The sequence below is a fragment of the Cheilinus undulatus genome, linkage group 15, assembly GCF_018320785.1.
Source record: "Cheilinus undulatus linkage group 15, ASM1832078v1, whole genome shotgun sequence".
NCBI classification, from domain to species: Eukaryota; Metazoa; Chordata; class Actinopteri; order Labriformes; family Labridae; genus Cheilinus; species Cheilinus undulatus.
The window spans coordinates 21,554,396-21,676,291 of NC_054879.1; the positions used below are offsets into that span (position 1 = coordinate 21,554,396).

At 41.2% G+C, this 121,896-nt stretch overlaps 2 protein-coding genes across 2 annotated transcripts; both read right to left on the minus strand.

Moving 5' to 3' along the window:
• Positions 1–47,938: 47,938 nt before the first annotated feature.
• LOC121522169 (ADP-ribosylation factor-like protein 4C) lies at positions 47,939–52,559 on the minus strand. Its single transcript, XM_041806299.1, has 3 exons — positions 52,137–52,559; positions 49,470–49,944; positions 47,939–48,620 (listed from the first exon to the last, which is right to left on the minus strand). Exons 2-3 carry the CDS (start codon positions 49,797–49,799, stop codon positions 48,372–48,374), a joined length of 579 nt encoding a protein of 192 aa, XP_041662233.1. The 5' UTR covers positions 49,800–49,944; positions 52,137–52,559; the 3' UTR covers positions 47,939–48,371.
• A 20,036-nt stretch (positions 52,560–72,595) lies between these two features.
• LOC121522465 (SH3 domain-binding protein 4) lies at positions 72,596–119,015 on the minus strand. The gene is made up of 5 exons (XM_041806891.1): positions 118,905–119,015; positions 95,401–95,624; positions 91,486–93,830; positions 76,764–76,952; positions 72,596–75,854 (listed from the first exon to the last, which is right to left on the minus strand). The coding sequence occupies exons 2-5, from the start codon at positions 95,522–95,524 to the stop codon at positions 75,630–75,632; spliced, it is 2,883 nt and encodes a 960-aa protein (XP_041662825.1). The 5' UTR covers positions 95,525–95,624; positions 118,905–119,015; the 3' UTR covers positions 72,596–75,629.
• Between the last annotated feature and the right edge of the window lie 2,881 nt (positions 119,016–121,896).

The window sequence follows — 121,896 nt, forward strand, 5'->3', positions numbered from 1 at the left end:
AAAAGCCTCATTAGTGAAGGAAAGTGCAGTAAAAGTGAGATTGTGCAGCTGTGAGTCATAAACCTGAGCGAGTTGATGAGACAGACTCACCTTGTCTGGATTATTTCCTCTCTGCTTTACAACACGCTGACTTTTCTTTAATGTTCAGGAAACAGGAAGCATCAGAGGAGGGACAAGCTGGTTTCACTTTACGATGCAGTCTGCTGATCAGGGAAAGTTCAACAAAGAAGCTGTAGCTTCAGTGGTGGTTCAAAACCAGGTTTACACCAAAATCAAGAACAGCATCTCTTCAGTGAGCCTCAGAATACAAGGTTTTGGTCCTTGTGTAGGTTGATTTGATCATCAGAACATGGGTTTCTTTGCACTTTCTGGGCTACTCAGATACCAAGTTAACTTCACTTTAACATGTCTTCTTTCTTTGCATTAATAATATGTCCTTTAGCGACACCCTGGACTCATTTAGCTGCTTATGTTAAAAAAAAAAAACATCCCATACAGCATTTCTGTTAACCTCCAAATGTCAATGGACTGTCCCGACTCCACTCCTGTCATCAAAAGGATCCTTCTCTCTAATCTTCTCGCTGATTGGCTTGTTCCTGGTCAGAGAATTACTGGGCCAATCAGCAAGGAAAAATAGGCGGTACCATCCAGTGTGGCTTATTTAAAGTGACTCCAATCCTGTAAATCCTGTAAACAATGGTGGAGGGTAAAGAGATGATTGTTGTTGCAAATGTAGCAGCAGTCTGATCAGAACAGGACATTTCTTTACCACACTGAAGGATTTTACTGGTTTAAAGATGCTTTTGCTCCTCTGACTGGGTTTAATTTACAAACTGACATGACATGACAACGGCTGACTGGAGAGGGAGTTCTGGAGTGTCTTCTGTGCGTGGTGAACGCCTACTGTCATGTGATTTTTTTACTTTGATTTTTAAAGGTTCTGCTCTTCTAAAACGCTGTCCATGGTGGTGATCCCCTAATGTTGGTGGCTAATACCTTTGACATGCTGCTCGTCTGAAAACAGCTGAATTCTTACAGATGTATGCTCCTCTTATCAGACTAGAGGGCCTCAGCATCACCAACTCTGCCTGGAATATGAAATGAGCCTCTGCTGCCGAGACACAGGTAAACAAATGCTCAGAGAGACTTCCTGCTCCAGTCTGAATCTAAATGTAAATACTAGTACTCTTATGCAGATTTACCGCTGCTCTTAAATCTCCCCCCATGCATCCAGACTCCTGCTCACCACACTCTCTAAACACTTGCTCAGGAACCTGCCCATCAAATCTGCAGCTCCTGCAGGATTACAGAGCTGTGAGGTGACCACACGCGGTTGCTTGGCAACCTGTCTGCATGTGAGGCGGCAACAGAGGGAACCACAGCAAGGAGGGAGTGGCCAGCGTGGAAGGAGAGATTCAGACAGGGGGAATCCTTGCTCCACGTTGGCTGAAGATCAAACATGAAATCTTACAGAGAAATCAAAAAATACAAGAAAATCTCTGATCAGTCTGAGATTTTTGACCATCTGTTAGTGAGCACTGACATCAGGATTAGTGTTCAGTTTAAAATGAAGAAGAAGAGAATCACGTGCAAAGATTAAACAGCAGAATATATTTGTCTCTTGAATGTTCAAAGGAAAAATTAAACAACTAATCTGATTATCTGGAGGTTAAAAGCCTCAGGAAGGTGAACAACTGACCTGGCTTTGCTGTAGCGCCAGGAGCCAATCATATTTCACACTGTAATGCCAACCACAGCACACATACAGTACACATCCAGCTCATTGATCACAATCTTAATAAAAAGTGTTGATTTTCCTGGTGTTTTATTCAGATTTATACAGCTATAACTTTGAAAAACAGTGAAATGATGAATGCAACCCTGAACCCTTTTCCAGTTCAAGACTAGTTTAGAGCCAGTGCTCAATCTGGGTCCAGTTCTTTGTTTCCCATAACCAAAATGCTTGACTTACAACTGAGCTGAAAAATCCTCATGTTTTTGCTTTAAAGGCTTTAAGTTTTAGATGAAAAGAAACTATTAAACCCTCTGAGGTTGATGTAGCACTACTGTGTTTTTGCAATGTTTCTATTAATATCGCTGTTTTTTACAGAGACTGGCTGTCACCCAGTACTACCGAGTGGACCAATCACAGAGCTCCATGTCTGTGTTTTTGAGCAGGTGCACGCCTGCATGTCCGTCTGCAGAGGGTTCAAGGTGATATCCATCCATCTATTTTCTATACTAGTTATCCCGCCCGGATCGCAGGGGTTGGAGCCTATCCCAGCTGTCATTGTGCGAGAGGCGGGGTACACCCCAGACTGGTCACCAGTCAATCCCAGGGCTGACATGTAGGGACAGACAACCAGGCACACCCACATTCACACCTACGGCCAATTTAGAGTCACCAGTTAACCTAATGAACATGTTTTTTGTTGGTGGGAGGAAGCCGGAGTACCCGGAGAGAACCCACACGAGCGTGCGAGAACATGCAAACTCTGCACAGAAAGGCCCTGATTGGGAAGCAAACCAGGGACCTTCTTGCTGTGAGGCAACTGTGCTAACCCCTGCACCGCCATGCAGCCCCTGTTCAAGGTTATATCCAGAACTTAAAAGTCTAATTTATCCTTCTTCGTGGAGTTTTACTTCATGATCTTCAGCCTCTCTGACTTTCTCTCTGATGTTTACCCCATTAGTGCCCCCCACCCACCTACAGCCTGCTGTAACAAAGCCTTGTTAATGGATGGACGGAGAACAACAGAGACGGCCTACAGTCAGAGGACAATTGTTGTGATAATGGGGAAATGAGATGGAGGCTGATAGGAGGGGTAAAGGAGAGGGACTCCTGGTGGGTTCACCTGCCTACAGACAAACACCCCCACTGCTCCTCCTCCTCACCCAGCTGCAGGTACCTGTGAAGGTGGGGTGAACATGTGTGTGTGTGTGTGTGGGGGTGGGTGTGTGGGGGTGTGTGTGTGTGTGTGTGTGTGTGGGGGGGGGGTTATGTGGAGGAAACTGAAACACACCCACTAAATCTACAACAATAAAAGCCTCTGACTCAGCAGAGATTCAGAAATCCCATCATCCTCCAGGCCCTGAAAGTTTCCAGTTAGATTCAGAGATTCACTCCAAATGTCTGAGAGTTTAGACTCATGTTTAATATGTAAAGAAAATAAAGTGACCATGGCAGAAAGATGCAACAAAACTACCTGGAAAGAACAGTTTCATCATGTCTGCTTCTCTCTGCAACATGGCCAGTTATTAACCCCGGTCAGGTATGGGAACATATGCCAGTAAGGCATCAACCTTGGCCTTCATGCAGTTCTGGTTTCCTGATGGCCACCGTCCAGGCCTGCTCCAGACCCATGCCCCATCTTTTCAGGCCTGGTCTTCCCACACCTGATCATTAAAAAAGTCTTTCAAATCATTTTAAAATCTTTGCAAAAATTACTGCCCTTACAGCCAAATAAGGGGGCTGGGACATTATTTTAGGTTCATTCAGCCCAGAACAAAAATGCATGCATAGAAACATGCTGAGCTAAGTTATCTTTCTGTAACCTCAGTGAAAAGACACAACAGGTGTAGTCAGCAGTGCAGAGGCGTTTTCAGTTACAGCTTCACTGCACTGATGGATTCTCTGATGGAGAAGTTTCCAGCCAAAGTGATAAACACATCAATCTTTATGCATCAGATAATCACCCTTTTTATACCAGTAACATTATAACATCAATCAATGCATGCTGATCATGATTATTATTCAGACTATAATCTAAATGTCTGATCGTTTGCATGTCTTGCTGACTGCAGGCACCTCCACCTTCATGTGTGGTCTTTGTCTCCATAAATCCTCCGTCTGTCTTTATGAGAGGGAAGTGTCTGAACAACCACAGGAGGAGGAGCTTCTCAAGATTCTTCTGATGATTTCCAGTGAAATCAGATCAGCGTCTCGTTCTGGTTTCTGTAAACTTAAAACCGTCTGCTCCTTACAGTTAAAGCTGGCTGTGATGGAAAATTACCAGTTTATATTGAGTTCAGTCTGACCACATTAGAGATAAACATGTTTACGGCTGTTCTTCATGACGACAGTGGGGTGAGAGTTAAAGAGAGGGGTGAGGTAAACAGAGATAGTGGGGCTGCTTTAAGATCACAAATGAACTGTCTGAGGGTGAAGACTTAGCAAAATTAAAGGCCTGTAGGGGACAGGTGAGGGGGACAATCATGCTCCAGCGTGGTAAGACCAAACTGGTCTTGCTCAAGCTCCAGCTTTAGAGAGACTCCCATGATTTTACTCCAACTTTGGAATTTTGTCTGCGACTTTGAAATCAGAGGAGAAGTGGTTAGGTGTAAGGTTGCCGTGAGCCGGCCTTAAGCGGTACCTCAAAGGATTTTCTCCTACCTGACACCCATTAGACATGCCTCCATATTGAATATCAATCACTGATCCATTACTGATGTTTAATTATGGAGTAGGAATGAAAAAACAGACAGTAAATGGACAAAGCAGACACTAAACTGATCATTAACATCAGCAATTTTTGAAAGAGTCGATGAGGTGGGATTATTAGTGTTTACAATGAAATACTGAATAGTGTCTATGACTACAGAGTTCAATGTCTGATTTGTTTTCTGATCAACCATCAAACATAGATTTTAGGCATAAAAATCAAATACAGGGCTGCACGTCGGCGCAGGGGTTAGCACTGTTGCCTCACAGCAAGAAGGCCCCTGGATCGCTGCCCGGTCAGGGCCCCACCTCTCGCCCAACGGGATAAGTGGTGTAGAAAATGTATGAATGGATGGAAATTGAATACATAAACTATATCATTTTTATGTAAAATAACTTTTATATAAAACAAACAGAATAAACCATGCATAAATATTAGTGCTGTTAACTGATTAAAAAACTGATAAAGATAGTCCTATCATTATGCTGTGATTAATCCTGATTAATCCTGTGATTAATCCTGATTAATCAAACATTAAAATACTAACATTTACTTTCATTTTGGTTTGAAAGAAAAGAAATAAAGTATTGTATCTGTTATCGGGAGGGTTTTTTTGTAATAAAAATCACATTTAAACAAACTTTACACACATTTAACAGCAGTGTGTCTAGTCACCAATATAAAAGTTAAACTGTTTAAGAGCCAGATTTACAGTGTGACAGTTTCTCTTTAAATTCTTATTAAACTTTGAGGTTTAATGGTCTTTCATCTGCTTTAACACTGTGGTTTGTCTGTAGTCATGTAAACAAAGAAAAAAAATACCAGCTGTTTGCTCTTTCATATGCTCCAACATGTCACATACGCCTAAATGCCGGTTTACAGCAGAGTTTTACTGACGTTTGTTTGTTTGTTTGTTTTGTTTGTTTGTTTGTTTGTTTGTTTGATGATAAAATCACCAAATGTTTCAGGATTCTCCCAGCATCCCCAACTTCTTCATGAGTGACACGTTGAACAGCCGGGGGCCAGGGTTTTCAGTCCTGCAGCTGCTCTGTGTCCCGAGAGACTGGAACCAAATCAAACATCCACCTCTCCCCCGTCCTCCCCCATGTTCTCCCTCGTTTCTGTCTCTTTTTCTTCCAGAGACCTCTTGGCCTCTCTTACTGTAATCTGGTACTCTAATGAGATCTGCGTTTAGGTTTCCTCAGAGTTTGGTTACCATCCCGTCAGCCCTTCAGTCTGACTCACAGAGAGTTCAGGACCTTCACAGAAACATTTCATGTTTTCAGAACAGCAGATCTGAACCATACAAGCCTGATATTTCACAATGAGTCCTCGCTAACGGTACCTTAAAGAAAAGTCAGATTTATCCTCTCTAGATGTCTTTGACTCTTCTAGCCTGTCTTTCTGGGTTAGTCTCAGGTTTTCTAACCTCCAAACATCCCATAGAGCAATTCACAACAAAGATACATCCATCATACATCTATATATAACATGATCATGTGATACCACCAGAGATCTGGTCTGAACCGTTGGATCAGATCGGAGTTGGGTCATTTCTGATCATCAACCCTCCCTGTGAGTGTTGGCCGAATACTAACACATCGTCCAAACATGCAAAGCATAATGGGATGCCCTCAGAGGACCAAACATGTGATTGGCAGAGACAAGACACAGCCTGTGTGAGTAAATGAGGGCTGGCAGCTCTAATGGAGGATCTTTTTCATCTCTCTGCACAATGAACCCAAACACAGCATGAAGACCGTCTGATCAGTGGAGGAGGATCACAGAGAGGTTTACATGGAGGGATGTTAGATGTTTCTGCAGCACACAAGGAAAAATATAAGCCCGAATATGTCAGAGAGTCTAAAGAGCAGTATGAAGAATAACATGCACTCTTTACTTATGTTTCATCCTGATGATAGAGTCATTAATCTACACTCAGTACCCCATCATGACCAAGTGAAAACAGATGCTTTTTAATCCTGCAAGTTTAGTAAAAATAAAATCTGAAATCTATTTTAGAATGTTTTGGTTATAATACAGAATGACTCATTACTCATGTCTGGTGAAAAATACAGGGGATGAGGAATTTAAAGCATATCAAATTGATTCTGCTGTATTGGAAAAATGCAATCAGATTATTTTTCCAAACGCTTCAGCCCTAGTATTAATGAGAACAGAAGTATGTGGTTTCAGACACTGGTCTGTGGGTCTGTAAATGGAGATTTTAAAGAGTGATGCATCTGTAACAGCAGAATTTGACGTCATTCTTTAACGCTGACCTTCAGGATTGAATTTTAGTGAAAATCTATTTCAAACATCTGAAATATTCCTGCATGGACTCATCTGCATTTAGACCTGAAATCAAACACCGGGGAGACTTCTAAGTGGACCTTATGTTTAGGAGGAGATCTCAGACATGTTTACATCATCATCATTATCATCATTATCACTGTGACTACAGTCTGCCTCCTTAAATCCAAACATTAGCAGACAGTTGTCAGAGATGTCCCTTTGTGTTTTTGACCCCAGAAGAAGAGGATACCCCAGAGTTTCTTCAAAATAAAACCCTGTCTTACAGCCTGCTGTTACATCCCACAGTGCTCCATCTGCAGTTCTGCACCAACAGGTGAACAATTTTCAAAGATCAGCAGATTTTGAAGTTTTATCTTTGCCTCTTCGTGCTCTGATGACACTGCTGAGGAGATGGACGAGCCCGCCACAGTCACATCTGAGTAATAGATTAATAATTTCTGACTAATGGAGTGATGATGAAATACCTGTGACAGGTAATCCTTCATTCAGATCACGAACATCCAAATGGATTCCTCCTGAAATAAACCCTGATTATCATCCATAACTCATGAGCAGAGCTTTTAGAAACCCTCATCTTCATTTTAACTCTGACTGACTCATAAGACATATCAACTTCTATCTGAACCAGTCATCTACAGCAGGAGGCTGAAAATGAGCTCTTTTTATGGTTTTATTTATGACCAGGTTAAAACCACTGCTCTGAACCAGCTTCACTTTTCTGTAAAGAAGGAGAAAAAAGGGAAATGAGGTCTCAGGATTAAATGGCTCTGAGTCTTTCTAACAAACAGGGTGAGAGGATGGAGGAGATGAAAAGGACCCTGCTGATAATTATTTTCAGCTGTCCGAGGGAACATTTGTTTGAAGGTTTCACACTGGCCGTGTGGTTTGTTGTTCTGGTAAGTTCCTCCTGCAGATGTGAAGTTGGAAGTGATGAGTATGAGCGTGTGGGCTGCTCCACAGATTTCTCAACAGTTCCCTGAAAAAGAGTTTGTCCCAGAGTTTATCTGATTTATATCTGTGCTCCGTCAGACGGCTCTGACTTCACTACGTCATCCTGAAACCACACCTTTTCCTCTAAACACTGCTGGTCTTAAAAACAGTCTCTGGAATATTAAGAGACACTTCAAGCAGCATGGAGAGATCACAGTGTGGCGAATGACGTGTCAACTTGAGCCTTTTGTTATGAAGGGAACAGTACGAAAAATGTTTAACCACATATAAACATTACAAGCATGTTATATGTATTATCTTTCCAGCAGTTTTCAAAAATCCTTCATTCTTATGTCCCTGCACTGGTGATAGTTGAGAGCAGACAGACATGAGGACAGTTTGAGCTGATCTTTAACATTATAACCCTCTAAATGCACGTCAGAGGAAAAACTAACATGGAGGACCATCTATGGCTGACCTCATGTGTGACTGCAAAAATCAACAAATGAGGAAAAGAATAAGGAGATCCAGGCTGAGATGGAGATATGTGCATTTATGTATGAAGATGAGTTTACTGGAAAATAATGCAGGGTGCAGCAATTTGAGAAAAAACTTGCAAAATTTAAAACAAAATGCAGTAATAAACATATTAAGACTGCAACAAAATGCATGTGACAAAAGCTAAAAATCGAACAAAAGCTGAAGAGGCAACAAAACAAGACAAAAATGTTACAATTATGCTTCAAATGGATAAAGCTTCAAATGGATAAAGCTTCAAATGGATAAAGCTTCAAATGCAACAAGCACATTGAAAATGCAGGCAACACACTTTAAATGCAACAAACGCTCCAGATGACCACAAACGCACTGCAACCAGTGCTGCAAATGAAGCATTTATGCTTGAAATGTAACGACTGCACTGCAAAAGTAGTAACACTGCAAACACAACAACAGCGCTGCCAGTGCAACAAACATACTAGAAAGGCTGCAAACACTACCAATGCAACAAAAGTGCTGCAAATGCATTAAAGGTGCTATAAATACAACAAACATGCTTCATACCAGTGTTAATTTTGGCTGCTATTTTTAATTTTAGTCACAGTTTTAATCTTTAAATGAAATGCATTTTTGTTTTAGTCACATTTTAGTCATTTCTAACCTTTTAAGTTTTAGTCTAGTTTTAGTCAATGAAAACTCAAAAACATTTTAGTCTTTGCTTTTAGTTCAAGCATATATTCTCTTGCCTAAACCTGGGACTAAACTTTTTGTCAGATTTAGTCATCACAGATCCATTTTTATTAGTTTTAGTCTAGTTTTCGTCATGGAAAAAAAGGCTGTCGACAATTTTAGCCATAGCTTTAGTCGACGAAATTAACACTGCTACATACAAACATGCTGCAAATTCAACAAGCATGCTTCAACTTAACCAACACAGTACAAATGTAATAATAATTACACTGTTAATGCTACACACACTTTAATGCAACAAATGCACTGAAATGTGCTGTGAATGGAGCAGACACACTATAAATGGAACAAATGTGGTGTGAATGTAACAAGCTGCATGTGACAAATGCTGGAAATCAGATATGCTGCACATTCAACAACAGAGCTGCAAAAAGCCTAAAACAGCTGTTTTAGCATCCAATATGCTACAAACAGAATAAAACTAAATTTACAAACTGAGAATTCAGTTTTAAGTTTTTGTCATATTTAATGTTTAAGAGCTGGACACCGAGAAAGCAAAGCTCAGCTGACTTGTTTGTTTCAGCATGTAAAGATCAGTTAGTATCAATGATTGGAAGCGTGACTAAACTGAGTCAAGCTTGGACTGCTCCCTGTTTACTTCAGTCTCCGTCATTGCTCTTTATATCTCATAGTTTTTTAGCTGGTTATGATGCAAACTTTTATTTAAAAAAGCCAAAACAGGAATTTTACTTTGAAAAGATTTTTATCGTGATGAATTTGTCTGTAAGTATGTGAAAGTTTCCTTTAACTCTGGTCAAAGTCACATATGTGTTTAACGACAAACAGCAGAGCTCGGTCTGGGAGCGTCAGGGTGGTTATTGGCTCATGGACAAGCTCAAACATGTTTGATTAAACACACGTGTGCACAGCGCCGCAGTGACGTGGCTTCAGCCTCACATTGCTCACCTCTACATCATCACTTTCCACCTCCCACATTGCAACCATTTATTTCCTGCAGCGTCCTCCATTAACTCAGTGTAGCTCAACAGGAAGTCAAAGACAGCAGTTTAAAAGCTCTAATTGTGAAATTCAGTTTCTAAAGGGAACATTTTAGGGTGTGAGGAGTCACTGAAGGGCAGGAGCTTCAACAGATATGTACAAAGTCCATACATATACTAAAAATCATCACCAAGGCACCTTTAACTTTTGATTTAAAGGCTCACATTTTATTTTGAAAGGCATTTAAAAGTTTTTGTGTTTGTTTTTTTTTAACCATTTACACCCTCTAATGTGATCTACTGGTCAGTGACTGTTAAAAGAAGCAACAATTGTGTAAAAATCTTTAAACTAAGGCATAATAAGCTAGAGAATAAAAAATAACATTGTATCTGTGCAGTGAGGGTCAGTTTCATCCCCTGAGCTACAGGTAGATGTGGAAGCAGGAAGAAGGTCAATGTTGGAGTCTAAAGTAATAAAAACATCCATTCCTGGATTTACAAACTAACTCCACCCACACCCATCCTGACATGATGAGCTAATGGCTAATTCTGCTCAGCTTTACCACCCCTGAACATTTATGCTCAAAGAATCTACATTTGGCTTCAGTTTACATCCAGTAGAGCATCCTGGCCATATTTCTTTGTGTTTGTGTTTGTTTGAGGTAAGGCTAGGGGGGTCAGCTTTGTCCTCTGATGGTCATAAACAACCCGAGGTTTTCATTTTTCATGTTTAGTGATGACCAGTGTTTTCTCACAGATCTCACCGCTGTAAAAAGGAGCAGTATCCAATCAGGCGCTGGATTTACATCCTCCAGCTGGACACACCTCCCCCCCTTCTCCCCCTCCTCCCCCAGTTCTCCTGACCCTCAAACACAAAGGAAGGAGAGGTGGGGGGCGTCTCTTATCTGGGCCTGAATGGAGACGTTTTCCTGGGAAACCTTCACTCCAGTGGGAACGGACAACAGAGCCTTTGTGCTTTTATTCCACCTCCCTTTAACACAAACAGACACTCTATGTCAGGCCTTCAGGGACCTCCACCATTGGCTGACCCTCCCCCTCCTCACCCACTGTTAGATTCCTCCACCTGTAGCAGTTTGGACTGGCTTTTTACATGGACATGAGTATCCCTGTATGATCCTTGTTCTGGTTTTGATCATAGATGGTATAAATGCTAGTGTCCCAGTTATTACGTCTTTTTGGATATCCAGCATCTAAACAAGCTTTAAAAACACAGATTATCTACCTAAGGCTGCAGAGATGAATGACACTAAAATACAAGACAGGATCCTTAAAAAAAAAAAGATCAAGATCCTTAAGGCCATCTCAGATCAGCCACTGAGTATTTTTCAGCTCTGCTGTGTCTGATGAATGCTTCAGCTCTCTCTCTCTGTCTCCTGTTGAGGAAACAAAGCGTTTCCACCTGTCCGTCCTCTCACAAAGGCTTAATGAGGTGACCGAGCCTCTGCTGTTTGTTCAGCAGCTCTGCTGTAATGCTAGCTGGCCCACATGAAACCGCCCTATCTAAATCCACGGTCCCACCGGGACCTCACTGCTGTTCCAAATAGAGCTTGACCTGAAAACTCGTCCTGGTTCAATCTCTTCACACGACTCACAGCTTCTTCAAAAACTGAGACTATTCATCACAAATCAGGTCTACACACCCCGTTTAGACAATATGTTAAAGACAGTTAGTACACAGAGAAGAAGAGCAGTCAGGAGTCAATGATGATGCAGTAAAGTTAGTCCGTTAAAGCTCTGCAGTTATCAGAACATTTCTACATCCACTGGCTCTGATCCCTAACACAGGTTAACTGATTTATCAATGACTTAGTCCTGCAGAGCTCCTACTACAAGTCTAGATAGATGAAGGGAGACCAGAGTCTTGAAAAATCTAGGTCTGAGCTAAGAGGCTGGCTGAGCCTCTTTAACAGCTTTTCTCCCGCATTTTTACATAAACATGCTTCTTATGGAATTCAAGCTGTCAAAAAGCCTTCCTGGTTAATACTATGACCTCCTGAAGTATTCTGGGATCCTCTGTGAAGGGTCATCTCTTTTTTAGAGCCTCTTCCATGTCATTACATCTCCTCAGGTTATATTTAGCACTCACTCGTCCTGCAGCATGGCTGACCTGAATGTGCAGCGTCTAACATGAAGGCTTTCTCCTCTCTGAGTGTTATCACGTGAAGGTTCGAGGCTCCTCATGCTCCTCGTCCATTTACCTGATGGATGCTTCGCCTCCAATAGAGCGTGCATTATTCTTTGAAAGCAGAGAGTAGTGCTGAGAGTAGCTCTCGAGCTATTTCTGAAGTCACTCCAACATCTGAATGAATATTTTCTAACTTGGTAAAGTTGTTAAAAATGTTTTTTTCACTGTAGGATCTAAGTCCATCCTAAGAAACTTCATCCATTTAAGTCCTACATGTCCGTTCTGAGTGATCTTCAACTACTGAAAATTTGATGAACATGAAAATTTAGTGAAGTGAGCAACCTTTTTACCTTAGAGCCACTCTACTTTTATAAAACCTGAGCCTGCCTTAGACCCATGCCAAAAAAATGATATCTAGCAATATTGATTCAAACAGATGATTAATATATACATATATTTAAATAAGCAGTGTGTTTAATCATGGGTACACAGTCTGATTTTGATGTCAGACCAGACAAAGTCTGCCTCTTCTTCTCTGTGACCCTCTGATGAGCTGGTACCGGTACCACCAGTTGTGACATGATGCTGATACTATGATGAGATTCATTATTGCAAGTCTGTGCAATGTGTTTTATTCTGAAGTTGACCTTTATTTACTTTAGCGTGCTTCCTCCTGTTTGGGTAGATCTGGTCTACGTGGATTGATATTTTTGCAGTGGCCTTTGATGAAAATTGACTCAGTGTGCATCTTAAGCAGAGTAGACCATATGGCGCTTCTGGCACATGCCTGAATGAATGCTGGGGAATTGGAAAGAAGAACTTGAAATGGAGCAATTTCACTGGAGTGCACTTTACCTGCAGATTGCTCTCAGGTGGAGTATGTGGGATTTAAGGGTGACAGCAGAAACAACCGTCTCAACTGATGGTGTCTTCCTCACGCCCATGTGGTCCATTTGCACTCATTGATAGTAGCTGTGTTAGCTGTTAGCAAAGTCAACTGTTAGCTATCATGCTCTCTTGTGTTCGGGTCAATCAGATCCATTTAGTTTCAAAGTCATGTGTTATGCAGATGACAGACTGTTGTGTTTTCTTCAAATGAAGTGACTTCAGTCGTATAGAACACCTGACATGGTTCAGGTCCAGTCCACAGACATGCAGGTATTTTTTAGATTATCTTTTTGTCTTTGTTTGATAGGACAACTGTCATGAGCTGTACACCGTTACCAGCAGTCACTGAGGCACCAACAGTGTCCCTGAAAGCTGTCTCACCAACCTGCACCAGGTCTTATCCAAAACCACCAACAATGGTGGCATGGTGTTTGTCTTTGTAGTGTTGTCTTAAGCAGCAGTGACCTCTGTGGTCCATTCAGACTTCTCTGTTCATCGACAAAAAAGAAGAAACACTGTGTGGTTAAGCAGTCCACTCACATCACACCTGTCCATGCTGTTGCCCCAAGTTTGGTGCAGCAGTTGCTATTTAAACACATCTGTCCCCAAATGATGATAAACCCCTGTGACATCACTGTGGCGCATGCAAGCAGAAGCTCCACAGCAGGACCATTCTGGGTGTGGCTCAGTGAGACTCAGTGTTGCCCCATGTGGCCAAACTGGTGATGGAAAAGTAAATAAACACACCGTAGTTTGGATCGACGTGGCCAAAAGTCATAGCCTCAGGAATCTGCACTAGCTTCTGAACATGAAGCATCACCCAAGCACCAAGCAATGGGGCAGAATTTCAAATACACTAAAATAAAAACATCGATCCTATAAAGCTATTCTTTAATAAGTTTTGTATTTGGTTTCAAATTCAAAGGGAAACCAGTTCCTACCACCTATAATGCAGCTAGCCAGTAGGGGGTGATTGAGGTGGTTTAGCTACATATTTTGGGGCTACCGTGTTCACCATATCTGGGTTTGATCTGGCTGTGTCCTGATTGGCTGAAAACATCTAGAAAAAAGGTCTTCTCTTTTAAATTTCTGGCAGGGAAAAAAATTGTCCTCTTTATGTGCCTGAAGTGGACTGTTGAGAGAAAAAACATGCAGATTTAATCAGGACTAGACTTATGCATTATATTATAATCATGCATTATAATAAAGTCATATGTTATGCAAAATACTTCTTTTCAGGCTTTCTAGCAAAAATATGTGCCCTTGGCTTGTCCACAATCCCCTGAAGAAAACAAGCTTAAACAAGTCGTTCTCAGATTTTCCCCTCATGTTGTCATGCAGGGAGTTAGCACCACCCTCTTGTTTGGTTGACCCTAATGGCATGGAAGAAAGTTCTGTCCTCCTCTCCTGATCTGAAGCTGAGAGGAGGATCAGGAGAGCCACATCCATTTCCTGAGAGGGGCGGAGCCAGACAGCTCATTAACATTTAAAGCTACAGACACAGAAACAGCTTGTTCTGAGCAGGGCTGAAACAGAGGGCTTTTTAGACATGCAAAAATCCAATACTGGAGTGTTTTCTCAGCAACAAACTTCCCAGGCATGTTTTGGGGACCTCTGAGACCAATATAAACTCGACTTAAAGGGGTAAAATATGTTACCTTTAAGTAATAATGTAAAAATGGATCAAATGTTAAGTCATTTATAATAAAAATGTTTCAGTATTGATCATATCTGGGGTTGATTTAACAGCTGTAAGAATTTAAATACAAGATCCCCTAAAAACCACAACTTGTTTTTCCATGCACATATTTTTTAAATGTAATCCCTTAGTGGCCAGATGGGGAGCTTCAGGGGCCTGACATGGCCCTTGGGCCACCAGTTGATCACTGTGCATGGCTATCTGTTTCCTCAGATCTTCAGACATTATTGATCACCTTAAGAGCTCAAAATCACCTCTCTTCAAATCAGAGATTGACCATAAATGTTCAGCGTGTTGGATGGGCATATAAAGAATAGTACATCTGTTTAATTATTTCCTGATGATTTAAAGATTATTTAGTATATTTTTAAGAAGTTCTAGAAACAGCAGCCAGCCCAAAGGTGAAATGAGGATTTGGTCTCTGGGTAATCTCCCCTCACTGTCAGATTGTTTTCATTATTCTGAGGAAAATCCAGCAGGGATTAAAGAGTGACACAATGATTTCACATAGAGGCTTTTGTGCGCAGTGACGAAGCATTTCATCCCATTATCATCCCCATTTGTGGGTAAAGTAATTGCAGAGTGGCTGAGCAGTGGGGCATGTTGTTTTGAATATGAAATTTCAATCTGAGAGAAAGTGTGTAGAAAAGATCAATTACAATAATCCCATCAAAGCTGGATTAAAGCAGCAGAAGGCAGGAAGAGGAAGAAGAGGATTGGCGATTTAATGTCACTTTAACAGTGAGGAGTTCTGAAACAAGATGGGCCAGTTTTTACACATTCAGCAGTCATTCAGGTGTAGTAATATACATGTAGTCAGGAGATAACCCATGTTAAACATGAGCTCAAAATAAGACAGCAGGGGAGTCAGAGGGGGGCAGGGGTCACTCCACCAAGCCAAGGTGATGGAAAGGAGGCTCTGGATGATTGTTGATTGGGTGACCTCAGAATTCCATCCCTGTTTCTTGCAGATGATGTGGTTCTGCTGGCTTCTGAAGCCAGGGACCTCCAGCAGGCAGTTTTCTGCCAGAAAATAGTGGGTTGCTCCTACCGGCTGGGGAGAGTGTCTTTGCCCCAAGTGAAGGAGTTCAAGTATCTTGGGGTCTTGTTCATGAGTGAGGATAGAAGGGACCGCGAGATCGACAGGTGGATTGGTGCAGCATTTGCGGTATTGCAGACGTTGTACCGCGCCGTCGTGGTGAAACGGGAGCTGAGCCAGAAGTCCATACATCCAATTTACTGATCGATCTTTGTCTCAACCCTCACCTATAATCAAGAACTCTGGGTAATGACAAAAAAAATAAGGTCACGGGTTAAGCGGTTGAAATGAGATTTCTCAGGAGAGTAGCTGGGCTCAGTCTTAGAGATAGGATGAGAAGCCCTGACAGCCAGAGGGATCTTGTAGTAATGCTGCTGCTCCTTCGAGTTGAAAGGAGCCAGTTGAGGTGGTTCAAGCATTTGATTAGGATACCTCCTGGTCGCCTCCCTGTGGAGGACTTCCGGGCACGTCCAACTGGTTCCTGGACAGTGAGGAGGTTCTTTCATTGAATCATTCGTCCAGACTGAGAAGGTTCATTCTTTAGGCTATGAGCTTGGTTGAGGAGGTAATCAGGGTTTGACAGAGACTATCACGGCCCTGAGGGAGTCCTTGCAGAAATTTCTCAATGATTCATGGAGAGCATCTCCTTTTATAATTCAAGGCTTTAGAGGCTGTGTGAAGGTCCGCTGTGAAACAACAGGAGACTCTTTATGAACCGTTCCTGACCCCACAGCTAGATCTGTCCCTCATCATCCAGCCAAGAGGCCTTTAAAATTTAAAGAAGCATAACAGCTTTTATTATTTAATGTAACAGAAACAAAGACTGAATCTGAATCCACGGATGCTCTGAATGTTTCTGATGCTGGATGATCTTTGAGTTGGCAAGAAAATCTGGGTTGTTTTCAGCTAAATTTGTCAGATTTGTTAAATTTGTGCTGTGTCATGGTCTACGTCTGACACAGACATTCACACTCTCTGTGTTTATTATCAGTATTTCTGCTATGCTAGCATGAAGCTCCATTACTGACTGAACATTGTAGTATTAAAATGGTCATCATGTGAGCAGTGAAGCCAACAGTTCAACTGTGACAAGATTGCTTTACCAAGTAGCCAGCAGTGTTAACCATGAAAGCCACTTTTATCCACTTTTCCCCCTCATTATGTGAAATTTATCCTTCAACCAAAATTGTAGTTTAGTGTTTAATAAAAACACCTTGTGGGGTTCTGTTTTAGAATGTGAAGTGAGTCACAACTCTGGTGTTTTTGCCCTTGTAGCCTCTTCCTATCTCCTCTGTACTGCTTACATTAAAATTGTCAAGGAAAAAGAAAGAGGGAGATGAAAAGGTATCAGGAGTATCGGACTTCACTTTCCAGTCACACAGAACTTGGTTGCTTGTTTACTCAGTAGAGATAGTTCATTATTAGGTGTATTGATAGTGAGTTAATAATATTCGCATCCATGTTTAGATGTTGTGCTTTGACTCTGAAAAAGTGTTCAGATCACGGCTGTCTAAGGCTTGGCAAAGCCCCACACTTCCATTAGCTGGCATTTAAATAAAAAGGTGGATGTTAAATAGTTAAAAGAGGAGCCTGAACTGAACTGAGCAAAGACCTCCTCTAAATCCAGGTGTGAATGATAGTGTAAGTACCAAACTTTGACCTTCCAAAAATGTCACAAAATAATCCACTGGATGATATACTTAAGTACAGACATGGACAAGGACACGGTATGAAACCGTGACTCCACAGCTAATCAAGCCTCTTTTCCCCAAGTCTGCTTACTGCAGCAATAAGTAACATGCACCTCAGTGTCCTCTCTTAAAGCAACAGTAACCTAAAGCAACACCTTTATCAGAACCAAATGAACTAGTCAAAAAGGATGTTAAACACAAATCTAATTTAAGGTTTTTATCTATACCACTTAATAATTTTATTACTTAACAGTTATACCTAATAATACTAAATACAAACCAAGGATATTAGAATAAAACAACAGAAATAGTCCTTGTCTCACACAGATAGTGAGATGATGCTGGACTAAAATCTTTACTGATCAGTGAAACTCCAGGACTGGTGTAAGAATACTCCTCTGTTAGGATGTTCCTCCATGCAGTCAGCTGTAGACTTAAAGGTGTACTGTGTAAAGATGGTCGTATCAGTGTCTATCAGTCAGTTCTACAATGCTCATTTCTCTGCCGAGGACTGTGGCAACCAGAGGAATTAAAATAAATATGTCTATCTGTTATTTGCTGCCTTCTATGGTGCCACATGCAAAATGCAAAAATCCAAGATGACGGCGCAGGGACCCTCCCTGTGTTTGAATAAACGGTGTATTCTGTGTTAATTTAATAAAGTAACATTTCTTTGTAATCAGCTGATTAAACACTAATTTAGATAGGCCTACTTAGAAGTATTATGTTTCATTTTATCAAAGTTTGTTCCACTAAATACTGCCATGCTAAATTTTACATACTGCACCTTTAATAATTTCAAAAATTGTTAGTTCTGGTTCCATCGGCTTAATTTACAGCTTTTTAAACATGAAAATGTCAGGGTTTTTTTCTCATGAATAAACTGAATCATCTTTACTTTTGTTTTTAAGACTGTCTTTATTGTCCAAGTGTGTAATCCTGTGTGATGTGGTGTGACATCTGATGCTCTGTTGCAGCTAGGATTCACATCCAGTGTTAAAAATACTGTCTTTGTCTCGCTGGCTCCACCATGACAGACATCAAGACATGAACTATGGAAAAAAAAGGGTTCCTCTGGAGTTAGAAAGGAACTGCAAATAGATATACTATAGGAGTAGTCATTTCTGAATGTGTGTAGATGTTTCTGTGCATAAATCCTGATGGTAGCTTTAAATAAATCTGTGGATTGCTCTCTTTATATTGGTGACAGTAATTCGCTGCTTCCTTTAAACACCGTAAATGCATTTAGTGATCATCAATAATGGATGAAAAGAATGAGATCACACCTCTCTGCGTCTCTTAGCTGAACCTCTCTGGAGAATATAGACGGTTTTAAGTTTCCTCGTCTATTTTTCTGCAAACCAGATGAGGTCAGGGGTCAAAGATTGATATTAGACTCAGATAGGACACTGCTGCAGGTTTTTTTCTTCTTTTTAGTGAGTCTGCCGCTGTCATTAAAGATGTAAAAGGATGAATAGAGCTCGTATTGTGCAGGATTTTTTCAATGCAGGTATCTGAGAAAAAGATGGTTTTATGGTTATTAGGGGGAATAGTAGCAGGAATAGATGTGGAAAACAATAATTTACAGGGAAATAGAGACAAGTGTAGTTTGGAAGCTACATCCTAAAGCAGCTGTAGAAAAACATGTCTGAGAAACTGAATTCTCCTCTGAGAGTTGAATTATGGTCCGTGTAAACCCAAGCAGACTCTTCACACTAACACAACAGCTGACCTTCTCATTTCTCCAACACTTTAACAGGCTCGCCAAATCAGCGTTTAAACGGATCCACATGTTCTGAGCCGGTTTCACCACAGAGAAGCTTTCAGCTGCAGACGCTCTTTGTTTGTTCTGCTTCATAACGGCAGGATTTAGTTTAATCTTTAGATAAACGCTCTCAGAGTCAACATGAGGTTCAGACATGATTACTCTACCATACAGTCAGGTATAAAACCATAAAGGAGGTTAAACAAACAGACCTGAAGGGCTGTGCTGATGACTTAATACTAACACACCTCTGGTAGTGACTCAGTTTATGACTGTTTCATTCATGACTGCATCAGGTAGACTATTCTCGAGCTGGGGTCAAGGCCGCTGTTAAAGGGAGAAAAAGGAGAGAGCTTTCCAGGCCCAGCCCCAAATCATGATCAAGATAAGCTATGATAAACATATTTATTTATTTTACCTGAATAACAGCCACTATTATTGAAGCAACAAACACGTTACTAATTTATCTATGCCATATTATATAGCCTTCTACATAATGTAAACCCCTTATCTTAAAACATAACAAAATAGGGTTAATTTCAAAAATGTCCAAACAGAAACAAAAACAGAAAAATGTTTGATAGTCACAAAAATGGCTTAAAAATTGTAAAAACAGGAAGAAGAAGGTGAAAAGGCTTTAAAGTAGCAAAGACGACTGGAGAACAGTGAAATGCAGTAAAAATGAACAAAAATTGGAAATGGGTTAATAGTGGAAAAAATAGGTTTCATAAGGAGAAAAGAGGGTTAACAGAGGAAAAAAATGCTTTAAATGTGACAAAAATTGAGAAAGGAGTGGTAAAAAGCAGTAAGAAAGTGGCAAAAATGTGTCAAAAGTGGCAAAAACGGAGGAAGAAGTGGTGAAAATCAGTTTAAAAGTGGCAATGACGGAGGCATAAACTGAGAAAAAAGTGGTGAAAAGCAGTTAAAAAGTGGCATAACTGTCAAAATTGCCACAAAAAAAACTGAGGAAGAAGTGATGACAAGAGGTTACAAAGTGGCAAAATTTGGTAAGGGGCAAATTGGGCACTAGGTTTGTAAAATTGATGAAAAATGACTAATATGAGTGGCACAACTTGACTGAAAGAGTGGTTGAAAGAGGTTAAAAAGAGCCATAAATAAATTACTCCAACATTAGACCCAATAACAGCTTGACACACCCTCAGCCCCAGATTTGAAGTAACCGTTAGGCCGCCCACACACTAGACGATTTTTTTAATCTGAAACGATTTTAAAACCGTGAGAGACCACAGACTTCAGGACAATCTCAAAAGATTTTTCATCTTTAATCCTCTGAACGCACACACTAGATGACTCAGCCAGACTGTCAGATTACTGGAGACCACACACCTGCCGACCTGCCTACAACCTCGTGTGATCACATGACTTAAAAAAAAAAACAAAACACAGATGTCTGTCGATACCGTCTCGCTGTCTGTCCGCAACAACAATCAGCAACAATCATAAAACAGGGGAAAAGACTCAAAAATCCTGGCTGGAATTAAGGTACCATTGTGTTTATGGTTGTGAGCGGTGAAGGTACGTGTGATTCATCTGGTGATGCTGCCAGGTGTGCTCGATCTCATTGGCTGTTGTGGGTACTCCGTCAGCGGCACTATGACCTAGAATCATAAATATCAAACATGTTTGATATTTACGATTCAGGGTCTGGGAGGCTACGACGCGATATAGAGCAGTAAATTAATCATGTTGACACCACACACATGCAGACTACTCAGACAAATAATTGTTTGCAACAAGGCTCCAGTGAGTATACACCCCCACAATCGTCGGGGAAATCAAATCTTAGCTAAAATCAGGCTTAAAATCCTGTAGTGTGTGGGTGCCTTAGCCAGGATGCTACACTGAGAAAAATGAATCTGGGCAAAAGTAAATTTAACTTGATTTAATCTTCGATATCAGCAATAAAAATCCAAGTTTCTAGCTTGACAAAAATAAATCTAATTTTATCAGTTTCTTTTGTTAAAAATACAAGATACTGTGATTTTTTTTCCTAAACAAGAATAATTTAGGTAATGTAAGCCAATCTTCCATAGTTTATCCACATAACTAAGCCTTACTTTGTTGCTTTTACCCAGTTTCATTCTGTGTTTCAAAACTACAAAAAACAACATTATCCATGAATAAATGCCCCCTGTGATGCATTGTTGTTATTTCAAATTAGTGCTAAATGGTTTTTCTAACAATCAGGAATAGATGAACTGCTAACTGAAGACATGGCAGTGATGATAGATCAGATGGGTGGGAAACAAATCTGGGGATATATAGGCAGAATTTTCCCATGATGCCCTGGGGCAGAGTGTTAATATGTGTTTAGATATGTTTAAATGTGATCAGGTGAGTTTAGATGTTGAAAGTTGTGCAGAGATCACTGTTGGGATTCCTTTGTTCATCTTTCTGATGGGTTATTGTTGATTTTGATGGTCAACACTTTTGCACCATGAGTGAAAAGAGTACTGAAAATGAGTTTAAGTGCCTGACTTACATTTGTAGTCAAACATTTAATCAACTTTTGAATCAAATGCAGATACTTTGTTTGCAAGCACTGTTACATGTCTTCCTAATAAATACCACTAATGGGAAGCAATCATAGAGTTCCCTATTATTGTGATAGACTGCATTGAAAGCATTAGTCATTCTTACAAGCTGAGAATAATTGAAATTGCATGTATTTCAAAGAAAAAATAAAGTTAAACAAAGATTAGTCTTATTGAATCTACTTGAAAATGTAAGTACATTTCACTTTGATTTTTTTTTGTTCTTGACCTAAAACAGAGTAGCAAGTTTTACAAAGATTAATCTGGCTTATCTAAAAAAAAAAATTGCCTGGGTTTCTGTAAGTAGATTGGGCTGAATAATTTTTTTCAGTGTAGCACCAAATGCTACTGATCCAACATACATACATTGATATTATAAATAAATCACAGCTGGGGAGGAACCATTCTCTGGGTTTGTCAGGGGCCCAAACAATTCTGTGTGCAGACTTACTTTTTACAGATTTTTTTAAACATTACTTTAATTTCAGTGTAAATCTCACTAAATTACCATGTTTTTATTTTACATTTGATTAATTGTATGCACATATTTTCATAAAAATGGGTAAAATATTTAGTTTAAAATCATTTAGAAATATTCTTCATTTTTAAAGGTCTCTGGCAATTCCCCCTTAGGCCTTGTCTACACCGAGATGAAAGCAATATATTTCCGTTTCATTTTGAAAAAAAAAAAAAAAAAAGTTGTGTGTAATCACAGGGCTGTTTCAGAAAAAGTCCGCTTAACACACACCACTGAAAACGCTGTATTATACATGCCAAGCCTGTAAGTGGCGCTGTACTGCTGCCACGGGAATGCACCAAAAAATGAGAAGAAGATTAGGGAGCATGCGTATAAAGCACAGGCCCAACCCTGTAATCCACCATTGTTGTTTTGGAATGCGGCTTAAGTGAGCTATGCTATGTATGGCGTTCACTATGTACGTTGTTCACTCTGGGGTCCGGTATCAAAAAGTAGGATGAAAAGCCAATAGGACAAAAAACTTTTGCGTATACTCCTGAATTTGCCCCCATGTGGACAGGGCCTTAGTGTCTTGAGACCCCAAGGGGTCCAAACCCCCATGTTGAGAACCACTGGTCTAGGTGTTAATGAGACATTTGACCTCCTCATGATCCAAGTCAGGTCATGACATCTTTTCTCGGTAGGTTAACTCGCTAACTAGTATCTTGAATGCAGAGTGGGACTATTACAGCATGATGTTTGTTCACCTGCACAGCTGGCTAAGTGATGCACGGACGGTGTGTCACTGGTGTGAGCTTTCACTGGCTTTAGCGTGAACAAAAAATTACCCAAGGGAAAAATACAACAATGAAGCATTATACTGTCTGAATCAGAAAAAAGAAACAGGCTTTGGGATGTAAAACAGTCTTTAAGAGATTCTGCTCCTGAAGTTTGATTCTTTGAAGTTCTAAAGTTTTTCAGGTCGTTAGTCCACGCCTCTTCTGATGATGCGAGCGTTTCTTCATCGTCCGCCTGTGATGTGAGTGTCTCTTCATCATCTCATTAATAACACGAGCAGCTGATCTCCGTCTGAAGCCTCTGATATCACACGCTAAGCAGAGTGAGCTCATTAATGAGAGATTAATGAGAACAAACGAGGCTAGAAAGGGAGAGATAAACAGCTCACGTGTCATGGAGAGGTCAGCTCCAGCATGTTTTCATAACCTTTAGTGAGTCTGAGAGTCTGATGGCTCAAACTGAATCACAGCCTCCATCCCTCTGAGGTAAACTAGCTCTTTACTCTCTCAGGATCACAAACGTGAATATGGTGGACATGGACGGACTCCTGCAGGCACTGGGACAAGTGGAAATAGTCAAACATTTAGGTCAGGCTTCTTTTAAGCTCTTAGGAGGTTTCTTTTATACCATGTGGCACCAGCTTGACTCATCTTAACTCTACATTATTTTAAATTCTCCATTGGGGATGTTATCTTGCCCTTATTTCAGATCTCTGGTGAGTCTCAGCAGCTGCAAATGTGATGTTAAAACATCAGTAAAGACAGTGCCAAGCACTGATTGGTCAGAGAGTGTCGTCACTGGGAGCCTCATGACTAGGATGTCTCGCTCAGGAATCAAACCCCTCTCATTATCTTCTTTATCCTGCTGTATGACTTACTAAACTCTTACAGGTCAGACTACAACACGATTACGTGTCCGGGCCTTGACCTAATCTGGCTGGAGGGGATGTTTCACTCAGACAGCTCAGGTTTAATTGCTCAAAAACATCTAATACAGCAGCAGAGCATTTTGGTGTTAAACTCAAACACTCCTTTCAGATTTATTTTACCAGGGGAGAGATGAGAGCATCTAAAACCTTCGTCAGAGCCTCCAGGAGGATTCTAGGTGCTGGTGGGCTGAAAGTATGAGTGCAGTACTGATACAAGTCAGAGCTACTGATGGTAGAGCAGAGACGGGGACCTGAAATCTGACCTCTGATTTCCACATACTCCATCTGTGCCATGATCCACTCACAAACCACACAGTGAAGCAAACCGCTGGCTGTCTAGTCAATCTTTGCAGTTCACTGGCCCATCTACAGTGCATCACAGAAGCTCCTCTCTGTTCCACTTGACCTACACACCAAGTCTACTTTCAGTTCCAGCTGCTGCCAAACCTGGTCAACTCACAAAGAGCTGATCGAGCTAAGAACATGCAAAACATTTGGTCATCTTCAAAATACAACCTAATGCATGAGCTCCTGATAGTAAATCATCACTACATTAACATTGTGACTCAGTAGTAGTGTCTCTTGTGGTAAAAAATACGGGTCAGCAGTTGGTCAGAGGGCTACTATGGCACCATTGATGGAGGAAAGTTAACTTTTGTGGAGGAAAACCACAGAATTTAACATGAAACCACACATCCTTTGTAGAAAACATAAACCTTTTTATGTCCCAATGTACTCACCAATGGTTTTGGGAAAACATCATGGAATATTATCTATATCAATGATAAATGACACCAGAAAAAAGGCCAAAAAATTGGTTTTCTGTACATTATCCCCCCATTAACTCTTGGTTCTCCCATGATCGCCAATCTCAATCTGGAGGTCGCTCGCCATTGGAACAAAGCGCTGCTTACCTGAAACACGGTGCAGGTGAGTATGCAGACTAGTCTAGTTTCAGTTCTCTGCATGAACTAGCCCTAAGGTGTCGCTCCATGACTGATGACCAGAGGAGGACGGAGACAGGGTGTGGGTACACCCTAAAGGTCAGAGCAGAGTACAATTTATTCTGTCTTTCACAGAGGCTTCATATCAAAGATGGATCGAGAAGAGGACAAGATAGACTGGATATTTTTCAGAGCTTTAAAAGGGATAACATGGAGAGGAACTTAGCCCAGCTGGCCTCGCGATGCTAGTCTCCTTCAGAAGGAAAAGAGATCAAGAAATATTGAGCAAAGCTGTCCTATTGGTCAGCATCAGGATACACGCTGTGGGGCATCTGGATGCATTATTGATGATTTGCCGTTATAAGGATGTTTGTTGTGATGGATCAGGTTGTAGATGTTTGTGAGAATAATGTATTGCTTGTGTTTATGATAGTTTGTATGTTCTATGTCTGTAACTCTTCTTCCTGACATTTGACGATGGGCTATGATGATGCAGTCAGGTCAAAATGGTTAAACCATATAATCTGACCCAGCCTTAAGACATCGGGTCTTCTGAAGGCTCCACATGCTCCGGATTTCTGTTGGGGACAATTACTAACTGTCTACCAGCATGTACCAGTGTAACACGTTATTACCATGTACAAACACTAACATGGTCTAATGGACTGTCGGAGGCAGATCCCTGGTATTGAAGGCTTTTGGAGAACGTCTGTTTGTGGATGTAAACAGTTTTAACTCTGCAAAGCTCCTCTAAAGGTCAAACTATCGTCCTACTCAGATGATGGATGTCCTCTGGGGACCCTGAGTGTCAGCGCTAATTTAATAAAAATCTGGTGATTAATTAGGATATAAAATCCAAGAATGGATGAGCACTATGGTGACAGAATCAGGCCACATGGACACGCTGCCTCTGCGTCTGGAGGGAAGGACAGCTCTGATGTTTTAGTCCCTCGTCCTCCATCTTTGTGTGCCGTGTGAATGTGGAGGGGGGGGGGCGGCTCTCTGCCAAACATCCCTGTGGGTTGTGGGGGTGCAGGGGGAAGGGGGAGTCATGACATTCCTACACCCCCGACAGCCCGGACAGCTGGCAGAAAACCAGCTGACGTTGTTACCATGTGAACGCCTCTTTGCTTTCATCCTAAAACAATGATGGTGACCGACGCAGTGGCCCTTTAATCCGCTCTCCTCTCACACGGTCACATCTGACCTCACGCCTTTGTTCGCCGCGCTTGAGCTGCACTGACTGCTGCAGCCACGGTTTCATTAGAGAGCTGTTAGCTGATGTTTACTGACACCAGACAGTAAATTTAACCCTTTAGATGACCAAATTTACCTATGGATAACAAGTAAATATATGTCTGTGATGAGAAGTACATGAACCACACAGAAACATGCTAATTAGTGAGATAAATACAGATTTATACTTAAAAGTGGAAGTTTTTGAAACTAGGATATGTAGTTAGTTTATACAGAAACTCTGAGAACTGCTAAGAGCATTAAAAAAAACAAAAATGAAAAAATTAAAGGACTGTTTTTAAAGCAGCCATAGAAAGTGAAGTCAATGCACAATAAAAAAACAATGAGACAATGTGAAGGGGTCAATGTGGGGTCATCTCCTCGGCTTTACAGCCAGGTTCAGCTCTTTGTTTCTCTCTGGCTCTGAGAGTCGGTGTTTTGATTTGCTCTCAGGATGTTTGTTAGAGAGAAAAACCTGCAGACAGCAGCAATTATCTGTGGAGGAAGCATTAAGAAAGGAAAAAGCACAGATATGCACATTTAGAGACAACAAGGATGGAAAAGTTAGGGTTGGTCTGGTAGTAGTGGGATGTAGGGGGATTATAGCAGGGTCAGCCTTTCCTTGTTTAGGGAGCTAGGAGTACAAGGACAGAGATTTTAAAAGACAATTATGGAGATGTCAGATGAAGCGGTTCAGACCAGTCAGTTGATCTGGATCAGGAGGAAAAACATCACCTGAGGCAGAGCATAGTAAAAGTCATAATCACAATTATTTTGACTAACAGTGAGATCATGATCATTGAGCTAAATGACCAATAGATTTTGAAAAACCTGTATTTGTGCCTGAATTTCAATTGATTGAATACACTGTTGTATCACCCAGAAGGGTATGTGTAACAGATTTTTGTTATTTTTCAGTGCTCCTGGTCCAATCATGTTGATCATTCACTTTTCAGTTCCTTTTAAATTGTTTTTAAGTTTTTATTTTACATGATCAAAATAAAGACATCAGTCAGTCAGTTCAAGCTCAGTTCACTGACCAAGTATGAGCCAGCTCTGAGCTACTTTTTACATTTTTAGCTAGCATCTCTATTTAAGAAAAAGTATTTCTTGTATTATTAAATTTCAACTATCCCACTGTGGACAAATAAACCCACTGTATAACTAAAAACCAACCCTAGAGCTTTCAACCAACTGTGGAGCATCAAACCCATTCTAAATAATCAAACCCACTATGAATTAATAAACCCACTCTAGATGATCAAACCCACTGTGAATTATTAAACCCACTGTAGATAATGAAATCCACTGTGGATTATTAAAACCCACCATGGAGCATCAAATCCACTGTAGACAACCAAACCCACTGTGGATATGCAGTGAGGAAGAACCCCCCTGTGAGGTGATAATGACTTGACTTGATATCACTGGTGAGGTGTGAACCTCTGAGTCTCACGTTTGGATGTTTTTATGTGCTTCCCTCTCTAACATGCTGGATGTTTCCATGGTAACGGTCAAAACTGTCAGCACAAAGACTGGGATGTGATTTACTGGAGAATAAATAATCAGCTCTGTCAGAAACACATATGTCATTCTGTGAGAATCTCCTGGTCGTATTTATTTGAGTCAGGGCTGACGACTCTAGTCAGAGTCTATGGACCCATTTACACCTCAGCAGGGAGCTCTGAATGAGATTTACATCTATGCTGGGCATCAGCTGTCAACATCACAGCTCAGTCTTACAACTATAATGAGCAGGAAGATGTTCCTCTTTTGTTAATGGTTTACAGAGAAATCCTAGACTTATTTAATGTCAGAATCGCAGCAATCAAAGCAGTAAATCTTTGTAGACTGCTCATGTAAAGACCAGTGATGATGGGCTAGTTTCAAATTCATTTTAAGACTTTTTCACACATGCACTCCAGAACATTTCTACATAATTTCAAAGGAGTCTACCCCCTTAGGCATCCTCAGTGTTCATATATGTACTTCCCATTGGAAGTTTTCCAAACAGGTGATGCTTGGGGCCTAAGGAGGCAGAACATTAGCATTTAAAACAATAAGCTGGCCAGATCCCACGTTTGTCATCAGACAGATCCATAGTCAGAGCTCCGATCTGATACTATTGTGCCCAGTCTGAATATTAACAGCCCTGTTTGTGAGTTTAAGGAGGTATCAGGGTTTGTTGGACTGCATGCTGGTAAACAATGGCTGCCACCAGCAAAGCAACAGGCTCAGATGTGGCTAAAGCAGCAGTTTGATCAAAAGTGGACAGAACAAGTGCAAAGAATTTCACTGAGAGCTATTCTTGGTGGAAAAGATGTGTTTGCTTTGACCGGAGTTTGCAGCATTACAGGGGTACCTGTACCTCCACCTCTCAGGACTGATGCATTAGCATAGGGAGTTAGCCCCAAAGCTAACTGTAGTGTCAGCCCTGGAGCAGACTGGTCAGGCTCCTCCATTCACTCTGACTTCGATCAAGTTCTGAAGCAGAAGAGGCTAAACAATGGGTTTGTGGTAGCTCATTAGCTCAGACCAGGAACTGTATTTTCTTTGAGACAACTTTTAGAAATGAAATGTTTATCAGATTTAAGTCCCTTCATCCTTCATCTGATCTGATCTGCAACTACTGTAGATGTTTAGTCAGTCTAACCTTCATATTTTCTGAGTGTAACCAGCCTGATGAGGGATCAGATCATAATGAGTCATTTCTCAGAGTAATGGTTGCTATAACCACTCTGTGTTTATCCACGATGAGTCAAAACCTGGGGCCTTTTTCCTCAGACACTTGGTCACTGAGACGCCAAACAAAGGTTGACTTGTTTCCACGTCAGAGCAGCTGACCACTCTGTCTTTGAGCTCATATCACCAACACAGAAACAGACACTCTGATAGAAACAACTGAGAGAGAAACTGAGGAGAAACCGGTCAGCAGTTCACTTAGAAAACAGTTGCCTCTCTGAGTGTCAGGGCTGCAGGGAACAGACAAAAAAGACTGGACAGGAAAAAGTTGTGTTTGAGTAAACCGAGAAGTCAGAGAGGTCTGGGGGCAGGATTTGTGGTTTCATCTGTTTTCTTTGGGGATAAATCAGGATACTTCAGGAGAAGATCATTTTACATATTCATTAAAAAAACAGCAAACATGATGCAGATTGGCTTTTCAAGGACCCACACTTTCACACTTTCCACTCTCTCCCCCTTTATTTCCTGTCTCTCTTCAGCTGCTCTTTCATAATAAAGGTAAAAATGTAAAAAAAAAAAAAAACAAAAACAAACAAACAATAAAACAATAGTATTGGGCATATTATTGTCTTGAATTGCAAACGTAGCCACAAGCCTTACACTGAAAAAGGCAAATGTTTGCTGGATAATGTGACATGATTCGTCTTGTAAAATTTGATGCATTTGTTTATTTTTTAAGTAATAGATGAAGTTCATCAGAAGCATTAATGCTTTATAATTTTAATGACTGATGGCAGGGGCAGAACCAGCAGTGTTTCATATCCAGGGCTTAGCCCAAACTAAAGACGGTCCAGCCATTTATTATGTAGCTACTGCTCTCAAAGTGTCCAAGTTATTCTAAAACCATAATGCACAGTATAGGTCGTTTGTAGTCATGTGATCCTGAATGTCCATTTGGGGGTCGGGATATGGGGGACAGCCATCAGGAATTGACAGGAACAGAGGAAGGTCATAACTTTGCAGCTGTAAATGAACCTGTACGCTGCAGTTATCAGAACATTTCTACTAGAGTATGTTCCCTGCACCTTACAAAACCAGTGATTCATACCGCAGGTGAACTGATTTACTTGGAGAGGAGGTGATCAATAAAAGAGACCAGAGCCAAGGAGTCTAGTCCTGAGGTAAGAGGATAGCTGAGCCCTTTTAACATAAATAAAAAAAATCCTCATTTAGTCTCAAACACGCTTTTAATGTAAACGGTGATGTACTATCAGCAGAATAATCCTTGTGGGGTGAGAGACCAAGTAATGATGAGCCCTGTATGAGCTTGTTCCACCAAACGGCCCTTTAATATGAGCCACTGTAGCTAGCTCCTGTTTGAGTGCCAGTTTCCTTTCCTCCATCCTTTGTCATTATTCAATCCATATTTAAAAAGCCAAACTGGTACCAAATGACCAGCAACCAGCTCTAATGAGCTGAGCCAAATGATCTGATCTTTAAAAAGAGAAGAATTTCCCATCACATTGTGAGAGATTGTACAGATATCAGCTGAGGAAATATGGGTAAGATCAGAGTTTAGCTAGACCAGCACAGAACTGGACTTAAATAAATGGACTGAATCAAACCAGACTGAACCAAACCAGACTAAATCAAACTGGACTGAACCAAATTGGACTGACAAAACTGAACTGAAGCAAACAGGACTGAACCAACTGAAATGAACCAAAACAGACTGAACCAAACTGGACTGAACCAAACTGGACTGAATCAAACCAGACTGAACTAAACTGGACTGAACCTAACCAGACTAAACCAAACCAGGCTGAACCAAACCAGACTGAACCAAACCAGACTGAACCAAACCAGACTGAATCAAACCAGTCTGAACTAAACTGGACTAAACCAAATTGGACTGACCCACCTGAACTGAACTAAACTGGACTGACTCAAACCGGACTGAACCAAACCAGACTGAACTGAACTGGACTGAACCAAACTGGACTTAACCTAACCAGACTGAACCAAACCGGACTGAACCAAACTGGACTGACCCAACTGAACTGAACTAAACTGGACTCACTCAAACCGGACTGAACCAAACCGGACTGACCCAACTGAACTCAACTAAACTGGACTGACTCAAACAGGACTGAAACAAAACAGACTGAACCAAACCAGACTGAACTAAACCAAACTGGACTTAACCTAACCAGACTGAACCGAACTGGACTGAACCAAACCAGACTGAACTGAACTGGACTGAACCAAACTGGACTTAACCTAACCAGACTGAACCAAACCGGACTGAACCAAACTGGACTGACCCAACTGAACTGAACTAAACTGGACTCACTCAAACCGGACTGAACCAAACCAGGCTGACCCAACTGAACTCAACTAAACTGGACTGACTCAAACAGGACTGAAACAAAACAGACTGAACCAAACCAGACTGAACTAAACCAAACTGGACTTAACCTAACCAGACTGAACCGAACTGGACTGAACCAAACCAGACTGAACCAAATCAGACTGAACCAAACCGGACTGAGAAAAATTGGATTGAACCTAACCTTTTTGGAAATGGACCATACTGGAGTGTTGGTGACACCTTTCATCCAGGCTTTAGATGGATTGTTAATTGTTAATTCCTACCTGCTGCAGTTTCTCTGTGACTTTTTAAAATTTTTTCATTTTTTGCTTGAATTTTTCACTATTAAAGTAACTTAGGAATTGAGAACATTTTTATTTTAAGGAGGAGTTTAAGGAGACTCTGTTTTATTATTTACTTGTTGTTTTTGTTCATATTCACTTATTGTCGTTCTCTTGTATTGTGGTTTAATGACATTAAAAACAGTCAGGGTTTATTCCTCTAACAGATCTCTCTGCTCTGTATGTTGATCTGTGAAAGGTTTGTGGTTGAACTGAAGTGGCTCATTTTTCTGGTTCTCACATGTAAACAGTTGATACTTGACATCAAACTCTGAGAAACTCTGAAGAGGAGCATGCTGGCTTTAAATGTCACTTACTGCTGAATAAATTCTTTGACTGGAGCTTCCTGATGCACTGTCCTTTACTGCTTCTTTATGGTTGTTTGGTTTAGATCCAGCCCCTCTGAAGCATGAGCCCATGTCATTCTGATTTTCTACCATGAAGGCAAACAGCCTGTAATCATCAGTTGGTCTCTGAGTTAATGTTTATACCACCCTGTGTGAGTGTGTGTGTGTGAGCTCACACTCTGCTGAAACATTTAACAGTTAATGTTCACACTCAAGCACAAACACAGCCCACAGTAAAAGTCTGTTTACTCTGCTCCCCTCCCCCTCCTCACTGACGTCCTTCACCGTCTCTGCTCCTCACACCAAAATCTCTGCAGGCATCAGGTCCTGGAGCCATAGAGGTTTTAACTATCAGGTAAAGGTGGGCCATGGTCTGGGGCCTCATGCACCAAGAGGCCTCAAGGCCCCAGGAAAAGGTGTGCACATGTACTGTTACATTAAAAATTATTTTATTGACTAAGGATTGAAACTTACAACGTCTGCTAAAGTCCGTTCAACCGCTTCTTAACACCTGTCTGAGAGATGAATTCATGAAGTTTATGCACAGTAAACAGGCCTGCACATCTATTGCTATTAACCTAAATATAATCAGACAAAGTTGCTGATCCCACTATAAAAGTTTTATCTTCCAGCTAATGTGGAGGATTTTTGTACATCTGGGAACAGAAACATCTCCTTCCTGGGAAAATCCAGCGTGTTTATCAGTGATTCTCTCAGGTTAGCATGTTTAAATAGAGGAACTGATGGCTGCAGCAGGGGCTGTGACACTGACGTCTTTGTGGAGTGATTTTCCACATGTCAGCCACTCTCAGAATTTGTACCGTCGCTGTCAGGGTCACTACAGATCACATGTCAGCATGGCGAGCACACAATAGCTGTGGTTTCACATGTTGCTTCTCATTTTAGGGTTTATTTAAAGAAATGCACGAGGACACAGCGCAGTGGAAACAGAAAAAGGGAAGCAGAGAGTCATGGTGGGAAAAACGCTTACTGATCAAATTTGATGTGAAATTATGAAATCTATTCAAGATGTGATGAATGAGGAATGATTAAGCAAACCACAGAAGAAAGAAAAGGACATATCTGAGTAAATATTGTAAGATAACAAGAACTTACTTGTTCAGAGTTTTGGTCTGATTAACAACAAGTCTGATGTTTTGTAGTTTCTCCCACTGACAGGCTAAGCCTGTTATTCTAAAGTCACATTTACCCTGAACATTCATCTAAATATGGTTAATCATGATCATTCATTCCCTATAGCTCTAAAAGACCCTGGGTTTTGAAAGCATGTGGCACATTTCTTACAGAGACAACTTTAACGTTCCACCACCCACAGCAGCTTCAGTCTCACATTTCTGGATGTTTTTTTTTTTTTTTTTTTTGAGGTCACAGGAGTCTTTAAACACTCTCAGATGTCTCCACAGAAAGCAGATTAATTAATAGAACAGCCCTCCTGTCATAAAACCACACCTGTACAGGTAATGGATCAAAGTGTGTTAATAAGTGGGTCACAGCTCCAGGTGTGTCACTGAGCAGCCATAAAGCCATTAGAGGACAGAGGCTCATAAACACACGGGAGGTGTTAGGGTGTGTGTTAACGTGAACCCCCTGTGACCGGGTCACAGCTGGCGGTCTGCAGAGACGCTTCTAAAACACCCGAGTATCAGGGAGTCAGACTGAGTTCAATAAACGCATTACAACTATGACTTTGCTGCACTTATGTAGATCTCTCATTAGTGGTCTGGGATTCCTTCATCCAGATTGGATTGGTAGTGAAGACAGATGCATGCAGGCTCACATTAAAGTACGTCTACTCAACCAAGAGGCTGGCTGCAGACAGACATTCATGATGGGAACTTGGAGATTCATGAATACATGCATGTTGCCTATGTCAGCACTTTTTAAACAGGTTTTCTCCATCAATGCAGGGAATCCTGGATTACCAATGTCTGGATGTGTATGGATGTCCAAGTGTCCCTATGAATGTCTGATGTCTTGGTCCCTCTCATTCACCTGGCATGATTCTTTTGAACTCTGCCAGTAAACAACAAGCATGGCTTTATTTTCACCTGGATTATTGTCTCAGTTAATTGGGAAAATCCATTTTTGGCAACCAAATGACTCTTCATTTGTTCTCATATTGCCTTTATAATGATTCACCCTTCTATGCACATCAGGAGCAATGCAATTCTCTGAATAAATTTAAATAAATAAATGTAATTTGAATGAATCATCCACATTCTTAAAACATTCACGCTGCAAAAGTCTGCAGTGTTTTGCACTATCCCCTGGTAAACTAAGAAACATAAGAGCAGAGCATTCAATGAGGTTTCTGCCTCTTTCTCTTGTATGAGGGCATCAGTACACTCAGGTAGGAGGTCAGTGCCCTTTGATTGCATTGTCATTCACTGCACTGCTGCCTCTTTCAGCTCAGATGGCTGGGAGGAGAGACTAACTTTTCATTTATTCAGCTGATCCCAATTATCACCTCACAGCTCCCAGAGCCAATTACAGCTCTTTCTCTCAACACAGTGGTGTATCTAAATGTCCTCACTAATCCCTGCTTGAATGAATGCTGACGCACCACTCTGCTGCTGCTGCTTCTGGCAAAGCCTCACCTCCTCCACCCCAGCCTCCTCCTTTATAGCATAAAACTTGTTGCACCTGCTGTGTTACAGACTGATCAGAGGAGTAATTTCAGGCAGGTGATTGATTAGCAGTGATTATCTGGTCAGAGGAGACTTTGGTATTACACGTCACATTAGTTTAGAAACAGCTCCAGCTGTGACTGTAGCACATCTACATTTACTTGAACATGTCGGGCTGCCCGTCTATCTGGGCTACATAATCTCAGATTAAAAACAAACAATTTAGCTACAGACAAATATCTAGACGACATGGAGACAAACATCATGCAAAGAGGAGGAGGATTTTTCTCCCCAGCCATTGGGAGAGAATCTTTAAAAAAAAATCAACCACGATTCTAAAATATATCAGCCATGATTTCACAGGATGAAATTATGTTGCTGGTGTAAAAGATTGCATTTACCCATTAGATACCTGAAAAAAAATTCAGTGGGAATTATTCAGATGAAAAACAACCCCTCTTGTGTGCAAGGATCTAGAGCACTCCCATCACTGAGGGTCTCCAGAGTCTTGTTCTATCACATTCTCATATCAGAGTCATGTCGGGGTAAGACTTCCCGTTCTAACCATGGTTTTAGTTCAGTCCAGCAGTTGTGGGGATTCAGGATATGTTGGCCACAGTAAAAAAGATGGTCCTATCCCATGTGGTATAGTCTGATTTTCCTCACTAACATTACATTTCCATAAGACTGCAGGTAAATGCAAACAACTTCATGCTACATGCAAAGCAAACAGCTCCAGAGTGTGCAGGAGCACCAATGGAGATTAGTTTAAGTTAAAAGAGGAGACAGTCAAACAAGCTGGAACCAGTACACTGTTGGTTTTATTACTACAAGGGCACAAAGGTGTTTTGAGATAGGTTTCATAGATTTAGCTTTTAATTCACTCTGGAAGTGCACACGATGTATGCATTCAGTTTTAAATGCACATTTTCTCTCCTGGAGGAGATAGTTTGGAGTATTGTGGGATTGTTCATGTTGTAGATGTTTCTGGCTGTTAAATCAAAACCAAACACTGTTGATGAATTTATTGTTTATGAGGCTCTCAGGGTTGAGGTCGTCTTTGTCATTGTCTAAAACTGATCCAGATGTAGAATAATCCTTTTCATGGGGAAGATTTAGACGTCAGAGCTGCCTTCTAGGAGGTCTGTGGGTTTGTCGCTTCCATCAGTATGACATTTAGAGGAAAGATCACTGCAGAGTCTCTGAGGAAAACATCAAAATATACTTTTACAGTCTTAGGATCAGAGATCCAGGAGAGATTACTGCAGCATCTGTTTTCTTAACCACTTTATGCTGTAACAGTAGTGACCAGGGGTCCTCTGGCCTTAAAGCTGCTGCTCTAGGCTTCAAAGTGCAGACAAAACCTTCAGACACATGGAGCCGCTAAAAGTGTTTGAACCCTCAGAATCAGCACTCTGATAACACAGGTGTGGAGGAAACAGGCATTCCTCGTCAAGCTCAAGAGCTCTGATAAGAAAAACACAGTCTTTGATAAATTACTGCATATACATTTGTATTTTTTTTGGCTATTTATTTTTAGTGTTTATTCATGGTGTATTTTTTCTTCTGCTGCTTCAGTTGCTGTTAATTTATCTACCGCTTGTACCCTTAGTCTTCTGTTTTCTGTTCTACCATCAAATAAACAGAAAGTTTCCACGTGTCGAGGACATCGTTGGTGTCTGAGTGATATGCTTCAGAGAACAACAGAATTCTGCTGACATGGCCTGATCTTTATAGCACGTAATACGTTTTTGTGATTGAATATTTTTGAGTTTTGTATTTGTTATCTTAGGAGGAAAAGCTCAGTATTCAGAAATACCAGAGAGGCTGAAAACCATTCAGGTTATCTGGTCAGAGATGTCAGAAACAAACTGTCTGCTGACTAGACACTTGAGGATCCTCTTCAGGTGTGCCTCGATCAGTCTGAATGCAAGTGTGCAGTGCGATCTGTTTCTTTCTTTACATTGGTATATAAAAAGTGAAAATCTGCAGTTTGAAGCAAACTATCTGTGAATCATTGCAGCAGAGAGTTATTTCCAGGCTCTAGAAAACAAACATTAAGAGATTACAGCCGATACTGACAGGAATCTGCAGGATGACAGAAGAAACCCGGAGACACTGAGTGGGAGGACTCCAAGACAAGACAAAAAGTGGGGCAACAAAAAGTCTGCAGCATTTCCATGTGAAAGACGACAGGAGGAGTCAGGCCTGTCTGTGTGAGCCAGGCTGGGGGATCCCTCCCCAGCGATCCACTTTAACGAACCTTCATCTGCCCACCCTGACTCCCAGATAACCCCGACCCTCATCTCGGCACTCAACATCAAAGTGAGCACGTCAAAGTCGAGCTGACTTATTCATAACCAACACAAAACTCATCCCACATTCAGAGTTCATCTGTGGAGAAGCAGTGAGGGTGATTAGGAATGACTTCAGAGAGGAGGCAGATATTTCAGCATTCACTAACGTCTTATTCTATTAATCCTAACGCCACTGGAACTCCAATAAATACAACCAGGAACATCATCCAGGCAGGTAGGAGAGCTCTGCTGGAAACCATCAGTTTCATTATACTGAGGCCTTCTTTAATGGGAGAGCTTTAAAGAACAAAGGAACCTTATGAGGAATGAAGAAACCTTTCAAACTCTTGGTCTGAGTTTGTGCTGAAGATGAATAGACATTGAATCTGTGACGGCATGAGCCAGAACAGACAAGTATTGCAGATGTCACACAGCCAACACATCCAGTCTAAAATGGGTCTATTCAGTCTTAAACCTGGGCTTTTTAATCTGGTCCAATACTGAGATTTTGTCTCAGCATGTTAAAAGACAGGAAAGAAGATTGTTAAACAGTGAATTTACCAATGATGTCCTGTAAATCCAAAGAATGCTGAGCTTGGAGACTTGTTTTCAGACCCCTTTGTACAGCAGGTGCTGTCACAATATTTCTATCTGACTGTGGATTTTGATTTTAATGAAACATTTTTAATGCAAATTTTGTAATCTGAGAGAAATCAGATCAAAGACCCTTAACTGTGTTTAAAAGCACAAACAAGAATAAAATACCTCCTCTCCTTCTAAATAAAGCCTCTTTAAGGCCGACCCTCTGAGCCTGGGTGTGAACATGACCGTGAGATACTTTCACTCATGATGGATGTCTGCTCTCAGCCGCTGATGGTTATTCAGACTCTTGACGGCCTCTTTGTCATCTGATTGAATGCATAATTCATCTTTACTTTCTCCAGCAGGAAGCCTGAAGAATAGACTGTCATGTCCCCTGAGTGTGCCAGGATGAATAGGCTGGACTTGTAGTGGTGTTGTGTCCCTGAAGGCTGGTCTCCTTATACAGTCATGTTGGAGCTCTCAGACTAAACGGCAGCAGGCGACACATTCCTCTGTCTGCAGCTCAGAGAGAAGAAACCACAGCAGGACTGTTTTATCTCTGAAATAAAGACAGTCATTTATCCTCTGATGAACCCAGTGATGTGAGACTCCACAGTGTAATGGTTCATCTTTATCAATGGAGACAAACAGGAAAGGTCAGTCAAGCAGAAGGACACATATTTGGACTGACTTGTCACAGTCATCGAGATGTTTCACTGTTAGTGATTGGTGTTTAGATCTTTTGCAGAGGTCAGACTCTACAACCTTCTTGTTTCCTCAGATTAGAGGATAATGAAGCTAAAGGGTGTTTTCACATTAGGCATGATTGTTTCATACCAGTCCATGCTGCTACTGTGGATTTTTTTAATTATTTAGAAAGGCACATATTTAGCCTTTTCTTACTTCCACAACTACCTACAGCTCATAGCATGAATCAGGCCCGTGCTGCACAGGTATGATAATTTTTGAAGAGACAAGTCTACTCTACAACTGTACTCACTGATGAGTACCCTACACCTGAGCACGGTTGCGTCTCCCAGCTACCGTGCTTGAGTGAAAATTAATCATGCCTGAGACTATCTCTTCAAACAAACTCCAGTATGGTAGGCTGGTGTTACCACTGGTGGAACCAGACTTTTTGGGTCATGTTGACTCTAATCAGGGGGCAAACTGAGGCAAAAGGCGCAAGTTTGGATTTCGTAGAAAATTTGTACAAATTTATGATTATTTTATGGTACCATTGTCAAACCGGTACTCCCAAGAAGTCTGAGAGGAATCAAGAAAAACTGGAGCAAAGGTGTAGTGTGCAAATCAAGACTGACAGACACACCGCCAATTATAATTGTAAGATGTTGCATTCTTCTATATTTCACAGCTAACAGCATTCAGCCTCACACAGCCTACAGTAGCAGTCTTTTCTGAGATTCTCAAGTCAACACCGCAATTCTAGCAGAAGGAAAAAACATACGGTGGGATTTCCAAACTTTAAACCCCCAACATTTTATTGGAACAAGAAAACAACGTTAAATTGAGAGTAACATTTTCTCTAACAATCATTGGAGAAGTTTTCGCTCCAGAGACACCATCCAGCCATGCTGTACTCAACATATCAATACAAACAATGACAAACACACCGTCAGTCATGATTCCTATTTTTTATTTTCCACATCATATGACCTCAAAATTTAGTAGAGAAAACAACAACCATTGTTCATTTTCAGTGTCCAGCTTTGATTTGTTTTTAGTCGTGATTAAAAAGACTGCAGAAAAATCTCTCTCACACAGGTAGGTAAAAACATGCAGTGTTGCCAGGCATGCTGGATTTACACTACCTGTTTGTCTGTCCTATTGTTTTCTACCTGGGTCCAGGCCTGCATTACCACATAATTCCACATACTCCACCTGCTCTACGATCGGCTCATGAAGTGCACTCCAGAGCAGAGCCCTCCCTCTCTAAAAGTCCATGATGTATGGGCAGCCAAAGCCAAAAGGCATTTCATTTGACTCTGTTTTGTTTCATGCAAAACTGCAGACACAGTATGAGGAATGTGTGAGTAAATAAATGGGCAGGAAACCTGCAGTGTTCTATCAGAGGGTCAGTTTCTGAGGCTAGCATTTTTTGTTTGAATCTTAGAGATGCAGACAAAAATGTCAAATCTTTAGAAGTATGCAGTTTAACTTCTGTTATTTCAGGGCTGTCTTGTGTTCATATGTTATCTCTGACAGCACCAATGTTTCATAAGTTCCTCTGTCATCAGAGAACAGTGGTCGCTACAGTCTCCACAGATGTGTAAAAGCCGTCCGCACTGCTGGAGACGTCACTGACAGCTGACAGCTCCTCACATGAAGGAGATGATTCTCTGCTGTTATTGTTAGAAAACAGCCACACACAGAGAGTATATACAGTAGGGCGGCTTCACTGTGACCTATATCTGACAGAGAGCCTGAACAATGCTCCGTTTATCGCGTCTGAACACTAACAGCTGCAGAGAGACAATCAGCAGAGACTGAAGCTTTCTGTGACAAACCTCCAACACAATCCTTTTGTGTTCAATAATCCCAATGTATGGTTCAGTTTCTCTGTTGATAGGTGGGAATATGTACATTTATTTCAGGTTCATTCTGAGAGACGACAATGACACCATTCAAACCAATTTATCATTTTTTAATATTTCTCTTTCTATCTTTCAAAAAATAAATGACAATGATATCTGGATTCGTGAAACTCTTAAATAAACAGATAACTTATAGTTAATCTTACAGTTGCTCATCATTTCTGATTTCTAAATCATATATCCCTATCATCTTCCTCACCAACAGTCCTATGAGATCTTTCACCTTGCTGCAGTTCACTCTTATTTTGTGTCTGTAGCTCTGCAGGTTCCTGACTGTAGCTCTGCAAGTTCCTGATTGTAGCTCTGCAGGTCTCTGACTGTAGCTCTGCAGGTTCCTGACTGTAGCTCTGCAGGTTTCTGACTGTAGCCCTGTAGGTTTATAGGTCTGCAGGTTCCTGACTGTAGCTCTACAGGTTCCTGACTGTAGTTCTGCAGGTCTCTGACTGTAGCTCTGTAGGTTTATAGCTCTGCAGGTTTCTGAATGTAGCTCTGCAGGTCTCTGACTGTAGCTCTGCAGGTTCCTGACTTAAGCTCTGCAGGTTTCTGACTGTAGCTCTGCAGGTTTCTGACAGACACGCTCTGCAGGTTCCTGACTGTAGCTCTGTAGGTTGACGGTAGTTCTGTAGGTTTACAGCTCTGCAGGTCTCTGACTGTAGCTCTGTAGGTTTATAGCTCTGCAGGTTCCTGACTGTTGCTCTGCATGTCTCTGACTGTAGCTCTGTAGGTTGATAGCTCTGCAGGTTTCTGACTGTAGCTCTGCAGGTCTCTGACTGTAGTTCTGTAGTTGTATAGCTCTGCAGGTCTCTTACTGTAGTTCTGCAGGTCTCTGACTGTAGCTCTGCAGGTTCCTGACTGTAACCCTGCAGGTTTCTGACTGTAGCTCTACAGGTTTCTGACTGTAGCTATTTTTGTTTCTGACAGACACTCTGTAGGTTTTTGACTGTAGCTTTGTTGATTCTTGACTGAGACTTCGTAGGTTTTCAGACCCACCAAGATGAGTGGGGTTGATGATTCCTTTAACCCAGCGCCTGCAGCAGAAGATGTGTAGAGAGCCAGGGTGGCCTGTTCAGCCTGAGAGCTTTTACACTGTCAGCTTATTATCTTTTAATTTCCGCAGCGATTGAAGCGGCACAAAGACATGCTGCTCTGTAATCAGCAGTTTGTTTTGCTCCAGCAGAGACGCCTCTGTTCTGCTCTAAGAGGATAATTGGAGTGAGGGGGGAGACACCAACAAATACCAGAGGGGGAGGGATAACGGAGACAGTCTAACTTCTTCAGACTTTAATACATAAGGGGAGTGTAGGCCACCATATGATGGGATTCTGCTCTAAATCATTTTTAGTCTGAAAATTTGGCATTCTTAATACGCTTCACTGCTGGAGGAAATTAAACAGAATCTGAAACACAGCATGTGCGGTAACTGTTAGGGAAGAGGAGGCAATAACCCGGGGCTCCTTGCTCCAAGGGGCCTTGAGATACAGTTAAAAATCAAATATGTGTGTGGAAGATTACTAGCAGGGATTTAGGCCCATATATAAGGAGCCAAAAGTGAGTTATACAGCATCAACTGACCCCTACATCAAGGTCCAAGCCCCTTAAAAAACCCCAGATATCTTTAAATCAGTGTAATAGCACGGTAGATCCCTAAAATAATTAATTGGTGGATTACTGTGAGGTTAATTTGATCAATAAAGAGTCAGAAGAAGGGAAATGTCACCAAAAGTGAGCTTTTTTATTTTCTATGTTCCAGCTGTACTAGATGTTCAGATAATAGAATGGAAGGAGTTTGAGTTCTGATTCTCTTCTAAACGCTCATGAAGGCTTGTTGGGTTGTAAGAGGTTTGGGTCACCACACAGCTGTCATTCTAACATATATTGTTGCCATCCATCCATCCATCCATCCATCCATTCATTCATTCATTCATCATTAATCTATGCATCCATCCTTCCATCCATCCATCCATCCATCCATCCATCCATCCATTCATCCATCCATCCATCCATCCATTGATTCATCATGAATCTATGCATCCATCCTTCCATCCATCCATCCATCCATCCATCCATCCATGCAACATGAATCCATCCATCCATCCATCCATCCATCCATCCATGCAACATGAATCTATGTATCCATCCATCCATTTTTCATCTCATAATGGGGGATTTTTTTGGTGTTTTCAGGCCAAATGGGATGTTAATTCTAAGCCCTAACCAGTTCTGGCGGTACCCTGATCAGAATTTCCAATAACCTTGACTGACTCCTTTCAGTGCAAAGGAGCAACTCTTCATCCTTCCTCTAGAGCTTGTTTCACACTGGATGTGTCAGATGTGTCTTGGCTGTGAAAAATCTTTCATTTCATTTTACATGTTTAAAGCTGTAGTAAGTGATTAATTGTTAGTATCCTATGCCCATAAAAACAACACAACCTGTCAGGGTCTTGTTATTAAAGCCATCTAACAGAATAACATGTCTGAAACGCCTCTTCTCACTGCACACTCACTTGAGGAAAACCAGCAAAGGATGATGCTCCAACCAATGAGGAGGCTAGTACTCACAGCCAATCAAGGCTTAGGTCAGAGGGAGCATTCCTATTGGCAGCTGTAGTAGATGCGCTTCCGCCTCTCAGCTCAGTGAGAAGTTGACACAATGGCGGAGTTACCAGGGGTGGTCGGTCCTGTGTAGAATTTGTTCATGCTGAGACAAAGTATTTTCTTGCCTGTAATCCGGCCATTGATTTCAATGGAAAAGTGGAGCAAAATCACTCCACAAGAGCTTTGCCACTATCAGTATTCAATTCAGCGGACATGCACATCCGTGAGGAGGTATGTGAGAAGAGGGGCGGAGCTACGGAGCTCAAACACGGAGAAGAACAGGACGGGAGGGGGAGTAGAGTTGATTCCACACAGCTCTCATTGAATGTTACATACTCAAGCTTTAACAAGTCTGAGCTTTCAGACTGCCAGGCATGAGTGCCATGTCTTACACCAGGAGAATCTACAAAATAGAGGGCTGGCCTATATTTTTTGCAGGAAACATTTTTTTTACGTCAAAGTATAAAAGTAGTAGACAGGAAAATTGAGCTAGTTTTAGCAGATATGTGTGTCTACAGTGGTAGAATTTGTTTTCCATCTGTTCCTTGATTACCCTGATGAAGGACACAGCCACTTCACTCCCAGCTACCCCCCAGTCTAGAGCCTGCTGGAGATCAGCTGCTGTAGAGGCTAACAGAACCACATCATCTGCAAAAAGCAGAGAGGAAACTGTGAGGTCGCCAAACCAGTACTTGCTATACCTGGCTATGTCTTCCTGTCCATTCTGTTTGTCATTTTCATGGACAAGGCTCTGAAGAGAAACCTCTGAGGTTGTAGTCTGTTTTGAGCTGATGGAGGAAACCAGTACTGCAGATAAAATACTTTACAGAAGGAGGAACCACCCAGGGATTTATCTTATTTCATATCTGAACAAAGAATCAAAACCCTTTTTATCCTGATGTGAACTCCTGGATTAAAGATTCTGAAAAATACGGCTGAATTCTGCATGATTTCGTCCTGGTTTGCTGGAGTTGAGCGGGCATGAACCTTCTCCACTTTAATATTTAATTCAGTTTAAACATCATATAGCTTCAAAGAGGAGCCGCAGAGTGGTGGTACAGAATATCAGAGATGCTTTAGGGCTGCAGAAGAATCAAAGACAGTTCACATCTAAAATAGAGGAGTTTATATGGTAGTGATGGTTTCAGAATAACAGCACTAATGCTGTAGACGACTGCATGGTGGGAAATCTGTTTCTGAGGGTCGACTCAGGTTGGTACTGCTGTGCTGTTGCCATAGCGACAGGGAGTCCTCATATGACAGGACTGTCATAAAGGAGCATCAAAATCTCAGAGACCATCAGGGTGGAGACGGCAGAATCTCTGAAATGATAAGACTTTATTATAGCTAATATTTTTGCACTAAAACAACAAGTTGTGGTTAACATTTATTAGACATAAGCTTACAGTGGTGGGCCAAAAAGAAGAGCTAGGGTCTTTCAGCTGTAGTGTGATATGTTGTATCCAAAATCTATTCACTTTATGATCAACAATTGAAGAAAATCACTCAATATTCATGAGATATTACATTCACAAAGACACACCATGAGGCATGGTTTGACCTCTGACCTCCAAATCTAACCACCTCACCCTCTAAAGAAATAGAACACCACACCGGAGGTAAAACTCAGATTCAGTGCTCCATCCAGCTCATTACAGACTTACTGTCAGTTTACAGGGAATGACACAGCGCTCAGGTAGAGGAAGAATCAGCACCTGCTGTAGTTATTCTATAGACTTTTCCGCATCATGACATGCATTTCTCTTTATCAGTAAAGTGGGGTCAGTCATTTTAAGAGCCAATACACATCTGCATTTAGCTGGCACCCTATACTGACAGACAAAAGACATTAGACAATAATGCATAATGGGGAGAAAGAAATAGAAAAGCTGTCACAGTTGAACATTAGAGTACCACACCACAATACAAACAGTAAATATACTTTAGATGTACTCAGACTAAGTGAATAAAGTTGATGTTTCTAATTTAGTAATTTTCATCATTATTCATTAAAAACACCAGTGGCTTCAATTGACTGTATCCTCAGAGCATGAGCCTCTGATAAACCCAGATAATGGACCCTCAATAAACCCAGAGAATGAACCCCTGATAAACCCATATAATGGACCCCTGAAAAATCCAGAGTATGGGCCCCTGATTAACTCAGAGAATAGGCCCCTGATTAACCCAGAGAATGGGCCCCTGATTAACTCAGAGAATGGGCCCCTGATTAACTCAGATAATGGGCCCCTGATAAACCCAGAGAATAGGCCCCTGATTAACTCAGAGAATGGGCCCCTGATTAACTCAGAGAATGGGCCCCCGATAAACCCAGAGAATAGGCCCCTGATTAACTCAGAGAATGGGCCCCTGATAAACTCAGAGAATAGGCCCCTGATTAACTCAAAGAATAGGCCCCTGATTAACTCAGAGAATAGGCCCCTGATAAACTCAGAGATTAGGCCCCTGATTAACTCAGAGAATGGGCCCCCGATAAACCCAGAGAATAGGCCCCTGATTAACTCAGAGAATAGGCCCCTGATAAACTCAGAGATTAGGCCCCTGATTAACTCAGAGAATGGGCCCCTGATTAACTCAGAGAATAGGCCCCTGATAAACTCAGAGAATAGGCCCCTGATAAACTCAGAGAATAGGCCCCTGATTAACTCAGAGAATGGGCCCCTGATTAACTCAGAGAATAGGCCCCTGATAAACTCAGAGAATAGGCCCCTGATTAACTTAGAGAATGGGCCCCAGCTTAGATTTTTTGATGATCTTTGATCAGTAGCACTGGTGCTAGCGTCAAAGCTAACAGTTCCCTCATTCTGGAGCTAAAAAGTGTGTCAAACCATTATTGGGTTCTGATGTTGGAATTGTTTGTTTGTGCTACTTTGTAACCCTTCTCATTACTTTTTCTCAGCCACATTTAAATGGGTCTTTTCTCCTATTTTTGTTGGTTTTAACCCTTTTTTGCCCTCTTGGACACATATTGTCCCTTTCTTTTTGCCACATCTTGCCATTTGAACCTGTTTTTGCCACGTTTGACAAATTGTGGCTTTTAACCCATTTGTGACACTTACTGCTTATTTAGCCACTTTTTTGCTGCTCTTTGTGTATATTTGCCACTATTTCTGCCTCTTAAACACATTTTTGCCACTTCTTTTGCCACTTTTTGTCACTTGTGGTCCATTTTTGTAGCTTTTAACATTTTTTGCATTTTTTTTTTTTTTTTGCCCTTAGGACACCTTCTTTTGCAACTTCATTTGGCCACTTTTAACCAATTTTTGCTGCTTTTTGCCTTTTTTGCCACTTTTTACTCATTTTGCCACGTTTTCTGTCTGTTTAACCCATTTTTGCTACTTTTTGCCTTTTTTGCCGCTTGTGACCCATTTTACAACTTTTCCCATGTCTTCCATGATTGTGCTACTTTTTAACCATTTTTTTCTACTTTTTTTTCTACCTTAGGGACACTTTTAACCTATTTTATGCAGATTTTGCCACTGATTTTCGCTACTTTAACCCATTTTTGCCACTGTCAATCCATTTTTGGTCTCTTATCACAATTATTGAATTCTTTTCCATTTAAGTTGTCTCATTTCTTTTAATTTAAATTCTGGCATCCTGACATTTGTGCATATCATGGCTCATCTATGAACTCCAACATTTATTTCCTAATCATGTTGTTCAGTGTACCCATCCTCATTAACATATCCAATAAAAGATAATTCTGTTTTAACAAAGGGGTTTACATTGTGAAAAAGGCTAGATTATACTGCAACATAAATAAATGAAATCCATGCTTTCTCTTGTACATGAAGGTCCATGTACATTAATGGTATGATTACAAAGTGTGCAAAGGTTGCAATAGTGCTGACTAGGCATATTTATGTGACATAGACAAGATGTGTGATAAGATGGAAGGAAATATTGTATAAATACTAGTTAGAGGACCATTTCTAATGCATACCTTAATATTTTAACAGTGCTCCCAGCTGGAAGGTTCCTTGTGCTATTTCCAACTTCAGTTCTCTGAGAATCTCTTTCATATTGAAGTAAACTAAGTTTTGTAAATGAAATATTTCTGCATGAATAAATATTAAATCAAAGCAAACTGAACTGAATCAGGACAATGTGAATTTGAATTGAATGGATTCAGGTAATCAGTGGAGATATCCACCAGAGGAGCTCTAAGGAAAGACCACAGTGAGGAGCAGTGCATTCCACTGGCTGGTGAAAATTAAAATCTGATGTTTTATCTTCAATTTAATCCGACTCCAAATTGAACATTTTCATCTTTAGACTTCATCAGAAAGATCCTAAAATTATTATTGGAGAGATTCAAAATTTTCTGCTCTTAAATGAACCACAGATTTGAAAATTCATCTGCAGATCAATAACAAAAACCCACCTATATGTATTAATGACCACTGAACTCAAATAACAGTGATTTGACCTCTCTCTCTCTATCTCTCTCTCTCTCTTTCTCTCTCACACACATACAGGCTCCATAGTGAACCGTTCCTCAGACAGCAGCTGCAGAAACAAACAGGCCTGTTCTGTCCTAAAATAGCCTCATGTTAAATGTTTGCATTCATTAGAGAGCGCTGGTTAAAGGCTGACAGTGTTCAGGAGATAAACAGAGACATACTGCTGAGTCCTGCCTCGCTTTGTTCACTGCTCTAGACTCCGCTCTGCACCGCAATGCAGATCCATAAATTTTACCAACGAGCTCGGGCTCTGCTCAGCTCCGTTTAAAGGGGAATACATCTCTTTAAAGCTCAGGGTGGTACGGAGCCTGAAGGAGGTAAAAAGATGAGGAAGTGCTTTAGTAGATGAGTTCATCCTGCAGCATGTAAACAGGCTGTAATGTCTGTAACATGTCTGCTGATGGATTACAGGCTCAATCCCATTACAACCCTTCCTCTACCACTCAGCCCTGCTTTTCTGCTATGCACATTCACATCTTAATATCTTGGTGAAGAGTGCTGAATGGAGGGGTTGGGCTAGGGTTTTGAGCTGCATGGACCTTCAAACAGAAATTCACAGAGGAAAACTCCAAAGTTTTGACACTTTGTTATACTATTGATGACTGAAGAACAGACTGTATTGTCAGAATCTATCAAGAGTTTGACACATTTTTCATTTCCAAAATGAGGGAACTGTACCGATGAATAGCACCAATGATACTAATTCAACACACATGCACCAACAGAATCAACAAATCAAAGCTGGGGCCCATTCTCTGGGTTGATCAGGGGCCCATACTCTGGCATTGTCAGGGGCCCATTCTCACATGCACCTTGCCTTTACAAGTGCTGAGCTTGCATAAATGACCCCACCTCATCATTTACATATCATCCTCCAGATCTAAATGAAGACCAAAGACACTAAAAATGGATTTTAAATCTTTTAATATTCCAAAAATACTTCAATTTTGGCTTCTTGGTACATAAACACCTGATCTGCTCGTCTAGGAGTACAGTGTTGTCGTCTACAGTCTGATCTGAAATTAAAAGTGCAAAGTGACAACCGTTCAGTCCTCGGCCACCACGCAGAGAAAAAGGCTACTTCAATGCTCCAAAAAACAGTCGACAGACGTCCACACGGATGTCTGTTTGTCAAAAATAAAAACCAAAGAGCAGCGGGAACATCTGACCCTAGCAAAATCCAACATGTGTCTCTGCAGAGGATGATGGGAATAAAAACATTCCCAGAGTTTAACAGCAGCAGAGGAACAGGCCAGCCTGCTCCTCCCCCATCTGAGCTGAAGTTCATTTTCAGTCTTTTTGGTTATTGGTGGTAAAAATCCTGCAGAAGCATCAGTGAGCAGCTTCACAGCGTGACACAGCTTTAATCCAATCATTGAGGAGCCGTTACCGCTTCTTCTTCTGCTTCAGAGACTTCCTCCTCTTTACGATCATCTCATACAGTTTGTCCATGCCCTCGTGCAGACCCTCGCCGATGATGGCGCAGGCCGGCTGGATGTGGTAGGTGGTGGAGGGGGTGAGCTCGTGCAGGGCCAGCTGCTTCTCAATGTCTGCCACCGGCAGAGACTTGGGCAGGTCCTGTTTGTTGGCAATGACCAGCAGAGGCGTACCCTGGTTCTCTGCAAACTTAGTCACCTGGTGGAGAAAGAGCACAACATCGTTATTTGAAAGTAGAGCCGATCCTGGTCAAATATTCCTCTGATACAAGAACTTGAACTCATCTGTTTTGGTTTTTAGGATAGAAGTTATGCAGAGGATAAGGGTAAGGACAAGGATGGAATGTTCTAAAAGCTTTAAAAGGATGAAAACATCTTTAAAGACGGAGGACAGTGTTGGTGAAGCTGGGGATGTTGGGGGCATTTTCTCTCCATTTCTGCCAAATAGTTGGCAACTTTTGGAAAAGTTGGAGGGGCTGGCAAGGAGGGAGGGTTTGCCTCCGTTAGATCTGGGTTCTCAATAACAATCAAACTGAAGGATTTTTGTATTTTATACTCTTAAATCCCTAATGACCAATTCTACCCCATTCAGTCAACACCCACCGACTGCATTTTCAGTGTGCAGCACTGAGCAGCACTGCTTAACCCTTGAGACTGAGGAGTTCCCAGAATGCTTTGCGAGTAGCTTGCAGCTAGGAGCCAGAAGAAATAACCACTCCTGACACAGCTTTCCTCCTCATTCATTAAGCAGAAAAAAAGGTGCGGATTTGTGAAGAGTGCAGTTTTTACTGAAAAAAACTCCTGAATAAAAAAAACAAAAAAACAAGTGACTCTGTCACTGTGCAGCTTGGACAGAACCAGTGTGGCCACACCCTCAGAGAGCGTTGTAAATATGGCACAATTTACTAGGAATGCTTAGTAAATGTGCAGATTTTATGAGTGAAGAACAGGTGACTAAAATAGAAGAGCCGAGCAGAGATCTGACGGGCACAGGTTAACGTACTCAAAAGTCTACAAAAAGCCAAGTGCTTGACTCCTGTCCACTGACCTTATGCAGTTCCGTCTTAGCCTCCTCCAGCCGGTCCACGTCCACAGAGTCCACCACGTAGATGATCCCGTCTGTGCAGCGGCTGTACGACTTCCAGAGTGGCCTCAGCTTCTCCTGCCCCCCCACGTCCCAGAAGTGGCAGCTGATGCCCTTGGCGGTGCCGTTACTGAGGCGGATCTTCTCCGTGTTGAAGCCAATGGTGGGCACCGTGTTGACGAACTCGTTAAACTTGAGTCTGTAGAGGACGGTGGTCTTTCCTGCCGAGTCCAGACCCAGCATGACAATATGCAGGGACTGGAAGGCGGCGATGTTTGAGAAACTGTTTCCCATGTTAAAACTCTCCTCTGTGTCCGTAACTAAAGAGCTGCTCTCCTCTCAGCTGGCTCGCATTAATCCCTGTTAAAAAGACGTATGATTCCTCAGGTGTGGGTAAGGGCTGGGCGATACGGTCCAAAGATCATGTCTCTATTTTTATCTGTAAAGAAATGACAACAAACAGCCATCACAATCCCAGAATGATCAACTCTGATAGTATAAATCCAACTTTAATGAATCCTGCCTGCTACCATTGCAACACAACACTGGGCAAGTTTGCAGACAAACTTCTACACACCGTCTTAATTGATCAAAAACACCGCCAACATTTTTGTAAAGTGTTTAACCCTCTTAAATCCCATGTGTTTACAATGATCGAATCTGATGATCGACACAAACTGTCATTTATCTACAGTTGCACCCGTTTTCCAAATGTTGGCAACTTAACTGAAAAATTGTATGCAACTATAAAGATGTGTGGGTTTTGTCTGACTTGCACAAACACTGCAAACAAATTTATTCACTTAAAAAACTGAATCTCTTGCTCCTTACAAGTTGTGCAGGATATAAAATGTTGTCAGTGCATTTGTGCATTCAGGAAGAAGTCCCACCGCCCAACTGTTCCAGGTGTTGCCAACATGCTTGCAGAGATTTGACAGAAATCCTCACCAACAGCTCACCCACTTTTTTCACACTTGAGCACAATTCAGATGGAAACCTTCACTCCTCACCAGATGTGCCCAAATAACAAATTGTTGCCAATGTCTATGTGCAATTTAGAAACATGCTTTTCAAAAGTTCTACCCTCTTTGTTAAATGTTGACAACATATATGTTCAGACAGAAACCTTAACCCTTCAACTGTTCTGCCTTGGCCCTTACTTCCACAACACTTGTGTATTTGTGCAAACTACACACTTTGCAGGAGCTTTGTGCAGTTTTTGATTTGACACAAAAATAAATTCAAATTCAGGAAAGTTTATTAATCCTTTAGAAAGCAACTGTTTGGAACAGCTTGTACACCGAATATTGGCCAATATTTCAGGACTTTTATTTTTACTGTAAATAAAATCATGTCTGTTCCAACACATTAGAAGTATACTAACATTTAGTGTTATAATAGATAGTGTTAATAGATTTATGAATGACTCAAAAATACTGATATTTCAGATATATATCTTTACAACTCAGCTTGAGTAAAGTTGCACAACATCATCATCATAACATCACTGTCAACAGATGATAGCTTGGCTAACTGGTGAGGGTTTCCCTTGCTCCCTGCTTCATTGACCCACTTGCCCAAATGTTGCCAACATATTGGAGGCGGTGCTGTCTCTGTGAGTGAACCTTCAGTCCTTTTATCATTAAACCAATGGAAAGTCGACCATTTATAAACATGTGTATCAAGAGTTTTTAACATTTTGTCCCCTCAGTCCTATCACCGGGCCCTAACATAAGCTTATTCAGTATCAACAATGCTGTCTTCCTTTATATCTGGATTCAAATATATTCATACATCTTAAAAGTCTGCTATAATGTCTGGGTCACAAATCACCAATTTTGAACTGATTTTTTTCAGTTTTTGTAATGCCAGAATACATTTTTATATTTGACATGATTCTAGTAAAATTAGAAAAGAATGATCCACGTTTGATCCAATACTGGGTTTATCAAAACTTTCAGCCTAAATCCTACACACATGTTGGCAACATGTGGAGCTGGTGAGGAGTGAGGGTTTCCCTCGTTCTACTTTTATCATTTGAAACACACAGCATTTATTATTAAGGTGAATTTTCACACCCTCAGTGTTGCTCTGCCCTAACATAAACTGGATCAATATAACCATAACCATGTCAGAATACATCAAGATATCTTAAAAAAAAAAACTAACAATAATACCACAGCAACAACTGCAGCCCCAGATATATCATGGTGTGCAATTTATTGTCTGCACTACCAAAAATTGCAGGAACATTCCTGAACACTGTCTGAATTGCATTAGGAGAATGGGAAACCTTTGACAAAAGTAGCTCAAACCGTAAATGGAGCGATATTGATGAACGTTTTATACCCTGACAACAAAAAGTGCAGCCCATAGAAACACCAGACTGATCTGTTTATTGTCTTCATTATCTAAAATGTCGGGAAAATTCCTGCACACTGTCTAAATTGCACTAACAGGTTGGAAACATTTAACAAAAGTAGGCGGAAATGGCAAGGAGAGGGTTTCAACTTTTAGATTCCATCATCACAGAAATAACAGAGAATTGACCGTTATAACTAGACCGTTATAATCACGTGATGTTTTAGAACATCCAAATAAACCACACTCATCCAGCCAGCTCTGTCTTACCTTATATCCGGTTAACTCATAAATCCATGTGTCCTCCAGAGTCGGTGTTTTCCCCCAGCCCTAGGATCAGACCCTCTGGGTGACCGAGCGGCTCCTCGGTGGCCCTCAGCCTCAGATGGAGACGCAGCGCGCCGATCATTAGTATGCTCCTCACGCGCTTACATCCATTTGGGCACGAGGAAGCTCCACAGTGAGCACAATCACGCGCATGCAGAGGACGAAGAGATCACAGCCGTGATCCACGGATCACTCCACGGATCCTCGAGATCAGTCAGTCTCTCCGGTTTTTAGTTACATCCAGGTCCCGGGGGTCTGCACGCGCCCTGCACGTTCATCAACCCGGGAGTTAGTAATAATAAAAATAGAAACCGTCCACAGGTCTGCTCCTGGGACTCGCTCGGGTCCTCGCACCGCCGCTGCTCCTCTCTCTCTCTATCTCTCTCCTGTGAGGCTCCAAACACAAAACCGCAAAACAAGAGGCGGCCCCGCATCGCTCCACCCCGCTGGGACCTGTGCCAATGAGGCTCCCTCTCTCTCTCTCTCTCTCTCTCTCTCTCTCTCTCTCAGACACGGATACTCACTGAAGCTCACAACTTCACTTCTACCGACAATGTGATCCTACAAAATAAACCTGAAACAGGTTCTACTTTAACAATAAAAAGCGGATTATTTATTTGTCTGTTGCGCTAAATCCTCTAATATTCTTCATCTCTATTCAATTTTAGTTGATTTGAACGTTCCTTTTATCTGGAACATTTCAAAGTAAAAGAAAGAGAAAACATATTTACCGTTTAACAGAAGCTATTGTAGTATTATCTGTTATAGTTTTATTCTGGATTCAATCAAGGGTAAGTGCGCCCCCTTCTGGTGAACACATGCATTGACAGTTTCACAGTAGGGGAAGAGTGGGCAACTATCAGGGCCTCATGCTCTAAGGCAGAGAAGGGTAACTTTGGTTATTGAGAGAACCACATGGACTTTATTCTCACTTCCACAGGGCCAAGGAGTTACAAACTGGGGAACACTATCAGTTTAACAATTATGGCTGCTCATAATTTAACAAAAGGAATAAGTGTAAAACTTTCATCCTGCAAATAAAAAAAAGCTTAATTCAGTCAGCTAAAGACAGAATGCCTCTGTGGCCCTAATAGCGAAGTCAAGGCCCCTCAAAAGGTAGGTTAGGTCATTGCCACAGTATCTGTGATAAAAAGTCATTATTATAAGAGAGAAAAAGTAAAAAAATTTGAGATAAAAGTCATGATTATAAGATAAAAAGTCTCATACTTGTGAATTTTTATCACATAATTATGACTTTTTATCTAAAATTATGACTTATTATCTCATAATTTCGACTTTTTATGTCATATTTATGACTTAGGATTTTTTTTTTCAAGAATTGCCTTACTTTCACATTTTTTCTTTTTAAATTATGGAAATGGGCTTCCACACATTGCTCCATGGTCATGACATAAAAACATCTTGATGCACGTGGGAGGGAACAAAACAGGGTATGTTTTGTTGTTTGACTTCGCCATCTAGTGGATGAGTCTAGTACTGCAACAACTCAATTGTGATAAAATAAGCTTTAGATTCTTCAGGACGCAGGGGTTAGCACTGTTGCCTCACAGCAAGAAGGTTCCTCGTTCGCTTCCCAGCCAGGGCCTTTCTGTGCAGAGTTAGGGATAGGCTCCAGCCCCCCGTGACCCTGAACAGGATCAGCCATATAGAAAATGGATGGATGGATTTCTTCAGGCAAGTCAAGGGAAATTGATGTGAAAAACACACTTTTGCAACAAGCAGAGGGGTTTACCACCTGACAGAAGTAGGCAATAACCCAAGTGTGCTTGAGCTTGATGTCATGAGCCGATGGCAGGATATTCTCCTTTAGGATTTTCTGGTAAAAATTCATGGTTCCATCAATTACAGCAAGTGGTACAGATCATGGTCCAGAGCTTCACATTACCACCACCATGTTTGACTGTTGGTAGAATGTTGTTTTGTAAAATGCTGTGTTAGTTTTACTCCAGATAAAACAGGACTTACACCCTCCAAAACTTTTGTCTGGTAAGTCCACAGAATATTCTCACACAAGTCTTGGGGATCATCAGGATGTTTTTGGTCAAATGTGAGACGAGCCTTTGTGTTCTTTTTGGTCAGCAGTGTTTTTGGTCTTGGAACTGTCCTATGATGCAACTTCTGCCCAGTCTCATTCTCATTGTTGAACCATGAACACTGACCTTAACTGAGGCCAGTGAGGCCAGCAGATCTTTAGATGTTGTTCTTGGTTCTTTTGGGACCTCCTAGGTAAGTCATCCATGAGTTCTTGGAGTCATTTTGGTAGGTTTTCACAATGCACAGTTTTCTCCATTTGTGGATAATGGCTCTAAGTGAGTCCTAAAGCCTTAGAAATGTCTTTGTAACCCTTTCTAGACTGATAGATGTCACTGACTATGTTTCTTATCTGTTCTTGAATATCTTTAGATGGCACCATGATATGTTGCTTTTTCAGATCTGTTAGCCTACTTCACTTTGTCAGACAGGTTCTATTTAAGGGATTTCTGGATTCAACAGGTCTGGGAGTAATCAGGTCTCGATGTGGATAGTCAAACTAAACTCAGCTTTTCTAAAAGTGGGTGGTAGTTAATCACAGTTAGTTCATTATTTAAGAAGTGGGGCAATGACTTTTTTACTTAGAACCAGGTAGGTTAGGATGGCTTTGTTCCTTTAATAAATGAAAAAAGTACAATATGAAATACTTTATATAAATGGAAGTCTCTTAAAACACAAGGTATTTTTGTTTACTCTGTACTTCACACGTCCACCACAGAGAGCCCTCAGAGGATGAACACCACATCTTATTTTATTTTTGTCTGATAACCAGTGAATTTATGTTGGTTTTTAAGATCTGGACTTCTTTGTTTTGTCTTGGGATAATGATATTTGTTTTTCACATGATTAAAAAATAGTTTTAGCCATATTTTCAAGATCTTAGAGAAATAGACTATTATAAAGGGAAGAAGTGCTGTTATCCTGAGAAAACACAAGAAGTTAAGAAAAGCCTCCAGAAAGAGATGTTAACACAAGAAAAACAGAATATAATAGAGAGGTACTTGTACAGTACTTGTACTGACCAGCAGCTCCTGGGGCAGGTTGAACTTCCTGTTGTTGTCTCAGGAAGAACAACTTCTGCTGGGCTTTCTTTTGGACAGAGTCTATGTGGGAAGTCCACTTCAGGTCCCAGGAGATTGTGCATCCCTGAAAAACTGTCATCTCCAAAGCCTTGAGTGGGTGGTTCTGCAATCCTCCCGTCTGTTTGCGGACTCACCACCGTCTCTGAGAGAGTGGTGTCTGTTCTCTCCAGTAAACCAAAACCCCTGCCAGCTCTAGGGCCTCTTCATGTGCAGCCTGGGTGGGTTTAGCATACTTTTGGCCCCAAGCAAAGACTAACTTGTGGCCCTTCCCTATTTAGGAAGAATTAATCATAGCAGGGACCAAAATATTTTTGGGTGCCTCTAGACATATAACCTGATGTGTGCTGGACATCTACTTTTGGCCAAATGGTGAATCTCCTCAGTTTGTTGCTTAAATGTTCTTCTCACATGATTTTTTTCCATCTTGCCTAAAGGAAGTAAACCTTTTAAAAACTAGAAAAGCACTCAGTGAGCGCAGACCTCCGCCATTAGCCCTATCTCCCAATAGTAAATAATCCTTTAAAAAATTCCTGGATCCAGACGGTGATCTGGATCAGTCCCAAAATCTAATCAGTTCTTCCTTATGCCATTTCTGACATTTCCTGAAAATTTTACTAAAATCCATCCATAGCTTTTTGAGTTATGTTGCTAACAAAGTAACAAACTAACTAACAAACCCTGACGATAACATAACCTCCTTGGCGAAGGTAATAACAGATTCAGCTGGTGCACACTGCATTCATCCACTAGATGGCGAAGTTGACTTGGTGTTTGATTTCCTCTCACATGCATCAGGATGTCTGTGTTTAATGACACTAAAATATCAGAGATAAAACATGATTTTTAATGTTAACTGTCTGAATGTTTTCGTCACGATAACGTCTGTGAATGAATAGAGAACCCTATCGGCTGGTCGTGATGACAGAGGACGAGAAAACATCTGAATAAATGAGCAGAGAGAAGCCTGAGCATGTTCACAACACACCTTCAGGAAGTGTCGGTGTTTGATGCAGACACACGTTCAGCCTCTTCAGTTTCTCCTTCATCATTATTCCAGAGAGGACACCTGTAGGAGCACCTCTCCTCCTCCTCTGTCTGAATAAATGCACACACACATATAAATCCCTCCTCTCGCACACATTTGAGAGCATTTATCTTATGTTTCTGCTCTCACTCCCTGAAGTTCACTTCATTTCCTGGATGTTCTTTCTGGAGCTGCATTTAGGCTCAGACGAGGCCGACGTAAATAAGATCATTTAGCAGACGATGTCTGCTGGAGCACAGAGAGCAGAGCCAGACTGCATCATCTTTAAACAAAATTCATTTTCCGAAATTGTTCCTCAATTTTTAGACTCAGGTTTCCACAGATTGCTTTTATCGATAGAAAATGTTTATTTTGATGGATGTTGTTTATATTGATTGATATCTTTATGTTGACATATAATTTCTGTTTTAATTTATTGAACATCCATCCAGCTCTTCTGTCTGAATGATTTTAATGTGATGCTGCTGGTTCTGCAGGTTCAGTGTTGTCTGCTGTGTTCAGACATGACCCACTTTGAGCTTCATGTGAATGTTTAATATCAGACAGTGAATGATGTTTCTCCGTGTCTTAAATTTATTCTGTTCTGAGAAGTGATTTCATGTGGCCTACAGTGTTATACAAATGTTAAATAAAATGAATGATCAATGGAGGATTATAAATGAATGTTGGTCTTAGTGATGCTGTACGGTGGTGCAGTGGTTAGCTTGCTATAGGTGCTATGGGACTTTGCTGTGTCTTCCTGTGATGTGTGGGTTCTCTCCTGGTTCTCTGACTTCCTCCCATGCTCGCTGGGTTCCTTGGTGACTTTTAATCCGCCACTGGGGTGAGCGTGATCATGGGTGGTCATCTGTATTTCAGCCTTGTGATTGGCTGGTGACCAGTCCAGGAGTAGATAATGAAAGAATGTTGGTCTTAGGATGCTTTGACGCCTAAGGGTCATTTGCATTTTTTTAGAATTCATACTATAAAATGATTTTTGCGTTTAAAGTGGGCCAAATCTCATCCCAACAACACACTACACATCACATGACTGCTTTTCACACTGCACAGGTAAACATCGCCACTTTCCCCAAAGCTCGAGAGAAGTAGTTTATCCAGCTACACAATGACATCCTAGATGCTTAATTGACTTTAGTGAGATAAGCACATTAAAAGCTGACACCACCAATTGTGTTCTCACTGCTCTAGAGTTCAAAGTGAAAGCAAGCTTAGACCACCTCCTCCACTCAATCTCAGCACATTGTCTTGTTTAAAACAGAGCTCAGTTGTCATTTTCACATCTGTCCAAACAAGTTGAGCCAAAGACGGGACGTCCTTTTGTTTCAGGATTTCTCCTCCAAATGATCAAGGTGTTTGATCATCTTTATTCTCATGGATGAACAGTCATAAGGATCCAAAAAGGTCAAAGACTACTTGTAGTTTTCACCGTCATCTCAGTCCCACATCCACACACTCATCCTAACCATGTGTAAGTGTTTCCTGCAGCTGGAGGCCTTTTTTCCTCCATCCTGACAGAAAGTACAGAGGAAATCAGAGCGCAGCAGGCATGGAGATGAGTGATGAAATCGAAGCATTTGTCTGTGAAATCGTGTGAAACGACGGACACCGGCCGAGTTCTGATCTCGCTTCAGTGAGGAAGTCTGATCTGATCCAGACCCTGAAAGTAAAATTTATCAGGACATGTCGTCTGTAGCAGCCTTCCATTTATACCTGTGGAAGAATATCCCAGCATGCACCAGGGAAAAAGAGCAGCTGTGGGTAATCAGTTTATGTCAAAGGTCAATGGAATCTGCAGAATCTGATACGTCTTAATGTGAGTTTGAACAAGTAGAGCCTTAAGGATGATATGAGCCTGGGTGTTCTCAAATCTGAGTCAACTTAATAGTCTGAAATTAAAACCATTTTTGAAATTGTTATCTAGAGTCAGGGTAAAACACAGCAGCACTGGCTCCTCTGTACCAACACTGTGATTCTATGCATAGATCCATGCATCCATACATGCACCCATCCACCAATCCATTCATCCATGGACTGGGTCACAATATCAACAGGCTACGTAAACTCTCTAACCAGTAACATTTCCCAGCTCCTCCAGGGGGATCCAGAGGCATTCCCAGACCAGATGGGGTGTTTAATCCCTTGAGCGAGTTCTGGGTCTACTTACACTCCCTTCCAAAAAGGAGGAATCCTGATCAGAATCACCTCAGTCATCCTACTCCATGCTCTCTCCCAATGTGCTACTCTATCTGCCTGTTAATCTCACAGTCCACTGGAGATCATTGGTTTACCCTTATATAAATTATGTTTTTTTTTTTTCTGATGGATTTGAACATTTTTTCTGACTTTTGTTCTCTAAATCCAGTCTGAATCCACCTCCTGCTGGGATTAGGTTAATCTCAATGTTTTGCACAGATCTCCTATCCAAACAGAATTATTTACATTAGAAAATCCAGTCTTGGAGGAAATGACATGTTTGTAAAATACTGCAGCAGCAGCAGCTGTTGCTGGTGCTAAAATTCATCCAGAAAATTATTCAGCGTTGATGTACTTTGGTGCAGAAGGGCTCAAAGAACAGCATTAAACATTCAACTATTTATAGGAGGAAGTTTTCTGCCTTAAAGCAGAGAGACGGTGCAGACATGTGAGCTGGTTAAATATGACGCAAAGAACACATGTAAGGAGAATTACAAAGGTGTGAGAGTGAACTGTGGTCAGGCACGGTGCCTGAGTCAGTTTGCAGAGGTGGTCCAGGGTATGATTCATCTGTTGGCAAATCTAGATGTCTCCTGTCTCTTCAAATTCCATCTTATCTGTGTATCATGGGCCCGTTTCATTCTCTGAGCTGTAGTTAAATGTAGTAGTAGAGGTAATATTGGCGTCTCAGAAGTGATAAAAACATCCATTGTAGCAGAATGGACCACATGAACTATGCAGAGCATGAATGTGATGGAATACAGCAGGTCTGGTGGAAGTAAAAAGCTGGTCTGATGGAGGTGAAGAGCAAGTCTGATGGAGGTGAAGAGCTGGTACGATGGAGGTGAACAGCAGGTCTGATGGAGGTGAAGAGCAGGTCTGATGGAGATGAAGAGCTGGTATGATGGAGATGAAGAGCTGGTATGATGGAGGTGAAGAGCTGGTATGAAGGAGGTGAACAGCAGGTCTGATGGAGATGAAGAGGAGGTCTGATGGAGATGAAGAGCAGGTCTGATGGAGATGAAGAGCAGGTCTGATGGAGATGAAGAGCAGGTCTGATGGAGATGAAGAGCTGGTATAATGGAGATAAAGAGCTGGTATGATGGAGATGAAGAGCTGGTATAATGGAGATGAAGAGCTGGTATGATGGAGATGAAGAGCTGGTATGATGGAGGTGAAGAGCAGGTCTGATAGAGGGGAACAGCAGGTCTTTTGTTATCTCTCTCAGCCTGCCTTAAATTCTCCTCAGTCTGTTCTACAGATATAAAGCAGCTCTGTCTCTCTATCCCAGCGTGTCTAAAGGATAATGGGAGCTGACAGGACCGAATAAAGAGCTGGACTCTGAAGAGAATCTCAGATATTAAAATAAAGTCTCTGAAGGAGTGAAAGCAGCCTTAAATCCTACAGTTAGCTTTCATTTTTATGGTCAGGAGCTTGTCAGAGAATGTTGATGGTACTTCTAAAACTAACATCATATTACAGAATCACTGCTATGAAAAGTACCTGACTTTCCAGTGATACATACTGAGAAAATGACCACATGATAAACCAGCGGTTGGCTGTTAGGATATGCCTCAGACCCACACTGATACACTGCTGTCAACATTAACATCAGTTCTACTTGTATGTATTGACTAAACTCCAATCTAATGGGCCTTGAAAATCAGACACTGCTTTTGAAACTTATGAGACTGTCCTGAACTAAAATTGGTACCCTTTAACTTCATATTTTGTTGACAACCTTTTGAGGCAGTCACAGCAATCAAGCAATTTCTGTAACTCTCAATGAGACTTCTGCACCTGTCCCAGGTATTTTGGCCCACTCCTCATTGACAATTGGTGGCTTTCTCTTTCTTTAATGGAAGAGTACCAAACATTTTGTCCATGTGTGTTTCTAATTGAAAACAGATTTGAAACCAACATCATCATGATCTGGGTTGACGTGTGGTGATTGGCGACAATAGCATCATGTCAAACCTTGTTAAATGTGTAGTCTGATCCATACTTAGGAGTTTCTTTTCCTTCTGGATGAGGAGAAATAAAGATGCCTGTTTAATGATGTTGAATGCTACAGACCCACACTGACTGGAACATTTTCTGCTGGTTTCATTCACTCTCATCGTTTGTCTACACATCTCTCTCATCACCTATGTCTCTTGCATACACACAAACATGCTGGGGTTGCCATGGTGATTTGCATGCTGTGCTCTGGAGGTTGCCATGGCAGCGTTTTTTTTAAACGGGGTGGCGTGTTTTTGTTTTGTCGCTCAGCCTCCTCCAGCAGCAGCCACTCATATTAATAATCCAGTTTGTGTTTGTGGCTGTTGAACGCAGCGTGAGATGTTTACTGACTCTGAAATGGATCCTAATGAGAGAGAAAGAGGGCGAGAGAGAGAGGGAGAGAGAGAGGGCGTGTCTGCAGACATGATGAGCTGATGATTGAAAAACAATCTGAAGAGGTGATGAGTGTGGAGGATGAAATAAGAGAGAGAGAGAGTGTCACCGCCTCACCCTGCTGCTAAAAGAAAATGATGATTACCCCGTCACGCTGTTTTTGTCATAACCTTGCTCTGTTTGTCTTCCTCTCTGAGCTTTAAAAATTAAAACTCTCTCTGTGTGTTTGTGCACATTAAAGCAGAGTCATGAGAGCTGGAGGAAGAGACAAATCAACAGATTGATCGTCTGAAGACAGAGATTCAGCATCCAGCGGGACATCACTGCATGAAAACACTTCCTCTCTGCTTCCTGTCATTCCAAGATTTATAATAATTTATTCTGTTTTGTCCTCCAAGTTCAGCCTGGAGTGAGCAGGAGGGGAATAAACCTTAGTACTGAGAAATAAAACATGGTGGATGCACTAAAATCCGCTCTAATATAAGTAGAGCTGGAGGCAATCTCAGAAAACCTTAGTGGACTGGAATCTGAGCCCAGCCCACCTTTCTACCAACTATTCATTCATTCATTCATATTCTTCATTAGTTAGAATACAGATAAACCAACACAGAGCTGTGCTTGATGGTGTAACATTAACGGTTTATAGGTTTTTTCAGTCCCTTGATCCCGATTTTAAAATTTTAGATGTGGGTCAGGAGGTACAGCAATTATGAATCAATGATGATGCATAAAAGGTAGTCCATTAAAGCTCTAAGTGGTGCTGCACACTGCAGTTCATTTATTAATGAAAATGCTGATATACTTTTTAAGATAAAAAAAAAACTTTGTGGGGTACTGGTTAGACTGGAATGACTACTGGAAATGGATGTAGTGTTTTACAAACTCTTATAAGGATGGGAAGCAGGTGAAGCTGAGGATGTTAGGGGCTTTTTTCACTCCAGTTCTGCCAAATAGAAGTCTATAGTTGGCAACATTTGGAAAAGTGGGTGGAGCTGGTGAGGAACAAGGGTTTCTGACCCTTTGCCAAAAGTTGCCAACAAATGACATTCAACAAAGGTAAAGATTGTTTGTACATCTGTTTATGAGGCTAAGTAATGATGTGTCATTTATGAATGAGCTTTATCAGCTGACTCTTATGTGAACAATAGGAGCTGTCTACCATTTAAGAGCCAGTTTCCTTTCTTCCTTTTTTTTATTTAATCAACATCCAGAAGCCAAACTGGTACCAAATGAAGAGCCATTTTGGAGCCAAAGAACCAGCTCTTGGCTGAGCAAAACCAAGTGATCCAGACCTCTGAATGGAAACAGATTTCCTATTACAAAGAGCGAGGCTAGGACATCAGCTGAGGAAACACAAGAAAGCTCAGAGTTTACTGTGACAAACTGGACTGAACCAATCGGACCATATGTGTGTCATCTGACTCCGCCCCCCCAAGACTTTAGAAGGAGGCTTTTTATTCATTCCTGCCACTGTGTCTCTGTAAGATTTTTGTTTTTTACTTTTTCCTTGTCCCTACTTTCAGGATATGATTGAAGCTCACAATCTTTTATTTTCCTGGTTTAAATAGTTAACAGCACTAAACTTCAGCAAACTGAGAGCACTTCTTGATGTAGAAATCACTTCCTGCCCTCATTGAAGTTTTTCACTGTGAAAGGATACCATTGATAAAACAGTGCTCTTACCAGGGCTACAATACAGTTCAGCCAGTCAGCAGGCTTCATCTGATCAAGATATTTTTGAGGTAAAATGCACGTATGCATATCAATCATGTCAATCACTGCTAAATTTGGCTGATTTAATGAAGCCAAACCAGAACCAAATGAAGGGCTGTTTGGGAACTGATGAGGTGGCTGGTTTTACTGAGCTGAACTGAATGAGCTGGATCTCTAGAGGTGCCAAATTCTCATCACTATTTGACTGAAATAATAACTTTGCCATGATGATGGATGTTCTAGATCCTAAAATGGTCCTGGAGGAGATAAGGATGGAGGAGAGAGGAGGCTTCTAGAGCGGGGATACACCAGTGTTTCTTCTGTGGAAGTCTGTGAAAACATAATGAAACCTCCTTTTTTCTGCATGGTTCTCCTTCAAACAGCAGATCAGGTTTCCAAGGAGACAAACGCCACACATGGAACAGGTTTCTGTTTCTAAAAGAAGAATAAAGATCCAGACGTGTCAGCTTTGACACTGATTTATTCCCTTATCCCTGCCTCTATACCTCCAGATCATGTTCTGTGAAATCATAGAAACGTCTGAGTGTGCTGTCTCGGTTTGTGTCGCCTCTGTCCTCAGATAATCGATGCTTCTCAGTCCCTGCAGCTTTCTGAAGGGTTCCTCTCCATAAGATCAGAATCCAGAGGCTTTCATACTGTCAGCGCAGATAAAGTCACATTAAGGAGGCATGGTTTCTGTAAAGATGGAGAATATGAAGCAGAAAGCTGTCATTAAAGCTACAACCATCCACTAAAGATAGAATCGACTGTTTTTTCAAGTGTCCTGTGTTTAGAGAGAAATATATAATCATCACTGTTCTCACGACCCCCAAAAGTCTTGGTCTTGTCTTGGTCTCAGTGCACTCTGGTCCTGGGCAAGTCTTGGTCTCAGATGGTGTGGTCTTGAGTACAACACTACTGCTCAGCACTGCAGTCTGATCTCTCCAGGTGGACATGACAGTAAACCTCTACTGGAGACAACGTTCAAGCTCACACTGAGCTCTCAGTAAAGATGTCTCTGGACCAAAAACTAATCATAGTGATGATCACCCTCCCTATTCTCCTGACCTAGCTTTTTCCTCAGATCAAATCTGTGCTCAACGCAACAAGTTTAGAGTCCCTGTCAGACGTTTGGGGACAGAAAAAGATCTACTGCACTAATCTGATCAGTGAAGACCTGAATGAGTGGTGTGTTAATGCAGAGGAGGAGACTGAAGGAGAAAGACTCAGAAGAAAGTTTATGTTCAGTAAAACTGGATTACAGCATTAGTCTCCTTTTTTAATAGAGATGACAGAGTACTGTGTTGATTCTATCACATAGCTGTCTTTTGTCCTCATCGTATATTTATTTTCTGATTGATCTGATCAAAAACAGAGATCCTGTCATGTAAGCAGGTGCTGTTTCTACCTGACCATGTCCTGTTTGTTTAAGCCTCTGTGTCTTTGTGTAAACAGGGATCAGCCTGTGGCCCCCAGTCCCCTCCATCCATCAGTCTGTCTTTTCTTTTCGGCTCCTGTTTGTGAATGCTCTTATCTCCACAGACCCTCGTGCCACGGCGTGTTTACTGCCCACACTCTCACAAAGGGCCAGAGAGCTCTGTGGACTCACATACACAGAGTGGGAGGGGGTCAGCAGCGCTAAGTACACAGAGAGAGCCGGCCCCTCTCTGCCAGGTTTCGATCCCTCTCTTCTTCATGATCAGAGAACAAACAGACGTCTGTTCTTCAGTCTGCAGACCTGCAGAGAGGAGTGCAAACATCAGACTCAAATCAACGTTTGGACAACAGCAGAGATTCATGCATGTTCATGCTGCAAATGTCTGTTTTAGGGGACAACATTAGCTAAAATCCAGCTACCGATAGGTTAAGGTTAGTGTGAATAGAGTGTGCAAACATCTCCCATATATATGATTATTCACTAACATATGTCATGAATAAGTAACATCTGTGAAAAGGGACAAGAAAACATGTGACAAGTGGCAAAAATCAGTTAAAATAGAAAAAAAAACCAGCATAAAAGGGTAAAAAGGGGCAAAAATGGTCAATAAGAGGCATTAATAAGCAAAAAAAGGTTTAAGTGACAGAAATGGGCAAGTGGAAAAATAGGCAAGGTTTTAAAGAGAATCTGCAGAAACGGGCAAAAAGGGTGCAAAAAGTGGTTCTAAAAAGTCACTGAAATTGGTGTAAAGGGTAAAAATGAAATAAAAGTGGTAAAGAAAGGTTGAAAAAAGTGGCGAAAAAGGGTGAATGAAGCAAAAAGCTGCCAAAGTAGGCAGTTGAAAAAATACATGTTACCGAAATTGGCATAGCTACAAACATGTAAAAAAGTGCAAATATGAGTAAAAAAAAAAAAGGGGGGGGGGGTTAAAAAGTGTCAGAAATGGGTGGGGAAAGGGCAAAAATGGGATAAGAGTGGCAAAGAATTGGCGAAAAAGCAGCAGAAGGTGGCAAAAACAGACACAAAGTGGTAAAGTTGCATAAAGATGTTGCAGAAATGGCAAAAAAGTGGGGAAAAATGCAGTCTAACAGAAAAACATTGTGGGCAAAAAGTTGTTAAAACATGTTGCAGAAGTGGGTGAAATAGGACAAGATTGTATAAAAGTGGCAAAAATGGGCAAAAAGCCAAAAAATAGGTTAAAAGTGGCAAAAACATCCCTCATTTCCCATCATGCAAACGTTTCTTTAAATCTCTCCTTTAGTGGAACTCTTTCCAGAACTTTCTGCAAATGATGAATGGATGTGTTTGGTTTGTTTAATGTCAGACTGGTATCTTCATCATCTTGTTTGTTGTGCCTTTTCCTCCATGGATTCCTCTGCAGCTCTACAAGTCTAAACATGCTGCAGGTTTCTGCAGAATCCCACCTGAGAGTTTCCTCTCAGTGAATCTGAGAAACAAAAAGTTAAAATCATATTTCCTTCTTCAGTGAGGAGAAGAAAACATTTCTATTAAACGGCTCCAAATCTTCCAGCTGAAGGTCTGCTCCAGACGCTGACCTTTTCTCTGTTCATTCAGGAGACTCCTCTGTGATTAAAAAAGGCTTAAACCAAACAGAACTGCTCCTCACACTCGGCGGAGGTTTCTCTGACATTTAGCTGATGCTGACAGAAAATAAAGAGCCTCATCACAGTGTCAGAGCTCAGCGGGGCTCATCTTTTCAGAGCTTTGTTTACATCACACCATGAAACGCTGTGAGGAGAGGAAGACTGGCAAATGTATCAAATATCAGTTTGAAAAGGCCAAGATGTCCGTCTTTGGTTCACATACTCTCTGTGGGAGGTTCAGACTGAATTTTATATTCCAGATGATTTCCAATGGATTAAAAAGATCAACTATTTGTATTTATCAGCTGATTTACTCCTTTTGTGAAGGTTTTGCTACTGAGATTATGGTCTCAGCCTTCAGTTTCAAGTCTTCTTCATCACACTGAGATGATCATTTAATGTATTATAGTCACATCTAGAGTAACAGAGGCCAGAAAAAGTGGAGGAGTTAACAACACTCAGAGGGCTGTTTATCTTTGAAGGATGTTTTGTTCATACTGTATTAGATGTATATATATATATACTTTACTGTCTCCAGGGGTGTGGCAGTAGGTTTCACCCTGTGTACATGGACAGCCTCTGGCTTCTATACCCCAGTCATTCCTCACTCTCTCATCTGTCTTTAAGACCAAATCCATTATTCTCCTTAATAATAAAGGCATAAGGAAGACTAATTTTAAATCTATAGTCCTCATGGGGGCGTTTAACTTGTGCAGAAGTGCAAGAAAAACTCCATGAAACTCAAGCTCAACTGGCAACCATAAAAACATGGTTTTTAATTTAGCTTGCCCTTTTCTTTTGCCCTGCCTTCTTTTTCAAATAGGAAAAAAAAAAGCCAAGATGTCAAAATCAAAGTTACAGAACAGTAATCCAAGAGGGACTCCTACATCCACATTAACCAAATTTTTAAAAGTAAAAAATGATTGATCAAACAAAAGTATTCTTCCTGTTTTTTGGTCTGTTTGTATTCACGCAGCATGAACAATGAAGTCTTAGGGAATTTTGGTTTCAAACTCTGGATCACAGACGTCCTGGTGTTTGAGCAACCAGTCTCTGGAGCAGGTCTAACTTCTGTGAAAAGACTGAGACATGATGAAGGTTTGATATAAAGAAATCAGCAAGTTTTCACAGGCTTTTGGCCTTTCACAGAGGTTATGAAACTTGACTCATAGAAGCAGGTTTGAACTCGCCAGCTGATAAAGAATCACTGAGCTAATTTACACTGGTTTGGTCTCCTTAAGTCTCTTTAAGAAGAAAAACAAAGAAAATATCCTTCACTAACACTTTTAAGGGAAAGTCAAATGTGTAACCTTTGTCACTGAGAAGGATCTTATGGACATACACTGATAGATGCCAGACTGAGAGGGCTGTTCTGTGCCATTATGTAAAGGTAAGCACCTGGGCCTCATTCTCCTGTGGGCTCCAAGATTTAGTGGTGATAGGTGGACATCAAATATAAGGAATACCATAGCTTCCAGTACCAGTGCTTCAACATCAACATCCAGGCTCCTCAAGGACCCCATAATGTCTTCATGTGAATCTAATGATAGTACAGTAGATCCCTATAAACAGAGTGGAACTATGAATGATGGATTACTGTGTGGTAAAATGGATCAATAAATCCAAATGCCTGCTTAGAGTCAGAAGAACAGATATGTCACCAATAGTGAGGATCTATCATATTTTTCTAAGTTCCACCTGGACTAGAGACATGTTCAGATATCAGGATGGCAAGTGTTCATTAACTTCACTATATGTGAGTGGTTTTCTGTTTTATGCTCTCTCCCAGTTGCTTTTTTCACATCTTTAAGTCATAAACTCTCACAGCTCACTCTGGGTTAGATCAAACTGAAGCTAACTTTAAAGACTTACTGAACGGTCTGCAGTGAGTCATGCCTCAGATTTATGACTCAATCTTCAAACTCCTGCTCCTGAGCTGCAGAATTCATTCTGGACATTTCTCCATTAAGGTGTAAACTCCTCCTTTACTACCCTGGATGATGAAAACGGTGAAGAATAAAGGAATAGAAATCACATTTCTGATTTAAAGATAAAAACTCGTGTGCTTCTGCACTGCCGCTCTGCATTTCTGGAGAACTTTGATTTCCTGCTTCATGCTCGGTCACCACAAAGGACCAAATTTAGCAACAGCTTTATGGAAATGGAAATGTACAAAGGAGAGAGAGCAGAGCGGGAGCCACAGTCATGCAGGCTTTAACCCTGTGTGACAACATGCTGCAGGCCCTGCGCCCATGAAGGAGATGGTTCTCTTTTTTATGATTTATAACATCCCAAAAGTGTACATTTTGATATGATTCTTGCCAAACTCATTCACTTTAGAAACCTTTTTGATACCACAGCGACAAAAATAAAAGTCCTTGTCATCCAGTATACTTTCTTTTCTTTAATAAGAAAAATCTGCAGTCAGACTCCTCACACCGTAAGTAATACTAGAATTTGCTGGTCTAAAATATTGCCAATGTTTTTATGCAACATAGACAGCATGCACACTCTTTGTGCCAATTTAGATGGCTTAATTCATGCAACTTAGCATAAAACAGACATAGTTTTCAAGCTTTGGTGTAATTCAGAGTTTTTTACATCAGGTACGATTGATTTACATCATGCTCAAGCACAATTGCCCTAACCTGACATGCAAGATGGATTTATTTCAAACATCGTTCTGTCTGTCACATCTCTACAGGCCAATCAGAGCAACAAAACATGTGATGTAGTCACTATCGAGCTGCATGTGCGCAGCTACTGAGGAATAACGCGAAATATGACGACTATAGACATGTCAGTACATGACTTTTGTCGTTTTTGAAAAGAAAACAACTCACTGCTGTTCTTTGTTCTTCTTTTAAGGAAGAAATGTCGTCAAGTTCTGATAAAGCTGGTGCTTTAGCAGCATCCACGCTAATCTTTTCCTCCATAACTGCACCAGCTCTTGCTGCTGCTTGTTTACATCACGACTCTGCTGCGCCTGAAAGTACTGCCCCTTGTCGCTGATTGGTCCTGTCACTTTCTAACTGGGCCCAAACGGGTCAGATGGGAGCTTTGCAAGATGGATTCACCAGCGAAAAACAAGGAAATTGGCGTATCCAATCTGCTTTGCAAGGTTACAATTGCCCTCTTCTTACTTCTTCATCTGCCTTGCAGCTCAGATGATGAAATGGGCCTGTTCTGCACAGATATGATAGTTTTTAAAGAGACAGGAGATGTTTAGAGTTGACTATCCTGCTCCACTCACTGATGAGAGCCCTGTACTTGAGCACAGTTGAATTCACAGTCCCTCATGTTACAAGTATGTTTGCATTCACGTTGACCAAGCCCCTGAAGGTGCCTTTGTCTGCAGCCTGTCCTCTTGACATTTAATAGAACATGAACTAACATCTTCATCAGGGTTAGAATTTCCTCTCTGTTAAACATGAAGATGCATGTTTCAGAGACTTTAGCACTTTTTGAAGTATTAAAATAAAATATGATATTAAATTGATCAAAGAATCAAACATTTGGGCACCCGTACCGTAAAATCTGTTTCTGGTTTTAATAGTAATCCAGACATTATGACACTAGGAGAATATTTAAGACGGTTTTTGGATGTTAAAGCCTTAAGCCAAATCTGAGGGAATAAAACCCCCGCCATGTTGAACATGACAATAAAGAGCGAGCGTGCTGAATGAGCCTCCTCTTTGTGCAGATTACGCTGGATTTGAAGGCTGAGAGCGGAGCTGTCACCCGGGGGGAGCTCATTACGGGGCTGCAGGCCGGGATCTGAAGCATGTCAGCCCAAACTCTGCTGTAATTAATTCCACTCCTTTTGGCTCTTTTTTCTCCTCCATTAATCTGTGTATTTAATTAAGGTCTGCTTGCTTTAACGGCAGGGAGCGAGGGGGAGACAAATGAAAAGTAGGAGCAAAGTTACGCACCATTTGATGTAAAAATCCTCCAGGTCTTTACTCTCCCCGCTCTAACAGGAAGACTGTGCTCCCTCGTTTGTACCTAAATTAATATCTGCTGACACTGGAGATGAAATTATCCCAGCTGCTCTCACAGCACCAGCCCAGCATTATTACACCCTCTATCTGGTTTGGTTCGTGTCAGGTTTAGGGTGCATTAAAGCACTGGTTGCACTGATTTTACAGGGTGTGCAAAGCTCTGTCTGCTCTGAGGTTGTTAAAATGAACTAAAATCGTGTCTTGTTGAAAACTTCAATTGATGTTAACACCAGAGTACCACATTTTCACGTGGATCGTGGGTAGCTTGTGGATCTTTATTAGACATAAGCAGAGATTGTAGGTTGGGAATCATGGCATTAAATAATTTCAAGTAAACAAGGTAAACGGTTGAATATTGTAGATCAACAGTTCATTACTTCTCCATCTAACAGCAGTTATTTTAAAGTTTAACAGACCAGTAGCTTTCAGCAAAGAGGATGGTTTCTATCCTGTTTCCATAGAGTACCCTGATAGCCTGATCTCAGCACTGTTTAACCGACCAACATCATAAAAAAAGGATTTTAAAAAAGGGTTCCAGGGTTGCTGCTTGTTCACCTTCTTGCTCACTTCCTCTCCTCCTATCTTAATTGATCTTTTCTCTTAGCCTCAGTTGTTTTATCGCACATCCAGGAATCTAATCAGATTAGACCAGATGGGGACTAGAGATGAAAGAATAATCTCCATCCATCCATCCATCCATCTATCCATCCATCCATCCATCCATCCATCCATCCATCCAGTCATCCCAGACATCCCTCTTCCCAGTGACAAATTCCAACTCCTGGGGGATTCAGAGGCATGTTCATTGATTGCAGTTGTTAATATCCCTCCCACTTCTCTGTTCTCTATGTTTTCCTGCTCTGATGATCAGCTGATACATATAGTTTATCAACTTGGTTCAGGAATGAAGACCACACCTCTACCTAATCCCATTTTCACTGCCTAATTTATGGAAACATGTCTGACTCAACAATAAGCCTCTGACTCTGCTTTCAAGAAAGCCTCATCTCTCTAACCCTCAAACCCTTAAACCCTCACCCTCATCCCTCTAGCCCTCAAACCCAGAAACCCTTACATCATCCCTCTTTCGATAGTTACCCTCATCCCTCCACCCTTTTCCTCATCCCTCAGTCCCACAACCCTGGCCCTCATCCCTCTATTCCATGACTTCAACCCTCATTCCTCTATCTCATTACCTTTACCCTCATCTGTCCGTCCCTCAACCCTGACCCTTCAGTCCCACAGTTCTGACCTTCGTCCCTCTATCCCATGACCCTTACCCTCATCCTTTCATCCCTCCACCTTGACCCTCATCCCTCTATCCCATGACCTTTACCCTCATCCCTCCGTCCCTTTACCTTGACCCTGATCCTTCAATCCCACAACTCTGACCCTCATCCCTCTATCCCACCCTGGCTCCCATCCCTTCATCCCTCCAACTTGACCCTAATCCCACTACCATTACTCTCATCCCTCCATTTCTGAATCATTACAATTCTGTAAGTTATAAATTCCCAAACATTTTTCTGACTTGCACAGTCTTAGTTAGTGAATGGGTGTTTACATAAACAAAACTATTCCAGCTCCTCAGGATACCCCTGATTTTCATTTTTCTTGTTTTTTTTTTTTTTTTTTTTTTCTGCAAAGCAGATTGCATGCCAGGACAGCCAGTCAATAATGCAGATCATCCTCCATGTTTGTTTTTCTTCTGAAGTTCCAGCGAGTTCTGATGTCTATGCAATCTTCTCTTTGAAATTGCCACTATAAACTGCCGCTGTGTGGTCTCAGTCTGGATAAAGTGTCTAGTGTGTGTGTGTTCAGAGGAATATAATGCTTAAAATGGATTAAACTGTCCTTTTGTTTGTGGTTTCCCTCATTCTTAAAGGGGCTATATGTAAGTTTTCTGCTTTCACACTTCCTATATATTGGTGCACACTTTATCCCGATGTGAAGAACGAGGCTCTTTATTTCTTCCTTGTTTGCTTGTAGAAGCCTGTTGAGTCAGATTCATCAGCTGATAAACCAGAGGCTCATTCATACGCAAGGACTGTGCCGTCGTGGACAAGCAACACAATACTGTTGTAGTTTGCCTAATGGTCGGCAGTGTTGCTACACTGATTTTTTTTCTATAAGTTACATATAGCCTCTTTAAAATCAGTTAAGACTCAAATATTATCTAACTAGCCAGCCAAAGCCCCACCACAGCCCCTGATTTTTGTCTGTTGCCGATCTAAAGTCATTTGGCTTCATATTCCTCAGAAAGCATTGGCTGACATCAGTGAGAAAGCATGAAAATGAATTTAACATCCTGGTTTTGGAGTCAAGTCATAAGAATTTTCTGAAATCACCTTATCTCTCATTTCTGGATGTTTTTATCTGTTCAGGTTGTTCTTCTCTGTCCATGTTTGTTTACTAATCAGAGTTTTATCATGGCTGCAGACTGGTAATCTTTGTTCTCATAAGAACATTTCTACCTCCAGGAGATCCACAGGAAGATTAAACCATAAGTCAAGCTCTTATTGGAAATGTAAGACTATTTCTGATGCTGCAGGGCTTCAATCTGTCAAACATGAGGAGTAACAGAATCAGCAGGTCTATAAACGGACACGGCCAGAGCCTTCCTGCTGCAGAACCACCCTCCTTCTCTAATCTGTGTTATTGGAGGTCAAAACAGAAAGAAGATAAACAGCAGCAGTGTTTACCTCCCTCTGTACGTTTTCTCACCCTCCGTATTTTCAGCCTGTTTTTCCACAAACAAAATGCTGATAACGCTCCAAATATGACAGCCTGTCGCTCCTGTTCCTGATAAGAAAACCTCACTATGATGTTCTGTACGGCGTTCTTTCATGATCACAGACAGACACAGCTTCAGACAGAGTGCACGCTTATTTACATTTTATTATTCAGAGTCTTTCCACAAAAGTAGCAGTCACAAAAAGTCACTGATGGATGAGCACTGAGGACAGAAAACAAGAGGAAGATGTAAGATCTGAGAGGATTTTTGGCAAACTTTGGTAGAAAATAGTCATACAAAATAAAGAAAAACAGACCAGAGATAAGGTCTGGTTGTTTTATGGAGGATAAGGCTGCAGACAGGTCATATTTTTAACTCATTAATCAGATTTATTGTTGACAGAAAAACCTAAACTTACTCGTTCTGGAGCTTTCTTTAGTGCTACGTTCTCATCAGCAGATTCACCTTCAGCCACCACAATAACATGTTTAAATGCAGTTAGGAAGGTTGAATTATTGAGTTAAGGCCTTCACTCAGAGAGAGACAGCAAAAAAAAAAAATCTGTGTTGGAATTTGATGCGCCCATCTTTGGTTGTGTTATTTTAACAAATAAAGGAAGTATGCTCTGAAAAAATCACTTTTCACCTTTTTATAAAGTTAGGAGAGCTGAAGAGAGACAGGAAACATCAGGAGAGAGAGTGGGGGAAGACATGCACCAAACAGCACAGAGACCAGGGATAAAACCATAGAGGACTAAAACCTTAGTATATGGGTGTTTGCTCTACCCACTGAGCCAAACTAGTGCCCAACAGAGTCTACACATCCATCATCCATCATTCATCCATCCATCCATTCATGCATCCATCTATCATCTATCCATCTATCCATCTTCCAAGGTGTTCCCAGGCCAGATGAGACCTAGTCCTAGGTCTACCACTGGGTCTCCTCCCAGTTGGATGTGCCTGGAAGACCTCCAGAGGGAGGTGACTGGGAGGCAAAACCACCTTCCTTGGCTCCTTTTGAGGTAAAGTAGCAGCAGCGCAACTTAAAGCTCTCTCCGGATGGCCAAGCTCCTTACCATATCTCTAAGGCTGAACTCAGTCACCCACCTGAGGAATCTCATTTCAACTGCTTGAACCTGCGATCTTATCATTTGGTTACTAGAAAAAAGCTGACTGTGCACTGATATAAAAATGACCAAAAAGTACACCTTTAGTTGAATGCAGTCTGTACTTTTGTGTCTTCTAATGGGAACTGTTGCAAAGCATTTCTTCTGTCAGATGTGACATGCAGCCTGGTCAGCAGCCTTTCCTCTCTCTCCCTGGCTGTTTGTCCTCTCTCTACCTGGAGCACACCTGAGTGTGATCTGAACTCAAAGCAAATAGAGGAGCATGTGGCTGGCACACACTTGTGGAAAGAAGACTCGTGTTAGGAAGTTTTATCAGCCTGATTTGATTTGATTCTTCCCCTTTAGCTTTCTGTCGCATGCATGTTTTGTTTTAGTTTCATCATTAGGTCCATTTTCAATTGCTACAAAAGCACTTTTTATTATAGAAATCCTGTTGTTCAAATATCACTATAACCTAGAGAAATGGCGTGCCTCATGTTTGTACCAATAGTTTAAAGGGTAGAATGTATGGAATACAGGGAGCTGTACAGTTTGCTCATATTTTCACTGTAAAGATATAAAACCAATTTACTATCTATCAATGTTTGGTTAGGTCAAACAGAAGAAGATCCACAGTAACTATCCAAAGAGGGCAATATTCCCCATGCTGCAAAGGATGAAAATGAATCAAACTGAATCTGCTGATGAGAAAATGGTGAAAGCTCCAGGACAAGAGATGATGAAATCAGGTCAACCTCTTACACTCTGTTCAACATTAGTGTCATCAAAAACAGGAAATTAAAATTATTTGTTAAAAAAGCAGCAAAAGTCTCATTTCAAACCTTTTCAGGTTTCATCAGTTGATCAGTTTTCTTTTAAAATTCATGGAAGAAATGTTTTGGCACCAGTAGAGCGAGCTTAATAAGCTCAATTCTGTGTATGCAGCTTTTAAAGGGTTATTCTGGAGTTTATCCACCCTGTACCTAAATTATGGGGCATATTCTGGAGTTCTAGGGTATTTTCTTGTATGTCATGGTTGTTTTGCAGTATGCCCAAGCATGATTGTTCTCCCTCCTCTCTCCTCTCCTGGTCTGCATTCAAATTAGTAACACTGCCCAGTGCTTGAGCGTTCTTGTTTCACAGTCTGATACAGTAGGTGGTATGCATGTGGTTGGTTTCAGGGTTAATGTTCATGGGTGCTGGATTTTCTCGGGAACAAACCCCAGAATGTCAGAATGGAAGAGAGGTCACACCTCAGCCATCTTAAACCCTGAACACTGGAACACCTCTAGGGTGTGTCCTCAGTCCTTTTCTCTACACCCTCTTCACATATGACAGCTCGCCAATTCACTCCACCAACACTGCTAAAATTTGTAGAAAATTTGCTGATGACACCACAGTAGTAGACCTGATCAACAACTATGAGACTGCCCAAAATGGATCATTAATGCCAAATGTGAAACAAGGTTTGATCAGACTGGGTGACAGGGACCAGGAGGGATTGGGCTTGACTTTTATCTCTTTGTTTTAACCTCAGATAAACTTTTTAAAATGGTTTATCATCTTCCATATTTTTCCTTTCATAATCGTGGAGATGATTTAACATGAAAAATAAAATGGTCCTAGAGTTAAAAACAGCAGAATAACCCTTTAAATGTGACAGAGTGAAGAGAAGCACAGTGAGCGATCCTGAAGAAGAAGAAGACGTGACTTTTCTCTGTGTTGTAAAATAAATAAACAGGGTTGACACACGTGCGACCAGGATATTAAAAGTGTCTTTTTTTAAAAAGTGTCTCTGTCGGCGTTTGATCCACAGTTTTTAACCAAACAGTCCAAAGTGAAGCTTTAAAAAACACTGTGCCATAACAAGAGTACAAAAATACACAACTATGCAGACTGGACTATTAAAAGAGTCTGTATGAACGCTGCTGCTCCCTGCTGATTGGCTGCTCGCTACGGGGGCGGAGTCAGCTGTGTGACAGCAGAGTGAGCGCTCAGCTGATCTGCAGCATAGAAAATGTTTCCAACGCTCCAGGAGAGCGAGGTGAGCTGGTGAGAGGCAGCGGGTGGGGTCAGATGGCGTAGTCGTCCTGAGAGGCAGGGCTGAAGGCAGAGCTCCTCAGGGCGTCCAAACAGTTGACGAGGATGAGTGTGCCGGTCAGGTGCTTCCAGCGTTTGGTGATGGGGTTCTTCATCTTGTCCAGACCAAGGTGGAGCTCCTGGATCACGTCTCTGTAGCTGTCCCCGATCTGAGCAGCCCACGTCACCAGGAAGTCGTAGGCTGGCTTCCACATTGCCTGTCGACCACGGAGAGGGAAATGGTTATAAAAATGTCAGGATACTAGAATAAGAAAATTCTGAAAGGAGTAGAAAAAAACTAAAAATATAAAAACTTTAAAACACCATGGCATTGAAAATATAAGTCAGAGACACCTGATACACTGGCAACATTTCAGAGCAGAAATGTCAACGCATTTGAAGAATCAGAGATGCTTATTCACACAGGATTAGTATTACCTGAGGACCTGTGTCCTGAAATATGGTCAGTAATATGCCCTGGAGATTTTACCAACATTATCGATACAGGATTAAAAACATAGATGTCCTGTGAGATTACTAAGTTACAAGAGGTCCCTCGGTAATACTAATCCTGTATGAATAAAGCATTAATCAAAGACTCATCTAAAATTTAAACATCTCACAAGTAAAACTCAGACTTTTTTAAATTCTTATAGCCCTAAATATCAAAAGTCTGATTTAAGATCCCTTTTTTTCACAAACATAAGCAGTAAATCATTCCATATTTTAACCAGCTCCATATTAGAAAGAATAAACCAGGGCTGAACAACTCTGTGAAACCTAATTGTAATTAATTTCACTCATATTGTAGATTCAATATAAATTGCTGTCTAAAGGAAATGATAGTTCTTATGCCATTCTCATTCAGATAAAAAAAAACGGAAGAAAATAAGGAAAGCAGGATTTTTAAAAATAATTAATCCAAAAAATAAATGCTTGAATGTTTGCATGATGTTTAAAGCAGAACATCTCTGCTGCAAAAAAATATTACTTTCTTATTCTGACTTACAAATTAAATTTTACACCTTCTGCAATTTGAAAATTGTAGTAGATCATATTGCAATTTAATCTAAATTTTTAATAATTTCTCAGCCCTAACCCTAAATGTGAATATTTTTTATTTTTACCTCGCTGTCCACCACTCCGTTCTTGTCTCGATGTGGCGCCTCGTACGCGTCCATCTGCTGCCGGGAAACCTTGACGAGCCTCTCTGCGAGCTCCCTCCAGCGCCCAGCCACCTCTACCGCCGTGGTCAGGAGCACGAAGTCCATGACGAGCCGGGCCACAAGTCCCTGACAGTCCATCTTCAAAAGAGCCTGCAGGGGGCGACAACGGGAGGAAAATTGTGTAAATGAACACTGAACAAAGTAGATATTGGACTACATAATAAAACATAGACCATACAGACGTACGAGCTCAGACACCATCAACATTAAACCAGAGCAGAAACCAGTTTGACTTAAACTTGACTCAGATGATTAAAGGTTCATGAGAAGGTTTCCCTCCTCTGACTTTATCCTGGGATTTTTCCAGCGCCTGCTCCACAATCCGACTGTAAATCTCAGCTTTGGACATTTTTCACGTTCTTTCTTTGAGCTGGAAACAGAAATAAGAGCCTCATGCTGCCCTGACAGAAACTCTGAGGATTTACTCTCCTGGTAATACACAAACACAGACATGGGGCTACTCATACCCACAGAGAAGTCTGAAAACATCACAATAAATAAACTCAGCCAGAAGCTACTGAAACTTTACTGATTAAAATAGCAATAGGGCAGATCAAAAACACCAGAAACAGTTTCTGTAGTCTCTACAACATGGTCCAGTATTTCAGCTCAGAGGCCTGAAAGCTAAATGTGTTAATTTCACAGTCCTCTTTTTACCTTTACATTTTTACTGCTTTAGAGCAGCTAAGATGAATTAATTTCTGATAATTATCTCATGAAAAGCAAAAGACAAAGTAAAAGATAAAAAACAATAATGTCAGATTAGAATACATTAAATCCAATAAAGCACAAAATATTATTCATAAAAACTGCCACCTTGTGTAAATGTGCAACTTTGTATTATTAAATTAATTTTTTTATGGCGTATATTTTTATAAACAAATCAAAGATAAATCTCTTCAGGCAGAATTCTGCACACTGACAAAATTGCACAAATAAGTTTGCAACATTTCAGGGCTTAAACATTCAGATCTTAGTTTCTCTGGTGTTTTGGTCGACACAGCAGGTCTGGAGTGGCTGCATGCCAACTGCTGTCAAAGTTTCCATCACAAGGTTTTCGAGAAACCAGATACTCAAAGATCAGTTTTATTAGCCAGAAAAAGTTAGACTGTGTCTCTGTTTAAAGGAAGTTCAAGTACTGAGTAGGGGTCTTGTTTATGAGTGAGGGTAGGATGAGCCTTAGACTGACAGGTGGATTGATGGAGTGTCAGCAGTATGCAGGCGTTGTGCAGGAGTATGAAGTTGCAGGTTTGAGTGGCTGAAATGATTTGGAGGAGGCCAGGGGCAGACCAAAAGCTCAGGAGGGATTTTTTCTCCTGTTAGACTTGGGAACAGCTCAAATTTCATTATTCAATATTCCCCTTTCATTTTGATAAACCAGTGTGTCTAGAGTGAGGGCAAAACTAAAACCAGACCTAGGCTGCCTGCCTGATCGTGGAGGTGAAGTTAAAGCTCCAGTTTTGGCCTCGGCTTCGTGTTCAGGAATGTTTGGAACGACAGGATGTGGAGGAGGAGGGGGAGGATGGAGGGGGGAGTTGGGGTGAGGAATGCAGATGCCCGCTCCAGCAGCCTCTCTGACTCTGAGGATGAGATAACAGAGCAGCTGAGAGCCAATCAGATGAGCTGAAGGTTTGTTTAGGAGCAGACAAAGAGACCTGGGAGAATCAGTACCCATTTTCACTCTTGGTTTGTTTGTTACTTTGTCTTCAGGATGTTTAGAGGAAGAGAAGAAACACCTGTTTCCTCACTGAATAACCACAGGAAGTTCCTGCCAAAATAAAAGAGATCACTTCCAGGCTGACTTAAGGTTGAAGGGTCTGTGAACAGAGCTGCTGTTTTAATGCCAACAGCAGCCACAACCAAGGTTTCAGAACGCAACTCCCTGGTGTATATAAACTTGGCTGAAAAAGTAAGTAAATGAGTTTTTGGTAGATTGTTTTTTTTGTTGTAACAGTGCTTCTTGGTAATAAATCTTGTACCGTTGTAAAGCTATTTGTAAGGAACATGCATTTGTGGGATGAGCAGCAGAGCTGAGTATTTGGGTTGGCCCATGAAAAATGTTTCAGATCTTCTCTGCTAAAGACAAAAGGCTTATTATGCTGTTTCTATTGGCTCTTGGAAGTTGACAATCAGGTGTGTAATTGGCTGATTAGTGTCTGGTATCTCCTTAACCCACAGAAATCTCACTGTTAAAACATGAAAACTGTAAAAGAATCCTGTCCTAATCTGAGCAGCAACTGTAGACCTGGAAACTTTACCTTTAAAAACACAAGCCAGATGGGTTTAACCCCCCTCCATTGTTGTTGACATTGGTGGTACAAGTCCCACCTCTTTTTCAGTTGGCCAGTGAGGGAGTGTTTTCACCTGAGAATGCTGTGACAAAAACAGCTGACACTGAGGGTGTTACAGTCAGGATGCTGAGTACTGAAAAGATGATGTAAGTTTTGTCTTGAAAAAGATGTTTGGGAGTTCAGTTTTTAGTTTAAGGGACTGAGTTCTAAGTTCAGTCGATCTGCGCTAGTCTGAGAGTGGTGTTTGTGGTCAATCTTTGTTGTATGTCGTAAGTATTATCAGCAGGAAAAACAATAAGAGAGAGGACAAGATGAGTGCAGCGCTGCTGTTTTAAAAGCCAGCTGGTCTGAGAGAAAGCACATCATTGGCTCTGTGTATGTGTCAGTATTGTGTAGGTAGATTCCCCAGTGTTTATCCAGAGGCACTGCAGCTCTTCAGCAGCATAAATCATCTGCCCGTCACAATAAGAACAAAATTCCTGCAGACGTTTTTCTTTTCTTTAGATAACGTGAAAATGAAGCAATCACGCCTGAATCCAGAGAATAACAGAGAGAGAGCGTCTCTGATGAGCACCGTGTTTCCTTCATATTCCTTGTGTTTCTGTTCCTCGCTCTCGGCTGCAGGCCGACGCTCCATCTCTCCTCTTCAATCTCCTCTTTATTATTTTTCGATCCCGTCTTCATTTTCCATCTGATTTCCTCCATCTCTCCCATCTGCAGCCCTCACTCTCCGTCTGCTCCTCACTGCTTTTTCATTCCTCTTCCAGTTTGGATGTGAAGCCGGCCTCTCCACCTCTTCACCTCTTCATAAACAGAGGTCAGAGACAAAAACAGGATGAGGAGGTGAGCTTTAAAAAGGACTACCTGCATCGCTTCTATTACACTGTTTCACTGACCTCAAATAAAAAAAGAACCACAGCAGTTATTCCTCAGAGCTTAAGGCCGAGGTCAGACTCCACGTTATAACCACCACTATAACCATGAGGGTTTCAGGACTGTCAGCTCTGAAAAATCAATGCTTTTATCCTGTGTGGTGTGTCATAGAGACAATCAAGACCACAACTGGGACGCCCCACAACCTCCCAACAGAAAGTCCAGCATGTTTGATAGAAGGAGGGGACGTTGTCAGTGACGCTAATGAGGGCACAGAGAGGTCTGTCCCAAATGTAAACAAACCAAACACTGAAGCTCTGAGACAGAGGAAAAGTTTATGGAGCTCTGACAATGACATTGAACCCCTGAGGTTTTATGATGTGAGTCGTTGTTAACAGAAAAAGAGAAAGAAATGGACGTATAAGTCCTAATAATTAATGCACTGTCCATTCGTTGTATATCATCATTATTTCATGTAGCCTAGCGTTAGTTAGTGCAGGACACGGTAGTCATACGTCAAGGTGATGGCCATCACCTCCCAGCTCCCACAGCCAATCACAGCTCTTTCTCTCTTCTAATACCTCCTCCTCCACCTCAGCCTCCTCCTTTAAAACATAAAGCTTGTTGTATCCTCATTCAGATGCATGCTACTATGGATTAATTGCTTTTGAACTAATTTTCTTGTATTCACTATGCATTGTTATAAATGTATCTATCTCTATGGGGGTTCCCAGCCATGTGCTTCATGGAAAGTCAAATCATGCTGCTGACTAACCCAAGGAGCATCTTCAGAGCAGAACTTTCTCCACCAAGTAAAACTGTAGATCCATTTAATAATAAAAGGGTTAAATGTATGATGAGTGTTCCTGACTTAACTGTTTTAAAGCCCATTAAAGGAGAATGCTTGTTCGCATATAAAGAGGTAGATTGGTTCAGGTGTTAACTGAATAACTGACTTTATTCAAGTTTGTCACTAAACTGAATTTTCTTTTTCTGGATGTGCCATCATAACACAACTGTCCACTTGCTAAGTCAGCTAATTAACTTTTATTTAATAACACTTTAAATATTATAATATGCAAGAAAGTGCTGTAGGTGTGCATAAGGCGTAAATTTCTCCCTCTCCTTTGTCCCCAGCGTGTTTACTGACCTTCTAAAACCTTCATGTCCACCACTAAAACAGCTGTAGTATTTGCTGGTATTTTCACTGATGCTGCTGTTATCTGTTGTGGTGAAGTGGGATTGTGAACGCTTCCTTAAGACTCTTTTGACCTGGCTGGATTCTCATCCTCACATCTTTATCAATGTTTTCAAGATGATGATTGCTAAAGTATTTCCTGATATTCCCCATCAGGTGTGTCTCCTCAGTCTGACAGTGTCTGATATTATTTTTTTGCCTGTCGCCTTTTTCTCATTTCTTTACACCATGAAACCAAAATGCTTCCACGCGTCAGATTTAAAAGTCTCTGGAGCCTCCACAGTCTCTAAATCTTTGACACTCGCTCTACTTTGCCGCATCCACCATTTTCACAATGTTAGATCAAGCCAGCGAGTAGAGTGCAAAGGATGACGGGTACACAAGGGCCGGTGGTAACTGTAGTTCCCGCTTCCCTTCACTCTTCTTCACTAAAAACCTGCACTTTTATCCTGAACACCCACATTCTGAAACTGTCACATGTCCTCAACGACACTGAGACGCTTCTGTCACCGTGACAACATGACATTGGTGATACTGTCACATCTCTACATTTTGGTTTACTTTGATGCACAGTGCTGATGTACTTTGAGTTTATTTCCCTCTGTAAGAACTGATGAATGTTTTTATACCAGTGACATGATCAAATTAACAGAACATATCAGACTATAGCAGCATTGATAAACTGATCTTAGAAAATACAGAAAATATCATGTAATCTCTCTGAGATTAACTCTAGTATTACTGCTCTCTTCACCAACAGGCAAATTCCAAATTCTAATGTCTGTGGTTTTGCATGCATGCTGCAGTTTTGCTCTAACCGATGGCTGCTCTTGTCTGCGAGATCTGTCTGAAGCAAAGAGCAGTGGAGTGCAGCCCTGAGCAGCTGGAGATGAGAGAATATGGGAGAACTATGACTTCATACAGGAAGTAGACGTTTGAAGACCACAGCCCATTCACTGCAAGTTTGCCTGTTCTGCTGGATTTCTGACCATTACTGTCGCCTCATTAAAATGAAAATATATGATAAAGTAAAAAATGCTCTGATAACTCATACATGTTCCCACTTTCATATCTGTTCTCTATCCAAATGTGTTACTATGAAGATAATTCTGATTAAAAAGGTTTTAATCTTTATTCCTGAATAAGTTCACTACTTAAATCAAACATCAGGCTTTATTTACCTACTCTAATTTAAGTCTGCTCAGGTTCAAACGCTTAGAGGAATCCTGTCTCTGTTTCTGCTGCAGAGCTGTACGTGCCTCTCCTTCATTCTTCATCTCAGAAATAACTCCCACATTCCTGAACGAGAACAAATCTCCAGAGACGGACTGATCTGAACTTCAGACAAATACTCCAAAAGAGGCAGAGAGACACACCCAGAGAGAGGGAGGACGGGGGGAGGAGGAAGTGAAGGAGAAAAAGAGGAAGATAACGGAGAGAGGAAAATCCAAATTAGTGTACAGAAAAGTTAAAGAGAACAGATCCTCCTCCTGAAATAGTCCATCTTTGATGCTGCTGGGGTTGTGTTGGTTTTGTCTTGTTGCTATTGTTATGCTCCAGAATTTTCTACCACTCTGATCGCTCTACAGATAATTCAGGAGGTCGGCTGTGAGGCTGCCATAGTGCATCCTGTTACTACAGATGTTTCTATCATTTTTTACTGACTACAGGTTTGGACCATCCATAGGTGAAAACCATGACTGAGAGAGATAGAAACTGTGTCCTATAGCAGCCCACTCCTTACTGAAGCATGGTTGTGTTTCATTCTCCAACAAGACCATACCCACATGCACAAATCATACTCAGACCACCTCTTCAAGAAGACTCAGACTTGGTGCCCAAGTTCGCTTACCCTGGCATCAGGTGTAATCAGGGTGGAGTCAGGGTCCCTCATCTGAACCCACCCTACCCTAAGGCTCAATCTTAACAATCTTGGCCCTCCCATTTAGACTTACCCCTATGCACATTTGCATCCTGATTCTAGTGGATGGAGGGGCAGGGTGAAGCATGCATGGCCAGAATGACGAGAGAAACATCACCAAGATTCAAAAACTACATCAACATTCGAGCATCATAATGTAATGCTGTTTCAATACATTAGTCATATAAACCCATCTGATCTGAGTGAATAACCCGGTTGGAAGACTCTTCTAACTCTAACAGGCATGAACTTTTTTTACTTTAATGTAAGTTTTACATCATATTTGGACGTTTTAAAATCTCTTTTGATGGATTAATCTAAAAAATCTCCAGCAGAAGTCTGACACCACATTCAGTTTTCACCTTTAACATGTCAAAACATGAGAGAGAAATCAGGGAGGTTAATCCATCAGCCAGCAGATATTGTGTGATTGTCAGCTGACAAAATGACTATGGAAGCCAGCAGGGTCGAGTTTATCAGCGTACCTGCAGGATGGGATGACTGTCACATGGTTTACAGACTTCATCTGAGCTGGAGGTAAATGCTATACCAGCAGAGTCCAACAGTAGTGATGTCTGAACACTGAGACATTTATCATTTCAATAGTCAAATACAGCAGTAAACTCATGCAGACAGTATGAATAGTAAAGGAGCTTCATGTACTGCATGTTTTTTGTGTTAGTGTGCAGGAGTTACCTGTAGTTTATCACTGATTTATGCCTCTATCTCACACCTGTCTGTACAAACAGATGTAGTTGCTAATGCCATTTGTTCCAGATTTCTTCTTTTCTTTTTTCCCTTTAACCCAACAATATCTGTTTGTGTTTTTACCCCCCAAAGTCTGCAGGATTATAATTCTATAAACCTAAAACATCAGCAGTATGAGGAATGAAGGCAAAATTTCAGCAGAAATGATATTTAACAAACAGATCAGACTGAACAAACACAGCTGTGAGTCCTCGCAGCAGATATTCAGGTCAGATGTTTAAATGTTTAAAAACCACAGAAGAAACAGTATGAATGAAACTAGCTGAATTATTAACCACTTATTCATTGTCTTCTTCTGCTGCAGCTCAGCGCTAACACTGAAACACTAAATATCAGTGTTATGGAGCACAATTCACCTGCAGCAGGTAGCACCGAGCTGAGAACAGGGGAGGGTATGTGGGGGTCAGAGAGGATTATGGGAAGTCTGCAGGCGCCTGGACGTCGACGTCTGGAGCTTCTGTTTAGTTTGAGAACAATGAGGCAGGAAACATCTGCACAACCCAGATCCAACGGACATACAACAGATACTTTAGAATGACCCAAAACAGCAAAAACAATGACACAACACCACAGAATCAACCAACATACCCTAACAGGATCCGTTATAGTGACTAACGACAAAACAACACAACATCTACACAAAATAACCCATGTGATTGGCTGGTTGGTACTTGCCACAATGAGCAGTTAAAAAAGGTCTACTTAAAAATGTACCTAAAATCATATACATAGATGTAAATATACCCTTAAATTTAAAAATATATATTTCAAACAACATGCCTGTAATCCTGTGGTTATGTCCCATATGAAAATATCATGAGCTGCAGTCTAAAGTCATAGAATCATTAAATCTTGTTACCATTTGATTTTTTTTAACAAAGTAATCTTAAATTATTTTCTTTTCCTTCAAGGGCTTTAAAGTGTAGTCATTTGAACAGTTTAAATAGCTATGTGTGTGATGTATTAGAGCATACATCTGGAAATAAATACTGAATTAAGGGAAAAGAAATGCTTGAATTTTTAAGATTTTCTAAGAAAGACTTTCAAAGATCCTTAAAGTTTTAGATAATCAAGTCCTAGAAGATTTTTTTGAGAATTCAATTTGAAAATGACTTACTTTTTTTTTTTTTTTTTTTTTTTAAAGAGAGTTTTTAAACTCTTTTTAAAATACCTGGGTTTCACATGATTGAGTTTTGGTAACAGGGTTGCACCAAACACTGGATACTAAAAAAAAAATCCAAGAAAAATGTTGTCTTTGATGCCTGAGCAGGACCATCACATTTTTGATGGGTTATTACCTGCAGATTTTAAAAAATATATTAAAAATGTGCACAACAAAAAGTTGATTTTTCAAAAGTTTTGGCAGCTAAATTGTCCTCCAATTCTGGAGTGACCCTCAGAAGTGACAATTTTAGTGTAGACATCTCTGGAAGCCATCAGAGCTGACTGAACCAAGTTGTAGCAGCTTAAATCAAGACGTCTGATGATGTTTCTTGTTCTGTTCAGGAAATTGCAAACTGCTGTTTTTCTGGGCGTGGCAAGCTGATAATTGTGAACAGTGAAATTCGGAATCTGGTTTTCATAGGCTTTAACGGCCTGCAAAAATGTGTTCAGAGTGAAATATTTCATTAGATAAAATCATGCTAAACACTCCTTTCTCACCTGCCATCACCTGAGTGGGATGCACACTGCTATATGAGCTAATCCATGAGAAATCCAAGGCTGCAACAGTTAAATGTCTGAGTGGAAAATAAATGATTTTCTGCAGATGTTTTCTTTAAAACAGCACTGTGCTAGCAAAGGATTTTTGTGTTTACATGTGCCTTGAAATAGCTCAGCCAGGCTACGATGGTGATGTTAACCAGGGTTCAGTGATGAATCACCCTCGTGCATCCTCATACAGTTCAATTTTATACATTATCATGACACTTGGAACAAACAAAGGGAAAACAATGAAAACGCAATTCTATCCTTCTACTGTAGAGTTATTGTGCAGCAACTAAAGGTAAAAATCACTTCATGCAGTCATTGAGTGGAAGCCATGCATCAGCTCATCCTGTTGCAGCACCATGAAATGATTTTTACTGTAGATGCTGCAGAGTGGCTTGTCATGAATATTTGGTGTAAACTGAGGTCATTAAGTTAGAAATGGGACTGAAATGGGACCACTGGTAAACAGCCTCCAAATGTCAATGAGCTCAAAGCCTCCCATCCACAGTTTTCATGACACAAGATTTTTATTCCTTGATTTACAAACAAAATCAATCAATATTAATTCTCCAAAGTGGACATCCAAACTCATGCTGACTGCACACAAACACTGGCAGAGTTTCTGCAGGGAAAGTGTTGCTTAAGATCTTCTGCAGTTCAGACAACATGATGATGAATTCATTCTTTTTCTGCTAGGGTTTTACTACCCTACATGTTTTTTTTATCTTTAGACCAGTTATAAAGTATAAAACACTAACAGCTAATTTTGACCCAATGATTAAACTCTTATTTTATTATGTGTGCCTCTGTTTAGATCTTGTTTCCAGATAGCGTTGATGAGCTTCTGAATCCTCACTCTTTGTTTCTGTCAGCGTTTCTCTCTCTCGATGAGACTTCACAGCCATCGTTGGGCTGATGTCAGAGAACAGACTGTAATTTGCGTGAGGTTGTAAACACTGGTTAGAACCATTTTTAGACACTGCAGCACGGAAAAGAAGATAATAAAAGGTGGTGAGAGAAAATACAGTGTCAGAGCCAGTCGAGGCTGCAGCGTTCGTGTCTTGAGTCCACATTTGTTTTTGTGTTTCTTCTGTCAGGATCACCCTGAAACTACCGCTCACGGCATGACGGCTGAAGATAATTAGAAACCAGGGAGGAAACCGTCAGAGAAACACAGACCTGCTCTCTGTTCCTCATGAAAAACAGGGGCGTTTTTACATGAGATTGTTTTATACTGTGGCAGGTAGGATTGTTCCCCTTTATTCAGATCGAACCTCAGAGAGGTTTACTTTGCATCGTTTTGTTTTGCTGTTTTTTTTTTACTGAACATTCAGTCCACGACAGACCGTACCAACTTGACCATTCCTAAGAACATGTGGCCAGAACGTCTTGGTGCTTTTCTTCTGTTGAACCAAACCCAAGCTGAACCAAGACCCAAAAGCCAAGGTACAGACCAGACTGTGACCTATGGAAACCATGACACCCCTAGTAGGAGGCAGTATACATGCAGTTTGATTGTAAATCCACCACAAATGAGAAAAATACGAAGAGTCCATCCTAATTCTAGGGATGTCTTCATTATAATAGTTGCCAACAATGCACCTTTTCCTACTTCCACAGCTCCCTACAGCTCAGAGGATGGCATGGACCCATGCAGCATGGATACAGACAGGAGATATTTAGGACAGGTGACTAAAGGATGCACTCACACTGTGCAATCCATACTGTGCCTGGGCACGTTTCAACCTAAAGTCCAGTACATATGATGACATGATGTGGATGTGATGTATTCAGATGTTCATGAAAAGAGGGGCGATTTTGGTAAATCCTGATTTGCAGTATTAAAAAACTGAAATATCTTCAAAACAAGTATCACCCACCTTTGTAATTAAAGTAAAGGAGAATGTTAATATATGTAACATTAAAAGATGAGCTTCAGAGCGCACAAACACCAGCCAGCAGCTGCACACTCAGCAGACACTCTGACAGACAGAGAGACACTGAAAGAGACCACAGGATTTTTCTAGAGAGTGACAGAGAACTATGCATTTTGTTTCATCCGAATTAACACGTTTCCAAAGATTTTATCAGAGAAACATCTACGCACAGCTCCAGTTAGACATTTTGTCCTATAATGGAGCCCAGTCCTGTCCATATTTCAGACCAGTTCCTGTCATAGTCCAGTCTTAACTAATGTGACAGATTTTTGCTTTGTAAAACAAAACATCTTCCCTTGATTGAGCCACAGACAGCTGCTCGCTGGATAACCTTCATTCGTAACTGACACTTTCCCACATATTCAGACAAGTGTGTGCCTGGGTTAATGCCTGACTGATTTAATCCCTGATTTATAGAAAAAAAAATGTCGCCAAGAAGCAAAGTTGTGTTCTTGATCTCCTTCATTTGATTTTAAACCTGAACATTTGATCCTAATCTGGACAGAGGACACAAGAAGTCCGCTTGTTTGGTTGAGGAGCAGCGCTATAAGGCTCCAAAATTACTCAGAGAGAGATAACCCAGTTCATGGCACATGCAGGGATGTCAGGAGGATTCAGATAGTGTACACACAGAGGAACAACTGTAGAGGCTCATATGAGTTTAAATTTGGGGTTTCATTCAGCAGGAGAAGTCTGGAGCTCTATGAGCTGATCAGGATCCGTATTAGGCGCTCTGGTGAGAGATAAATCTCTGCTATGACCCTCTCTCTCTCTCCCCTCACTTGACTATGTGTTAACACACTGATCCCAGATCAGGTGAAATACCCCGGTGTCAGATCAGATATTGTAGATGCGTGGAGTATCTGTGCTCAGACCTGGATCAGTGAGCAGTGTGAGTGCAAGCCAAAAGGGGGACTGGGGAGGGGGGGTCTGATGGCTTAGTATGAGTACAGATTTCCAAGTGTAAGTGAACTCTAAAATTCTGCTTGCTGATGAGTACTCAGGCGGTTACTTTACTAGAACTCATTTGTTTGTAGTGATACTGACCAAAGAAGCAGACTAATGGTTCAAGTGTGCCTGGATCCAGATCCAGCTCCCTGCTGTCAAACCAGTCTAAGATGTGCATTTAGCTGGCTTTGTTTTGTGTGGAGTTTAATGTCAAATAAAATAATTCCTCTAAATGTTCTGTTTCTCAGTGCTGATGATTTACTGCCATCTTCTCCTTAAAAACAGACAGACATCTTCATATTTATAGCAGAAAGACCAAAAGAGAGCTCCTCTATGCTCAGACAACTGAATGTGTTCTTTAAAAAGCTTTGTCAGTACCACATGAACACAGACGGCGAAGAGTGTTTGTTCTTTTTATAGATTTTCATCCTGTCTGTGTTAACAGCCTCCTGTGTGGCTGTTAAACCGGTTTAAACCTCTTTATTTATGTCAGAACATTAAAACTACACAGACCAAGACGCCATCAGTCTTTTTGAATGGGGCTCTAACTCCACACATGTTACAATCTTTTGTTTTTACTATGAGTTTTGAGGTTTTCTTGTATTTAACAAGGTTAAAATTCACTTTACCAGTTAGGCTGAGAGACTGACTCGTGACCAGTCCAGGATATGACCCTGATTCTGGTTCAGTGATGGCTGGGGTCAGCTCGAGACCCCAGAGACCCTGAACAGGGTGACTGGTGTAGACAATGGATGGATGGGTAAGCAGGGGGATTTTGTTTAAAGAAGATAAGTATTGATGGGTCTTCTGTTATTATCCAGAATATGTAAGTATTCATTAATGCTTTTATTTTGATAGGACCACTCTGGCATCATGTGATGGACAGAGAAAGGTGAAAGGTTTGTGACATCATGGTGAATAATCTAATCCACTGTAGAGCAATTAAACCAGATTATCACCACATAAATCATATGTTGAGTTTTACCAGCTGATTTGGGGATAAAAAACCTCTACTGAGGAGCCTCTGTCTGACTTTCCAGTCAAAGCTGAACTTTTCTCTCATTTGTGTATCAGTGGAAGATTGGCTCAGTCAGCCTTTACCTGGAAACACCTGCCACTCTGGTTCCTATACATTCTAAATCTACATGCTGTGAATAAGCGTAGAGGCTCTGTTTCACTCACAGGTTTCCTTGGCTCTCAGCTTTGATTCATATGTACATAAAGATAGAAAATTATCGGAGCAGACAGAGATCAATCTGATTTGTTAGATCAGCAAACAGCACTCACACAAACATTACAGCAGCCATAGAGAGACCACCGAGAATTGTGCTGATCTCCAAAGCTCCTCAGGTCCTGATTAGACCTCCGTGCCTACACAGCAGATATCGACTGACAGCCCCCCTCTGCAGGATCAACGCTCCAGGCTGTAAAGCCAAATGCCTGGAGCAGCAGAGAGGAGATAACACAAAGACAGACAGAGTTCTGGGAAGAAATCCTCCAGCAGGAGGATGCAGACACAATCACAGCTATCAGCTCAGACATGAGGACAGAAGACCAGGGCTGGGAGATATGGACCAAAACCCCGTCTCAGAGTACAATAGCGTCTGGATATTATTTCAGTAAAGAAATAACAAATGACTGTCCCCATAGGAACTATAAACTCTGGTATGACTGTGTTTGAATCAAACTATACTGAATCCACTTTTTCAAAAGTTCCCAACAAAGGACTGTCATTTGGGGAGAGATTGTTGGTATATTATATAGTATATTTATTAGTGCTGTCAACTGATTAAAAAAATGAATCAAGTTAATCACATCACTATGCTTTGTGACCCACTTTTGGGTCCCAACCCACCAGTTGAGAACCACTGATTTAGAGGATGTTGTCATGTTTAAACATCGGTGTAACACTCCAACTCTGCCTACATTTTCTCTCCTCAAAACAGATCAGCGTTTTTCTAACAGGTGACTCCTCCTGCCTAATAAAAACACTCCTCTCTGAACAGTAGATGCCAGCATTAAATTGACTGGACACAACTTATTATCAGTGGCTACCAACATCTGTTCATGCCAATGGCTGGTGTTTAGTAGGGCCAATATCAGCCAATACTGATGTTAAACTGATGCATCTGTGCAGCCCTACCATGCACGATTAGCAGCGACTTCAATACTCTACTCACTGATGGGAACCCCACATCTGAGGATGGTTACATTCATATCTTTCATGGACTGTGCCTGAATACACATGAATCAAGACCTAGACCACCTCTTCATATGTACTTAAGTACACTTGTGTTCATTTGGACCAAATGAACTGGACTCAGTGGTTGATTGTACTCTAATCCAGGCCCAGGTCCCTACTATGGAACCAAACAAAAAAGATGAAATTACAAAGACAGTGTGATCCTGAGTCATACAGTATACTTGACTTTTCTAAATTGCACAACTTGTAAATATTTGGAAGATTGTGTAGAACTAATTAGAAGCTGTGAAAACTATAATTTTGTGCAGTTTAGACCCTTTCCAGAAGGATTCCTGCAGTTCCTCATGATTAAAAGCAATAAAATGCCCAATACTGGGTGTGTAGGGCCTCTACTATTGTTGCTGTGGTATCAAACAAGTATATATATATATATATATATATGTCATCTGATTTTCCTATTATTATTAATGCCTCTTAATTCCAACGAGGTAAATCAAAAATAATCCATATTTAGACTAAATATTTCAAATGGATTTTTACATGATCAATAAGTTACTACTAAAATAAACCATATAACCATTCATATTTTCCTACTCTTTATTTCATTAAAAAAACATCTGTCTTAAAAAATCTGGTATGTTTCCTAGCCCCACAAGAGACACAGCACAGACCCACAATGTAAAAAAGGAACCGTGATTTGCATTTTTCCAAACAATGACTCAGAGAAAATGCAAAGTCAGAGCAGCAGAGGAGGAAGCCAAAGCTGTAACTCACCGTCAGGAGTTCTTTCTGGAACGACTTCCTCTCTTTGCTGTCGGCGTTGTTGCAGTCCTCCTTCAGCCTCTCCAGCACAGATGCCACCCGCTCCGGCTCGCTGTCCAGCTCTGCCCGACAGAAGTGAGTCAGCGGTAGGTTCACATATCCCAAAGCATCAGCAAAAGCTCTCCAGTTCCCGATGTTCTCCATCAGTATTGTCCTTACTGAGGCGTAGATGTACGTGAGGAACTTGCAGGGCTTCAGTATCTGCTCCAGTAACAAAGACGTGGTAAGGTCTGGCCCACTGAAGTAGATGGGTTTAACCTTCCCTACCACCAGAACGTTCTTTGCATGGACAAATCCCATCTTGCCCTGATAAAATCCGATATACCACTCTTTAGTCCACAGCTGGCCCTTTAGTTTGATCTTTTCCTCGCTCAGCAGCGCCACAAAGTCTCCTTTTTTGTACTCAAGAAGGTACTGATTCTTCGTCTGTCTGACCACAGTTTTGATTAATTTTCCAAACTTGAGATTATTTATCCTCCGGTCCTGAAAAACTGGGTATTTGGTGGCAATGGCGAGAGGAGACAACAGAATTTTACCCACTTCCTTTTTCTTAAGAAAGCGTCGTTGCACAGATGTCTTTGGGCCAGCTTTGGGTGGAGGTGTCGGTGTTTGGACGCAGAACTGAGCCAGGATACAGTCCTGGTCGTCTTTCACCTGGATTCTTAATGTGAAATCAGAAACATCCTCTGCGTTTCGTGATGCGATGACGTAGACGAGCCGGCTAACCTTTCCAAGTTTAACCTGGAAGCCTCGCACCACCTTGGCCTGGTCACTGGACTTCACCTCATAGTTGGCCATGTTGGAATAAACGTCCACCCGAAGGTCCTGCGGCCTCGACAACACAAACTGATGTTTACCCCACAGCTGGAGCACCACTGATGGAGACGACTGCATCTGTTTACTCACATCACTCACCAGTAATGTCTTTGGAGCACAATCATGACCAAACAATGCCACAACAGTCTTAAAGGACGGGTGGATGTGTTTGGGACCATAAACCCCTAAAGTGATCTTTTTCACCACATGATCCCAAACAGTGGAGTCTGCAGATAAAGACCGGGACTGAGCCACCACACACACGTACATGCATGGCTCCAGGTTATCTAAGCACACCTGGACCGTGTCTCCATACAGGTATGCCTGAGGAACTGGCGTGTATGGCCCCTCTTTACAGTCACTCCTCACACAGAGGATTTCAGTGGTCTGCCGGCTCTCCTTCTTAACCACCACGGACACCTTCATCTCCAGGGTCACGGTGGTTTTGGTCTCCATATTGCTGAGTTTTATCTCCACCACTGGGCTCACGGTGGTGCAGCGGTCATTGTTCAGCTCCAGTGGTGGGTCCAGCAGAGCTTTGATTGAGATTTGCTGGGTGTCCCCTGGGGCCACATGGCCCTCAGGTATGTGGACACTGATGTTGGTGTCTGGAAGCTGGACGGCACCACCTGAACTGTCCAGCCTGCAGACGATGTTGGTCTCCACCGGCTGGGTTTGACCCCAGCCAGGATTCTGACCTAGTGAGTCCAGGTCGTGACAGGACCTGGCGAGCTTGCGGTGGGTGAGCCACGCTGTCCTGAAGTCCTCCCTGCTCTGGAACTGTTCAGGAGCAGGAGCTTTGAGGCCTCCAAAGAACCCAGACGTCTGAGGGGTGTCAGACTGAGCCTGCAGGATGGACAGCTCCGACAGACTGTAGGAGCGTTTGCTTCTAAAGAATGGGTTGTCTCTGCGCAGTGTTTGGCCCATCCCCACATTCATGTTAAAAATACCACTGCCAAATCCGTTGATGTCTGCGGTGCTGCTGGTGGAGTTTGGCACTGATGGAGTGAGCGTATCAAACAGGAGGAGGTCCACTGATTTCTCGTTACTGTTCTGATCCAGCGAGCTCTGAGGACCTCCATTTAGGAAAGGATTTGTTGAGGTATGAGTTGACCCAAAAGGATTTCCATTCTGAAACGTGGTTGGCTTCAGAATCACTCCTGCCCACTCTCCTAAAAGGTCCATCTCTTTGGCTGCTTCCTCGTTACATTCCCCCACTGTGTCGATCATCCCGCTGTCACTGAATGAGGAGTCTCTGAAGTTTATGGGCTGTACGTACGCTGCTGGGATGTAACCCATCTCTGTGTTGTTGTGGGCATACCACCACTCCCCTCCTGTAGAATCCAGGACGTACAGCCGGTCTCCTTTGGAGAACTTTAACGTGGTAAAGCTGGAGGGGCAGTAATCCTTGATTGCAACGACTTCCCTTGCAGCACCGAAGGAGGCTGTTGAGTCCAGTCGTAAGGCACTGGGAGAAGGCACTGAAAGAAGGGAACAGAGTTAGAAGGAAGAGGATATAGGCAGGAGGTAATTAAATAAGACTGGGCAATTTTGGACTCACAGAAACTTACATGATTAAATGTGCCTTCTCAAGAAAAACTAGAACTACCATCAGGCAGTTTAATGCCACTGTGGCCTCACTACCTATGGATCAGGGTTCCCCAGTTAGTTTTTCCTGGGGTCCAAAATTTTTCAAGGACAGAAAGCCAAGGGCCAAACATGATTTCTTGGATGTTCACACCCACACACTTTAAAATGGCAACCTGTATAAGTACATGTTTGAGCCACAACAGTCATTCTTATGCATGTCCGTTCTCTCTGAGTCCCCCTGACTTCCCTGTGCACCTCATGAAGTGGTGCATCTCCATGCGTAATTATGTCTGTGAGCTGCATGAAGACCAAAAATGCTGATCTCTCATGTCATAGGACAGCCTGTTTCCAGGTTAGGAATACATTTTCAGTTATAAATAATTTGTTTTATCGTTACGAGAGTAATTTTTTACCATAACTGCACGTCTTGTTGACATAAAATTACATCTTATGTAAATAAATGTAGATGATATTAGTTTGGCATTACAGATTCTTTATAATGAGGGATTAAATCAGGCTGACATTGAAATGAATCACCAAAGCAAGATATATGACTGCATTTGGAGCTGACGGACAGGGAAAGTGTTTGCTTTCCTGAGAGCAGCTGTTTTAATCCCCCACAGGGATAGAAGTTTGGTTTTACAAGGCAAAAACCTTAGACATTTGTTAAGGTCTGAGATGCAGAAAACTAGTCAGAGGTGCGGGAAGGGCTGGACTCTATGAGAGTCCGTGCAGCTGTGCACGGTGGTTAAATTCTTCATTTTCAACAAAATAATCAATATTAGATTAGACAATAAATACTTCTTCAGTTTTAAAAATCATGCAGTCTGTATCAGCCTCTTTTCGGGCAGCATGTTTGCAGAGTTAAGGTGATGAAGCACTCTGCTGTGCATCTTTTTTACGATGCTCCTCCCTGCTCTAAAGAGAGTTCATATCTAACTCCTTTATTGCATAGTATTATGACCTTTCCTTGCTATAACTATAGAAAAATCATGATAAATGAGTGAAAATTTGTATTTTAAACATCTAAGAGGCTAAAAATTAAAAATGAATATATTTTTTAAAATTTCCATCTTTTTTTTCCAAATGTCTCGCCAGATGAGATGACACCTGCTGGCGGGCCGGAAGTGGCCCATGGGCCGCCATTTTGGGATCGCTGCTATAGATGGTGCTCCGTTTGTAGTCATGGCAGTCTAGAGCAATAAAAACAGGCTCTAATTTCATGCACGTGCCTCACATGCATAAAGACGGTTTATCTCTTTAAAGGCTACGATATTGTCCAAGGATAACTTCAAACTCAGACTTGACATGGTGCAGAGTTAGAGGACAATCCCTTAAAGGAAGAGATCACATTCATAAGAAGGGGTTAAGCATGAGGCTAAGTGACCCTTGACCTCCAAAACTAAGTCAACTGAATAAATCAGTTTAAATTCTGATTGAACTACAGAAACACTTGCTGACCTTTAACATCCGTCAGACTGGCCTCTGACACGCCCTCACTTAGGTCGATCAGCGTCCCCTCTGATTTACAGCGAGGCAGAGACGTGTTGTTGGTGGCCGTGGCTCTGATTCGATGGGCGGCCATGTTTGTAGCCGTCACTGAGCTACACACGGCTTCTTTGAACTCCTGTGTTGGGTTTCCTTTAGGAGTGACCGAGTCAGATGTCAGCAACCTCCCATGATCTCTGAAAGACAGAAAACATGAAGAACACATCAAGACAGGGAACACTCCATTTTCCACTGAACAGGGTAGTCACAATGACAGATATTTGAACTTTGATATGACTTTGGTTCTGCTGATTTCAACATAGATTCAAGTTTTTTTAACAAAGAGGACTTGCTGAAAAATTGAGGGTGCAGATGAGGATGAGAACTGTTCTGCAGCAGCTACAGCCAGTGTCAGGAGAGCGTGCTACTATCAGAACAGTCAGAGATTTCTTTATCTAAGTCTGCAGTCAAAGGAACCACATTTTGATTTGATTTATGCACAATGCTGATGTGCACTGAGCTCATGTTCACCCTTGTAAGACCTGCTGAATGTTTTTGCACCACTGATTTTGGAAATAAATTTAGATTTTACATCACAGAACCCATGAGACTTGATGACTTTTTAATTTAGGTTTTAAAAATAGCAGAACCGAATCCTCAAGGGGCAAGGTTCTGGTCCTACTCATCACCATATTCAGAAAGTCAAGTGGACTTCATTGGATGTTTGCAGACGATGTCACATCACTGCTAAGAACTTCCGATGGGAGGCAGGAAGGGATTTCTGCATACAGACAAGCTATCTGCTCCTTTTTTACTTTCTTTTGTGAAGAGCTACCAAATTTCCCCCGTATTGGGCTGTTTATGACTAACATTTGCTCACATTGAAAATAATCTTGAGCTACGTTTTAATCCTGAAGGTGGTGACACAACAGCTCATGGAAAAACGGCAGCAGAGTCAGACAGCGTTCACATATAGTCAGTTTCCACCAAGCCGTCAGGTTTGGTCAGCCCACTTTGCCCCAGTACATCCTGATCCTTTTTTTATTTCCACAGCTCATGTTCATCCAGCCTTGCTCTGTGTGATGGGAAATCCTTCTCTTTTAAGAGATCTGGATCATTTGGCTAAGCTCTCTAACAAGATCCAGCCTTCAGGCTCCTTAAAAGCTCTTCATTTGGTACTAGTTTGGCTTTTTAAATGCAGATTCAATACCAATGAATAGCAGTGTAAAGATAATCCAATATGGATTGGTTAACCGATCTTGACGTGAGTCCCCGAAGATGTTTTAATTTGACTTTTCAATATTATTTTAACCCCTTGTTCTCCTGTACTAGCAGACACAGAGCTCTGTCCATCCAAATCTCTGTGTAACTTTAAATTTGTTTCAATTTGTGCTTCTTGGGAAAATTTGATATTTAGTTTGTACTGTTATTGGGATTAATAATGCTAAGGACGTTACAGGTACAAAAAGATGAACATTTACCAGTAAATACTCATTTTAATATTTACCTTCCAATTTAATGTCAAAGTAAGACAAATGGGCACCTGGGTGTGATGAAAACTTTCTTAAGCATAATTTCTGAATGTTAGCAGAGGAGGCCTGGCATTTAGTCTGTTTTATAAATAAGATCAAATAAACTTACCGGTAGATTGTTATGAAATTATCTTGTTTTCCCCTTTTTTGCTAATTTTTGTTAAAGCAAAAAGTTATTTTAATTCTATAGTCAGATTGTACTGGATCGAATCGGACCAAACCGAATCGAATTGGATCGGACTGAATCATACTGTATTTAAATTAATCGTCAGTGAATCAAATCGTAGTCTGTGAATCGAGATTCAAATCGAATCGTCTTGAGAAGGAGAGATCCACACCCCTGGTGATGAAGGATGGAAGAAAGGGAGAAGTGGCTCTGATACAGGAGCCAGCTCAAAGAACACACTCAATCATGAACAATACATCATTAGTCTCCATCAGTCTCATCCCCACAAGGTTTATAATCTTAATAGTGTATCAGCGTTTCCATTAAAAGCATGATTATGACCAAATGAGGGAGAAAAGCTGTTAAAGAGACTCAGCTAGCCTCTTAGCTCAGTCCTAGACTCCTCTAGACTCTGGTCTCCCTTCATCTGTCTTGACCTGTAGTAGGAGGTCTGCAGGACTAACTAATCAGTGATCTGGGCCCTGGTTTGCATTTGTTTTAGTGTGTGTTTTATGTCTATAGCTTTGGTAATTGTACAGTGTCTTGTCTTAGCAAAGAGGAAACACTTATAAACGAGATCCTTGATCTTGATCTGAGGTTCTTCCTGGTTGGATAAATCTAAATAAATCAAAGTCAGCAGTTTAAACTGTGGATGTGAATATGCAACTGAGTTAATAAGTCTCCTAAAACTCTCTGACCCTCTCAGGAGTTTTTATTCAGAATCAAACAGCAGTTTAAAAATCAACAAAAACAGAATAAATGAAGATTTCCAGCCGTGATCAGGCTGATGTCTAATTATTCTTCATAGATATGAAATGGTTTATTCATCACATTAGTTCATCCCTCTTTGATGCATGATTTATGTGATCTTTAACAGCAGTAAACTCCATCTTTAAAGAGTTTTCTCTTTAAATAAGCTCAGAGCTGTTGACTCTGATCTTGTTGGACTGAAGTTAATACTAAACAAACATCACAAACTATCAGTGCATGTTCCACAGGACTTCTACTAACCTCTAGATTTGTTTAGTGACTTTTTTCGGCCAAGTGAAAATAAAACAGATAAAGGTGGATGGAGGGAACCTGCAGAAATACATCAGAACGACTGGACTATGAACCACTACACAGCTGTGACATACTTGTGGTGCGTTTTAACATGTGGCACCAGCTTGGATCAACTCGACTGGACTCTAGTTCCAGGCCCTTTCTTTTCCATTACAGTATACTTTGATAGTTCCTCCTGGATGCAGGCAGGGTTATCATCAAGGTGGATGCGAATAAAACCATGAGCATGTGAGACAGTCTATCTGGTGGGCTAGGTTACATATAAAGCTTGTTTTGTTGTTCACACATTAATGAATTCAATTTTCCAATCCAAACAAAAAAGGTTGTTTCCCCCCCCACACGGCACTGGTTCTTTTGTAGTTTCGTGTAGACCATTATCCTCATTGCTCCAAGTCTGAGCCTTTTTCCTTTCTGCTTGTCTTCTTGTCATCATTACTTTCTCTGCCATTCATTCCCTGTAAAGCCATCAGATCATTTTAAAATGTGCAGTATCAAATAGTACCGGCTGTATGCCCAGTATTAGAGTAAAAAAGGAGGCTAAAGGAGTCTAAAAGGCAGATGTGGGTCAGTGGAACAGCAAGGTTAGGGAGACACCACACTCTTTATCAATCCATAATTCATCACCGTGTCAGACCGAGGAAGACTCTCTGCTCAGAGAGGAAGATGGTGAAGAGTTCACTGGTGACACTTCTACACATTGACCAACTCTACTCACAAAATAGGAGAGTTTTAACAGAATAAAGAGGGATGCAATAATCTGATACTGGTTTGAGATTTCGGTCCAATTTAGACTAAAGCCTCCTACAGACTCTGGGTTTTTAGCAGCCATATAAGTTTCTAGCATGCTACACTGTGTGACACGAATCTCATTGGACAGTATGCAGACTGTAGGATGACAGCTCCCACTAAACACAGCTGAATTGCAGGTAAGTCATACACTGATACGCAAGAAATAAACACCATCAGTGTGCGTCATCCATTTACGCCACCAGCGCCATAGTAAACAATGAAGCAAAGCAACAACAAAGCCGTTGTACCTGTTAGAAAGTTATCGATATCGAGAATATCAAAAACATCGAGAATTTCCTGTCTCACAGTGAGACGTAGGACCGCAGTTTTAGAGCTACAACCAAAGATATCACCACGGTTGGTCATCTTTGGTTTCAAAAGCCGAAAATCACACAAAGTATAAAGCTCTAAATACCTGGATCAGGAATCCTGACAAGGCACCAATCGTTGAAGGTGATCTAAACTCAGTTCTATGATATTCTGTGTAACTAGCATGAATGTCTGCTTCCTCACTGCTCTCAGACCTCCAACAGGCCTGTGTAAAGCATGGGGGGAAGATGACAACAAAGATTATGGATGTATTTCAAATTAGTTACTCCAAGAAGTGCAACAAATATGAGCAATCTGTGTACAATTCATGGGTGGAGGTTTAAACAAAGAAGGCAGACAACATGAGATGAGACCAGATCAGACCAGGCTAGGGTTGGGTATCCTTTGGGTTTTCAAATGTCTTTAAACCTGCATTTCCCATCTTATACTTCTCTCCTCTACTCTGTTGCTATGTAACACCGAGAAACTGTCTATATCAAGGATAGCTTTAACTAGAACTTTCCACATGGCCACAAGGGGGACAAAGTGACAGCTAATCGCACTCTGCCATGTGCTGACAAGGTGTTCAGCACATGGCTACACCTGCAAAAGCCTGTCCTAAAAATATGTTGCTTATATGTTAACATGGTAGGGCTGTCATGATACTAGAATTTAAACTTCGATTTACCAGTAAAATCATTTATGAAGAAATGAACAAACCAGCTAAGATCTAGCCTCTCAGTATTGGGTCATTCTTGTTTTTAATTAACAACAAATGTAAGTAAACTATTAGATTGTCTCAGTTGGACATGTTGTATGGATTTGGTACTGACATATTGCCAAAGAGGCCTGCAATTTTTGATGTATTCATTCCTTTTCCATGCATTACTTGAGATACAGAGGTACTTTTTATGCATGATATGCAGCCTTGAATGATAAAGTAAACAAGCAAATCATCTAAGAAGAATAATACAATGTTGTAACCCTGCTCATAAGTCCATCCTAATGTCAGCCAGCTCTGCTCTCTCTGACTGTATGACGTCTGGATCTCTCCCTTTGAAGTGGGGGGGGGGGGGGGGGGGGTGTCAGCTGTAAACTGTGGGTGGTCTGCAGCATATATCCAACCCTGGGTGTAATGTTTCCCTTCCTCCAAAGAACAATGGAGGGTGGGGCGTCCTGCATGTAAATCAGCAGTGAGACTATGAGTGTGAAAGAGCACATGTTGGTGTTAAACATCTCTGAGAGGCTCCAGCTCTCCCTTTCTGCAGACTTTAACTGTTTACTTTCACCAGGAGGGGAATGAACACGGAGGGAGCTTGCCCTAATGTCGGGACTTTCCTCAGCAACTCAGACACAAGATCTCAGAACACAAAGATCAGTGAAACAAAGACGTTAGGAACCCAATCCTGCAGCTGGTCTGAAGTTTTTATGGCTCATGGTGGAGGTTTAATTGCAGGAGGATGTGGGAGACAGGAGAAAAGGTCTTAACTAATAAAAGATGGACCCGAGAAATTACATCAGTCTGCTCTTCTGCTGTGTTATATCATACTTAGAGTTTTGTCTGATCATAGAGACTAGCTTTCTGGGTTTATTATGACTCAAAACACACTCAGTTAAAACCAGAAGACCACCAACAGGACACTAAAAGCTGCAAACAAGGTCAGTGATGATCTTTCTATTGCTTTAATGGTCATTTTAATAATAAGCACGTTTGACCCCTAAAGTTCAGTATGTTTACCTAGTGTGAGAGTAACGTACCATACTCAGGCACGGTACGCATCCTTGGTCCTGGTATAGATTTGGTGTTCTAGGTTTCTGTGTTTATGGGACATTAAGAAATTAAGCAGAATAAATCGCATATTTTGGCATAGATTAGTTTGGACATCAATTGGAAAGTTTCTTGAGCAGCATGTGTGAAAACAGACAGCTGGTTATAATCTAATACTGTGAGAAGGAGGTCTCTCTGGTCACTCCATGACCCTGAATTAGTCCCTGCAGGTCCAGGTGTGTGTGGCTGATTGGTCTGATTGGAGCCAGGTGTGGTAGACTCTAATTAACTCTAGGGTTTCAGCACTCTGTGCTGACTCATTATCTCACCATCAGAGATAGTGACAGCATCTCTCTGTGGTTTCATGTGTGGTTACTGAATGTGATTATCTGCTCCTGCACCTCTGAACTATTTTTTACTTGGCAACTACTTATTTCCCAGTCTCTCAGGTAGAAGTTTGATGCTGCTGGTTCTTTCTAACCCCAGTCTGCCGTCTGTTGTGGTTTCTCAGTCTCCCCTAAAGTCTGCCACACAAAGGTTTTTCAAATCTTGACCATTTTTTTAGTGTTTCATTTTTACAGTGTTTGTGGTGTAGAACAAGAGGCAAACACTAAAAGATTTATTCACAGACTACCTGAGTCTGCCTAGTCTCCACTCAAATCACCACATCTTGCACATCAAACGTGACTGAAGATGGATAATGTTCAGCAGTGGTTCAGTTTTGATTTCTTTCTGTGCTGTTAGAAACAGGAGCTTTTAGGTTTTAACTTCAATCAAATGAGTTTTCTTGTTTTTCTCCCCGCAACCATTCAATCATTGGCAATCAGTGTTTATCCCAGCTGTGGAGAAGTTGGCTTGAGTCAGCTGTAAATATCCACCTATATTAGCCTATGTTGGCTTTTAAGTAACGGCCTTTGAGAAATATCGACTTATGACAGCTGTAAATATTGGCTAATGTCGGCTGTAAATATACTGTAACAGCTATAAAAACAACGACCTGATTTGGCTGTAAATATTGGCTTATGTCTGCTGTAAATATCGACCTACATTGGCTTTAAAAATCAACTTTCGTCTGCTGTTAATATCGGCCTAGCCTGGCTGTTAATATCAGCCTATGTTTGCTGTAAATATGGACCGACCATTGCTGTAAATATTGACCTAGGTCGGCTGAAGGTATCTGCTTAAGATGGCTGTAAATATCAGCCTACATCGGCTGTGAATATCAAACTGTGATGGCTGTAAATATCAGCCTAAATCAGCTGTAAATATACACCTATGTTGGCTGCGAAAATCGATCTGTCAGCTGTAAATAGCAGCTTATATTTGCTGTTAATAGGGACTAATGATGGCTGTAAACATCTGCCTATGTAAGCTGATAATATCGACCTATTATGGCTGCAATTATCTGCCTATAAAACCTATTAACATCAGCCAATGTTGGCTGTTAATATCGACCTACTATGGCTGTCGACATTGACCAAGGATTGCCGCAAATATCGACCTGTGATGGCAGACAAAATCAACCTACTATGGCTGAAAATATCAACCTAATACGGCCTAATAATATCAATCTACTACGGCTGATAATATCGACCTACAATTGCTAATATCAACCTATGATGGCTGGTAATATTGACCCACGATGGCTGAAAATATTGACCCATGATGACTGATATCAACCCACAATGGCTGTTAATATTGACCCACAATGGCTGTTAATACCAGTCTACGATGGCTGATAATATCGACCTGTGGTTGCTGTAAATAATGACCTAAAATGGCTGTTGATATCGACCCACGGTGGCTGTTAATATTGACCTACTATGGCTGATAATATCCACATACTATGGCTGATAATATCCACCTACTATGGCTGATAATATTGACCTACGATGCCTGTTAATACTGACCCACGACGGCTGTTAATATCGGCCCACGATGGATGTTTATATTGACCCACAATGGCTGATAATATTGACCTACGATTGCTGCAGCCATACAAAGAAATTAGTTTGTGGAGTTTCAGGCAGCCTTGACAGATCTATGTTGAAATCTTCTCCCTTGGTTATCCTGATTCCTTAAACTTCAGTATTGTCTAAAATGAACATGTAAATATATGGAATCAGCAAAAATCCAATACTTTTTATTCCTAATGTTTTTAATCCTTGGATCAGAGGACATCATAGACTAAAGTAATGACCACTGTGACCTCTCTAAACCTAATGAAACTGTTTCACATCTTTTGTTCTCCAGAATGTTCTTCACTCTGTTGTTTTGATTTATTGTGAATCTGTGAAACTACACACAGCAGTGACACTTTCATATATATTCATATTCATCATTAAACCAACTGTCTTTGTCCATCATGTCATTCTTTTATTGTCATGTCCTCCCTCCTAAGATCCCAAATAGGGTTGCAACGAAAATCCGGCCGCCGAAAATGGCCCAAAAGTGCATTTTCGGTTTTTGGCCGAAAGACTTTTATTACCAAATCAACAAGGCCCAAACATGATGTTGTGATGGCGCAAGCAAAAACCGCGGCCAGCATGCGCTTGGATCAGTGGTTCTCAAATAGGGGTACAGGCATGTGAAGGCACTCCAGGGGGGTACGTGAGATTTTAAAATACATGCCGGCTATTTATGAAAAAATAGCACCTTTCTTTGCATGTCAGGAGGGACACAATTTTGCGACTATATTACCTACATTCTAAAATCACATTCATGCTGCGAATGCCTGCGGTGTGTTTTCTCTGTCCTCTGATAAACAGTGATATTTACTGGAGCGGAAAATAAAAGGTTTGTCCCTCTCTGTCCTTCACTCCGTGCGTAGCACGGCATTTTTACCCACAGCCAGGAGGTCAGTGCCGGTTTGTTTAACTGTTTCATTCACTGTGCCAGCCTAGTTTGTAAGAGGAGGGACTGACTTTTCAATCATTCTATGACAAATATGATCAGTAAGAGTGGGGTGCAGCTGAGGCTCGCGGTGAGAGGCGTTAACTCTCTCCACAGCACACAGACTGGCTCACCTGTTTGTGTTCCAGGCTGTTCAGAGGAGTAATTTAGCTGGTTGATTCAGAGCATTTATAAGTTGTATGTCTGAGGTCAGAGGAGACTGTGTTGGTAAATATTTCACTAAAATCCTGGTAGTTTAGAAACAGCTCCAGCTATGTGAGTAGCGCATTTACATTTACATAGACATGTCGGGCTGCCTGCTGCCTGTCTCCCTCACACAACACAAGCACAGATACAGACAGATATGAGGAGAGGACAAACATCAGGCGGTGTTGGAGAGGAGGACGTTTTTGTTCCTCTGTGTGGCTTAAAAATCTGCACCATCACCATGAGCACTCGTTGGAGCGAAACTTAAATATCCGCAGCAATGTTGCGCTGCGAAATGATGCTGCTGGTTTGGAAGCTTGCATTGAATCGTTACAGGTTCGAAATGTAAGTATTTTGTGTGAATAATTTGCACGAAAAAATTGCCTATAGAGTGTAAGGACCTTAAGTTTTATAACACTGAAATCAATACTTCGTAGGCTCTTAAATTTAATCACCCTTAAACCCCCTGAGTCTCCCCCAGGGCAGGATGGTTTGACCCACGCTGGAACATGCCTGTCAATCACTGTATTCACAATCGCTTCATTCATAAAAAGGTTCATGATTTATTATTTGTGAATAAATGCTAAACTATAACTAAGTTCAGTGTTTCCCATACATTCGTTTATTTGTGGCAGACCGCCACAAATAAATTAGGCCCGCCACAAATAGATTTTGGCACTACCTGTTCGCCCTTGTTCTGTGAATGTAGCGTGTTGTTAAAATGACTTTATCGCGAATGTCCAAGAATAAATTTTGTGGAAGTTTTGAGCCACCAGGGTGCATTTCTCGCTGGAGTTTCACTTCTCCCATTGTCCCTGAATGCATCTCTCACAGCAGAGAGCTGTCTTTTTCTCCTCCGCCCATCCAGAAAACTCCTGCACATGCGGACGGGTTTTCTGATATCAGCGGCGAGATAAGCAACACCATAAAGAAGGTAAACAGCGCAGCGTGGCAAGTTAGCAGCTATTTAGATGCCTTTTAAGACGGACACCGAGAAACAGCGCTGGATCTGCAGCGCTGAACAGTCATTCAACTTTGAAAAGGAAGAGGTCTAACTCACGCGGTATTCATTAAATACGCCACAAGATGACTCTGAGATAACAGCGGCAGTAACACAACACACCACTAAAGACATGAGCCCACATGAGCTGTTGAAAAGCCAGGATATAAAAATCTAATAAAGACATTTAACCCAAAATACAAGTTTTGCCTGGGTGCAAACATTCTGCTGAGAACTCCCTACCAGAGTCGTACAGGTCAGAGAGAAGACGGCCGAGCAGCAGACAGATGTGATCCACTTCCTCCAAAACTACGGAGACTTATCTCAGCCTTACAGTTCAAAACACCGACAACAAGTAGTTAAAATGTTCCCGCCTCAAGACAAGCTTTTCACCCCCCCCATGATCACACAGGAGAGTTTATTAAATAAGGTATAAAGACGCTTTCGTGTCGTGTAGGTTTGCTTCCCCCTTAATGAGGGAAATAATCATTTTATAATCAGCAATAGTAAACATAACACAGAAAACATTTCAGGACTTTCCATACACTGTAAAACACCGAGTATTTCATGATTTATGTATTTTTGATTTATTAGTGAAAGATTGAGTGAAGTACTTTTCAAAATAAAACTGCTAAATTTGACTTTATATTGATTTTTACTTTCTGCATACAATTTTATAAAAAATCCAATAGAACAGTCTATTTTAATCACCAAACTAGTGTCATCTGGGGCTAAATTAATTACTGCTGCTGAGAGGCTATTTAAAAATATTTTGATATATATCATGTATCAGGATATAGCAAAAATATATCGGGATATCAATTTTAGGCCTTTTTTTTGTTTGTTTTTAGGGAGCCCCATAAAATAAAATGCCTCGAGAAAGGGTACAAACTCTGCAGGAACAAAATTTAACAAAACTGTTACTCCTTTTGATTTAAGGTACCTACTTTATTTATTCAACCTAATTTCTTATTCATTTATTTTTATTTATTTCTTTAAATAAGCTATTGTATTTTTTTTTATCTAAATGTATTTATGTTAGGGTTATTTGGTGTTTGTTCACATTTGAAATTAAATGAAAGTCTTATATTCAAATCCAAATCAAACTCCATTTTTTTTTTTTTTTTTTTTTTTTTTTGGCGCATGGCAATTGATTTTAGTGAGGTTAGTACACAGTCATAGCCATAAATGCAATGGTACTAATAATTGGCTTAATAATTTCTTTCGTTGTTTTGGTTTTCGGCCTTGGTTTCCTCATTTTTGGATTCGGCCAAGAATTTTCATTTCGGTGCATCCCTAATCCCAACACCACCATCGCCAGCCTAAACTGGTTTTTGATTCCACCAGCAAAATCAGATTAAAAAGTTCATGCCCATCAGAGAAAGAGAAAACAAACTCTGAATAACTTAAACTGAGACAATTTAAGACGTTTTAATATGTTCTGCTGCAGAGGTCTGCAGGCTGAGATAATGTGCTCATTTCTGATGTTTGTGGCGCTCTCGGCAGAGACATTGCTGCTCGCCGCCACCTTTAAACCGTCCACAGGAGGAAGAGAAAAAGAAGGAGGAGGAGCAGGAAGAAGATGAGTGGGGTGTGTGTCATGTTAACTGCTGCTTCGCTCTGATGGACTCTCCCCTCACAAACCGAAGCTATGAATATTAAATCGTAATCGTGTCTGGCCTCCTCTAACCTCGAAGCTCTCATTTCCTGTCAGGGCCGTGAGGTGGTCATTGTCGTGGGTGGCAGGAGCGGAAACGCCTTGACCCCTCTGAGATACTGTAAGCAGATTAGCACACTTCATCTCAGTGCAGCCAGAGAGAAAGGGTGTCCGTGTTTCATATACAATCTGCCAGCCTTCAATCAGCATCCCTGCACAAGAAGAATGCTATGTCATCCTGCTGCCTCCTGTGTCTGAGGTGAATATTGTTATTACACATTTAAAAAACACAAATCATCTCAGATCAGCTGATTGTGCATAGAGGAAACTCTCCTTCATCTCAGAAATAAACAGAAGGGTTTGACACTTCTTCATGATTCTATTACTAATGTATCGTTGGCTTTATTCTTTTTTTATTGCTTTAATATCACATAAGCTGCTCAAACGCCTACAGAACACAAGACATCAATAAATGGATTAACGGACTTCACAGAGGACCTCCGCTGCCCGTTGGACGCTTCAGGCCTAAACGTCATCCATTAATCCCTGATAATTGGACACCTTGTCGTGCATTAACCCTTACATATATGAATGTTACATAAATGTTTGAAATTTGTTTTCTAAAACCTCAAAGAATAGACTTCCTGTGGATTTTAGCCCTGTCATCATTCATACACCTGCCAAATTTCAAAATGCTATGTTGAATGTGCTGCAGGGACTGAATTTTTTAATCCTGTAGGGGGCACCACTGAGTCCTTTAGCTACTGAATCTCATCAGACTTTTTATTTCTCCACTGGGCTAATTTAAACAAAATCAATTCAATTACATGTTTTAAGCCCTTTGAAAAGCTACTTCCTGTCTCATGGCGAATAATGCATTACCACTGAAACACCTCTAGTCCAAGCACTTTGAGTCAAGATAGTATGGTGACAGTGTTAGGATCTTAAAGTCCCATTTTGAGGGAGATTTCTTTAACTTTGTAGGAATTCTTCCATTTTTGATTGAAAGCTTCTTTCTCTTCTCTTGTAAGACATTAAACTTTGAGAAGGCGCCACAGTTACACCCTTACAGTTTTGCATACGAGCTGAATCACTTTAAACTCCTATTTCTAAGCCAAATATTAAGTAGACATGATTAACCCCCTCAAAGAAAACCTACTCCTAGCAGCATCCCTGGAGATTGTCCAAAAACACCAAGTTGAGCAAAATTTCCATAAGGACAACTTCCTGTTGAAAATTTACCATGACGATAGAAGGCTTTTAAAACTGGATGTAGGATGTGCATGTCAATTTCCATCATTGAAGGTGAAACTTGCTGCAAGAGCTGCCACTTTAAAGGTCACACATTTTACCCCTTTAAGAAAAGTCTATATTGGGCTCAGAAAGTCCCCAAAACATGCCTGTAAAGTTTGTTGTTGAAAAAAAAACACTCCAGTATTGGATTTTTGCATGTCTAAAAACTCCTCTGTTTCAGTCCTGCTCAGAATGAGCTGTTTCTGTGGCTGTGGCTTTAAATGTTAATTAGCTGTCTGACTCTGCCCCTGACTACGTCCCTCTCCATAAATGGATGTGGCACTCCAGATCCTCCTCTCAGCTAGCAGCTGATGATGGCGGTGCCATCTCACCACATGACATCATGAGGGGAAAATCTGAGAAAGGCTTGTTTTAGCACACATTTTCTGAAAGGGTGGGGGGGGGGGTTCTGATTCTTGTGTGTACTGTGGACTGGCCAGGGGCACATATTTTTGTTAGTAAAGCCTGCAAAGTGCATTTAGAATAATATGTGACCTTTAAAACATGTAGGGTTTGACTCAATTTTTTTTTCAAAGTTTGTGATTTTGAGCTTGGAGAAACATGGAGATAACACAAAAGAACTATTTCAAAAGGGTCCTCAAACCCCTTGGTGTTCAGTCTCTAACCAGTTGATGAGAAACAAAGAGAAAAAACAAAAGTTCAAATAACTGTGAATGCTGAATGTGTTTTAGGAGAGGACTCATCGTTGCTTGTTCTTGCAGGTGACTCCACAGTTTTCCGACCCCAGTTTTAAGCCTTTCAACAAAAATTCAACAGCATCAGGAAATAAAAAGCTCAGCCATTGTTGCTGAATGTGAGAGAAGAGAATGGATTTATTTTGATGATGTTTGGATCACAGTTTGTGCCCCCACAGCGACCTCGCTTTCCTGCTTACTCATCACTGTATTTTATTTTCTCGTACATTAACACCGGGCCTATAATTCAGAGAGTATCTATGGAGGAAAGGACTGCAGAGGACGACCATTAATGAACCTCAGGATATAAACGGCATCTCTGTGCAAGGTCAGAGTCACAACATTCACCCCGCTGCAATAAAAGCCCCCCAAGACCACAGACGGCTCCACATTAAAGCTGCAGAGTTTAAGGACGGGCGCTCATGAAGGCAGGGTCTGAGGAGGAAATGCCTTTGTGATGAGAGGGTGATATCTGCTGACTCTTCCCGCCCCCAACACTTCCTTTAAACTCCACTCTAACACGTTGTTGTACATAAAGTCTACGAGGATGCTTAAAAACAGTGAGGGCAGATGATGGGATTCCATTTCCACAATCAGGGCCACATCCATTAAGGATGGAGCATCCTGGCCGTCTGTATTTAATGATTTAACAGGGATTTATATCTGATTTAGACTTTCAGATACCAAGTGGTAATCATTCATGCTTCCTGTGGAGTGAAGTGAATGAATAATGAAACCACCTTTGAATAATGATGGCCACATACTACCCATCCTTGATCACATCTGTGTATTTTTTTTTACTTCTTTTCATTATTAAATCATCCCACGTCCTGTCTCTAACTCCATCCTTATGGGGTGAACAGATGTGAAACTGATCTCAGAGCGGCATCTTGTTCAGAGCCTTAAACCTGCAGACTCGTCTCTTTTCCCTGGTCTGATGGAGGATTTATCAGCTGACGAGCGTCGCCTCAGTGAGCTCAGCCTGAATCAGCTGGTGTGTGAATCCATGAGATAATGAGAGAAAAACATATGTGGTGTTCACTGAGAGCTTGGAGGATTCAGAGTGTCACCCTGCTGAGGCTTCCACCATTTGGTACAAAGATCCACTTTTACTACATGTGTGGTCAGCCACAATACCTTCACATCAACAACTCCTCTGTTACAACTCATGCACAGCTTCATCCACACACAGGCTCCAGCAGGGCTACCACAGGTATGAGCAGAAGAGAAAGATGTTTTAATTTTGGCCTTTACATGTCTTCATTACAGAGAAGGACAGAAACTGGAGAGAGAGAGATGAGAGGATGACATGCAGGAGGGGAGCCACACATCTGATGTGAACCTAGGCCACTCGTGCACATGGAGCATGACCTAAGCACTAAGCCACCTGCACCCAGAAATGGTCATGATCTGAGTAGGGGTGTAACGATTCATTGATGTATATCAATACATTGACTGGTTGATAAACGATCCAATCAGATCAATAGAAAGTCAAAACATAGATCTAAATCGATGCTTCAAGCTACGCTTTTATTTTGTTGACAGTTTCTGCCCCAGGCAGATCAGCAGGGGTCCTACTTTAAAAAATGAGACATTTACAAAATTTTAAAAAATGTTACTGTAGTGAAATGCAGCTTCTTTTGTTGAAATGATGTTTTTTTAAATACAGAGATCTGTCAGTAATTTAACTGCAGAAACTGTTTTTTTCTGCAACTGTGTGAAAGTTGTGTATAAAATCACCTGACATCGATTGTAGGCCCCTATATCAAATTGAAATCGTATCGTGGCAGATTTTGTGATATCGGAAAATATTGTATTGTTGTCCAGAATATCGATATTGTATTGTATCGGGATGAAAGTGGTGATTTACACCCCTACTATCAAACACACGTGCATGGATTTTCTATTAATCAGAAAACAATAACTGATGTGATGTTTAGAGATGAACCTGTTACAGTTAATGGTTATAATTTAACAGAATTAGAGAACCCTACCCAAGCATTGAACTTTACTGAAAACAAAAATGGCAACCATTTTTGGTGGAGATGGCATTATCATAAACACGATATCAGTATCAGCACAATATTGGAATCAGTGGGTTAATAAGACCAAACCCATATATCAGCCCGTGTCAGCTGCAAATATCCTCCATTACAAGCTAGTGCTGGCCGTAAACATCGGCCAATATCTACTGTATCAGCTTGTAATTGGCTGTAAATTGTGGCCTACAATAGCAGTAATTATTGACCAGTATCTGCAGTTAAAATCTGCCAGTCAATATTGACCTCAACTGCCTGTAGATATTAGATGTTTATGTGGAGTTTTATGAATGCCAACAGACCTGTTTATCCTTGAACTTTAAACTGGTTTAAATACTAAAGTTTCTGATCTCAACTACATTGACTTAACTGCTGTGCACATCTCCACATCGGCTGCAAATGTTGGTCAGAATAGGGGGTATATGTCAAGATATGTACCGAAAATATTAGTCTATACCAGTTTTAAATATTGGCCTTTATTGGCTGTCTGTATTGGTCTGCATCAGCGGTAAATAGCCTTGTATTGGCCATTAATATTTGCCTCTATCAGCTGTTAGGCCGGCCTGTATTAACTGTATATATTGGCCTGTATCTGCTGTATAAATCAGCCTGTATTTGCACTGTCCTGATCTGCATCAGCCTTAAATATCAACCTAAAGTTTTCACTAGAACTAACATGCCTATGTCTGCTGAAGTATTTTCCTTTAACTTTAAACAGGTTTAAATAGTACTGATCCGTTTCTGATCTGAACTACATTTATAAATTGGTACTGACTTAAATTAATTAGTAACATTGCCATATCAGATAGTGGCAATAATCCAGTATCATGGATCCCTAATTTGTAGAGGATCATTTCAGATTAAAGATGACCTGAGAGGAAGTATCAGTGGTGCTCTTTTAATGAAAACATGTTCATATATTTGTCACTGGCCCCCAGGCTGCAGACTCCTGACTGTCAGAAAAATGCAGACTGTCTGATTGGCTCAGAGTCTCTTCTGCTCAGTAATGAGTTTGTACGATGCATCGTCTGTCTGTTGACTTACAAACTCTCCCCAGAGGCCTGCGCTGCTCACCGAGGGCATGTTAAAACATTTTAGCTGCAGACACGCCTGTCTCTACCAGCCCGGAGCGACTTTAACTTAAACACATATTTACACAGCATGTTTGTGTCTGATACAGCAGCAGAAAGTGTGTCAGGGCTTCAGCTTTGCTCAGCCCGTCAGCAGACAACAGAATGGTGGTGAGATGCAGCTGCAGGAGAGACGGAGGAGGAATGTGAGGAATGCAGAGCCCCAAATGAAATCATGCATAATTCAAGGGAAGCAGGAGAGAAAAGGGACAAATTCCCTTTCTCTTGATGACAAAGAAGAGGTTAGAGATCATGTCAAAGCATCAGTCCCTGCTTTTATCAGGAAATTCATGGGGCTGAGCTCTTCCTTACTAGTCCTGTCACGAAGCTCAAAACAAAAGCGTGACACTAACAGCCGTATCCCTCATCAATACAACACAGATGCACACAGACACGTACAAACTACACAACACAGACGCACACAGACATGGGCGAACTCTGATGATGCACTATTCTGAGAAGATTTTTGATGTTAGAAAGAGCTACAGTGAGAATCAGCCAGTCACAGCACAGTATGAAAGGACACCCCGTGTACTCCTCAGGGAAGTGGCATGCTAACTAAATCAACTATACGAGGCACCTATAGGTTGTTTGCAGTCACATGACCCTGATGGCACAGAATGTCACATATGGTCAAGAGTGAAAACTAGCAGATATGAATCAATGTGAGTGTAGGAAAGTTAGTCTGTTTAAGCTCTAGGTGGCGCTGCATGCTGCAGTTATCATCAGAAAATTTCTACATCCATTGGCTATGATCACAACACTTTGATTGATGATTGAAAGTGATTTTTACCGACAGATTTAACTGATTTACCTGGAGAGGAAGTGGTCCAGATCACTAATGGCTTGGTCCTGCAGACCTTCACAGGTCCAGACAGATGAAGGAAGCTAATACACTATCATGACAAAGCTTGTAAGCCACATTGTTCATGAACGAGCATATGAGCTGCCTCCTGTTTGAGTGCCAGTTTCCTTTCCTCCATTTTTGTGGTTATTTAATCCACATTTAAAAAGCCAAACTGGTACTAGATGAAGAGCTGTTCCAGATCTCTAAAATGAGACTGATTTCCCATCACAACAAACAAGGCTGGATGGACATCAGCTGAGGAAACACCAAAAAGATCAGGGTTTACTGAGACAAATTGGCCTGCTTGGTGGAAACAGACCACATGTGAGCACTGTCTGCCTCCGCCTCTCTAGACTTAACCCAAAGGCTTTAATCTGTGTCTGCTGCCATTTCTTTGTGAGCTTTTGAAACTTTCAGTCCAAAAGTGTCTGTTTCAGGACTCAAAGTAGCCTGTCCAGTTGGCAGAGCCTTAAACAGAACAAAACTTTGCGATGAGAAGTGCTATCGAAATGCTATGGGACACTTCCTGTCCCCATCTGGAGCTTTCCGCTGTGACCTGACATCATCTAAAACAACCTATATGTAAAACCATCTGATGCTGAAACCTAATTGGTGAATGGCAGGATTTTAATTCAAAAGAAACTACTGAATCAGTGCATTTAAATTGTGATTTTGATCCCTGCTTGATGGCAGACATCATGAATTTTTCACTTTTACCAGTATTATTGTTTTCATACCCTCAGACTGACAAATGTTTCATAAACTGAATGTTCTCTGTTTATCTGAGGTTATTGCAGGCTTGCCATTTAAAAATATCAACAAAAGTACACTGGAGGTAACGTTAGTGCCAGGACCCTGGTCAACATTCACCTCAGGAGCCTGGCTCAAATCAGACAGAAAAAAATGGTTTCAGGTCTTTGCATAGCTATGCATATGGACATTACTGTCCTAGTCCAGTGGGCCCACCCACGAAGTTAATATTACCAAAATACAAGCTAAAACTCTGAAACAGGCAACAGTGAATAGAATCTGTATTCTGTTGCATTACAAAGTAATAATGAGTGTTTAGGTTTGAAATAAAAGCTCACTATTGCTCTTATTTAGGATGGATGAGGTCTTTGCTAACCTCATGGGCCCCTCCATGACTATGGGACCCTGTTTACCTCCTTATGGGCAGCCTTGGCCCTGTGTGACCCAAAAGTGGACATTACATTCAAAATGATGCCCCAGACGGATGGAAAACCCCAAAACAGAGTGCCTACAGCCCTGGCTGGGATCAGCCCAGAGGCCTAAGGCATCAGAATTAAGCTGGGTTTTTGAAAAATCAACTGTTGTCACTCATGTACTTCACCCTGAGAATTTCATTTTTTTTATGAGTTTAGTGCTTGTGAGAAAACACCATGACTCACAGACTGTTGCTTTTGTCGAGCTAAAAACAACAGGTACAGGGACTTTTACATGGACTTCCTGTCTGAGAACAAACAGTCCATAAACAAAGGGATAACATTTTTCTTCCTCTGGTGACACGTGGAGACAACTCACAGCTGATGAGGCATGAAGTGGGCTGAGTTGTGACTCATGTTGGTATAATGGCGTCCTTCAGTCCTCCGGTCATGTAAAGCTGACCTGGCGGCCTCAGCATGAGGTCAGGATGGGGGGGTACCAGCCTCATACCAGCTCCAGCTCCAGCCCCCCCCCCCCATGTCATAACTCTGCTGTAATCAGCTGGAGCTGAGATGCACATTCTCCCTGCAGGCAAAGGGAGCGGGTTATCACATGCATCCACTGGAACAATGAGGAGTATTCAGATCAGCTGTGAGCCAACATCAGCGATGAAGGACGATAAGGCATGAGCTCGTCTCTGACAGGGATTAAACATCAGGGATTCAAGGGGGCAGAGCAAAACTAAACTATTTAACTTTAGTACTATTCCTGTATAGATGAACCCATAAAAAATTTCTAAAAGCAAAGGCAATATTTCCACATGGAAATTTGATTCAATGTCTGAGTTTTACCAAATATTTGACAACTATTGCAGCAAGAACCAGAAAAATCCTTGTCATTATGATGTGTCCTTACCCCTTAGTGTTATGTTCCTCCTTTACCTTGTTTTATTCTGTTGTGTCTCAAAGACTCACAAATGTGCTTCATTAGTTATTTAGCCAGTTAGCACCTAAAGAGCCGAGCTAAAACCTAAAGGAGACCTCAACCAACAGTCTGCGGAACTTCAAGATTTCCTGCTGCTTTTTCAGACAAATTCAGAATCAGGACAGCCTCAGCAGTAGGGATGGTCCAGCAAAGTTAAAAAATGAACATTTCTGACAGCTTCTCCAATTAACTTGATGTATTCAATGTTTATACAAAAATAGTGATTTATAAGGTATTTTTTCCCTTTTAAAAAAAAAAGTACATTAAGTAGAAAAAATACTGAGGATAGTCTTCCATCTATCCACTCTACCATAAAGCCCAGATCAGTGGGGGTTTGCAGTGATGGATCTTTGTCCCACCACAAAGGATCTCTGGAGCTCAGTCAGAGTGACTATCAGGTTCTTGGTCTTCTCTCTCCCCCGACTGATCCGTTTGATCGGGGGACCAGCTCTTAGAAGAGTCCTGGTTGTGCCAGACTACTTCATGTGAGAATTATGGAGGCTACTTTTCAGTTTAGCAGGAATATTTTGTAGCTTGTACCTCTGCAGCTCTGTAGTTCCTTTGACCTCCGAGCTTAGGTTTTTCTCTAATATCATTTTCAGCTGTGAGACCTGAGGTGTGTGCCTTTCCAAATCGTGTCCAATCAATTTAATTTATCACAGGTGGACTCCAGTCAAGGTGTAGAAACATCTCAGCAAAGATCAGAGAAACGGGAGGAACCTGAGATAAATTTACAGTCGTTGGAAAGGATCTGAATACTGATGTCAATGTGATATTTCAGTACTCGTACTGGATTATTTCTTTTCCTTCATTTTTTAACAGCAGTTTTACTTTTGCCATATATTTTGTCATACATTTGTTTGCAATAGGAGATGCATATCGATTCCAAATATTATGGGTGTCATGCATTACTAATAATCTATATCAATCTTAAGAAACCAATATTAGTCATCTCTAAGCAGATATTAAATGGGTCACTATTACAGTTAATATTACCTGTCATACTTCAGTGCATCCTAAAGTGTTGAGCCTTCTAAGGTTTTCATCCTTAACTGCATGTCTGCATGTATGACTTCAGTATCTGTTGAAGACTGCAGGATGTCAGCAAGGCAGGAAGTCTTGCCGTCACACAGACTGTCAACGAACGCCAAATTTAGCCACCTTATCTATAACCACTTAATTCAACTTTAAAACTCCCTCACTGCACATGAAACAAAACTACAGCAAGCACGGTGGGTCAAAGGTGAAGCAGGAAGTCTGCAAACTGTGGAGGATATTTAAGGGATTGGGGTTCAAGGTCCCTGATGTGTCTCACCAAGTAAACTTGACCCTAAAATCTGGTTAATTTGAGTCATACGAACACAAGCGTATCGGACTCAGGCACTGTCTGCTTTGGAGCATGACACGTGGACTTTGTGCTCGAGAATGGGGTGCATCAGCAAGCAGAGCATATAGAGTTAACTCTTCAAAAACAGTTTTATCCCCGCAGCATGGGCCTATTTCATCCTCTGAGCTGCAGGTAGATGTGGAAGTCAAAAGAGGGTCTTTGGCATCTCCAAATTAATAAAAATGCCCATAGAAGCAGGATGGACTCCATCGTCCACACCAAGCAGAAACTGATGTTGACCTGAGTCCTTGCCATGGTTTTCTCGTCTTCTTTCTTCTCTTTGATGGATTTGTAAACCAACTATGTTCATACGTCCTCCTTCAGACTGTGTCCACACACGGGTGTGCTCAGGAACAGAACAACTTTGCTGAGGTGAAAGCAGACCAGCATGGGAGAGGGGAGAAGGGCGCTTGCACCCTAGCATGGTACAAAACAATCATGACTGGCGTGAAAACTCAAACATGTCTGACTGACTACATTGATTCCCACAGCAGCATCTTGATAGCATGCCAGCAATGCAGCACGATGCATCATGATGCATCCACCATTTTCCCCCATCACCCTGCTCCTATTTTCCTGTTGCTTGCATTGACATGAACAAGGGCAGAGGAAAGTGACAAGGCACCAGGAGTATTGGAGAGGAATATTAACTTGATTATCCTTCCCTCTCTCACTCTAAGAGCTTGTCAGCAATAGCATCTATATCCATGACTGAAGTATTTGACTGTTATTTGTGCCAACGTGGAGACAAAACCATTCAGCTCAGAGCTGCCAAAAAATCATCAATACAGAGAACCATATGTTTGTTTATGCACCTTCAAAATAAAAGCACTACATGCAATATTCATTACAAGGAGAGCCAGAAATCCTAAAAGGAGAGAATGTTTAAGTAGTGTGAAGTGGACAGATGATATCTGACACTCAAGTGAGTTTTTTCAATACTTTTTGCTCAACTTCCATTTTTCTGCAAGTATGCATGTTTACATTTAAATGAAAATTCCTCATGGCAGTAGTGTTAAAGACTTAATATTTAAAAACTGCACTTCAATTTGTATAAGTCTGTACTGTATACGCAAACATAAATTAATATAAAAATATATATTTCACACAGATACAAAAATCTGTGATGAACTTAGATTTTTGACAACAGATTATGTTGACTAGGAGTTATATTTTAATAAGAGTAAAAAGCACACATGCTAATGTACAAAATTATTTATTTGACTGAAATTTGTTTGTTTAAATATATATATAATTTTGTTTTAAAATTATAGAAGGAAGCTGGATAATTAATGATCAGTTAATTACGGAGAAGGGCTGGGATTAATTTAAGTGTGCACTTGCTTCCACTCTTTTTTCAATATGTAAACCAAGCTGTTGCACTGACACTTGTATTGCACTGTATTTTCAATTTTACGTAAGATTATTATTTCTGTAAGACCATTTTGCACTGTTTATACATTCAGAATACATTTGTCTAATTGTATCTAGGGACATGGTATGAGACAACTGTTAAAATGAATATTTATATTTATCCATCATTTATCAAATATAACTACTATGATTGGTTTGATGTTTGTTAAAGCCATGATGCCTTTAAAAATAGGATATGCAATTAATCTACTAACAAAAACTACATTTTGTGCTCTAAATCTGCTTTTAAAGTGCCAAATTTATGAGTGGGGAGAAAGCTGAGTCCGCTGCTGTCAGATATCAGCTACTCCTCATGCAGGTGGGAATTCTTCAGCTCTATTGATGATGAGTTAAATAAAGCACAGACACAGAAAACAGGCCAGGCCAATCACCACTTAACCCCCTTACTCTTGCCTAATTTAGGAACCACAGAAATCAGCTTCAAGACCCATTTCAGGGCTCCGACCCCCCAGTTGAGAACCGCTGGTTTAACCTAAACACAGACTCAGCTCTGTGAGTGTGAACGCTCTGTGATCAGGCCTTTATTCAAACATGAGGTGTTGATGTGAAGATGATAAAGATGATGTTATTTATTGCCATGGTAACCACAGTCCCAAACAGACCCCCCCCATCCCCTCCCCTCCAGCTGCAGACAGAGAGAGCATTAGCATTACAGACAGAGGCTTTAATAACGGCTACAACACCATTATTCTGACTCTGAAACTCCAAACCACGATATTCAAACCTCTATTATCTCCAGTAACGGAACTAAACCGCCGTTATTGGAGTTTAACAGGGGCAGAGATCCAGATCCACCCACCGACAGACTAAAAACCATCCAACAAAAACTGAAAAAGACGAGAAATGAAGCTGAACCCTTGAAGACCCGACCCTAAAATGCTCTTACACTTTAAAACATCTCAGTTTGTTTTAGATTAACCCTTATTTTCTCACTTAAACACCCCCAAAATAATCCCTCCAGGATCTGGATATCCACGGGGAAAAGTTAGAGCTCATTCTTTGGCTCCAGGATGGAAACGGTCGCTTCCAGGTGGAGACTCCAACATTCACTCACTTTTGAGAGTTATAGAGACCAAAAACCGCTTAAAATATAATAAAGACGAAGGAGAAACGTCTGCCTACCTCGTGTAGAAGAATAAGAGAGTTTTAGTCCCATAAATTAAGCGATTAGCCCCGGTATAAGAGCAGTATCCGCTGCCGTGCTCTCCCGGTGCTGCTGGACGTGAGTGCGGATCCAGCGGGGTCTCCTGGAGGAAAGAGCCGAGCTCCGAGCTGATGTCACCGGGACAGGGAGGAGCTTCACCCTGCCACATTTCCATAAGGACGTGATGTCACCGCAGAGAAACACTCTGGCTCCACACTCTGGAGCGTTTTTACAATCATTTTAGGAAATCGATCAGGTCAGATATTACAAAGAAATATTAAAACAATAAAAATGTTATTTCATATCGGATTCATGAATAAAATGACCTGGAGAAAAAATGGTTTATAACCGCCATAATACGATACTTGATCACTAACAAGAGCATGTATTTGAAGCTCATCTATGAACTTTATTCAGCTAAAAAGGACATAAAAATGTAAGTAAGAAAGACAGAGATGTAGGCTAACTATTGGCTTGAAACAATTATACAGTAAAAGTTGTGCATTTATTTTGGTATTGCCCAAATATGTTTCCGCAAAAATCAAGAAGTCACTCCAAACATTTCTGCACAAACATATAAAGGAACAATATTTTATTTGGTATTTTGGAAAGACTGCCCAGAAAACACTTGTGTGTATATGATGATTTTTAAACTGAAATGGCTAATTTCACCCAGTGTACACAGACTGCTCCATGTACATGAGGCCTTTTGTACGAATGTCATTCCCCACTCTTTCTGGCTCTTTCCACTGTCCTAGTAAAGGCAAAAAAGCTCCAAAATAAATCTTTGAAAAATCAGAGATTTAAACATCTGTAATAATAGAGTGAAAACACATGCTTTAATACATTTTAACAAGTTCAAACAACAGGCTGCAAATGATCCTACATATCTCTTCAAATGTGATAGCTGTTTTCAGCTGCTTTTGCTAACAGTTTTCGAAGTGCTTTTGCTGCTGTGTAATTGTAGCTTCCACACACAATGTGTGAAAATCCACTACCAGGGGGCGTTCAACCAAAGCAGTAACACAATATAATGAGTTCAGACCAAGCGGCCTGAAAAATGATGTCAATGCAGAAGTTCAAAAAATTGCAATACAGCAAGTGTCCACTTGAGGCTGGCCGCAGGAACACCAGAAGTCACATACAAAACACATGTTAAAAAGCCATTTTTACAGCCTGGTTCAAAAAACAGGTCTTATTAGCTAATGGTTTCATATGCTCTCACTTTAAAGGGGGTTGAATTTTTTTTTGTACCACAATCTTTTGGAAAACATTTAGGAAAAACCTCTGATTGGCACGTCTCATTTGATTGACAGATAGCTTGACAGGCAGACACAATCTTTCTGTCAACCAGAATGTTGGCTAGCTTAGCTGACAGGAAGTCAAGCTCAGAGGGCGGGCTCTTGTCTGCCATTAGGTTGATCCAAAGTTCGGTTGAGGCAGCGATTTCAATATGGAAGCTGCCGCAGACTGGCTTCAAAAGCTGTTTGAGTCTGCCTATTGTAATCAAGACACAGGCTTTGTCCAATTCCCCTTACAGTCCACAGTTCAGACTAGTAGTGTGAGGATAGTTACAAAAAAAGTAATGCATTATATATTACCAGTTACTGCCTGTAAAAGTAATGAGTTACATTACTTAGTAACTCACAGCTAAATTAAACTACTAGTTACATTAGTTTTGCATCACTCCCTGTCACCTAAGACCTTCTGTAACTTAATTCCAATTAAAAATACAATGTTAAAACCTTTAATATTCCCACATTAGTGTAATATCCAGTGGTTCCCAACCTTTTTCCTTTTCCCCCCCCAAACTTAACCCAAATAAATTTTGCGCCCCCCCCCCCCCCCCCCCCCAGGACAGATGTGCAAAAAGAAGTGATACATAGTGGTAAAAAAAAACATCAACATCAACATCATTTTAATTCCTTTTTTTGTTGGTCTAAATCCAAACAAAATAGCCCTAAATAAAAATGCTTTTACCCAAAGACCTTTGTATGAACTATTCATAAGAGTCTTATGACTGTATGTGAAAATTTTATCTGAACTGCCTAAGAGCCTCTGAAATCTCAGGCACCCCCCCAAGGGGATCCCAGGCCCCAGGTGGGGAACCAAGGCTATACAGTAATGTAATGGCACTATTTCATGCAGCAGAAGGCATATGATTTTAACACAAGAAGTGATGTTACAGACAGGACTTAGTGAAATTAGTCATCATTTGAGTCTGTCATGTTTAAAGTCAAGCCTGTTAATCAAGTCTATTAAAGATAATCATTGACTCCTGGTAGTTTAAAACAAAACTGACATTAGCACAAATCATTAGGCAGACACAAGACCTCTCTTGTCTGCGTAGTTGTGAAAATCAGACCAAAGCAGCGCCTCACAGACTAATCTGTCCAAAACAAGGCCTAGCTTTGGCTGCTTCATAGGTAACGGCCTGGTGCAGTAATCTTGAGTCTAACTCAGGCTCTGGGGGTCTTAAGGGCAGACAGAGCTGTGTCAGGCCTGGGCACAGTTTACACTTCACCGTCACATTTTTGACCTTTTGTGCAACAAATCCAAAGTAGTGTTTATATCTCCAAGCATCTAAAGATGTCTTTAATTGAACCTCTTTACCACTTCACTTTCCCTCCTCCATGGACTGGAGCTAACGTGGCAGTCACACTGATCAGTGAGTTTTGCATTAGCATGCAAAAGGGATGCTTGATTTATTTTTCCTGTGCTCCCGTTTAGGAGGATTTACAGTAACACAAGTAGCAAGGTTATCAGTTTATAGTGAAGTGATTACTAACTCAGCAGCAGTAACATTACAGTACTGCATTACTGACAAATGTAATGTCAAGCCCACTGGTCATTGATCCCCGGTCTCTGCACTGTTTGGTGCATGTCACCCCCCCCCACACTGGTCTTAAGTTACTGGAAATGCCCAGTTCTCAGGGTTTTCCATGTTACAGAGCTGATAAGGGAACTCAC

Bases quoted from the DNA above. Each gene is read 5' to 3' on its own strand.
- LOC121522169 (XM_041806299.1), bottom strand. From the start codon at position 49,799: ATGGGAAACAGTTTCTCAAACATCGCCGCCTTCCAGTCCCTGCATATT. The intron at 48,621-49,469 runs GTCAGTGGACAG...TTTCTCCACCAG, and splicing joins CTAAGACGGAACTGCATAAG to GTGACTAAGTTTGCAGAGAA.
- LOC121522465 (XM_041806891.1), bottom strand. From the start codon at position 95,524: ATGGCCGCCCATCGAATCAGAGCCACGGCCACCAACAACACGTCTCTG. The intron at 93,831-95,400 runs GTCAGCAAGTGT...CCCTTCTTTCAG, and splicing joins CAGTCTGACGGATGTTAAAG to TGCCTTCTCCCAGTGCCTTA. The intron at 75,855-76,763 runs GTAAAAATAAAA...CGTGGTCGACAG, and splicing joins ACGGAGTGGTGGACAGCGAG to GCAATGTGGAAGCCAGCCTA.